The sequence below is a fragment of the Nicotiana sylvestris genome, chromosome 9 (assembly GCF_000393655.2).
Source record: "Nicotiana sylvestris chromosome 9, ASM39365v2, whole genome shotgun sequence".
In the NCBI taxonomy this organism is placed as follows: domain Eukaryota; kingdom Viridiplantae; phylum Streptophyta; class Magnoliopsida; order Solanales; family Solanaceae; genus Nicotiana; species Nicotiana sylvestris.
In genome coordinates this window covers 126571879-126716057 of record NC_091065.1, presented here as the reverse complement: position 1 = coordinate 126716057, position 144179 = coordinate 126571879, and the positions used below count along the sequence as shown (strand labels likewise).

At 39.5% G+C, this 144179-nt stretch overlaps 1 protein-coding gene and 1 long non-coding RNA gene across 2 annotated transcripts; both read left to right on the top strand.

The window, feature by feature from the left end:
• The first annotated feature begins 27121 nt into the window (after positions 1 to 27121).
• Positions 27122 to 93889, top strand: LOC138877092 (uncharacterized). Its single transcript, XM_070156609.1, has 2 exons — positions 27122 to 27652; positions 93100 to 93889. Exons 1-2 carry the CDS (start codon positions 27585 to 27587, stop codon positions 93551 to 93553), a joined length of 522 nt encoding a protein of 173 aa, XP_070012710.1. The 5' UTR covers positions 27122 to 27584; the 3' UTR covers positions 93554 to 93889.
• A 627-nt stretch (positions 93890 to 94516) lies between these two features.
• Positions 94517 to 97846, top strand: LOC104211636 (uncharacterized). Its single transcript, XR_707189.1, has 2 exons — positions 94517 to 95057; positions 97461 to 97846. It is a non-coding gene; the product is annotated as an uncharacterized lncRNA (long non-coding RNA).
• Positions 97847 to 144179: the final 46333 nt, after the last annotated feature.

Genomic DNA, 144179 nt, shown 5'->3' with positions numbered 1-144179 from the left:
TTTTATACAGTTCTTTTTACGCTGGTTCTAATGACATGGCATGGATAAGGAATCCTCAGCCCAGTCTTAAAAATCAATCTGACTCCGAAATATTAGTTCAAGAAATAGATTGTGATTACGAATCAGAATGCGAGGATGAGGATGAAGCCTTTGAAGAGATTAGTAAGGAGTTAATTCACTTCGAAGAAAAACCCAAACCCAATCTGAATGACACAGAAGCCGTCAATTTAGGGGACACAGACAATGTCTGAGAGACTAAAATAAGTGTCCACCTCGAGCCAAAAATCCGGGAAGAGTTAATCAAAGCACTCATAGACTACAAAGATGTTTTTGCATGGTCATATGACGACATGCCGGGTTTAAGCACTGATTTAGTAGTCCACAAATTGCCCACTGATCCAGCATTCCCTCCCATCAAGCAAAAGTTGAGGAAATTCAAAACTGATATGAGTGTGAAGATTAAAGAAGAAGTTACCAAATAGTTGGATGCAAAGGTTATCCGGGTCACCCGATATCTTGTTTGGTTGGCTAATGTCGTGCCTGTACCGAAGAAGAATGGCAAGATCAGAGTATGCGTCGATTACCGCAATCTCAACAAAGCAAGTCCGAAGGATAACTTCCCATTACCCAATATCCACATTTTGATTGATAATTGTGCCAAACGTGAGATTGGATCTTTTGTGGATTGCTATGCCGGGTATCATCAGATTCTAATGGATGAAAAAGATGTAGAAAAGACGGCGTTCATCACGCCATGGGGAACTTATTGCTACCGGGTAATGACATTTGGTTTGAAGAATGTTGGGGCAACTTATATAAGGGCGATGACTACTATATTTCATGATATGATACACAAGGAGATTGAGGTATACGTAGATGATGTAATCATAAAATCAAAACATCAGGCCGACCACGTCGAGGATTTGAGGAAATTCTTCCAGAGGCTTCGCAGGTACAACCTCAAGCTTAACCCCGCCAAGTGTGCATTTGGTGTTCCATCCGGAAAACTGTTGGGATTCATAGTCAGTCGGCGAGGCATCGAGTTGGACCCATCAAAGATCAAAGCCATACAAGAATTTCCCCCTCCGAGGAACAAGACTGAAGTGATGATTCTGTTAGGAAGGTTGAACTACATCAGCAGGTTTATTGCTCAGCTCACGACAACTTGTGAGCCTATTTTCAAGTTGTTGAAGAAGGACGCTGCGATCAAGTGGACTGATGAGTGTCAAGAAGCATTTGATAAGATAAAAGGTTACTTGTCAAACCCACATGTGCTGGTTCCGCCAGAACCAGGGAGACCTCTGATTCTTTACTTGACAGTTTTGGAAAATTTATTTGGCTGTGTACTGGGGCAGCATGACGCCACCGGCAGGAAAGAACAGGCCATCTACTATCTTAGCAAGAAGTTCATGGCTTATGAGGTTAAGTATACTCACCTGGAAAGGACATGTTGCGCCCTAACTTGGGTGGCACAGAAGTTGAAACATTATTTGTCATCCTACACTACTTACCTCATTTCACGCTTGGATCCATTGAAGTATATCTTTCAAAAGCCTATGCCGACATGAAGACTTGCAAAGTGGCAGATTCTGCTCACAGAGTTTGACATAATCTATGTGACTCGAACTGTGATGAAAGCCCAAGAATTGGCCGATCATTTGGCCGAGAACCCGGTTGATGAAGAGTATGAGCCACTAAGGACTTATTTTCCTGATGAAGAGGTGATGCATATTGATGAACTAGAACAGGCCGAAAAACCAGGTTGGAAACTTTTCTTTGATGGCGCTGCTAACATGAAAGGAGTGGGAATAGGAGCCATGTTTATTTCTGAAACAGGACATCACCATCCTGTTACAGCTCAACTTCGTTTTTATTGTACCAACAATATGGCTGAGTACGAAGCATGCATTTTGGGTTTAAGGCTAGCTGCAGACATGGATGTCCAGGAAGTCTTGGTCTTGGGAGACTCGGATCTTCTGGTACATCAAATTCAAGGAAGATGGGAAACACGAGATCTGAAGCTCATACCATACTGACAATGCTTGCATGATCTTTGCCAACGGTTTAGATCAGTGGAGTTAAGGCATATTCCAAGGGTCCATAATGAGGTCGCCGATGCTTTGGCTACCCTAGCGTTAATGCTGCACCATCCGGACAAAGCCTATGTCGATCCTTTGCACATTCAAGTACGAGATCAGCATGCTTACTGCAACATGATTGAAGAAGAATTTGATGGCGAACCGTGGTTCCATGATATCAAGGAATACATCAGAATGGGGATATACCCAGTGCAAGCCACGGGGGATCAAAAGAGAACAATTCGACGGTTGGCAAGTGGATTTTTCTTGAGTGGAGGAGTTTTGTATAAAAGAACACCAGACTTGGGATTGTTAAGATGCATAGATGCTAGACAAGCTACGTCTGTCATGTCCGAAGTACATTCAGGAGTCTGCAGACCACATATGAGCGGATATGTGTTGGCAAAGAAAATTCTCCGAGCAGGTTATTATTGGCTCAGCATGGAGCGAGATTGTATTAGTTTTGTGCGCAAATGTCATCAGTGCCAGATACACGGAGATTTGATTCATTCTCCGCCATCGGAATTGCACACAATGTCAGCGCCATGGCCCTTCGTCGCTTGGGGCATGGATATCATTGGACCAATTGAGCCAGCAGCATCCAACGGGCATAGGTTCATTCTGGTAGCCAATGATTATTTCACCAAATGGGTTGAGGCCAAAACTTTCAAGCCTGTGACCAAGAAAGTAGTGGTCGATTTTGTTCACTCAAATATCATCTGTCGATTTGGAATCCCGAAGGTGATCATCACAAATAACGGTGCTAATCTTAACAGCAATTTGATGAAAGAGGTATGTCAACAGTTTAAGATTACACACCGCAATTCTACCCCATATCGTCCCAAGGTAAATAGCAGTTGAGGCAGCCAACAAAAACATAAAGAAGATACTTCGGAAAATGGTAGAAGGTTCTAGGCAGTGGCATGAAAAATTACCATTTGCGTTGCTGGGTTATCGCACTACTGTCCGTACTTCAGTAGGGGCAACTCCTTATTTATTGGTATATGGAACTGAAGCCGTAATACATGCGGAAGTTGAAATCCCATTCCTTCGGATTGTTGCTAAGGCTGGGATTGATGATGATGAGTGGGTCAAAACCCGTCTCGAGCAGTTGAACTTGATTGATGAAAAAAGATTGGCAACTGTATGTCATGGCATGTTATATCAAAAGAGAATGGCAAGAGCATACAACAAAAAGGTGCGTCCCCGGAAGTTTGAGGTGGGACAGCAAGTGCTGAAATGCATCCTTCCACATTAGGCTGAGGCAAAAGGCAAGTTCGCCCCGAATTAGCAAGGGCCATTCATTGTAACCAGAGTATTGTCCAATGGTGCTTTATGTTTAACAGATATCGAAGGAAAATGCATAGACATGGCTATCAATTTTGATGCAGTAAAAAGATATTATGTATGATTTCTTTGGTATATTGTTGATTGTTTGTATTTGGCATTATTACGAAGATTGAAATGACGAAGGCAATTTGTTCTACCATCTAAACACTTTACCCTTTGTTCCCCTTTTTTAGCCTTATTTATTTCTTTCATACCCCTCTTTTGGAATCAATAACGAAAAGAGAGAAAAATAAAGAAAAAGAGAAAAGAAAAGAAGTGAAAAATATAACAACAAGGAAATTCAGGTGTGAACTACGTTTGACCTGATCCCTGTTAAGGGTACGAAGGCAGCTTTACAGCTCGGTCATAGTAAAATAAAAGTCAAAAGATCCCCAAGCAAGAAACTGGGGCAGAGGTTGTATTTGTAATAAGAAATGTGATTCCAAAAGTTGTAATTTTAAACCCATGTCAAATTATTTTGAGCCTTTGATACCCTTTCTTTCTAATCCCATCCAAAAGCCCACAATACGGTCCAAAGAAAGACCTTCTAATCCGTTTTTCGAGAGATGACGAGTCGAGCAAACAGAAGTGATTCATATCAGGGTAATACTCCGGTCCAAGTAGGGAAATTAATGAAAATGAGAGAGTCTTATTGGTGAAAACCTTCACAGGCACCATAAGGCGACAGAAGTTGAGAGAAATAGAATGAGAGAGTCTTATCGGTGAAAACCTTCACAGGCACCATAAGGCGACGAGAGTTGAGAGAAACGAGAGAGTCTTATTAGTGAAAACCCCTCGAAGGGCACTATAAGGCGACAAGGAATTAAAAGGGGGCAAACGAGATAAGCTTGATGGAAAGGATCCGTTGAGACATCAAGCAGAATAAAGATGTTGTTTCGGCAAAAGAAGATGGGTTGCGGGACCTTTGGAATGCAAAGTAGGGACATTAGAAAGATTGATTGATGTAAATAGACTGGGTTGATTGATCTAAAAATGCACGACATGACCATTGGGATCGGTTATACCATTCAGATAAGTCATTTTCTCTTCAAACAATCGTTCAGAAAGATTTTTCTTGTTCTATCTTTCGAAGTCATCATTTTCCATTTCTTTTTTATCAATAGTATTTTGTTTTTAAGAAGGATTTTCAGAGCTAACTACCAGTTGTCAATATGGTGCAAGGTAAATGGGGATAAGACATGCGAGGATAATGTGGTGGGACGAGAAAGACGTTGTTGTAAGACCAAATGATGGATTGGTCCAAGATTTCGAGACAGTGTGGAGCAAAGGTGGAAAACAACGGTTGAGAAGTTGGTGAATACAGAATCATCAAGAAGGTCAGAAGTTATCGGCCAAGTTTCAAGATGGTCGAACGACGCAGAGCATGGAAAAGAGCGAAAGGGAAAACCGTCCCCAGCAGGAGCATCCCCACGTTTTAAACTAACAAATTCTCTTTGATTTAAAGTAGAGACTGGAAATGTTATTGAGGACAGAAAGACAGGCCACAAGAAAGATCGTCAAACTGGGGCAAAAAATTTTCTTTCATTTTGAAAATTTTCTGGAAGCCAGGTACCCACTTGGGGAAGAAGGAAGATAACACAAGTTTGGAGAAAAGTGGCATCCCCAGCAGTTTTCGGAAGAAGTCAAAACAAGTTTTAAAGAAAGCAATTTCGGGAGAAAGATAACACAAGTCTTAAGGGAAGTAGTTCCAGAGGAAGGAAAACACCAGCTTTAAGGGAAGTAGTCTTTCAAGGAGGAAAATAGCATATATTTTGAATGAAACACCGGAGTTATCCCCGGCAGTTTCAGAGGAATGAAACGCCAGTTTTGGGGAAGCAGTTCTGAAAGAAGAAAATTCAAGTTAGAAATGGTTCAGGAGGCAGGAAGGAACAATGGCAATAGAATGCATTTTTAAGTCATAATTGAAGTCAGGAGCCCGCCTGGAGAATGGAGGTTGTTATATTTTTTTTTGAGTTGTAGTTGAAGTCAGGAGCCCGCCTGGAGAATGGAGGTATTATCTTCAAATTGTTTATTGAAGTCAGGAGCCCGCCTGGAGAATGGAGGTTGTTATATTTTAAGAAGTTAGTCGAAGTCAGGAGCCCGCCTGGAGAATGGAGATATTATCTTTTTAAGTCATAATAGAAGTCAGGAGCCGCCCTGGAGAATGGAGGTGTTATATTTTTAAGAAGTTGTTGAAGTCAGGAGCCCGCCTGGAGAATGGAGGTTGTTATATTTTCAAGTTGTAGAAGTGAGGAGCCCGCCTGGATAATGGAGGTATTATCTTTTTAAGTCATAATAGAAGTCAGGAGCCCGCCTGGAGAATGGAGGTGTTATATTTTTAAGAAGTTGTTGAAGTCAGGAGCCCGCATGGAGAATGGAGGTTGTTATACGTTCAAGTTGTAGTCGAAGTCAGGAGCCCGCCTGGAGAATGGAGGTATAATCTTTAAATTGTTTATTGAAGTCAGGGACCCGCCTGGAGAATGGAGGTATTATCTTTTTAAGTCGTAGTAGAAGTCAGGAGCCCGCCCGGAGGGCGGAGGGTTACAACAAAAATCTCCAGCATAAACTCAAGTGCAGAAGTCAAAAGAGAGGCAACAATGGTCAAAGAAAGATAATTCGCGTGAGAAACAATTCAAATTTCACAAGAAAGAAAGAAACATCAGAGGAAACACAAGCCAACAAGAAAGCAAGGCAACGAGAGCAAGTTTGAAGATCTAGATAAGATTTTGTAATTCCTAGTTTAGTCTAGCTTCTTGTTTTCTTTTAGCATGGTGTAATAAGGAGGTCAGTAAGCAGGTGTCAGCAGCAGCAATAGCAGTAACAACAAAACCACAGCTTCATGGTAGTCTCAGCTACCGAAACTTCCCAAACTACATTGACATGATTCCCTTTTAGCCAGGGATATGTAGGAAACCTTCGAAGCAGAGGTTCGGTCAACTCTATTTCAAAATATATGCTTCACACGGAGTATCCCAATGGGCAAAAATCGCTCGTATCCGCTCACTTTATCTTTGCACGAAAACCCCTAGCGTTTTCGGACAAAGAGGGGCAGCTGTGAGCACGTGAGTTTTGCCCTATGAAAACTACTCCCAGAAATTCAAAATAAAACAATTTTCCTTTGTGTGCAATTTTGAGAATTTTTCGTGACGTTTTTGGTTAATTGTTTGTATTTGGCTGGGCATGTTTATTTTGTTTTGATTAATGAAAAAAATATATACAAAAAAAAATAGGTTTCATTTGCATTTAGGATTTAATAATTTTAAGTTAATTAGTAAATTACTTATTTTATAAAAATGAAGGAAAACATAAAAATAATGCACTTTGCATTTTAGTGTTTAATTGTGTAATTTGGTATTTAAGTATTTGTGATAACTATCATTTAGAGATAATTAGTATTTTTTAAGTTAATTTGGTTTGTATAATTTTAGGTTTTAAATTCTGAAAATAATCTAGGAAAAGGAAATAAAAGAAGAGAAAAAGGTTGGGTTGTATTTTAATTCCAATTCCAGTCCCAAATCAAATACACCCAATACCCGCCCCAAATCAGCCCAAAACCCGTTCCCCACCCGGTCCGCCCCTACTAGAACCAAACGACGTCGTTTGGACATACTTTGATTAGGGCCGTCGATTTAATTTGATCCAACGGACCACAGCCTTTTTCATTACCCGACCCATTTGTCCCCGGATCGACCCAATCCCCAACGAAACCAAACGACATCGTTTCCTACAAGAGAATTGATCCAAGCCATTGATCTCACTTGATCGAACGGCTTGGATCCAATCCCCACTTATGTATATAAGGGATCCATACAGACCCACCCACCCCCCCAAGCCAAACCCCCCTTCACCTCTTCGTCTCTAAAAGACCAAACGAACCCTCCGCCCCTTACCACCGTGCTTCGCCCACCGGAAATCGCCTCACGGCGGTTCTGGTGGTCCAATGACCCCCAATTTCATACCATAGCTTCCCCTCAACCTCCCCACCCTAACCCCTCAAACCACTACCTTCGAATCATCCCCAATCTTCTCGAATCTTCAATCAAAGAATCAACCAAAAACCTCACCTTCTCCGATAACTACCAAACTCACACCAGTTGTCCACCTGACCTCCCTCACCCCAAATCCCATACCTGTTTCCCTCGAATCCCTTCGAAACTGGTCGAATTTCAAATCAGAGGTGAAGCCCGAGTTTTGACGAAACCCTAAAAACAGATGACGAAGCAATAATTAAGGCCGAAATGGACCTCGACCATGTGTTTTCATATGAGAACACATAATCGAGACTCATTTCGGTCCAAATCAAAAGGACGAGGAGCAGTTTTCGTAACAAACCCGCCCGGTGTCTAGGTATTCTTAATTCCCTTTTTCTTTTATTTTTTTCATCTTTAGTTTCGTTAAATTTCCGGTCCTCTCCTCCCCCTACTTCATTTCTATTTTTCTGTGATGAACTATGCCTGTTGATATGTTCAAACTTAGAGATTAGTCCATCGCAATGAGTTGAATCGTTTAGTAACATTGAACTGAATTGATTGATCATTTGAATATCTGGAATTTGTCAATCTCTTTGAGTTCGTCTGGATGGTTATTCTTTTGGTTTCAATTGCAGTCAAAATATGTTTTTCGCCTCATTGGCTTCAGTTCTCGCCACGAATGGTGTTTAGCAACCTGAAGCAAATGTTTTCCCTATCTCTAATTGATTGGTTTTGATGTTTGAATGTTGTTGAAACAAGATAGTTAATTGTGTTCTTTGGTTTGCTTCTGTGAGCTTTAAGCTGATGAACCATTAGATTAAGGAAATTGTGAACTGATTAAACTAATGAAATAGTTTAATCAGTAATGGGGGGTTGATGACTGTTTAAAACACTCTTAAGGTCAGAAAACATAAATCATGGGCACCATTTCACAAGGTTTAAGGGAATTGAATAGAAAAATAGGTTGCCCATACCCGCGTGGAATTAATAAAGAAAAAGAAGTTTAGTGGGGAACAAAACATACTCTAGTGGAGTTCTAAAGAATATCATGGGCAGAATTAGTTTCTTAATTCTGCCTGAGTGCTCTTACGAGCTGGTAGAGTCAGTGTTTGGGTATAAATGGAGGGACTTAGGACAGAGTTAGGGGGGATTTTGGGAGAGAAGGAAGATCAGTCTTTGATCAGTTCAGAGAGTTTCAGAGTTTTGAGAGTTCTTTTAAAAAACAGTCTTAGACAGCATTTTAAAAGGAATGCATTTAGTTTTTTTTAGAGTTCTGGAGAGTTTAAGAATAGAAAACAAAAAATATATTGTTTCATGCATTCATAGGTGTAATTCGAATTCTGGATAGTGATCTCATTGCTGAAGTGGTTCAGTAGTCTACTGATTAAGTTTTGGTTTAATTCAAACTCTATTGAGCCTGTTCGTTTTGGTATTTGCTGTTGCTATTGGTTTTACAACTTGTCCTGGGCCGTGGTCGAGTTGATTCTGGGTAAAAAAAAATTGTCTCGAATTGTGATGGTTGCTATTTGAATTCCTGGTTGCTGCTGTCTGCTCTTCTGTTGCTAACTTTTCCTTCTACTCGATTATATTTCCATGTACCTTGTTGTCTCTAATGCTTTGAAGTTTCATTCGATGTATCTGAACGATTATGAAATCATATGGCGAGGCATTGCTATCATATGAATTTTCTTCTGTATTTCACTATTAGTATAGCTTGTAGTTATATATTTCAAATACGCATTAGTATCGATTAGAATTTCTGAAACTTGTCTTGTAATTAAACTAGAGAGACTTTGGATTATTGTTTATATTTGTACTGGACTGGATCTGGATCGTAATAGCCGATTACTATAGCTTCCATATTTAGGGTGTCGGGATCACAAACGGGTATAAAATTAGACATGACTAATTGTACGAATAACATGGTATAGTAGCTAATCACCTCAACATGTTAAGTTTTTCCATGATTGTCCGTGTTAATTCCTAGCATGAACAAAAGCTTTAAATCTGATAGATACATGAACTCGAGTTGGTAATTTTAGTTAGCATAATGGCTGGGGTAAAGAATCAGAATAATTGTTCGTTTCGTTGACTTAGTTCATTAAACTTGATGGTTTAGAACTTTCAGTGAACACTTGTGCACATTGAATTGAAGCATTGTTCAATTTAACGGTTGGGGCTCAACAGCCCCTTTGCATAAAGTGTAAGCTTCAGGGCCAAAATAAATGGCCCAGGCTTGGGTCTGACATGCATATCTGTTTGGGGCCTGGACCCATGTCTGCGATTGGTCCAGTTTGTGCTGGGCCTGGATTATGATTCCCTCGCGTAGACTGTTTGGAGTTTGCAGGTCTAGATGTAGTATTTCTTAAAATATAATAATTAGTTAGGTTTTATTTTTATTATTAGAGACATGTTAAGAAGAAAATTATAGCTTGCTTTAGGATACCCTTTTAAAACAAATGAGATGAGCCTCGCCAAATAAAATGCCTAACTTGCGAGGCCTTCTTTCAAGGTTCGTATTAAAATACTTAGATTTCGAGACGGGCCGTTTAGCGAATTTCACGGCCTTCCCCAAAATAATAACACGTTAGTCTCTTTAGGCGCGTATTTTAATAACATTACCTTCCTAAACTCGGGTGCGCATTTATGTAACCCAAATCCGAATCTCAACGATGTTAAAATATGTCAAAAACCACGGGTGCATTTATGTGACGTGGTTCAAGACTTGTTTTAATGACGTTGCAATTTACCTTTAAAATAAACAAAAAGCGGTTGAAGTTAAAATTTGCACATAGGTTCAACATGTATTAAAATCAGATAAATAAGCCGAATATAACAGTTGAGCGATCGTGCTAGAACCACGGAACTCGGGAAGGCCTAACACCTTCTCCCGGGTTAACAAAATTCCTTATCCGGATTTCTGGTTCGCGGACTGTAATACAGAGTCAATCTTTTCCTCGATTCGGGATTCAATCGGTGACTTGGGACACCATAAATCTCCCAAGTGGCGACTCTGAATTAAATAATAAATCTCGTTTCGATTGTCCTTTAATAGGAAAAACTCCCCTTATACACCCTTCTAGGGGTGCAGAAAAAAGGAGGTGTGACAATAAGCTGGCTAGTGATGTTACTCTTCCAAACATACCTTAATCAAATTAACTAACTCAAATTATAGGTCCTAAAATCTCATTTTACCTAGTGCAAGCTACTTGATTGAAAGGCCACACCAATGACACCTAGATTGTAACGACCCGGCTGGTCGTTTCATGACTTACCACTCTGTTTCCCCTATTTCTGCTTTTATTGCCTTTTTTAGCGGTATTTTGTGTTGTCGGGTTGGTTGGCTCGGTTTCAGAGAGTTTTTGGTAAGGTTTGGGTCACTTAGTCTCTTTTGAGTAAGCTTAAGTTGAAAAAGTCAACCGGATATTGACTTATGTGCTAAAGGGCTCGGATGTGAGTTCCAATGGTTCAGATAGCTTCGAGAGGTGATTTGGGACTTAGGAGCATGATTGGAATATGTTTTGGAGGTAAAGAGTAGTTAGGCTTGAATTGGCAAAATTGAAATTTCGGCGTTTTCTGGTTGCTAGGTGAGATTTTGATATAGGGATCCGAATGGAATTCTGGGAGTTGCAGTAGTTCCATTGTGTCATTTGGGATGCGTGTGCAAAATTTCAGGTCATTCGGATGTGGTTTGATAGATTTTTTAATTAAAAGCGTAATTCGGAAGATTTTGGAACCCTAGGCTTGAATCTGATGTGTTTTGGTTGATTCAATGTTGTTTGAGGTGTTTTGAAGATTGGTATAAGTTTGGATAGTGGTATAGGTCTTTTTTGTGCTTTTGGTTGAGGTCCCAGGGGCTTCGGGGTGATTTTGGATGGTTGGCGGAATATTTGAGTTGGGTTTTGGTAGCTGAAGTTTTTCCCATTGCTCTCATAAACTCACCAGCGGCTAGGGGATCACAGGTACAGTCTCACAGAAGCGAAGCTGGAGTCGCAGATGCAGCCAAGGAGAGTGTCAGGTGGAACCGCACAAGCATTTGAGGAAGCGCACCTACAATAGCGTAGGTGCAGGATTTGCATCGCAGATGCGGCGCCTGGGTTTTTAAGTGGGGACCGCAGATGCAGTGTCTTGGGCCGCAGAAGTGTTAATGGGGCTGCAGGTGCAGAATCCCTGGGCCAGAAAGTATAAAAGGCTTCCTTTGCGATTTTTGAGTTGTTCTTCACCTTATTCGGTTTTAAGCTTAGGGAAGCTATTTTGAAGAGGGATTCAAGGGATAACGCTTGGAAGTAAGATCTTTGAACCTAATAATCGATCTTATGGCATTATTTCACTAATTTGGCCTAATATTAATGGAATTTAAGGGTTAAAAATTGGAGGCTAGGGCTTGGTATTGGAGACCTTGACTTGTGGATTTGATTTGTGGTCGGATTTTAGTACTGTTGATATGTATGAACTCGTGGGGAGACAATGAGTCTATTGATGTAAATGTTATCAAATTCTAAGACGTGGGCTCGGGGGTCGGGTTTTGGTTAATTTCGGGATTTGCGTGATATTTTGATTCCTTTCGAGTGGGCTTTGTTCCCTTAGCATATTTTGATGGTTTTGCACTGATTTTGGTTAGATTTGGAGAATTCGGAGGCTGATTTGACAGGCAAAGGCATCGCGGGCTAGAGTTTGGACCGTATTAAGTTGATTAATGATTTTAAATGTTGTCCTGAGGGTATGAAACCCCGAATTTCACATCGTTGTGCTATGTCATGGTGACACACACGCTAGATGCCGAGTGTGGGGTCTTGCACCATTGGGGGATTGTGATTTAGTCCATCCCACATGACTGTTTTACTGTGTATTTGATTGAAAACTATATGTTATTATCATGTTTTGGGTTGAATGCCATATTTGGGCCTCGTGCCAACTATTTGGACCCTTAGGGGATTTTTATTGTTATTTCCCCATTGTTTTGATTTTACATCTGTACTCAGTCATGCTATATTATACTATTTTCATAACTCAGTCATGTTTACTCTGTTTTAACACTTTAAATGATATTTTAGGCTGAGCATCATGTTTTACTATGTCCGAGTGGCTTTTAGAGATTTATGACTAAGTAGCGCCGAGGGCTTGTGTTGTGAGGATTATTTTGGGATCGAGTTGTATGCCACAGCGGTGTTGTACTGATTATGATTTTGAGGCCGAGGGCCTTAGTTGTACTCTACAAGGTGGCTTGATATAAGGCCGAGAGCCTATTGATTATGCCACGAGATGGCTTGATATTGCGCTTGGGCCATGGGGCCCCTCCCGGAGTCTATACACCCCCAGTAAGAGCGGGTACCTATTGTGATATGAGATATAGCCCGAGGGGCTGGTGTTGTTCCATGTTATTGCCCGAGGGGCTGATTCTGTTATTGTGCCTGAGGGGCTGATTTTATGTGTTTATTTTTTTTCTCGCTGCTTCTCATTACTTGTTTAACTATTAAAAAGGTGTTTTAAAGAAGCTTATACTGAACTAAGGTGTTTTTACAAGGTTTCACTGTTTTACTGGTTTTACTCTCTTTCTATAGCATGATGTTGTGTTTTACGTGATTTCTTATCGCTCAGTCTTCATTTATTGTTATTACTCACTGAGTTGGAGTACTCACTTTACTCTCTGCACCCTGTATGCAAATTCAGGATCTTCAGGTCCTGCCAGTGAGGGTTGATTGCTCCCAGCAGGCCATTCGGAGTCCACTAGGTAGCTGCTCAGTGTTCGCAGCCCAGTGTTTCTCCCTCCTATCTTACGTTCTGTTTCTAGTTCTATAATAGATTGTATCAACTCCTTCATACTCTTAGACACATGTTTAGATACTCATGACTGGTGACACCCTGATGTCGGGCTGTGTTTGTTCCGCAAATTGTACTATTTCACTATTTCTTTTAGTATTTAATCATGTTAATGACTTAAATTATGCTATTTTAATTGTTTAAAATGAATTGGGTGTTGTGTCGGCTAGCCTTGTCTTCATGAGAGGTGCAATCATGACCGGGTCCGGGTTTATGATCGTGACAAGTTGGTATTAGAGCCTAGGTTACATAGGTCCCACGAGTCATGAGAAGGTTTAGTAGGTCTCGCAAATCGGTATGGAGATGTTTTTACTTATCCTCGAGAGGCTGTAGAACCTTTAGGAAAAACTTCATATTCTTAAAATTCTTGTCGTGCAAATCTATTGATCCGAGTACTAAACTTTTGTTATTCTATTCTCTCACAGATGGTAAGGACGTGTGCTACCGGTCAGTATGGACGACCACCATTACCACCAGATGTGGCCACTAGAGGCCGAGGATGCGGTCAAGGCCGTGGTAGGGGAAGGGGTATGGCCTGCAACAGCTAGAGCAGCACCTGCAGATCCACCAGTCGCCCCAGTTCAGGATCAGGTTCCGGTTTTGGAAGCTCCAGCAGCACTAGCTAAGGCACCAGCTGTGCTCATTGTGATTCCGGATATTGAGGAGGCCTTGGCTCAGATTCTATCAGCACGCAGTGGCCTAGCTCAGGCGGTCTTAGTTACTACAACCGCAGCTACTTTCTCTGGCCGGGGGAGGCACTCAGACTCCCGCCGCTCGCACACCTGAGCAGGTCGTGCAGGGACTTCAGACACCGGGGGCACATCCAACCCAGGCGGTTGCAGCTGCTCAGGACAATGTAGCTCCTACCATGCCAGAGGACGAGCAGTGCAGGTTGGAGAGGTTTGGTAGACTTCAGCCTCTGACTTTCAGTGGTGCAGAGGGCGAGGATGCCTAGGGTTTCTTGGACATGTGTCAAAGGATTCTTCATACAACGGGTATTCTGGAAACCAGCAGGGTCGCTTTCACTACTTTTCAGTTTTCTAGAGCCGCCTTCACTTGGTGGGAGGCTTATGAGAGGCGTAGGCTTGTTGGTGCAGCACCCCTTACCTAGCAGCAGTTCTCCGTTCTCTTTTTGGAGAAGTATGTGCCACAGTCTCGCAGAGATGAGCTGCGCAGGCAGTTCAAGTGGTTGCGTCAGGGAGAGATGACTTTGAAGCAGTATGAGATGAGGTTCTCAGAGTTAGCTCGTCATGCTATTTGGTTGGTTCCGACAGATAGAGAGAGGATTAGGAGGTTTGTTGATGGCCTCACATATCAACTTCGTATTCTCATGACCAGGGAGAGGGTGTTTGGTGCTACTTTTGAGGAGGTTGTTGATATTGACCGTGAGATTGAGTCAGTTCGTCACCAGAAGCGGGATGAGAGGGAGGCCAAGAGGCCTCGGGGATCTGGTAGTTATGGTGGTGCTCCTTCGAGAGGTCAGTTTCAGCATGGCAGAGGCCGTCCACTCAGGCATACTCAACCAACTCTCCCAGGTTATCGTGGGGCGTCATCGAGTCATGGTTCTCACAGTTCTCAACAGGTTCAGTCATCACTCAGTGCCCTTCCATCTCAGAGTTCGTCCCGTGCTCCATCAATTCAGGGCTCTTCTGCTAGGTACATCTGCTAGTCATTCCGGTGCTAGGGCTTCCCTTCAGTCCCCATCTCCAGCACCCGGGAGTTGCTATGAGTGTGGAGAGATGGGTCATATGTGGAGGAAGTGTCCTCGTCGTCTTATGGGTTCATCTCAGCAGAGGAGTCAGCCATCGGTTTCAGTGCCAGTTAGTTCACCACCACCCACCCACCCAGCTATGGGTGGAGGTCAGTCAGCTAGGGGTCGCCCTAGAGGAGGAGGTCGATCAGGTGGCGGTCAGGCCCGTTTCTATGCACTTCCAGCTAGACCCAATGTTATTGCTTCAAACGCCGTGATCACATGTATTGTCTCAGTCTGCCACAGAGTTTCCTCTATATTATTTGATCACTGTTCCACTTATTCTTATGTGTCATCATACTTTACTCATTATTTGGATATTCCCCATAAGTCTCTTATTTCATCTGTTCATGTATCTACTTTGGTGGGCGATACTGTTGTTGTAGACCGTGTGTACTGGTCGTGTGTGGTGACTATTGGGGGTTTGGAGACCCAAGTGGATCTTTTTTTGTTATGTATGGTGGACTTCGATGTCATATTGGGCATGGATTGGCTATCTCCGTGTCGTGCTATTTTGGACTGTCATGCTAAGACAGTGACATTGGCTATGCTGGGTCTGCCACAGATTAAGTGGCAAGGTTCGACTGATTATGTTCCCAGTAGGGTAATTTCATTCTTGAAGACCCGGCGTATGGTTGGGAACGGTTGTCTTTCATATCTAGCCTTTATGAGGGATATTGGTGCAGAGAATCCTAGTATTGATTCTAATCCTGTTATGAGGGAGTTTCTTGATGTGTTTCCTGCAGACCTGTCGGGCATGCCACCGGACAGGGATATTTATTTTGAAATTGATTTGGTGTCGGGCACTCAGCCCATTTCTATTCCACCGTATCATATGACACTAGTGGAGCTGAAAGAGTTAAAGGAGCAGTTTTAGGAACTCCTTGATAAGGGGTTCATTCGGCCTAGTGTGTCGTCTTGGGGTGCACCTGTTTTATTTGTGAAGAAGAAGGATGGCACTATGAGGATGTGCATTGATTATAGGCAGTTGAACAAAGTAACAATCAAGAACAAATATCCTTTGCCTCGTATCGATGATTTGTTTGACAAGCTTTAGGGAGCGAGAGTGTTCTCCAAGATTGATCTCCATTCAGGTTATCACCAGTTAAAGATCAGGGACTCGGATATTCTTAAGACGGCTTTCAGGACCCGATATGGTCATTATTAGTTCTTGGTGATGTCTTTTGGGCTGACCAATGCCCTAGTAGTGTTCATACATTTGATGAAAACCGTGTTCCGGTCTTATCTCGACTCATTTGTCATAGTCTTCATTAATGATATTCTGGTATACTCGCGTAGTCAGGAGGAGCACGCGGAGCATTTAAGAGTTGTCTTGCAGAGATTATGGGAGGAGAAGCTTTATGCAAGTTCTTCAAGTATGAGTTTTGGCTTAGTTCAGTGGCATTCTTAGGGCACGTGGTGTCCAGTGAGGGTATTCAGGTTGATCCGAAGAAGATAGTGGTAGTTCAAAGTTGGCCCAGACCGTCCTCAGCCACAGAGATTCGCAGCTTTCTTGGTTTGGCAGTTTATTACTGCCGGTTTGTTCAGGGATTTTCATCTATCGCATCGCCCTTGACCACAATGACTCAGAAGAGTGCTCTATTCAGGTGATTGGATGAGTGTGAGGAGAGCTTTCAGAAGCTCAAGACAGCCTTGACCACAGGTCCAGTGTTAGTTTTGCCATCAGCTTCAGGTTCATATACCGTGTATTGTGATGCTTCAAGAGTTGGAATTGGGTGTGTATTGATGCAAGAGGGTAGAGTTATTACTTATGCTTCTTGTCAGTTGAAGCCCCATGAGAAGAACTACCCTGTTCATGATTTGGAGTTAGCTTCCATTGTTCACGCGTTGAAGATTTGGAGCCATTATTTTATGGTGTGTCTTGTGAGGTCACCATGGACTTCTAGAGTGGAAGTGGGAGTGGATCACCATGGACTTTGTAGTTGGGCTCCCATGGACTTTGAAGAAGTTCGATGCTATTTGGGTGATTGTGGATCGACCGACCAAGTTCGCGCACTTCATTCCTGTGTGTACTACCTATTCTTCAGAGCGGTTGGCAGAGAACTATATTCAGGAGATTATTCGTTTGCATGGTGTCCTGATTTCTATCATTTCAGATAGGGGCACTTAGTTTACTTCATAGTTTTGGAGGTCTGCGCAGCGAGAGTTGGGTACTCAGGTGGAGTTGAGCACATCTTTTCACCCTCAGACGGATGGGCAATCCGAGCGCACTATTCAGATATTGGAGGACATGTTGCGTGCTTGTGTCATTGATTTCGGAGGGTTATGGGATCAGTTTCTACCGCTCACAGAGTTTGCTTATAACAATATCTACTAATCGAGTACTCAGATGGCTCCATATGAGGCTTTGTATGGGAAGCGGTGTAGATCTACAGTTGGTTGGTTTGAGCCGTGTGAGGCTAGGTTATTTGGGACAGACTTGGTGCAAGATGCTTTAGAAAAGGTGAAGGTAATTCAAGAGAGGATTTGTACAGCATAGTCGAGAGAAAAGAGTTATGCTGACAGGAAGGTTCGGGATGTGTCCTACATGGTTGGTGAGAAGGTTCTATTGAAGGTTTTGCCCATGAAGAGTGTTATGAGATTTGGGAAAAAAGGTAAATTGAGTCCTAGGTTCATTGGGCCTTTTGAGGTACTTCGGAGGATTGGGGAGGTGGCTTATGAGCTTGCTTTGCCACCCAGCTTGTCGAGTGTGCATCCATTATTTCATGTTTCTATGCTCCGGAAGTATATTGGGGATCCGTCTCATGTTCTGGATTTCAGCATAGTTCAGTTAGATGATGATTTGACTTATGATGTGGAGCCAGTATGTATTTTGGGGTGTTAGGTTCGAAAGTTGAGATCAAAGGATATACATTTAGTGAAAGTGCAGTGGAGAGGTCGGCCCGTAGAGGAGGCTACCTGGGATACCGAGCAGGAGATGCAGAGTAGATATCCTCACCTGTTTGAGGCTTCAGGTATGTTTCTTGACTCGTTCGAGCACAAACGTTTGTGTAAGAGGGGGAGGATGTAATGACCCGGCCGGCCGTTTCATGAGTTACCTCTCCGTTTCCCCCATTTCTACTTCTTATTGCCTTCTTCAGTGGTATTTTGTGTTGTCGGGTTGGTTGGCTCGGGTTCGGAGAGGTTTTGGTAAGATTTGGGTCACTTAGTCTCTTTTGAGTAAGCTTAAGTTGGAAAAGTCAACCGGATGTTGACTTATGTATTAAAGGGCCCGGATGTAAGTTCCGATGGTTCGGATAGCTTTGGGAGGTAGTTTGGTACTTAGGAGCATGATCGGAATGTGTTTTGGAGGTACAGAGTAGAATTAGGCTTGAATTGGCGAAATTGGAATTTTGGCATTTTCCGGTTGATAGGTGAGATTTTGATGTAGGGGTTGGAATGGAATTTCGGAACTTGCAGTAGTTCTGTTGTGTCATTTGGGATACGTGTGCAAAATTTTAGGTCATTCAGACATGGTTTGATAGACTTTTTGATCAAAAGCGTACTTCGGAATATTTTGGAACCTTAGGCTTGAATCCGTTGTGTTTTGGTTGATTCGATGTTGTTTGAGGTGTTTTGAAGATTGATAAAAGTTTGGATAGTGGTACAGGTCTTGTTGGTGCTTTTGGTTGAGGTCCTGGGTGCCTCCGGGTGATTTCGGATGGTTGGCAGAAGATTTGAGTTGGGTTTTGGCAGCTGAAGTTTTTTCCATTGTTTTCATAACCGCACCTGCGGCTAGGGGACCGCAGGTGCGGTCTCGCATAAGTGAAGCTGGAGTCGCAGATACAGCCAAGGAGAGTGTCAGCTGGATTTGCATAAGCGTTTGAGGAAGCACACCTGCGATAAGCAGGTGTGGGATTTGCATCGCAGATGCGATGTCTTGGGCCGTAGAAGTGGTACCGCAGAAGTGTTAATGGGCTGCAGGTGTGGAATCCCTGGTCCAGAAAGTATAAAAGGCATCCTTTGTGATTTTTGAGTTGTTCTTCACCATTTTTATTCGGGATTTGAGCTTGGGGAAGCTATTTTGAAGAGGGATTCAAGGGATAACGCTTGGAGGTAAGATCTTTGAACCTAATAATCGATCTTATGGAATAATTTCACTGATTTGGCCTAAGATTAATGGAATTTAAGGGTTAAAAATTGGGACTAAGGCTTGGTATTGGAGACCTTGACTTGGGGATTTGAGGGGCCATTTGTGGTCGGATTTTAGTACTTTTGATATGTATGAACTCGTGGGGAGACAAGGAGTCTATTGATGTAAATTTTATCAAATTTCGAGACGTGGGCCCGGGGTCGGATTTTGGTTAATTTCGGATTTGCGTGGTATTTTGATTCCTTTCGAAGGGCTTTGTTCCCTTAGCATATTTTGAGGGTTTTGCACTGATTTTGGTTAGATTTGGAGCATACGGAGGACGATTCGCAAGGCAAAGGCATTGCGGGCTAGAGTTTGGACCGGATTGAGTTGAGTAATGATTTTAAATGTTATCCTGAGGGTATGAAACCCCAGATTTCACATCGTTGTGCTATGTCGAGGTGACGCACATGCTAGATGCCGAGTGTGGGGTCATGCACCGTTGGGGATTGTGACTTAGTCCATCCCGTATGACTATTTTACGGTGTATTTGATTGAAAACCGTTTGTTATCATCATGTTTTGGGTTGAATGCCATATTTGGCCTCGTGCCAACTATTTGGACCCTTAGGGGATTTTTACTGCTATTTCCTCACTGTTTTGATATTATATACGCACTCAGTCATACTATATTATACTGTTTTCGTAACTCAGCCATGTTTACTCTGTTTTAACACTTTAAATAATATTTTGGGTTGAGCATCATGTTTCACTGTGCATGAGTGGCTTTTAGAGATTTATGACTGAATAGGGCCTAGGGCCTGTATTATGAGGATTATTATGGGATCGGGCTGCACGCCGCAGCAGTGTTGTACTGATTATGATTTTGTGGTCGAGGGCCTGAGTTATACGCCATAAGATGGATTGATATGATGCCGAGAGCCTATTGATTATGCCACAAAATGGCTTGATATTGGGCTTGGGCCGTAAAGGGCCCCTCCCGGAGTCTGTACACCCCTAGTGAGCGCGGGTACCCATTGTGATATGAGATATAGCCCGAGGGGCTGGTGTTGTTCCATGTTATTGCCCGAGGGGCTGATTCTGTTGATATTGTGCCTGAGGGGTTGATTTTATGTGTTTATTTTTTTCTCGCTGCTTCTCATTTACTTGTTTAACTTTTAAAAAGGTATTTTAAAGAAGCTTATACTGAACTAAGGTGTTTTTACAAGGTTTACTGTTTTACTGCATTTTACTGGTTTTACTCTACCTTTCTATAGCATGTTGTTGTGTTTTACATGATTTCTTATCGCTAAATCTTCATTTAATGTTATTACTTACTGAGTTGGAGTACTCACTTTACTCCCTGCACCCTGTGTGCAGATTCAAGAGCTTCAGGTCCTGCCAGTGAGGGTTGATTGCTCCCAGCAGGCCATACGGAGTCCACAAGGTAGCTGCTCAGCGTTCGCAGCCCAGTGTTTCTCCCTCCTATCTTACTTTTTGTTTATAGTTCTGTAATAGACTATATCAACTCATTCAGACTCTTAGACACATGTTTAGATGCTCATGACTGGTGACAGCCTGATGTCTGGTTGTGTTTGTTCCGTAAATTGTACTGTTTCACTTTTTCTTTTGGGATTTAATCGTGTTAATGACTTAAATTGTGATATTTTAATTGTTTAAAATGAATTAGGTGTTGTGTCGGCTGGCCTTGTCTTCACGAGAGGCGCCATCACGATAGGATCCGGGTTTAGGGTCGTGATATAGATCTACATACGATGCAATATATGCGCCAAACAAGCAACAATCGAATGTAACCAATGATGGAAGGATAACTTAATGAGAGAACCATCCCACAAGATCAACATATACCACCACAAAGCGCAATAATATGAACCCATCTCACATAGGAGAAAAAAACACACAAAATAAGCACAAAGGATCATATCCCAACATAACTCTGCTACGGTGCATAACACGACCCAAACATATGGTCCACATGGAATACCCATTGTGCAAATTATCATACTCACCAAACACGTGTGTCAGCAATAAGCATGCAAAATGAGTGACCATAACCATGGAGAAACAGATAGCACAATATACCACATGCAGGAAAGCCATAACCAAGATGCAATAAACAATTCAACACCCGAAGATCCATCTCGCTCAAGTTGTGCCACAAGGCACAAATAGAACCACATCATGTGTGTAAATAATCAACAGTCTCATGACCCGTCCTAGCATAGGAGAGTAACACCTGGAACATATGTCACGACCCCAAAATCCCACCTTAGGTAGTCGTGATGACACCTAGTCTCCAAGACTAGGTAAGCCTAACCCAAATTGAGAATTTAACAGAATTAATGAACAAGATATCAAATTAAACTAATAATTATCACAATAAAACTAAAATAGATCAACAGGTACATAATCCCCAAATCCGGTAGAACTGAGTCATAAGCTCTAAAGAAATACACTAGTAATTTCGAAGTACAACACTGTTCGATATGAAGATAAGCAGTAGCAAAGGCAATAATAGAAGGTGTCTCTAAGGCCTGCGAGCGTCAAGTAGGTATACCTTGAAGTCTCCGAAACGACTAAGTTAATTCACTAGCATCCGACACGAGCAGAAGTACCTGGATGGGCACAAAATGTACAGAAGCATAGCATGAGTACACCGCAATGGTACCCAGTAAGTATCAAGCCCAACCTCGATAGATTAGTGACGAGGTTAGGTCAAGACACCTACTAGATATAGGAACCTATGCAGAATATTGATATAATATAACAACGAGGAAGTAAAGGCAATAAATGACAATAAGGCAATTTATCAACATATGGCTACCAATAGAAATGGAAGCAACAAATGACAACAAAGAGTGTACTTATGATAAAGACAACAAGTAACCAATTAGAATAAAAAATACGAATGGAATGAGGTAAAGAAACAAAAACAATAACTGTTCAAATCAACAAATCTTTCCAACATAAGATGTGCAACAAAAGTCACACCGAGGTAGCAGACCTCATATTCACATTTCACGAATCACAATCAAAATATTCCTTATATCGTTGTTTGATCCTTACACATATATATTTGATAATATTTTTTCCGAAATAGCTTCACGCGCTTTCGCCCTCTTATATCACCACGTGGCTTCAAATAATTTCCTTACTAGCAACACACATACAAATCCTACCTTCTCTCGCCACATGCGCATCTACCCTTATACCTCCGCATACGCATCTACCCTTATACCTCCGCATGCGCAGCAATATCACAACATAATAATCAACTTGCACCACATATTCCCATATGGCACAACATTGCAAAAATCAACAATACCAATGTCACCACAACACATAGTCCACGGCTCAACCACAATGTGCACAAAAATCTCAATAATAGCAAAATGAATTAGAAAATAACTCAACAAGGAAATATATTCCAATAATCAACAACTTTAACAACAAAACGTATTAATAGCTCTCAACAACAACTACTACAATGAGTTCAACAATGAAATGTTTTTCCATGAAATGGCAACCTCAATTAAAATGCATAACATAGGTTCAACAACAAAAGAGATAGCATGAAATAGAAACTACTAATATACGCATGAGAATAACTCAACAATGGGTGAAATAGCATGTAATAACATCTACTACTAAATGCATATAAGAGTAACCTCGACAATATAAAATAGAACATGTGATGTCAACTTCAATTAAAGCATGTAAGAATAAACTTGACAACCAAAAAAGAGAAAGAATAATAACAAATTCAATTAGAATGCTTATAAGTGACCTAAGACTCTAAACCAGTAAATTTTTACATATAAGCTCGTGTACGCATTCGTCGCCTCATGTACACGTCTTCCACATAATTAAAATACTAAAATTAAGCCCTATCCTAAGGGGTAGTATCCCCCACACAAAGTTAGGTGAGATACTTATTTAAACTAGGCCAAATCAACACTCGAAAATGGACTTTCCCTTAAAATTCGCCTCCGCATGGCTCGAATCTAACCAAAAGTGACTTAATATCATCAAACAGTGCAAGTGAAACCAATTACTATTAATAAAGCTATGATCTTTTCACAATTTTCCAAAAGTCAACCCTGAGTACGCTTGGTCAAAACCCGAGTCCAAGGGTAGATCTCGACTACCCATAACCCCATAACTCCATATATGTGATTTGTTTTCACACCCGAGTCCAATTCGACTCTAACATCTCAAATTTTTATTTCTCAACACATAAACAAAATCCCCCAAAATGTCTCTTAGAAATTCATGATTTTTATGTTAAATCTCATAAATAATCATGGAATGTAATTGAAAATTGATCGAAATCACTTACCCAATGGTTGTAGGTGAAATTCCCTCCTCAAAATTGCCTCCTACCGAGTCTGGGGTTCTAAAAATATGAAAATGAGACTAAGTCCCGTTTTCCCGCCCTTATGTTCAGGTGTAGATGTCGCAATTGAAACCCTAAGTTTGCAACTAAACCCTCACAAACGTGAAAACTTACTTGTAAATGTGGCACATGATAGCCAAGGGAGATGTCGCAAATATGACACCGACTTCGCATTTGTAAAGTCTATCCTACCGCAAATTCGACCAATTGGTCGCAAATGCGACCTTACTCAGCCCAAGTTTAACTTCGCAATTATGATCAAGGTGTCACAAATGCGATACGTGGGACCCCTTTCTCTGATTGCAATTGTGATGCTGGTACTCGCAATTGCAATACCTGGAGAACTAGCAACAACAAACCTAAAACCATCTCAAACCATTCCGAAACTCACCCGAGCCTTTGGGACTCTTCACCGAACATCCAGACAAGTTTAAAAACATCACAAATTGACATCTAGAACCACGAATCGGATACCAAAACACATGAAATTCAAAAGAAAACTCAAGAACCTCTAGAATCACAACCAAGCGTCTGATTCCTATCAAACTAACTCCGAATTGCACCAAATTTTGCAGACAAGTTCCAAATGGAAAAACGGACATATTCCAAGTCTCAAAACCAAAATCCAACCCTGATAGCCATAAAGTCAACCTACGGTTAAACTTAAGAAAACTTCTAAATCTCAAATTGCCAACTTTCAGCAAAATATGTCAAATCAACCTATGCGCCTCCGAATTTCATTTCGGGCATACGCCAAAGTCCAAAATCATGATACGAACCTTTCGAAGCCATAAAATACCGTTCTAGGGTCATTTTCAAAAAAGTCAAACATATGTCAACATTTCCAACTCAAACTTCTGAACCAAAAACCAAAGGGTCTAAATCATTCCAAAACTTCCCCGAAACGAAACTAACTATCCCTGCATGTCATAAACTCATAAAAGCACATATGCGAAGAATCAAAGGGGGATACAGGGATCAAATACAGTAAAAATGAATGGTCGGGTTGTTACAACATATCAGGACATGAATAAGATCAACTTTAGTCAATGACACACCCCTCAACAATAGTTGTGTTGAGTAAACAACCTGATCTGATGTAGAACACGCATTATTATTGGTCCTAACAATGGTCTCCCAATTCAACTTCGATCATCCAAATATAGGTAAATAACCATCCAAAAACATCCATAGTAACCTAACCATAACACATACAATCAAACTCTTAACATACCTTCATCGTCCGCAACCAAGGAACAATCTGCCTCCAAGAATGTCCGATCTCTAAACCTCAAGAATACAAAAATCTCCATATCTAATTCCAACTCCACTACTCAAATGACTGGCACATCCCTTATACATAATCATCTTAGGGGAAATACTCCCTTAAATATCCCCCACCACGTAGCAAAATATGAACATCAGTCGTCATCAACTAGGCGATTACTATAATACTAGTCAAGCATCCGCAAGTCAAAACATAATGCGCCTTCAAAAATACAAACTCTTTCACAAGCGATATCAGATAGTGCCAACATTCTTCTAAACATCTAAAACCATCAATGTTGTCTACAACTCATGACCTTTCCTTGACTACTGAACCACAACCTTGTATATGCAAATCTCAATCCCATACAACGCACCACATCTATCATGCCATTATATAAAAATACGAGAATCCCATTCAACTCCGAATCACAAGTAGGATAGACAACCTATCAACCAGAAACTCTACACTTAAATTGATTCCAGAGAACATCGCAACACGCAACAAACCTTCCACACCTGTAGAATACATCAGCCTCGAGTTATGCTCCAATCTCTTATGAACTCTTCGGAACCCATTTATCATATTACCAAAACATCAAACCTCTAATCCAACGAACTCTCGCTGACTATCAAACCTAAGAGTATTGCCACAAAATGCTTGTAAAGCTCCATCACACCAAAGGAAACGAACTTCTATTACTATGATGGTCCAAACCACTACCAAGCTGACCTAATTTTTTGAGTTCCTCTTGACTTGCCTTCAAGTTAACACTTCTCCTTGCCCTTACACAACGATCTTTAATCAAACTCACCCTAAGAGATCCTAGCATGAAACCACGTTATTTTAAGGTACATAAGCCCATGTATTCCCTCTCAAATAGCCAATAGTACCACAACTGAGATGCCCACTCTGAAGAGACCTTCTATGAATTTTAAGGTGTTTCTCTAACCTCTCTAATACTGAAATGTAGAATTAATAATGATATAAAAATACCACAAGTCTCGGCACCACCCAATGCAAATCTCAAATCTTAGCCTATGCAAATCCAGGGAACCCTCAAATACCACATATGAATCATGAACTCATTGAAACCTTCTCAATAGTCATCCACCATGCTCTAATTCCCAATGCACAATCAATAGGCGTCAAGCTTCTTGTGCTTCACTAGCACATGAATACCCAAAAAAGAAGAAGCAACCAATCGATTCCTTTTCCTTGCTCACTACATCCCCCATGAATAAGAAACTTGAATTATTCTAAGATTTCTATATATCTATAAGGTGTAATACATCATGCATCCAGCAATTTCCTTACCCGAGTCATCCTCGAAGTCGACCTCTTCACACCATAACCGATTCGCAAGTATGCCTCAGTCCAACCAGTATAACACATGATCATTCAATCTAATTGTCAATAGTAGCCTACCCCATTTGGCTCGACGCCATAGAACATAATATCAGCTAATCCATAATACTCTTACTCCACAACTACAATGATTTTGCACCGTAATTCAACTAGATCCTTCATAAGCTTATGTATCACTTGTCCTAAAATACTTCAGATCATCTACCCAGTGCATATTCACCCTCATAACAATCGTCCAAACTTCCTCAAGAAATCTGAAGTATAAGTATAGCACATACATCCCACTAGATAGAAAGTAAACTCTTCATAGAAAAATCATAAGGATCAAACAACCTCAGAACGTCCCGCAGAAGATTATCCACCTACTTAGCCTCAAACTGGCATCTCTCTATGATCCTATCATGGTCACAACCTATAAGGACCCGTAAAATGTTACCTAGAACCTGGGATTCGTGTTGCTGAGGTAGGCTAATGTGTTCAACGATTGTACAAAATGAGCTGTGGCACGGACTTTTTGGGTTGTACAATGCATAGTGGAGTTGGTAGAAGAATTTCTAGAAAATGACGATTATGTGGTGTAGACATGTGATTTTTGACCCTCCCCAAAATTTTTATATTTTAGCACGTAAATATTTATTTTAGGCCTAATATAGCTATTTCAACTAATTTTTACTTTGTTACTTTATTTTATTACAAGAAAATAAAAATTACAAAAAAATAGTTTCATTAATATTTTGTAGTCATTTTTAATCTTGAAAAATACCAAAAAAATAGTTTATTTTAACGGTCAGAGTCTTATTTTAATAGTTATTTTACTTAAGTAGGACTAATTAATAAATGAGATCATTTTAATCTCGTTCGCAGGGAAAGATTAAAACTTGGGCTCAAGTAACCCATTTTTAGGTCTAATTTTTGGACCTAGCCCATAATTCCCAAGCCCATAATTCCTAGGCTCCTACCCCTAACCTAATTCATACCCCTGTATAATAGTACTTAATCCCTACATAGACCTACACCTTGAAATCCATGGGATCCGCCGTTTTTCAAAGGGGACCCAAAAAATATGTCACCTTTTGCTTCATGAGCACAACATAGAACACCTAAGATCTAGAGCTTGAAGCAAAATCGGCAGCATCTCCTTAACAAGGGAGAGCTCACCTTTAATTCCCTAAGAAGCTTCAGCCATTACCCATATATCCCCATCTCTTAACAGCACTACTTATCCCCTTATTCTTCCTCATCGATTCATTAACCATCATCCATTCAATGGCCAACTAAAAACTATCCTAAAATCAACAAAATACCATGAAAAAACACTACCAAAGGCTCCTCCAAAATAGTCACAAAAATCTGCCATGAAACAGCTCAAAATCAGACATCAAAATAATCCAAAACTCAGTGAAAGTCAGTCTGAAATAGGAGTTCAAACACAACATAAATCCAGCAAAAACGCACCAAAAACTGCCTCTACAGGAGACCCGAAGCAGCTCCAAAAACACTCCAAAAAGGGTGGATGTTAAGTGAGGTATCCGTTCAAACTTCGACGAGGTTTTTCGGGCGAGTTTTCTATCTCAGTCTAAGGTTAGTTTCCATTCTTGTTCATTTTCTAATAATGATTGTCGATGTGCTTACATTCTTTCCTTTAATATACTGAGGAGTTTTTTTTTTATTTTTTATTTTATTAAGAGTCCAAGTCTCTTTACTCTTTTCTTGAGTTCTTATTAGTCATCTTCAATCTTTTATTTGTTATTGTACGATTTAAATTTCGCGGCTAATTCTATTGTTTGCACAACCATATTTAGATTAATGTTTGGTTAGTTATGAGTATAAGTGTAGTAATCCTAAGCCTTTTTGTCAATTGGGTGTAATGATTCATAGTATTTCGTTATTAAAATGCCCTGTCCATGTACACCTTTATGTGTCCGCTTTAATTGGTGTTTGAGGTCCATTAGCATATTTGTTTGGCTCGAATTTTAGATTGCCTCACTGTCATGAAAGTTAGTTCCTTGAACCATTTGATTAGTGGAAATTGAGAAAAGTTTGTGATAGTTAAGTTAGAACGATAATAATAGCACACAATGTATGTGCCATGAGATTTACTTCGGTTAGAATAGAATTTAATTTTATTTGTGCAATAAAAGGGACACAAGACCAAAAAAAATGATAAATTTGCAAGCTAGCTCATTACTTTGCCGATCAAATAAATTTATAGACTTGCCTAGTTTCTTAACAATAAATTGCCGATTATTTTTTTCTTTCTTTCTAGGAGCGCAATTAGCCCATTTCTTATAACTAATAGATATTAATATAAATTCAAGATATAGAGTGATAATTATTTGGCAGTTATAAATAGTTTTCACAAGTTAGTAATACAATTGGCTTTGTAAATAATCTTTAATGTAGGAATCTTACACTCTTTCCACAATTTCCACTCTATAAAGTCATGGCCTTACAATAATCTCAAAATTTAAGAAGAATAATGAACACCGTTAGAGTGCTTTAGGCGTGTTTTGAATATATAAACGTGATTATGTACACATTCGCGTGACATAGCCAAGATTCCTAAAATTAAAACCAAGGTATGTGTTCGCGCAACTTTGAACACAACAATCTTAATTAATAAAGCGTGATTAATTATGGACACGTACACGTGACATGATTTTTGACGCGCCAAACGAAATGAGTACACGTACACGTGACTCAATTCTTTAATTATGAATAACTCAAGTGAGTAAAAGCAGCTAAAAAGGCAAATACATATAGGTTTTAAAATCAGTAATTGAGCAATTCTAATAAGCCAAGTATAAATTGCTAAGCGACCGTGCTAGAACCACGGAACTCGAGAGTGCGTAACACCTTCTCCCAGGTTAACAGAATTCCTTACCCGGATTTCTGTGTTCGCAGACCATAAATAAGAGTCAACTTCCTCGATTCGGGATTTTAAACCGGTGACTTGGGACACCATAAATTATCCCAAGTGGCGACTCTGAATTTAATATAAATAATCTTGTTTCGATTGTCACTTAAATTGGAAAAACTCTCTTATACCCCTCGCGGGGTGTAGTTAAAAGAAGGCGTGATAGCTCTGACGACTCTGCTGGGGAGAAACCCAGAATCTTTGGTTCAGTGTTCAAGAATTCGTGCTTGTTAAATGATTTTTTTACTTGGCTTCATTTATTGTTGATATTACTGTATTCTGTGAACCTTTTGTGTTAAATGCTATCTGTTTACCGCTTTAATATTGTTTGAATTGTATATAATTGTCTTCCTACGTAACCCTTCTGAGTCTTCTGAAAATGGTGCACACGTTCGCGTGGCCCGCTTTTTCTGTAGAAATTATACCAAATAGATTGAGGCTGGGCAAACGACAAGGCCGGGTAGACTTCAGTGCTCCCGGTACGTTGCCCCCTCCTCGGCCCCAGTTGTCCGATCGGGTACCCCAAGTCTAGACCAAAACCCCAGGATTTAAACCTAGAAAAACATAGCTTCCTGCCGGATCCCTAGTAGGAACGTTTGTTTGCATCATGTGCATTTGACTTAAGGGACTCAACACAGGAGTTGGGTCCGTCTAGGACAGGTGTGCCCAAAATAACAGACCATCTTGATGCATTCTATGTGCTATGTAAACATTTATTTGTTTCGGCTTGCGTGCTGACCAGCTAAGTGTCGCACCTCCTTTTTCCTGCGCCCGCGGGGCGCGTGGGGAGTTTTCTCCAATTAAAGGACAGTCGAAACGGAATTTGTTTATTTGTTTCAGAGTCTCCACCTGGGAATTTTGAGGCGTCCCAAGTCACCAATTATAATCCCTGAATCGAGGAGAATATGACTCTGTTTATTTTTCTGCGAACCAGAAATCCTGAGTAAGGAATTCTGTTAATCCGGAAGAAGGTGTTAGGCATTTCCGAATTCCGTGGTTCTAGCACGGTCGCTTAACTGTTTTTATTATTGGCTTAATCAACTTGATTTTATTAAATATTGATGTTATCTGATTTTACTACTGCTTATACTTATTATGAATAATAAACCTTCTTTGAATCGAATTACGCGTACGTATATTCGTGTTGTAAATGCGGAATTGTGTCACGCGCACGTGTACACAATTACTTTTGACAATATATTTATTAAGCACATTTTTTTTCGAGAATGCGTTGAATCAAGAATAATTATTTTTTTGAATAATGAACCGTACATATCGGATTTTTATGAAATTGATTTAACGCCTTTAGAAAAATCCTTTTATTAAATATTCGCTCGAAATTGCGCGTACGCATAATCCGAAGTTTTGTTTTTTAAAAGTATAATCAGGGTACGCGAACGTATCCCTAATTGCGCAACATATTTGTAATGATATTATGGAATTTTAAAAAAATGTTTGTTATATCACGAAAAATCTTGTTTTAAGATATTCTTTAAACTTTGGAAAGTAAACCACAATTTATTAAATATTGACCATTGACTATAATTTCCGAATATAAATCATATTCATTCCAATTATTCAAAGTCAAAGGACAGAATAAAAATATGATTAATACTAACTTTAAAACAAATGTGACATATATATATGCCAAAGAATAAATTGCATTTAAAACCGAAAATAAATGATTCATAAAGGAAGGAAATATTTTCCGGGAATTTTCATGATTATTTAATGCAAATTCTATTTTTAATTACCATTGATTTAAAATGTTGCCATTTGTGTATATACAACTCAACTTATTTTCACATACTCGTTTTAATCTTAATAGATGAAATTAACTTACTTAGTTATGCCTATGACTGAGTTAGGATAGATATAGATATAATCAAACCAATTTGATTCTCAATCTATGTGAATTATTACTAACTATATTAATTTTTGCATTGTATAAGTTCCTAAGCCTTTTATTACTAAGAAAGAGAATAAGTCTTGTTGACTTAATAAAATGATATTGCATACAATATTATTTACTATATTTGACACTTTTGAACATACGGATTATACTAATACATCTTTCAACTATAAATTATGAACACCACCAATATTATGCCAAAAGATGGCAAATTGCAGCTAATCATCATATAGCTTTAAACAACAACTAATTAACTAACAAGATAAACTTATAGCATATTTTCTTTGATAATGCTATATTATGCTATACCTATCTAACAACACCATGAAGTGTAAATAAAACCAACCTTCTACCATGCTTCTTATTTACATAACTCATAGATAACTTAACTAATGAAGTTTGACATGGATAACATTATTACAAAGTTTTATATGAACTTCAAAATAAGACAATTTAACCTATGGCTATCAAATTGAGTTTACTACTAATTAATCATAAAAAAATGAAAATAATGAACTTGGACAATTGGCAATAGCATTTCAATTCAAACTTCATTGATGGGTCATGCTGAAATCTCTTTCCAACTTAAAATTTAAAAGACATATACCTGAAAATGGAGGTAGAAGAAGTAAGTTTCAGCAGTTACAGCAGTAACAAATTCAGTAGAATATACTGATAACACAGTAAATCTGAACAGGAATAGGATTCGAAGAGCCCAGATGCACAGTAAAGTACTTTTAAGAAACACTTCGGATTTTAACTGAACAGTGGAATCACATAAAGTTGAACAGATTCAACAAAAGAACAACATTTCAGATTTCAGTTTTTTCTTCAGTTTCAAATTCAGTTTGTTTCTGATTTTCTGTTTCTGCTGCTGTATCTGTATGTGAGTGTGTATGTGAATGTTCTATTTTCTGTTTCCTTCCTTTAAAATCTCAGCCCTCAAAATCTCTTAAAAATTCTCTCTTAAAAAATTTCTCTCTCTATTAAAAAGCTCTCTGAAAATTCTGTTTCTCTCCCTTAAAATTCTGTCTTTCTCACTCAAAATTCTCTTCTCCTTAACTATCTGTCCAGCTCCTGTATTTATACAGGGCTGGTCCTAGGCAATTTAAGTGCTTCTTGGACCCCCTTCTTTTTTTAAAAAACAGAAAATCCCATTATGTAAAACCTTTTCCCTGATTTTCAGCAGCCCATTATCCCTTGTTCCCCATTAGTATTATTAACTAATAGCAACTAACATTACATTATAATACACTAGCATTAATACCCTGTTTTTTACTGTTTCATTCCCAGAAGTGCCCCTGAAATCCTAATGTTATTACTGAAAACAAAATCAGAACCTACAGCAAAACAGATTCTAAAATCTGTACAAACTTAGTTATCTTTCTGATTTACAGCTAAAACCAATCCTATTAACCTCCTAACACAATTGTATTTGACCAACTTTTGTAAGCCTGAATTCAAACTGGACATTACAGCAATATTACACTGAATTCAGAACTAACATCATAACAGCATATTTCTGAAATTATCATAACAATTCAGAATGGACTTAACATTAAACCAAAATCAAACACACACAGGATCATTGTCAATACTGACAATGCCCTGAAACTTTAATGTTCAGACAATACATATACAACATACATTTGAATTCACTGATTCACAGACAATCATGATTTAATTGACGAGCATTAATCAATTGACTATTTACAACATTTGTCAATAATTAATCTAAAATAATAGAAGCAGACTGTTTTAGTCAACATTTTCAGAAATGAAAAATTCGTAATATAACTAATCGACGAACTTAATCGAGTCGATTACACACATTGTAAACAATCACAACCAACAGAAACAATTCACATTCGGATTAAGTAGATAGGTAGGAGACAGAAATGACAGAATTGATCAAAACAAATATGAAAAATTAAAAAGCTATTACAGACAACAATACACGTAGAATACACAAAAGAAATAGAAAAAATACCTCTGAATCTTCACTCGAACTCAACTTGGATTTGGACCTTTTTGTTTGAAATCAAACTGACCTTAGTCGAAGTATTTTCCACTGAAAATACTTCGACTAAGGTCGATTAAACCTCAATCTTCATTTAATAGGCACAGAATCCGGAAGTTTGGTATTTTTAGGGTTCTTAAAAACACGATTTGGGATTTAACCATTTCTGGTCAGATTCGAGAAGAACCAAACATGACACAATGGTGAGGGTAGCCTAGGGGTTATTTGGTGTTAGTTTGAAACGGATCTGAGTCTGTTCTTGTTTGGTCCGAATCTTCAAAAGAAAATTCGAGAAGTTCCGCACTGATTCGAACCAAACAAACGATAGATCCATATTCAGGGTGACTAGGGGAAGCTGTGGTGTCGATTTGGGACTGTTAGGTCTAGATCTGAACTTGGCTCGAATCTTCAAATGAAGATTCGAGAACCTCCAGGGAGATTCGAACCAAGCTGGTAACATATTCGGATAGAGGGTGTTCAGGGGGTCGTAGGGTGTTAAGGTGGTGACCGGCGGCGTTGATGCCGCCGGGTTTCAAGCGAAGGAATCCTAGGGCGGCTAGGGTTAGGATTGGGGGTTTGGGAAGACGATGAACAGGAGAGGATGGGGGGGGTGTTTAGTTAGGGGCCGGGGTAAGGGTTTGGGATTTATATAGGGATGGGGTGGACTGATGTTATCCGTTGGATCAGGTAGAATGGAGGGTTGAGATCTACACACTTAACCAAATGGTGTCGTTTGGTTTAAGTTAGGGGGACGGGTTGAACCGGGGCAGTGGGTCGGGTAAGGGTCTTGGGTTAGGGTGATGAGATCTTGGTCGTTGGTTGTATTTAATCCAACGGCCCTTGATAAGGGGTGACCAAACGACGTCGTTTGATTCTGCTTGAATTGGACCGGACATGGGGCTGTTGGGATTGGGCTTGTGAAGGGAATTAATTCACTTGGGCCTGGATTTTAATCCAGGTCCAATTTTTTCACCATTACAAAATTTTCTATTTTTATTTAAATTATATAAAAAACCTTAATAAAAATTATAAAACACTTTTTAACCTTACACAAAAAATATTAATTACTTCATAACAATTATTTAACACATAGTCAAAACATCAATCGCACAATGAAACGTTTGAAATAGAACCAATGCATATTTTTGTGATTTTATTTAAATTATCTCTTAAATATATAATTAAATCCTATATTTATGCAAATATGTATTTTATTTTATTTTTGTTTAATTATGACAAAGAAAACATTTTACGGACATAAAACAAACATTTACCATCACGCAAATTCGCAAATTACACAGTAAAAGAGATTTATTTTATTTATTTTGGAGCAGTTTTTCGTAAGGCAAAAATCACGTGCTCACAGCTGCCCCTCTTTGTGCGGAAACTCAAAGAGTTTTCGTGCAAAGATAAAGTGAGCGGATACAAGCGATTTTTGCCCGTTCGAATACTCCGTGGGAAGCATTTTTAGAAAGATTTGACCGAACCTCTACTTCAAAGGTTTCCTACATATCCTTGGCTATAAAGGAATCAGGTCAATGTAGTTCGGGAAGTTTTGGGTAGCTGGGACTACCGTGGGACTGTGATGTTACTGCTGCTTCGTGCTGCTATTACTGCTTGCTGACCTCCTTATTACACCTCGCTTTAAAGGAAATACAAAATTAGACTAGACTATGGTACATGAATTATAAAAATCTTATCTAGATCATGCCCTTGCGTTTCTTGTTGTCTTGATATCTTGGTGAATCTTGGGCATTTGGCTTATTCCGTATTCCTCTTGGAACTCTTGTTGTTTCTTGCTGGGGATTCTGTTTGACTCCTCTGCTTTAGTGATTCTAAGTGTGCTCCTTTCTCACATGAGTGGGCTTTTGGTTTCAACACTTCAATTGCATTCCCTCGTTCTTCAGGTGGGTGCCTCGACTGCTTCTTTTCTTTCTTCATCCTCATTTTCCAGGTGGACGCCTGACTTTTTAATTCTTTATCCTCATTCTCCAGGTGGACGCCTGACTTCTTCAATTCTCATCCTTATTCTCCAGGTGGACGCCTGACTTCTTCTTTTTCTCATCCTCATTCTCCAGGTGGACGCCTGACTTCTTTAATTTTCATCCTCATTCTCCAGGTGGACGCCTGATTTCTTTAATTTTCATCCTCATTCTTCAGGTGGACGCCTGACTTCTTTAATTCTTTGTCCTCATTCTCCAGGTGGACGCCTGACTTCTTTAATTCTCATCCTCATTCTCCAGGTGGACGCCTGACTTCTTTAATTCTCATCCTCATTCTCTAGGTGGACGCCTGATTTCTTCAATTTTCATCCTCATTCTCCAGGTGGACGCCTGACTTCTTTAATTTTCGTCCTCATTCTTCAGGTGGACGCCTGACTTCTTTAATTCTTTGTCCTCATTCTCCAGGTGGAAGCCTGACTTCTTTTTTCTCATCCTCATTCTCCAGGTGGACGCCTGACTTCTTTAATTCTCATCCTCATTCTCCAGGTGGACGCCTGATTTCTTCAATTTTCATCCTCATTCTCCAGGTGGACGCCTGACTTCTTTAATTTTCATCCTCATTCTTCAGGTGGACGCCTGACTTCTTTAATTCTTTGTCCTCATTCTCCAGGTGGAAGCCTGACTTCTTCTTTTTTCTCATCCTCATTCTCCAGGTGGACGCCTGACTTCTTTAATTCTCATCCTCATTCTCCAGGTGGACGCCTGATTTCTTCAATTTTCATCCTCATTCTCTAGGTGGACGCCTGACTCGTTCAATTTTCATCCTCATTCTCCAGGTGGACGCCTGATTTCTTCAATTCTTTGTCCTCATTCTCCAGGTGGACGCCTGACTTCTTTAATTCTTTACCAGGTATTTCCTGACACAAATATTGTATTTGCCCCTGTTTTAAATCAAAGAAAACTTCGTTAGTTTAAAGCAGGGTGGCTGGCTGTGGTATTTTTGCCGATGGTGATGTTTCTCTTCGTCTCTCTTTATTGCCTTGGAATGATTGAAAAGACTGTTTTGTCTTTGTAATTGATCCTTGACTATATGATTCCCTTCTGTGTGTTTTCCTTCAAAATCTTTCAACTGTAATCATGTGCCTCTTTTGACTTTGCTGATCCTCTTTTGATTTCATCTTTCTTGCACCCGTACTTTTATCTCCCACCTTTCGTGGCTGTATTTTGTAACCTTGAATCTTGGTAGTATACCTTGACATTCTTTCTTATTTGTTTGGAATAAAACTTATCTCAAAGCTTGGAAAAAGTAAGATTATTAGTAACGAAATACGCTGATTTCGACAATTATAGAATGAAAAGAAATATCCAATTTTTGGATGACTGTTGGAAAAAGAATAAAGGACTTATCTGATTGGAATTACTGGCACCAATGATTAGGGTATGCATTTCGGATTAATTAACCCAGTCTTTTAATCAATCTCCTTTCAATTGTTTTAAGGAGTTTTCACCGATAAATTTGTCTCGTTTTTCACTTCTTCACTTCTTTTTCGCCTTATGGTGCCTGCGAAGGTTTTCAACAATAAGACTCTCTCATTTTACTTTTCTCTCAACTTCCGTCGCCTTATGGTGCCCGTGTGGGTTTTCACCTATAAGACTCTCTCATTTTACTTTCTTTCCTTGTTTGTACCACTTCATTTGCTTGCATCAGCATTTTTCTAAGATTGATCGAAATGTCTTTTTGGTGTAAGGTTAGGAATGGAAAAGGTATTAAAAGCTAAATAGCTTTGGTATGGGTTTAAAATTACAACTCTTGGAATCTTTTTTTTATTTCCAATACAATTCCTGCCCCAGTTTCTTGATTGGGGTCTCTTAATGTTTCTTTTCCGTGCACATTGTGCATGTGGTGCACCCTATGACCGAGCCGTGAGGCGCCTACGTATCCTTCTTTGAGGAATCAGGTCAAACGTAGTTCACTACATAATAGTGAAGATTTTGATTTTTTTTTTATTATTTTATTGATTCCAAGAGAGGTTAGGAAAGAAACAAGTATGGCTCAAAGGGGAAGCAAATGGTATAGTGTTTGGACAGCAGAATAAATTGCCTTTGTCATTTCAATCTTTGAAATAGTGCTAAATACAAACATTCAAAAAGTTATGCATAATATCTCTTTACCGCGTCAGAATTGATCGCCATATCTATGCATTTGCCTTCAATATCTGTTAAACATAGTGCACCATTCGATAATACTCTGGTCACAATGAATGGTCCTTGCCAATTCGGAGCAAATTTGCCTTTTGCTTCAGCCTGATGTGGAAGAATGCGTTTCAGCACATGCTGACCTACTTCAAACTTCCGGGGACGCACCTTTTTATTGTATGCTCTTTCTATTCTTCTTTGATATAATTGACCATGACATACTGCGGTCAATCGTTTTTCGTCAATCAAGTTCAACTGTTCTAAACGGGTTTTGACCCATTCATCATCATCAATCTTTGCTTCGGCGATGATTCGAAGGGAAGGAATCTCAATTTCTGCAGGAATTACCGCTTCAGTGCCGTATACCAACAAATAAGGAGTTGCTCCTACTGAAGTGCGAACAGTAGTGCGGTATCCCAATAATGCAAATGGTAATTTTTCATGCCATTGTTTTGAACCTTCTACCATTTTCCGCAGTATCTTCTTTATGTTTTTGTTGGCTGCTTCTACTGCTCCATTCGCCTTGGGCCGATATGGGGTAGAGTTACGATGTGTAATCTTAAACTGTTGGCATACTTCTTTCATTAAGTTGCTGTTAAGATTAGCACCATTATCTGTGATGATCACCTTCGGGATTCCGAATCGACATATGATATTTGAGTGGACAAAATTGACCACAGCTTTCTTGGTCACTGATTTGAATGTCTTGGCCTCAACCCATTTGGTAAAATAATCAATAGCTACCAGAATGAATCTGTGCCCATTGGATGCTGCCGGTTCAATTGGTCCAATCACATCCATGCCCCAAGCAACGAAAGGCCATGGTGCCGACATTGTGTGCAACTCGGATGGTGGAGAATGAATCAAATCTCCGTGTATTTGGCATTGATGACACTTGCGCACAAAATTGATACAATCTCTCTCCATGGTAAGCCAATAGTAACCAGCTCGGAGGATTTTCTTTGCCAACACATATCCACTCATGTGGGGTCCGCAAACTCCTGAATGTACTTCAGACATGACAGTTGTAGCTTGTCTGGCATCTATGCATCTTAATAATCCGAGATCTGGTGTTCTTTTATACAAAACTCCTCCGCTTAAGAAGAATCCATTTGCTAATCGCCTGATGGTCCTCTTTTGATCTCCTGTGGCTTGTGCGGGATATATACCCATCCTGATATATTCCTTGATGTCGTGGAACCATGGTTCTCCATCAAATTCTTCTTCAACCATATTGCAATAAGCGTGCTGATTGTGGACTTGAATATGTATTGGATCCACATAAGCTTTGTCTGGATGGTGCAACATTGATGCTAGGGTAGCCAATGCATCGGCAACTTCATTATGGATTCTTGGAATATGTTGGAATTCCACTGATTGAAACCGCTGACAAAGATCATGTAGACATTGTCGGTATGGTATGAGCTTCAAATCTCGGGTTTCCCATTCTCCTTGAATTTGATGTACCAAAAGATCCGAATCTCCCATGACTAAGATTTCTCGGATACCCATGTCTGCAGCTAGCCTTAACCCCAAAATGCAAGCTTCATATTCAGCCATATTATTGGTGCAATAAAATCGTAGTTGAGCCGTAACAGGATAGTGATGCCCTGTTTCAGAAATGATTACAGCTCCTATTCCGACTCCTTTCATGTTAGCAGCTCCATCAAAGAAAAGTTTCCAGCCAGGTTTTTCAATTTGCTCCACCTCGTCGATATGCATTGTTTCCTCATCAGGAAAATAAGTCTTCAGCGGCTCATATTCCTCATCGACCGGGTTTTCGGCTAAATGATCGGCCAGTGCTTGAGCCTTCATTGCAGTTCGAGTCACATAGACGATGTCGAATTCTGTGAGCAATATCTGCCACTTTGCAAGTCTTCCTGTTGGCATAGGCTTTTGAAAAATGTATTTCAATGGATCCAACCTAGAAATGAGGTAAGTAGTGTAGGATGACAAATAGTGTTTTAATTTTTGAGCTACCCATGTTAGGGCGCAACATGTCTTTTCCAGATGAGTATACTTAACCTCATAAGCTGTGAACTTCTTGCTAAGGTAGTAGATGGCCTGTTCTTTTCTGCCAGTGAGGTCATGCTGCCCCAATACACAACCAAATGAATTTTCCAAAACCGTCAAGTAAAGAATCAAAGGTCTTCCTGGCTCTGGCGGGACCAATACGGGTGGTTTTGACAAGTACCCTTTTATCTTATCGAACGCTTTTTGACACTCATCAGTCCATTTGACCGCAGCATCCTTTTTCAACAATTTGAAAATTGGCTCACAAGTTGTTGTGAGCTGAGCAATAAACCTGCTGATATAATTTAACCTTCCCAACAAACTCATTACTTCAGTTTTGTTTCTTGGGGGTGACAGTTCTTGGATGGCTTTGATCTTTGATGGGTCTAGCTCGATGCCTCGTCGACTGACTATGAATCCCAGCAATTTTCCAGATGGAACTCCGAATGCGCACTTGGCAGGGTTAAGCTTGAGGTTGTACCTGCGAAGTCTTAAGAAGAACTTCCTCAAATCCCCAACGTGGTTGGTCTGATGCTTTGATTTTATGATTACATCATCCACGTATACCTCAATTTCCTTGTGTATCATATCATGAAACACTGTGGTCATTGCTCTCATATAGGTTGCTCCGGCGTTCTTCAAACCGAATGGCATTACCCTGTAGCAATAAGTTCCCCATGGTGTGATGAATGCCGTCTTTTCTGCATCTTCTTCATCCATTAGAATTTGATGATATCCGGCATAACAATCCACGAAAGATCCTATATCATGCTTGGCACAATTGTCGATCAAAATATGGATATTGGGTAATGGGAAATTATCCTTTGGACTTGCTTTGTTGAGATTGCGATAGTCGACGCATACTCTAATTTTGCCGTCTTTCTTTGGCACAGGAACGATATTAGCTAACCAAACAGGATATCGAGTGACTCGAATGACCTTTGCTTCCAATTGTTTGGTGATTTCTTCTTTAATTCTCACACTCATATCAGGCTTGAATTTTCTCAGCCTCTGCTTGACAGGAGGCACCATTGGATCGGTGGGCAATTTGTGGACCACTAAATCAGTGCTCAAGCCCGGCATATCGTCATACGACCATGCAAAAACATCTTTGAATTCTATGAGTGCTTTAATTAAATCCTCTCGGATTTTTGGCTCGAGATGGACACTTACTTTAGTTTCCCGGACATTACTTGTGTCCCCTATATTGACATCCTCGGTATCATTCAAGTTAGGTTTGATTTTTTCCTCAAAGTGAATTAACTCTTTACTAATCTCTTCAAAAACCTCATCTTCATCATATTCTGATCCATAATCACAATATGTTTCTTGAATTAATATTTCGGAACCAGATTGATTTTTAAGACTGGGCTGAAGATTCCTCATGCATGCCATATCACTAGAGCCAGCGTAAAAAGAACTGTACAGAAAAGAAGAAAAAGAAAAGAAAGCTATTAGGAATGATAATAAAAAGGAAACTGCTTTTTATTGGATAATGAAAGATAACAAGGTTTTGCACGCTTCAAACCAACTGTAAGATAAATTTTGGGATTACAACCTTGAAACATCCCAAACAAACTGAAAGAAAATCAAAATAAACTACCAAGACTCCTTTCGAATTGGGAGAGGAGTGGCTTTCCAATTATTGAGCTTTGTTTCTGGTCCAACGAATTGAACTTCTGCGTTGCTACACCCTTCTCCGTCTTCCAGCATATTTACATCACTAAACAATTTCTCGAACCTTTCAATTAATTCCTCCTCAGGATTGACCTGGGATTTAGGAATTGTTGTTATCGGGCGATTTTTAGCACCGGTCTTGACAAAAGACTTCAACAGCTGTGGTACTGGTTTTGGAAGAACCCATGCTTGGTGTTTCAACCTCCTGGCTCTTATCACGTCATTGGCGGTAGGTGTGAACCCTAAACCGAATGTTCCCCAGTTCTCGGGGAGAGATACTGGTTGTACAATTCCTTGCAAAGATAAGCCCAGACCTTTGCCGGGTATAAAGCCATTCTTCAGCATTTCATAAGCTACCATGACTGATGTAGAGGATACCTTTGGATTCGCAAGGTATTTTCCTTCTGGAATTTTCTCTACCGACACTGTGTCTGACACTTGGTATACCCATGGTCCTTGGTCAATTTCTGCTCCCTCGACTGGTACAATGGTGCTGTCGTGAGCATTTAAATTTTCTTCTCCATGCACGACTATTTCTTGATGGTCCCATTCAAACTTGACAGCCTGATGTAATGTTGACGGGACTGCTTTAGCAGCATGGATCCATGGTCGACCCAACAACAAGTTGTAAGAAACAGTCATGTCCAACACTTGGAATTCCATTGTGAATTCAACTGGCCCTATAGTTAGCTTCAACACTATGTCGCCAAATGAATCTCTGCTTCCACCGTCAAATCCTCCTACGCAGATACTATTCTTTTGGATCCTCTCCTATTTAATTTTTAATTTGTTTAAAGTGGATAGAGGGCATATGTTTGCACTGGACCCATTGTCGACCAATACCCGGGTTACTACAGAGTTTTCACATTTCACGGTGAGGTAAAGAGCTCTGTTGTGCTCGGTACCCTCCACAGGCAATTCATCATCAGCAAATGTAATCCTGTTTGTCTCAAAGATTCTGTTGGCTATTTCGCCCAAATGATTTACAGAGATCTTTTCAGGAACATGAGCTTCATTCAGGATTTTCATCAATGCCAGACGGTGTTCCTCTGAATGGATCAGTAATGACAACAATGAAATTTGAGCGGGGGTCTTCTTTAATTGATCCACAACAGAATAATCATGGAGCTTCATTTTTCTTAAAAACTCCTCCGCCTCTTCTTCCGTCACAGCTTTCTTTGTTGGCATTGGATTGTTTTTAGTTTTTCTCAGCTCTTCGGGAGTAAAACATCTTCCCGAACGAGTCAAGCCTTGTACCTCACACACTTCTTCCTTGATTTCTTTGCCCTTGTACATTACGGTCACCCGTTCATAGTTCCATGGGATGGCTTTGTTGTTGATGATTGGCAGCTGGATTACAGGTGCAATAATAACCCGATCTGTACGTGCTCCTTCCACAATTACGACGGGTTTGTTAGCAACCCCTGGTACTATCACCTTTGTCCTCTCTTGTTTCGCGGCAACTTTGTTTGATGATCCCTCATCGACTATCATAGACGGTTCGCCACCATTCTTGTTATGCTTAGACACCAGCTTCTCCTCTATTAACTGCTTATCTGGCTTGGTTTCATGAGACTTGATCATCATGACAGTTTGTGATGGCTTCTTTGTCTCCCCATCAGCTTGTATGATTTCTATCATATTAGCCTCTTGATGGGCTGGCATTGGATTTCTATTGATATTTGGAGCTTCGGGGGTTTGAACCTCGATTTTATTAGTATCAATCAGCTCTTGTATTGCATTTTTCAAATGCCAACATTTCTCCGTATCATGGCCTGGTGTACCGGAGCAATATTCACAGCTAATGGTGTAATCCAGATTCTTTGGTGGAGGATTGGGTAGCTTGGATTGTATTGGTCTCAACATGTCTAACTGTCTCAGCCTGTGGAACAGACTAGTGTAAGACTCTCCCAATGGAGTGTAAGTTTTCTTTTTCTGTTCCCTTTCTCCCCTGAATGCTGGTCTAGGCCTGAAACCTGGTCCGGGATAAGCTCGGGGGTAGGTATTTGGTGTGACAGGAGCACGCCAATTGGTGTGAACAGGTGGCTGATTGTATGCTTGAGCGTGGTTAATGGCGAAATGAGGCTCTGAAGGGTGATAGTAATGTTGGGATGAATCATGGTGGTAAGCTGATTGGCGAGGTCGTTGCTGATTATAGTAAAGCGGTGAACCCCTGGGTCCTGGCCAAATTCCTGAATCAACTACGGTTGCTTCCTCCCTCTTCTTTCTTCCGATTCCTCCTACCCCGCCTTGAATAGCTTGAGTAGTTGCCTTAATTGCTGAATAGCTCATGATTTTGTTTGTCTTGAGGCCTTCTTCTACCATACCTCCCATCTTCACTACCTCGTTGAATGATTTTCCAACCGCTGAAACCAAGTGGGCGTAGTAAGTTGGTTCCAAGGCTTGGAGGAAGTAGTCTACCATTTCGCTCTCCTTCATAGGAGGATCCACTCTTGCTGCCTGTTCTCTCCACCGAAAACCATACTCTCTGAAACTTTCATTGTGTTTCTTCTCAAATTTGGTCAAAGATAATCGATCTGGGATGATTTCCAGATTGTATTGGAAATGGTATGCGAATGCCTGTGCCAGGTCATCCCAGGTGTACCATCTTCCATGGTCTTGGCGTGTATACCACTCCAAAGCTGATCCGCTTAGACTTTGACTGAAGTAAGCCATCAATAATTCATCCTTTCCCCCAGCTCCTCGCATCTTGCTACAGAAACCCCTTAAGTGGGCTACTGGGTCGCCGTGCCCGCTGTATAGGTCAAATTTGGGCATCTTGAAGCCAAATGGCAATTGTACATTAGGGAATAAGCATAAATCTTTGTATGCTACACTGACTTGCCCACCTAATCCCCGCATGTCTCGGAACGACTGTTCTAGACTTTTGACCTTCCTGAACATCTCTTCTTGTTCAGCATTTTTGGCTGGCTTGTCAATTTCGGTTGGGAGATCAAACCGAGGAGCAGGTGAATTGATTTCGGAGGCTTTGAAGGTGGGCTCCGGGGGGTAATATTGGTTGTCTTGGGCCTGAAATGTAGGCTCACTAGGAGATTTGTGAAATGTAGCAGGGGGAGGTGCTACAAAAACAGGAGTCATAGGTGGAGGAAGGTACGGAACTGGTTTTGGAGGTGGAGACTGTGGTGTCTGAGAGGTGGTGCCTCGGTAGTGCTGATAAATGGGGAAACTTGGGGATAATTCAGTGGTGATATTATCCTGAGTTTGGATTATTGATGGAGCAGGGTTATTTGGGTAAGATGGGGGCAACTGTCCTGTAGACCAAGCTTGGTACATTTCTGCCATTTGCTGCTTGAGCTTAAGCATTTCTTCTTTCATTTTCCCGACATCCATCTCTTCTATCTCCATACTTGTGTCAACATCTGGGATAGACATACTTTCGGGTATTGGTCCTTTTGATCTTGTGTGATAGTGATAATATGCCAGTATACTCTTTAGAGAAACTAACTGGTTGAATTCTGAATTCTGAAAATGGACAAACTTGTTAGTTTTGAGAGTTTAACACATATATAATCACACGTTGAGATGCAATGCTCCTAAATAATCCCTTTCTATTATGCATTCGCTCGGTTGCTTGTGTCGTCCCAGCTTTATTGAAATTAAGAAATTGTCATTCGCTTTTATTTACTATATATATCTTTATCGTGGTGGTCGAATCTTAGAGATTGCCTACGTATCATGCCAAACATGAATCAGACCTTGCGTAGTTCGGACCAAAGTCAATCATGTTTATTTATTACACAAAGATGGAATTACATTCGAAAACTTTAAGAAAATAGCTTGAAACACACACACTTAAATCAAAATAAAAGATACAATTCATAACATCTCACAAAATGCCCCACTTTCCACTTTTGTTCTCTAATATTGGATTATCTGCTCAATGTGGGGCTTGACCTGGATGGCCTCCCAGCGTACGATACATCCTTTCCAACTCTATTGCTAGATGACGAGCAAAAGTGGGCGCATGCTCTGTAAACCTTTCATAATCCATTCCTTGGCAGTTTACATAACTTTGAGATGTGAAGACTGCCAAGTCGTGGATTTGTGCCCTGAAACCTTGGAGACGTTGGTCTTGGTCTTGCAATTGCTGCTGACGAGTGGTGGCTATGTCTCTGACACGGTTTTCACGATCTAAAGCTGATTCTAATAGAGCTCGGAGTCTGGCCTGCTCTAATCTTGCTTGTGATCTTTCCCTGTCGAGGTCTGCTTGTTGGTATTCTCTGTTGCATCTTCTTGCCTCTTCTAGTTGTGCACGAAGCTGGTCTTCTGATCGCATCCAATAGTCTTTTTCCTTCTTGAATTGAGCCTTGTCTTTTTCGGATTGCCTATCCTGGCGTTCCTTGTTAGATCTGGCTTCTTCATTTAATTGTTGGATCCTTTCTTTTGCTTTGCTCAATGCCCTTTCGTTTTCTGCAAGAATGGAATCATAATCTTGCATTTTTTCGAAGAGATTGGCGATGGTTTTTTGATCTTTCCAGCTTTTCTTTGGCGTTTCAGAGACTCTTTTCATTTTTTGGAATCGAGCATGAAGATTTTCATTCTCACAAGCTAGACTCTTTTTCTCGCCTTTGGCTTCTTGTTCTTGCAAATCTTTCTCCAAACTGAGGCTTCTTAGATTTTCTTTTAGGGCATGGATAGTGGCTTTGTACCCTTTTTCTTTTTCTCCCCAGATTAACCGCTCTTGGATTTTATCATTGAAATTTTGAACATGGGGTCTTTTTGTTGGCCTTTTTAGCTCAGGTTCCGGTACATCATCCACGCGAGACCGCTTTTCGAACCACCTTGCATATCCAGGATTTATCTCACCCTTGGTAGCGTCTAGGACTTGAGTATCACTTTTCAAGTATCGGCACCCATTCCACATCTGCTGAAGTAGAGCTTCGGGAATAGTGGCTTCTGGGTGTAATTCGATTACTTGCATACTCAAATCTTCTTCATCAGGAACTATTTGATATCTCCCTAGTTGCCTTAGGACTCTTAGTGGTGCATATGGCTGAATGCTTCTTCAATCCCAATAGTAGTAGATAACTATTTGAGGTTGACATATGTATTACTTCTCTCATCGGGAGCCATCCCAGAGTCCATTCAATTTGATTTGCCGTTAAAGCCTTTAGATGAGATACCCATGCTTCTATCCCTTCTGGAGCTTGGTAATTTTTTGTTCTTTCCTCATAGCTCTCGATGCAATTAGCTTTGTTCGACCCATACTGTATGATCTTGGATTGTTGTTGGAGATGTTCAATCACCCACATTTGCAACAAAATTTTGCATCCTTCGAAAACCTTCGCCCCTGATTTGCATAAAGTCAAAGCCCGATAAATATCTGACAGAATGATGGGGACAATGGTGTGATTTTCTTTAGTGGTGAGGATTTGCACAATTTTTGCGGTGCGAATATCAATTGTTCGCTCTTTATTTGGGAAGACCATGACTCCTAGAAAAGCCACCATGAAAGCAAATCGTCGGTGCATCTGCCAAGTGTCTTTGTTTTGCTTATTAGTAAGGCCTTTCTCATGAATTTCGAACCCATCTGACTTTCCAAATCTGGAATACAAAAAGTTGAAGGAACAACATCCATTGATGACATTGCTTTTCCTGATTTGACTGCTGATGTTCAGAAGACCGAAGAATCGATGTATTGAAGGAGCCTTTGTGAATATCAAGCTTTGATTTCTTAAACTTCCGTCAAAACCAACATAGCCAGCTACCTCCTCTAATGTAGGAGTAAGCTCAAAGTCAGAGAAACGAAAAACATTGTGTACAGGGTCCCAGAAAGTTACTAATGCCGTAATCAGATCATCCCGAGGCTCAACTTTCATAATGTCCGTGAGATTTCCCAAATGCTTGACGACCCATTTTTGACCGTCTTCGCCCAAATCATACCACCACATTTGAAGCTGACATAGAAATTCCTCCGTACTTGTGGATGAGGGGCTTTGTGTGGTGCTCATTTTGTATCTGAAATTTAATTTTAATAAAGTCAAAATTTATTTTGGGAAAATTTATACTAAAAATTATTTTCGAATTTTTTTCTTTTATTTAAAAAAAATTTAAAACTATATTTTTTCGAAATTTTTAAAGCAACCCATTTTATTCCTTGCTTCTCACCATGATTTTTTTTAAGCTGGTCAACAAGCATGTTCGAAGCGAATGAATGCACAAATAACAAGTAGGATGCATCATGATGGTCTTTTAATTTTTTGGTTCACCTGTCCTAGACAGACCCAACCCCTGTGTTGAGTCTCCAAGGCCAAATGCATATGATGCAAATATTCGTTCCTACTAGGGATCCGGTACATGGCTGAGTTATTCTAAGTGTAAAACCTTAGGTTGATTGTTCTAAACCTGGCTTACCCAAACGGACAGTTTGAGCCGAAGCGGGGGTAATGTACCGGGAGCACGAAAGTCTGCCCGGCCTAGTTACTTGTCCCAACTCCGTCTTATTTGGTATGACTTTAACAGAAAGGTGGGTCACGCGCACGTGTACACCATAAATTCAGAAGACTCAGAAAGAAGGGGGTTTCGTAGCAGTTGTATATATTCACAATTCAAATAATATTAAAGCGGTAAAAAAAACATTTAGCATATTAGCATATAAACAGTTGAAAATTATATAGTAAGTAAAGCCAATAAAAACAGATATTTTAAGCTCGAATTCTTTAAACCCTGAACCAATGGTTCTGGGTTCGTTCCCCAGCAGAGTCGCCAGAGTCGCACCTCCTTTTTCCCGCGCCCGCGGGGCGCGTGGGGAGTTTTCTCCAATTAAAGGACAGTCGAAACGGGATTTGTTTATTTGTTTCAGAGTCGCCACCTGGGAATTTTGAGGCGTCCCAAGTCACCAATTATAATCCCTGAATCGAGGAGAATATGACTCTGTTTATTTTTCTGCGAACCAGAAATCCTGAGTAAGGAATTCTGTTAATCCGGAAGAAGGTGTTAGGCATTTCCGAATTCCGTGGTTCTAGCACGGTCGCTTAACTGTTTTTATTATTGGCTTAATCAACTTGATTTTATTAAATATTGATGTTATCTGATTTTACTACTGCTTATACTTATTATGAATAATAAACCTTCTTTGAATCGAATTACGCGTACGTATATTCGTGTTGTAAATGCGGAATTGTGTCACGCGCACGTGTACACAATTACTTTTGACAATATATTTATTAAGCACATTTTTTTTCGAGAATGCGTTGAATCAAGAATAATTATTTTTTTGAATAATGAACCGTACATATCGGATTTTTATGAAATTGATTTAACGCCTTTAGAAAAATCCTTTTATTAAATATTCGCTCGAAATTGCGCGTACGCATAATCCGAAGTTTTGTTTTTACAAGTATAATCAGGGTACGCGAACGTATCCCTAATTGCGCAACATATTTGTAATGATATTATGGAATTTTAAAAAAAATGTTTGTTATATCACGAAAAATCTTGTTTTAAGATATTCTTTAAACTTTGGAAAGTAAACCACAATTTATTAAATATTGACCATTGACTATAATTTCCGAATATAAATCATATTCATTCCAATTATTCAAAGTCAAAGGACAGAATAAAAATATGATTAATACTAACTTTAAAACAAATGTGACATATATATATGCCAAAGAATAAATTGCATTTAAAACCGAAAATAAATGATTCATAAAGGAAGGAAATATTTTCCGGGAATTTTCATGATTATTTAATGCAAATTCTATTTTTAATTACCATTGATTTAAAATGTTGCCATTTGTGTATATACAACTCAACTTATTTTCACATACTCGTTTTAATCTTAATAGATGAAATTAACTTACTTAGTTATGCCTATGACTGAGTTAGGATAGATATAGATATAATCAAACCAATTTGATTCTCAATCTATGTGAATTATTACTAACTATATTAATTTTTGCATTGTATAAGTTCCTAAGCCTTTTATTACTAAGAAAGAGAATAAGTCTTGTTGACTTAATAAAATGATATTGCATACAATATTATTTACTATATTTGACACTTTTGAACATACGGATTATACTAATACATCTTTCAACTATAAATTATGAACACCACCAATATTATGCCAAAAGATGGCAAATTGCAGCTAATCATCATATAGCTTTAAACAACAACTAATTAACTAACAAGATAAACTTATAGCATATTTTCTTTGATAATGCTATATTATGCTATACCTATCTAACAACACCATGAAGTGTAAATAAAACCAACCTTCTACCATGCTTCTTATTTACATAACTCATAGATAACTTAACTAATGAAGTTTGACATGGATAACATTATTACAAAGTTTTATATGAACTTCAAAATAAGACAATTTAACCTATGGCTATCAAATTGAGTTTACTACTAATTAATCATAAAAAAATGAAAATAATGAACTTGGACAATTGGCAATAGCATTTCAATTCAAACTTCATTGATGGGTCATGCTGAAATCTCTTTCCAACTTAAAATTTAAAAGACATATACCTGAAAATGGAGGTAGAAGAAGTAAGTTTCAGCAGTTACAGCAGTAACAAATTCAGTAGAATATACTGATAACACAGTAAATCTGAACAGGAATAGGATTCGAAGAGCCCAGATGCACAGTAAAGTACTTTTAAGAAACACTTCGGATTTTAACTGAACAGTGGAATCACATAAAGTTGAACAGATTCAACAAAAGAACAACATTTCAGATTTCAGTTTTTTCTTCAGTTTCAAATTCAGTTTGTTTCTGATTTTCTGTTTCTGCTGCTGTATCTGTATGTGAGTGTGTATGTGAATGTTCTATTTTCTGTTTCCTTCCTTTAAAATCTCAGCCCTCAAAATCTCTTAAAAATTCTCTCTTAAAAAATTTCTCTCTCTGTTAAAAAGCTCTCTGAAAATTCTGTTTCTCTCCCTTAAAATTCTGTCTTTCTCACTCAAAATTCTCTTCTCCTTAACTGTCTGTCCAGCTCCTGTATTTATACAGGGCTGGTCCTAGGCAATTTAAGTGCTTCTTGGACCCCCTTCTTTTTTTAAAAAACAGAAAATCCCATTATGTAAAACCTTTTCCCTGATTTTCAGCAGCCCATTATCCCTTGTTCCCCATTAGTATTATTAACTAATAGCAACTAACATTACATTATAATACACTAGCATTAATACCCTGTTTTTTACTGTTTCATTCCCAGAAGTGCCCCTGAAATCCTAATGTTATTACTGAAAACAAAATCAGAACCTACAGCAAAACAGATTCTAAAATCTGTACAAACTTAGTTATCTTTCTGATTTACAGCTAAAACCAATCCTATTAACCTCCTAACACAATTGTATTTGACCAACTTTTGTAAGCCTGAATTCAAACTGGACATTACAGCAATATTACACTGAATTCAGAACTAACATCATAACAACATATTTCTGAAATTATCATAACAATTCAGAATGGACTTAACATTAAACCAAAATCAAACACACACAGGATCATTGTCAATACTGACAATGCCCTGAAACTTTAATGTTCAGACAATACATATACAACATACATTTGAATTCACTGATTCACAGACAATCATGATTTAATTGACGAGCATTAATCAATTGACTATTTACAACATTTGTCAATAATTAATCTAAAATAATAGAAGCAGACTGTTTTAGTCAACATTTTCAGAAATGAAAAATTCGTAATATAACTAATCGACGAACTTAATCGAGTCGATTACACACATTGTAAACAATCACAACCAACAGAAACAATTCACATTCGGATTAAGTAGACAGAAATGACAGAATTGATCAAAACAAATATGAAAAATTAAAAAGCTATTAAAACAGACAACAATACATGTAGAATAATACAAAAAGAAATAGAAAATACCTCTAAATCTTCACTCGAACTCAACTTGGATTTGGACCTTTTTGTTTGAAATCAAACTGACCTTAGTCGAAGTATTTTCCACTGAAAATACTTCGACTAAGGTCGATTAAACCTCAATCTTCATTTAATAGGCACAGAATCCGGAAGTTTGGTATTTTTAGGGTTCTTAAAAACACGATTTGGGATTTAACCATTTCTGGTCAGATTCGAGAAGAACCAAACATGACACAATGGTGAGGGTAGCCTAGGGGTTATTTGGTGTTAGTTTGAAACGGATCTGAGTCTGTTCTTGTTTGGTCCGAATCTTCAAAAGAAAATTCGAGAAGTTCCGCACTGATTCGAACCAAACAAACGATAGATCCATATTCAGGGTGACTAGGGGAAGCTGTGGTGTCGATTTGGGACTGTTAGGTCTAGATCTGAACTTGGCTCGAATCTTCAAATGAAGATTCGAGAACCTCCAGGGAGATTCGAACCAAGCTGGTAACATATTCGGATAGAGGGTGTTCAGGGGGTCGTAGGGTGTTAAGGTGGTGACCGGCGGCGTTGATGCCGCCGGGTTTCAGGCGAAGGAATCCTAGGGCGGCTAGGGTTAGGATTGGGGGTTTGGGAAGACGATGAACAGGAGAGGATGGGGGGGTGTTTAGTTAGGGGCCGGGGTAAGGGTTTGGGATTTATATAGGGGTGGGGTGGACTGATGTTATCCGTTGGATCAGGTAGAATGGAGGGTTGAGATCTACACACTTAACCAAACGGTGTCGTTTGGTTTAAGTTAGGGGGACGGGTTGAACCGGGGCAGTGGGTCGGGTAAGGGTCTTGGGTTAGGGTGATGAGATCTTGGCCGTTGGTTGTATTTAATCCAACGGCCCTTGATAAGGGGTGACCAAACGACGTCGTTTGATTCTGCTTGAATTGGACCGGACATGGGGCTGTTGGGATTGGGCTTGTGAAGGGAATTAATTCACTTGGGCCTGGATTTTAATCCAGGTCCAATTTTTTCACCATTACAAAATTTTCTATTTTTATTTAAATTATATAAAAAACCTTAATAAAAATTATAAAACACTTTTTAACCTTACACAAAAAATATTAATTACTTCATAACAATTATTTAACACATAGTCAAAACATCAATCGCACAATGAAACGTTTGAAATAGAACCAATGCATATTTTTGTGATTTTATTTAAATTATCTCTTAAATATATAATTAAATCCTATATTTATGTAAATATGTATTTTATTTTATTTTTGTTTAATTATGACAAAGCAAACATTTTACGGACATAACACAAACATTTACCATCACGCAAATTCGCAAATTACACAGTAAAAGAGATTTATTTTATTTATTTTGGAGCAGTTTTTTCGTAAGGCAAAAATCACGTGCTCACAGCTGCCCCTCTTTGTGCGGAAACTCGAAGAGTTTTCGTGCAAAGATAAAGTGAGCGGATACGAGCGATTTTTGCCCGTTCGAATACTCCGTGGGAAGCATTTTTAGAAAGATTTGACCGAACCTCTGCTTCAAAGGTTTCCTACATATCCTTGGCTATAAAGGAATCAGGTCAATGTAGTTCGGGAATTTTGGGTAGCTGGGACTACCGTGGGACTGTGATGTTACTGCTGCTTCGTGCTGCTATTACTGCTTGCTGACCTCCTTATTACACCTCGCTTTAAAGGAAATACAAAATTAGACTAGACTATGGTACATGAATTATAAAAATCTTATCTAGATCATGCCCTTGCGTTTCTTGTTGTCTTGATATCTTGGTGAATCTTGGGCATTTGGCTTATTCCGTATTCCTCTTGGAACTCTTGTTGTTTCTTGCTGGGGATTCTGTTTGACTCCTCTGCTTTATTGATTCTAAGTGTGCTCCTTTCTCACATGAGTGGGCTTTTGGTTTCAACACTTCAATTGCATTCCCTCGTTCTTCAGGTGGGTGCCTCGACTGCTTCTTTTCTTTCTTCATCCTCATTTTCCAGGTGGACGCCTGACTTTTTAATTCTTTATCCTCATTCTCCAGGTGGACGTCTGACTTCTTCAATTCTCATCCTTATTCTCCAGGTGGACGCCTGACTTCTTCTTTTTCTCATCCTCATTCTCCAGGTGGACGCCTGACTTCTTTAATTTTCATCCTCATTCTCCAGGTGGACGCCTGATTTCTTTAATTTTCATCCTCATTCTTCAGGTGGACGCCTGACTTCTTTAATTCTTTGTCCTCATTCTCCAGGTGGACGCCTGACTTCTTTAATTCTCATCCTCATTCTCCAGGTGGACGCCTGACTTCTTTAATTCTCATCCTCATTCTCTAGGTGGACGCCTGATTTCTTCAATTTTCATCCTCATTCTCCAGGTGGACGCCTGACTTCTTTAATTTTCGTCCTCATTCTTCAGGTGGACGCCTGACTTCTTTAATTCTTTGTCCTCATTCTCCAGGTGGAAGCCTGACTTCTTTTTTCTCATCCTCATTCTCCAGGTGGACGCCTGACTTCTTTAATTCTCATCCTCATTCTCCAGGTGGACGCCTGATTTCTTCAATTTTCATCCTCATTCTCCAGGTGGACGCCTGACTTCTTTAATTTTCATCCTCATTCTTCAGGTGGACGCCTGACTTCTTTAATTCTTTGTCCTCATTCTCCAGGTGGAAGCCTGACTTCTTCTTTTTTCTCATCCTCATTCTCCAGGTGGACGCCTGACTTCTTTAATTCTCATCCTCATTCTCCAGGTGGACGCCTGATTTCTTCAATTTTCATCCTCATTCTCTAGGTGGACGCCTGACTCGTTCAATTTTCATCCTCATTCTCCAGGTGGACGCCTGATTTCTTCAATTCTTTGTCCTCATTCTCCAGGTGGACGCCTGACTTCTTTAATTCTTTACCAGGTATTTCCTGACACAAATATTGTATTTGCCCCTGTTTTAAATCAAAGAAAACTTCGTTAGTTTAAAGCAGGGTGGCTGGCTGTGGTATTTTTGCCGATGGTGATGTTTCTCTTCGTCTCTCTTTATTGCCTTGGAATGATTGAAAAGACTGTTTTGTCTTTGTAATTGATCCTTGACTATATGATTCCCTTCTGTGTGTTTTCCTTCAAAATCTTTCAACTGTAATCATGTGCCTCTTTTGACTTTGCTGATCCTCTTTTGATTTCATCTTTCTTGCACCCGTACTTTTATCTCCCACCTTTCGTGGCTGTATTTTGTAACCTTGAATCTTGGTAGTATACCTTGACATTCTTTCTTATTTGTTTGGAATAAAACTTATCTCAAAGCTTGGAAAAAGTAAGATTATTAGTAACGAAATACGCTGATTTCGACAATTATAGAATGAAAAGAAATATCCAATTTTTGGATGACTGTTGGAAAAAGAATAAAGGACTTATCTGATTGGAATTACTGGCACCAATGATTAGGGTATGCATTTCGGATTAATTAACCCAGTCTTTTAATCAATCTCCTTTCAATTGTTTTAAGGAGTTTTCACCGATAAATTTGTCTCGTTTTTCACTTCTTCACTTCTTTTTCGCCTTATGGTGCCTGCGAAGGTTTTCAACAATAAGACTCTCTCATTTTACTTTTCTCTCAACTTCCGTCGCCTTATGGTGCCCGTGTGGGTTTTCACCTATAAGACTCTCTCATTTTACTTTCTTTCCTTGTTTGTACCACTTCATTTGCTTGCATCAGCATTTTTCTAAGATTGATCGAAAGGTCTTTTTGTGTAAGGTTAGGAATGGAAAAGGTATTAAAAGCTAAATAGCTTTGGTATGGGTTTAAAATTACAACTCTTGGAATCTTTTTTTATTTCCAATACAATTCCTGCCCCAGTTTCTTGATTGGGGTCTCTTAATGTTTCTTTTCCGTGCACATTGTGCATGTGGTGCACCCTATGACCGAGCCGTGAGGCGCCTACGTATCCTTCTTTGAGGAATCAGGTCAAACGTAGTTCACTACATAATAGTGAAGATTTTGATTTTTTTTTTTTTTATTGATTCCAAGAGAGGTTAGGAAAGAAACAAGTATGGCTCAAAGGGGAAGCAAATGGTATAGTGTTTGGACAGCAGAATAAATTGCCTTTGTCATTTCAATCTTTGAAATAGTGCTAAATACAAACATTCAAAAAGTTATGCATAATATCTCTTTACCGCGTCAGAATTGATCGCCATATCTATGCATTTGCCTTCAATATCTGTTAAACATAGTGCACCATTCGATAATACTCTGGTCACAATGAATGGTCCTTGCCAATTCGGAGCAAATTTGCCTTTTGCTTCAGCCTGATGTGGAAGAATGCGTTTCAGCACATGCTGACCTACTTCAAACTTCCGGGGACGCACCTTTTTATTGTATGCTCTTTCTATTCTTCTTTGATATAATTGACCATGACATACTGCGGTCAATCGTTTTTCGTCAATCAAGTTCAACTGTTCTAAACGGGTTTTGACCCATTCATCATCATCAATCTTTGCTTCGGCGATGATTCGAAGGGAAGGAATCTCAATTTCTGCAGGAATTACCGCTTCAGTGCCGTATACCAACAAATAAGGAGTTGCTCCTACTGAAGTGCGAACAGTAGTGCGGTATCCCAATAATGCAAATGGTAATTTTTCATGCCATTGTTTTGAACCTTCTACCATTTTCCGCAGTATCTTCTTTATGTTTTTGTTGGCTGCTTCTACTGCTCCATTCGCCTTGGGCCGATATGGGGTAGAGTTACGATGTGTAATCTTAAACTGTTGGCATACTTCTTTCATTAAGTTGCTGTTAAGATTAGCACCATTATCTGTGATGATCACCTTCGGGATTCCGAATCGACATATGATATTTGAGTGGACAAAATCGACCACAGCTTTCTTGGTCACTGATTTGAATGTCTTGGCCTCAACCCATTTGGTAAAATAATCAATAGCTACCAGAATGAATCTGTGCCCATTGGATGCTGCCGGTTCAATTGGTCCAATCACATCCATGCCCCAAGCAACGAAAGGCCATGGTGCCGACATTGTGTGCAACTCGGATGGTGGAGAATGAATCAAATCTCCGTGTATTTGGCATTGATGACACTTGCGCACAAAATTGATACAATCTCTCTCCATGGTAAGCCAATAGTAACCAGCTCGGAGGATTTTCTTTGCCAACACATATCCACTCATGTGGGGTCCGCAAACTCCTGAATGTACTTCAGACATGACAGTTGTAGCTTGTCTGGCATCTATGCATCTTAATAATCCGAGATCTGGTGTTCTTTTATACAAAACTCCTCCGCTTAAGAAGAATCCATTTGCTAATCGCCTGATGGTCCTCTTTTGATCTCCTGTGGCTTGTGCGGGATATATACCCATCCTGATATATTCCTTGATGTCGTGGAACCATGGTTCTCCATCAAATTCTTCTTCAACCATATTGCAATAAGCGTGCTGATTGTGGACTTGAATATGTATTGGATCCACATAAGCTTTGTCTGGATGGTGCAACATTGATGCTAGGGTAGCCAATGCATCGGCAACTTCATTATGGATTCTTGGAATATGTTGGAATTCCACTGATTGAAACCGCTGACAAAGATCATGTAGACATTGTCGGTATGGTATGAGCTTCAAATCTCGGGTTTCCCATTCTCCTTGAATTTGATGTACCAAAAGATCCGAATCTCCCATGACTAAGATTTCTCGGATACCCATGTCTGCAGCTAGCCTTAACCCCAAAATGCAAGCTTCATATTCAGCCATATTATTGGTGCAATAAAATCGTAGTTGAGCCGTAACAGGATAGTGATGCCCTGTTTCAGAAATGATTACAGCTCCTATTCCGACTCCTTTCATGTTAGCAGCTCCATCAAAGAAAAGTTTCCAGCCAGGTTTTTCAATTTGCTCCACCTCGTCGATATGCATTGTTTCCTCATCAGGAAAATAAGTCTTCAGCGGCTCATATTCCTCATCGACCGGGTTTTCGGCTAAATGATCGGCCAGTGCTTGAGCCTTCATTGCAGTTCGAGTCACATAGACGATGTCGAATTCTGTGAGCAATATCTGCCACTTTGCAAGTCTTCCTGTTGGCATAGGCTTTTGAAAAATGTATTTCAATGGATCCAACCTAGAAATGAGGTAAGTAGTGTAGGATGACAAATAGTGTTTTAATTTTTGAGCTACCCATGTTAGGGCGCAACATGTCTTTTCCAGATGAGTATACTTAACCTCATAAGCTGTGAACTTCTTGCTAAGGTAGTAGATGGCCTGTTCTTTTCTGCCCGTGAGGTCATGTTGCCCCAATACACAACCAAATGAATTCTCCAAGATCGTTAAGTAAAGAATCAAAGGTCTTCCTGGCTCTGGCGGGACCAATACGGGTGGTTTCGACAAGTACCCTTTTATCTTATCGAACGCTTTTTGACACTCATCAGTCCATTTGACCGCAGCATCCTTTTTCAACAATTTGAAAATTGGCTCACAAGTTGTTGTGAGCTGAGCAATAAACCTGCTGATATAATTTAACCTTCCCAACAAACTCATTACTTCAGTTTTGTTTCTTGGGGGTGACAGTTCTTGGATGGCTTTGATCTTTGATGGGTCTAGCTCGATGCCTCGTCGACTGACTATGAATCCCAGCAATTTTCCAGATGGAACTCCGAATGCGCACTTGGCAGGGTTAAGCTTGAGGTTGTACCTGCGAAGTCTTAAGAAGAACTTCCTCAAATCCCCAACGTGGTTGGTCTGATGCTTTGATTTTATGATTACATCATCCACGTATACCTCAATTTCCTTGTGTATCATATCATGAAACACTGTGGTCATTGCTCTCATATAGGTTGCTCCGGCGTTCTTCAAACCGAATGGCATTACCCTGTAGCAATAAGTTCCCCATGGTGTGATGAATGCCGTCTTTTCTGCATCTTCTTCATCCATTAGAATTTGATGATATCCGGCATAACAATCCACGAAAGATCCTATATCATGCTTGGCACAATTGTCGATCAAAATATGGATATTGGGTAATGGGAAATTATCCTTTGGACTTGCTTTGTTGAGATTGCGATAGTCGACGCATACTCTAATTTTGCCGTCTTTCTTTGGCACAGGAACGATATTAGCTAACCAAACAGGATATCGAGTGACTCGAATGACCTTTGCTTCCAATTGTTTGGTGATTTCTTCTTTAATTCTCACACTCATATCAGGCTTGAATTTTCTCAGCCTCTGCTTGACAGGAGGCACCATTGGATCGGTGGGCAATTTGTGGACCACTAAATCAGTGCTCAAGCCCGGCATATCGTCATACGACCATGCAAAAACATCTTTGAATTCTATGAGTGCTTTAATTAAATCCTCTCGGATTTTTGGCTCGAGATGGACACTTACTTTAGTTTCCCGGACATTACTTGCGTCCCCTATATTGACATCCTCGGTATCATTCAAGTTAGGTTTGATTTTTTCCTCAAAGTGAATTAACTCTTTACTAATCTCTTCAAAAACCTCATCTTCATCATATTCTGATCCATAATCACAATATGTTTCTTGAATTAATATTTCGGAACCAGATTGATTTTTAAGACTGGGCTGAAGATTCCTCATGCATGCCATATCACTAGAGCCAGCGTAAAAAGAACTGTACAGAAAAGAAGAAAAAGAAAAAAAGCTATTAGGAATGATAATAAAAAGGAAACTGCTTTTTATTGGATAATGAAAGATAACAAGGTTTTGCACGCTTCAAACCAACTGTAAGATAAATTTTGGGATTACAACCTTGAAACATCCCAAACAAACTGAAAGAAAATCAAAATAAACTACCAAGACTCCTTTCGAATTGGGAGAGGAGTGGCTTTCCAATTATTGAGCTTTGTTTCTGGTCCAACGAATTGAACTTCTGCGTTGCTACACCCTTCTCCGTCTTCCAGCATATTTACATCACTAAACAATTTCTCGAACCTTTCAATTAATTCCTCCTCAGGATTGACCTGGGATTTAGGAATTGTTGTTATCGGGCGATTTTTAGCACCGGTCTTGACAAAAGACTTCAACAGCTGTGGTACTGGTTTTGGAAGAACCCATGCTTGGTGTTTCAACCTCCTGGCTCTTATCACGTCATTGGCGGTAGGTGTGAACCCTAAACCGAATGTTCCCCAGTTCTCGGGGAGAGATACTGGTTGTACAATTCCTTGCAAAGATAAGCCCAGACCTTTGCCGGGTATAAAGCCATTCTTCAGCATTTCATAAGCTACCATGACTGATGTAGAGGATACCTTTGGATTCGCAAGGTATTTTCCTTCTGGAATTTTCTCTACCGACACTGTGTCTGACACTTGGTATACCCATGGTCCTTGGTCAATTTCTGCTCCCTCGACTGGTACAATGGTGCTGTCGTGAGCATTTAAATTTTCTTCTCCATGTACGACTATTTCTTGATGGTCCCATTCAAACTTGACAGCCTGATGTAATGTTGACGGGACTGCTTTAGCAGCATGGATCCATGGTCGACCCAACAACAAGTTGTAAGAAACAGTCATGTCCAACACTTGGAATTCCATTGTGAATTCAACTGGACCTATAGTTAGTTCCAACACTATGTCGCCAAATGAATCTCTGCTTCCACCGTCAAATCCTCGTACGCAGATACTATTCTTTTGGATCCTCTCCTCTTTAATTTTTAATTTGTTTAAAGTGGAGAGAGGGCATATGTTTGCACTGGACCCATTGTCGACCAATACCCGGGTTACTACGGAGTTTTCACATTTCACGGTGAGGTAAAGAGCTCTGTTGTGCTCGGTACCCTCCACAGGCAATTCATCATCAGCAAATGTAATCCTGTTTGTCTCAAAGATTCTGTTGGCTATTTCGCCCAAATGATTTACAGAGATCTTTTCAGGAACATGAGCTTCATTCAGGATTTTCATCAACGCCAAACGGTGTTCCTCTGAATGGATCAGTAATGACAACAATGAAATTTGAGCGGGGGTCTTCTTTAATTGATCCACAACAGAATAATCATGGAGCTTCATTTTTCTTAAAAACTCCTCCGCCTCTTCTTCCGTCACAGCTTTCTTTGTTGGCATTGGATTGTTTTTAGTTTTTCTCAGCTCTTCGGGAGTAAAACATCTTCCCGAACGAGTCAAGCCTTGTACCTCACACACTTCTTCCTTGATTTCTTTGCCCTTGTACATTACGGTCACCCGTTCATAGTTCCATGGGATGGCTTTGTTGTTGATGATTGGCAGCTGGATTACAGGTGCAATAATAACCCGATCTGTACGTGCTCCTTCCACAATTACGACGGGTTTGTTAGCAACCCCTGGTACTATCACCTTTGTCCTCTCTTGTTTCGCGGCAACTTTGTTCGATGATCCCTCATCGACTATCATAGACGGTTCGCCACCATTCTTGTTATGCTTAGACACCAGCTTCTCCTCTATTAACTGCTTATCTGGCTTGGTTTCATGAGACTTGATCATCATGACAGTTTGTGACGGCTTCTTTGTCTCCCCATCAGCTTGTATGATTTCTATCATATTAGCCTCTTGATGGGCTGGCATTGGATTTCTATTGATATTTGGAGCTTCGGGGGTTTGAACCTCGATTTTATTAGTATCAATCAGCTCTTGTATTGCATTTTTCAAATGCCAACATTTCTCCGTATCATGGCCTGGTGTACCGGAGCAATATTCACAGCTAATGGTGTAATCCAGATTCTTTGGTGGAGGATTGGGTAGCTTGGATTGTATTGGTCTCAACATGTCTAACTGTCTCAGCCTGTGGAACAGACTAGTGTAAGACTCTCCCAATGGAGTGTAAGTTTTCTTTTTCTGTTCCCTTTCTCCCCTGAATGCTGGTCTAGGCCTGAAACCTGGTCCGGGATAAGCTCGGGGGTAGGTATTTGGTGTGACAGGAGCACGCCAATTGGTGTGAACAGGTGGCTGATTGTATGCTTGAGCGTGGTTAATGGCGAAATGAGGCTCTGAAGGGTGATAGTAATGTTGGGATGAATCATGGTGGTAAGCTGATTGGCGAGGTCGTTGCTGATTATAGTAAAGCGGTGAACCCCTGGGTCCTGGCCAAATTCCTGAATCAACTACGGTTGCTTCCTCCCTCTTCTTTCTTCCGATTCCTCCTACCCCGCCTTGAATAGCTTGAGTAGTTGCCTTAATTGCTGAATAGCTCATGATTTTGTTTGTCTTGAGGCCTTCTTCTACCATACCTCCCATCTTCACTACCTCGTTGAATGATTTTCCAACCGCTGAAACCAAGTGGGCGTAGTAAGTTGGTTCCAAGGCTTGGAGGAAGTAGTCTACCATTTCGCTCTCCTTCATAGGAGGATCCACTCTTGCTGCCTGTTCTCTCCACCGAAAACCATACTCTCTGAAACTTTCATTGTGTTTCTTCTCAAATTTGGTCAAAGATAATCGATCTGGGATGATTTCCAGATTGTATTGGAAATGGTATGCGAATGCCTGTGCCAGGTCATCCCAGGTGTACCATCTTCCATGGTCTTGGCGTGTATACCACTCCAAAGCTGATCCGCTTAGACTTTGACTGAAGTAAGCCATCAATAATTCATCCTTTCCCCCAGCTCCTCGCATCTTGCTACAGAAACCCCTTAAGTGGGCTACTGGGTCGCCGTGCCCGCTGTATAGGTCAAATTTGGGCATCTTGAAGCCAAATGGCAATTGTACATTAGGGAATAAGCATAAATCTTTGTATGCTACACTGACTTGCCCACCTAATCCCCGCATGTCTCGGAACGACTGTTCTAGACTTTTGACCTTCCTGAACATCTCTTCTTGTTCAGCATTTTTGGCTGGCTTGTCAATTTCGGTTGGGAGATCAAACCGAGGAGCAGGTGAATTGATTTCGGAGGCTTTGAAGGTGGGCTCCGGGGGGTAATATTGGTTGTCTTGGGCCTGAAATGTAGGCTCACTAGGAGATTTGTGAAATGTAGCAGGGGGAGGTGCTACAAAAACAGGAGTCATAGGTGGAGGAAGGTACGGAACTGGTTTTGGAGGTGGAGACTGTGGTGTCTGAGAGGTGGTGCCTCGGTAGTGCTGATAAATGGGGAAACTTGGGGATAATTCAGTGGTGATATTATCCTGAGTTTGGATTATTGATGGAGCAGGGTTATTTGGGTAAGATGGGGGCAACTGTCCTGTAGACCAAGCTTGGTACATTTCTGCCATTTGCTGCTTGAGCTTAAGCATTTCTTCTTTCATTTTCCCGACATCCATCTCTTCTATCTCCATACTTGTGTCAACATCTGGGATAGACATACTTTCGGGTATTGGTCCTTTTGATCTTGTGTGATAGTGATAATATGCCAGTATACTCTTTAGAGAAACTAACTGGTTGAATTCTGAATTCTGAAAATGGACAAACTTGTTAGTTTTGAGAGTTTAACACATATATAATCACACGTTGAGATGCAATGCTCCTAAATAATCCCTTTCTATTATGCATTCGCTCGGTTGCTTGTGTCGTCCCAGCTTTATTGAAATTAAGAAATTGTCATTCGCTTTTATTTACTATATATATCTTTATCGTGGTGGTCGAATCTTAGAGATTGCCTACGTATCATGCCAAACATGAATCAGACCTTGCGTAGTTCGGACCAAAGTCAATCATGTTTATTTATTACACAAAGATGGAATTACATTCGAAAACTTTAAGAAAATAGCTTGAAACACACACACTTAAATCAAAATAAAAGATACAATTCATAACATCTCACAAAATGCCCCACTTTCCACTTTTGTTCTCTAATATTGGATTATCTGCTCAATGTGGGGCTTGACCTGGATGGCCTCCCAGCGTACGATACATCCTTTCCAACTCTATTGCTAGATGACGAGCAAAAGTGGGCGCATGCTCTGTAAACCTTTCATAATCCATTCCTTGGCAGTTTACATAACTTTGAGATGTGAAGACTGCCAAGTCGTGGATTTGTGCCCTGAAACCTTGGAGACGTTGGTCTTGGTCTTGCAATTGCTGCTGACGAGTGGTGGCTATGTCTCTGACACGGTTTTCACGATCTAAAGCTGATTCTAATAGAGCTCGGAGTCTGGCCTGCTCTAATCTTGCTTGTGATCTTTCCCTGTCGAGGTCTGCTTGTTGGTATTCTCTGTTGCATCTTCTTGCCTCTTCTAGTTGTGCACGAAGCTGGTCTTCTGATCGCATCCAATAGTCTTTTTCCTTCTTGAATTGAGCCTTGTCTTTTTCGGATTGCCTATCCTGGCGTTCCTTGTTAGATCTGGCTTCTTCATTTAATTGTTGGATCCTTTCTTTTGCTTTGCTCAATGCCCTTTCGTTTTCTGCAAGAATGGAATCATAATCTTGCATTTTTTCGAAGAGATTGGCGATGGTTTTTTGATCTTTCCAGCTTTTCTTTGGCGTTTCAGAGACTCTTTTCATTTTTTGGAATCGAGCATGAAGATTTTCATTCTCACAAGCTAGACTCTTTTTCTCGCCTTTGGCTTCTTGTTCTTGCAAATCTTTCTCCAAACTGAGGCTTCTTAGATTTTCTTTTAGGGCATGGATAGTGGCTTTGTACCCTTTTTCTTTTTCTCCCCAGATTAACCGCTCTTGGATTTTATCATTGAAATTTTGAACATGGGGTCTTTTTGTTGGCCTTTTTAGCTCAGGTTCCGGTACATCATCCACGCGAGACCGCTTTTCGAACCACCTTGCATATCCAGGATTTATCTCACCCTTGGTAGCGTCTAGGACTTGAGTATCACTTTTCAAGTATCGGCACCCATTCCACATCTGCTGAAGTAGAGCTTCGGGAATAGTGGCTTCTGGGTGTAATTCGATTACTTGCATACTCAAATCTTCTTCATCAGGAACTATTTGATATCTCCCTAGTTGCCTTAGGACTCTTAGTGGTGCATATGGCTGAATGCTTCTTCAATCCCAATAGTAGTAGATAACTATTTGAGGTTGACATATGTATTACTTCTCTCATCGGGAGCCATCCCAGAGTCCATTCAATTTGATTTGCCGTTAAAGCCTTTAGATGAGATACCCATGCTTCTATCCCTTCTGGAGCTTGGTAATTTTTTGTTCTTTCCTCATAGCTCTCGATGCAATTAGCTTTGTTCGACCCATACTGTATGATCTTGGATTGTTGTTGGAGATGTTCAATCACCCACATTTGCAACAAAATTTTGCATCCTTCGAAAACCTTCGCCCCTGATTTGCATAAAGTCAAAGCCCGATAAATATCTGACAGAATGATGGGGACAATGGTGTGATTTTCTTTAGTGGTGAGGATTTGCACAATTTTTGCGGTGCGAATATCAATTGTTCGCTCTTTATTTGGGAAGACCATGACTCCTAGAAAAGCCACCATGAAAGCAAATCGTCGGTGCATCTGCCAAGTGTCTTTGTTTTGCTTATTAGTAAGGCCTTTCTCATGAATTTCGAACCCATCTGACTTTCCAAATCTGGAATACAAAAAGTTGAAGGAACAACATCCATTGATGACATTGCTTTTCCTGATTTGACTGCTGATGTTCAGAAGACCGAAGAATCGATGTATTGAAGGAGCCTTTGTGAATATCAAGCTTTGATTTCTTAAACTTCCGTCAAAACCAACATAGCCAGCTACCTCCTCTAATGTAGGAGTAAGCTCAAAGTCAGAGAAACGAAAAACATTGTGTACAGGGTCCCAGAAAGTTACTAATGCCGTAATCAGATCATCCCGAGGCTCAACTTTCATAATGTCCGTGAGATTTCCCAAATGCTTGACGACCCATTTTTGACCGTCTTCGCCCAAATCATACCACCACATTTGAAGCTGACATAGAAATTCCTCCGTACTTGTGGATGAGGGGCTTTGTGTGGTGCTCATTTTGTATCTGAAATTTAATTTTAATAAAGTCAAAATTTATTTTGGGAAAATTTATACTAAAAATTATTTTCGAATTTTTTTCTTTTATTTAAAAAAAAATTTAAAACTATATTTTTTCGAAATTTTTAAAGCAACCCATTTTATTTCTTGCTTCTCACCATGATTTTTTTTAAGCTGGTCAACAAGCATGTTCGAAGCGAATGAATGCACAAATAACAAGTAGGATGCATCATGATGGTCTTTTAATTTTTTGGTTCACCTGTCCTAGACAGACCCAACCCCTGTGTTGAGTCTCCAAGGCCAAATGCATATGATGCAAATATTCGTTCCTACTAGGGATCCGGTACATGGCTGAGTTATTCTAAGTGTAAAACCTTAGGTTGATTGTTCTAAACCTGGCTTACCCAAACGGACAGTTTGAGCCGAAGCGGGGGTAATGTACCGGGAGCACGAAAGTCTGCCCGGCCTAGTTACTTGTCCCAACTCCGTCTTATTTGGTATGACTTTAACAGAAAGGTGGGTCACGCGCACGTGTACACCATAAATTCAGAAGACTCAGAAAGAAGGGGGTTTCGTAGCAGTTGTATATATTCACAATTCAAATAATATTAAAGCGGTAAAAAAAACATTTAGCATATTAGCATATAAACAGTTGAAAATTATATAGTAAGTAAAGCCAATAAAAACAGATATTTTAAGCTCGAATTCTTTAAACCCTGAACCAATGGTTCTGGGTTCGTTCCCCAGCAGAGTCGCCAGAGTCGCACCTCCTTTTTCCCGCGCCCGCGGGGCGCGTGGGGAGTTTTCTCCAATTAAAGGACAGTCGAAACGGGATTTGTTTATTTGTTTCAGAGTCGCCACCTGGGAATTTTGAGGCGTCCCAAGTCACCAATTATAATCCCTGAATCGAGGAGAATATGACTCTGTTTATTTTTCTGCGAACCAGAAATCCTGAGTAAGGAATTCTGTTAATCCGGAAGAAGGTGTTAGGCATTTCCGAATTCCGTGGTTCTAGCACGGTCGCTTAACTGTTTTTATTATTGGCTTAATCAACTTGATTTTATTAAATATTGATGTTATCTGATTTTACTACTGCTTATACTTATTATGAATAATAAACCTTCTTTGAATCGAATTACGCGTACGTATATTCGTGTTGTAAATGCGGAATTGTGTCACGCGCACGTGTACACAATTACTTTTGACAATATATTTATTAAGCACATTTTTTTTCGAGAATGCGTTGAATCAAGAATAATTATTTTTTTGAATAATGAACCGTACATATCGGATTTTTATGAAATTGATTTAACGCCTTTAGAAAAATCCTTTTATTAAATATTCGCTCGAAATTGCGCGTACGCATAATCCGAAGTTTTGTTTTTACAAGTATAATCAGGGTACGCGAACGTATCCCTAATTGCGCAACATATTTGTAATGATATTATGGAATTTTAAAAAAAATGTTTGTTATATCACGAAAAATCTTGTTTTAAGATATTCTTTAAACTTTGGAAAGTAAACCACAATTTATTAAATATTGACCATTGACTATAATTTCCGAATATAAATCATATTCATTCCAATTATTCAAAGTCAAAGGACAGAATAAAAATATGATTAATACTAACTTTAAAACAAATGTGACATATATATATGCCAAAGAATAAATTGCATTTGAAACCGAAAATAAATGATTCATAAAGGAAGGAAATATTTTCCGGGAATTTTCATGATTATTTAATGCAAATTCTATTTTTAATTACCATTGATTTAAAATGTTGCCATTTGTGTATATACAACTCAACTTATTTTCACATACTCGTTTTAATCTTAATAGATGAAATTAACTTACTTAGTTATGCCTATGACTGAGTTAGGATAGATATAGATATAATCAAACCAATTTGATTCTCAATCTATGTGAATTATTACTAACTATATTAATTTTTGCATTGTATAAGTTCCTAAGCCTTTTATTACTAAGAAAGAGAATAAGTCTTGTTGACTTAATAAAATGATATTGCATACAATATTATTTACTATATTTGACACTTTTGAACATACGGATTATACTAATACATCTTTCAACTATAAATTATGAACACCACCAATATTATGCCAAAAGATGGCAAATTGCAGCTAATCATCATATAGCTTTAAACAACAACTAATTAACTAACAAGATAAACTTATAGCATATTTTCTTTGATAATGCTATATTATGCTATACCTATCTAACAACACCATGAAGTGTAAATAAAACCAACCTTCTACCATGCTTCTTATTTACATAACTCATAGATAACTTAACTAATGAAGTTTGACATGGATAACATTATTACAAAGTTTTATATGAACTTCAAAATAAGACAATTTAACCTATGGCTATCAAATTGAGTTTACTACTAATTAATCATAAAAAAATGAAAATAATGAACTTGGACAATTGGCAATAGCATTTCAATTCAAACTTCATTGATGGGTCATGCTGAAATCTCTTTCCAACTTAAAATTTAAAAGACATATACCTGAAAATGGAGGTAGAAGAAGTAAGTTTCAGCAGTTACAGCAGTAACAAATTCAGTAGAATATACTGATAACACAGTAAATCTGAACAGGAATAGGATTCGAAGAGCCCAGATGCACAGTAAAGTACTTTTAAGAAACACTTCGGATTTTAACTGAACAGTGGAATCACATAAAGTTGAACAGATTCAACAAAAGAACAACATTTCAGATTTCAGTTTTTTCTTCAGTTTCAAATTCAGTTTGTTTCTGATTTTCTGTTTCTGCTGCTGTATCTGTATGTGAGTGTGTATGTGAATGTTCTATTTTCTGTTTCCTTCCTTTAAAATCTCAGCCCTCAAAATCTCTTAAAAATTCTCTCTTAAAAAATTTCTCTCTCTGTTAAAAAGCTCTCTGAAAATTCTGTTTCTCTCCCTTAAAATTCTGTCTTTCTCACTCAAAATTCTCTTCTCCTTAACTGTCTGTCCAGCTCCTGTATTTATACAGGGCTGGTCCTAGGCAATTTAAGTGCTTCTTGGACCCCCTTCTTTTTTTTAAAAAACAGAAAATCCCATTATGTAAAACCTTTTCCCTGATTTTCAGCAGCCCATTATCCCTTGTTCCCCATTAGTATTATTAACTAATAGCAACTAACATTACATTATAATACACTAGCATTAATACCCTGTTTTTTACTGTTTCATTCCCAGAAGTGCCCCTGAAATCCTAATGTTATTACTGAAAACAAAATCAGAACCTACAGCAAAACAGATTCTAAAATCTGTACAAACTTAGTTATCTTTCTGATTTACAGCTAAAACCAATCCTATTAACCTCCTAACACAATTGTATTTGACCAACTTTTGTAAGCCTGAATTCAAACTGGACATTACAGCAATATTACACTGAATTCAGAACTAACATCATAACAGCATATTTCTGAAATTATCATAACAATTCAGAATGGACTTAACATTAAACCAAAATCAAACACACACAGGATCATTGTCAATACTGACAATGCCCTGAAACTTTAATGTTCAGACAATACATATACAACATACATTTGAATTCACTGATTCACAGACAATCATGATTTAATTGACGAGCATTAATCAATTGACTATTTACAACATTTGTCAATAATTAATCTAAAATAATAGAAGCAGACTGTTTTAGTCAACATTTTCAGAAATGAAAAATTCGTAATATAACTAATCGACGAACTTAATCGAGTCGATTACACACATTGTAAACAATCACAACCAACAGAAACAATTCACATTCGGATTAAGTAGACAGAAATGACAGAATTGATCAAAACAAATATGAAAAATTAAAAAGCTATTAAAACAGACAACAATACATGTAGAATAATACAAAAAGAAATAGAAAATACCTCTAAATCTTCACTCGAACTCAACTTGGATTTGGACCTTTTTGTTTGAAATCAAACTGACCTTAGTCGAAGTATTTTCCACTGAAAATACTTCGACTAAGGTCGATTAAACCTCAATCTTCATTTAATAGGCACAGAATCCGGAAGTTTGGTATTTTTAGGGTTCTTAAAAACACGATTTGGGATTTAACCATTTCTGGTCAGATTCGAGAAGAACCAAACATGACACAATGGTGAGGGTAGCCTAGGGGTTATTTGGTGTTAGTTTGAAACGGATCTGAGTCTGTTCTTGTTTGGTCCGAATCTTCAAAAGAAAATTCGAGAAGTTCCGCACTGATTCGAACCAAACAAACGATAGATCCATATTCAGGGTGACTAGGGGAAGCTGTGGTGTCGATTTGGGACTGTTAGGTCTAGATCTGAACTTGGCTCGAATCTTCAAATGAAGATTCGAGAACCTCCAGGGAGATTCGAACCAAGCTGGTAACATATTCGGATAGAGGGTGTTCAGGGGGTCGTAGGGTGTTAAGGTGGTGACCGGCGGCGTTGATGCCGCCGGGTTTCAGGCGAAGGAATCCTAGGGCGGCTAGGGTTAGGATTGGGGGTTTGGGAAGACGATGAACAGGAGAGGATGGGGGGGTGTTTAGTTAGGGGCCGGGGTAAGGGTTTGGGATTTATATAGGGGTGGGGTGGACTGATGTTATCCGTTGGATCAGGTAGAATGGAGGGTTGAGATCTACACACTTAACCAAACGGTGTCGTTTGGTTTAAGTTAGGGGGACGGGTTGAACCGGGGCAGTGGGTCGGGTAAGGGTCTTGGGTTAGGGTGATGAGATCTTGGCCGTTGGTTGTATTTAATCCAACGGCCCTTGATAAGGGGTGACCAAACGACGTCGTTTGATTCTGCTTGAATTGGACCGGACATGGGGCTGTTGGGATTGGGCTTGTGAAGGGAATTAATTCACTTGGGCCTGGATTTTAATCCAGGTCCAATTTTTTCACCATTACAAAATTTTCTATTTTTATTTAAATTATATAAAAAACCTTAATAAAAATTATAAAACACTTTTTAACCTTACACAAAAAATATTAATTACTTCATAACAATTATTTAACACATAGTCAAAACATCAATCGCACAATGAAACGTTTGAAATAGAACCAATGCATATTTTTGTGATTTTATTTAAATTATCTCTTAAATATATAATTAAATCCTATATTTATGTAAATATGTATTTTATTTTATTTTTGTTTAATTATGACAAAGCAAACATTTTACGGACATAACACAAACATTTACCATCACGCAAATTCGCAAATTACACAGTAAAAGAAATTTATTTTGATTTATTTTGGAGCAGTTTTTCGTAAGGCAAAAATCACGTGCTCACAGCTGCCCCTCTTTGTGCGGAAACTCGAAGAGTTTTCGTGCAAAGATAAAGTGAGCGGATACGAGCGATTTTTGCCCGTTCGAATACTCCGTGGGAAGCATTTTTAGAAAGATTTGACCGAACCTCTGCTTCAAAGGTTTCCTACATATCCTTGGCTATAAAGGAATCAGGTCAATGTAGTTCGGGAATTTTGGGTAGCTGGGACTACCGTGGGACTGTGATGTTACTGCTGCTTCGTGCTGCTATTACTGCTTGCTGACCTCCTTATTACACCTCGCTTTAAAGGAAATACAAAATTAGACTAGACTATGGTACATGAATTATAAAAATCTTATCTAGATCATGCCCTTGCGTTTCTTGTTGTCTTGATATCTTGGTGAATCTTGGGCATTTGGCTTATTCCGTATTCCTCTTGGAACTCTTGTTGTTTCTTGCTGGGGATTCTGTTTGACTCCTCTGCTTTATTGATTCTAAGTGTGCTCCTTTCTCACATGAGTGGGCTTTTGGTTTCAACACTTCAATTGCATTCCCTCGTTCTTCAGGTGGGTGCCTCGACTGCTTCTTTTCTTTCTTCATCCTCATTTTCCAGGTGGACGCCTGACTTTTTAATTCTTTATCCTCATTCTCCAGGTGGACGTCTGACTTCTTCAATTCTCATCCTTATTCTCCAGGTGGACGCCTGACTTCTTCTTTTTCTCATCCTCATTCTCCAGGTGGACGCCTGACTTCTTTAATTTTCATCCTCATTCTCCAGGTGGACGCCTGATTTCTTTAATTTTCATCCTCATTCTTCAGGTGGACGCCTGACTTCTTTAATTCTTTGTCCTCATTCTCCAGGTGGACGCCTGACTTCTTTAATTCTCATCCTTATTTTTCCAGGTGGACGCCTGACTTCTTTAATTCTCATCCTCATTCTCTAGGTGGACGCCTGATTTCTTCAATTTTCATCCTCATTCTCCAGGTGGACGCCTGACTTCTTTAATTTTCATCCTCATTCTTCAGGTGGACGTCTGACTTCTTTAATTCTTTGTCCTCATTCTCCAGGTGGAAGCCTGACTTCTTTTTTCTCATCCTCATTCTCCAGGTGGACGCCTGACTTCTTTAATTCTCATCCTCATTCTCCAGGTGGACGCCTGATTTCTTCAATTTTCATCCTCATTCTCCAGGTGGACGCCTGACTTCTTTAATTTTCATCCTCATTCTTCAGGTGGACGCCTGACTTCTTTAATTCTTTGTCCTCATTCTCCAGGTGGAAGCCTGACTTCTTCTTTTTTCTCATCCTCATTCTCCAGGTGGACGCCTGACTTCTTTAATTCTCATCCTCATTCTCCAGGTGGACGCCTGATTTCTTCAATTTTCATCCTCATTCTCTAGGTGGACGCCTGACTCGTTCAATTTTCATCCTCATTCTCCAGGTGGACGCCTGATTTCTTCAATTCTTTGTCCTCATTCTCCAGGTGGACGCCTGACTTCTTTAATTCTTTACCAGGTATTTCCTGACACAAATATTGTATTTGCCCCTGTTTTAAATCAAAGAAAACTTCGTTAGTTTAAAGCAGGGTGGCTGGCTGTGGTATTTTTGCCGATGGTGATGTTTCTCTTCGTCTCTCTTTATTGCCTTGGAATGATTGAAAAGACTGTTTTGTCTTTGTAATTGATCCTTGACTATAGGATTCCCTTCTGTGTGTTTTCCTTCAAAATCTTTCAACTGTAATCATGTGCCTCTTTTGACTTTGCTGATCCTCTTTTGATTTCATCTTTCTTGCACCCGTACTTTTATCTCCCACCTTTCGTGGCTGTATTTTGTAACCTTGAATCTTGGTAGTATACCTTGACATTCTTTCTTATTTGTTTGGAATAAAACTTATCTCAAAGCTTGGAAAAAGTAAGATTATTAGTAACGAAATACGCTGATTTCGACAATTATAGAATGAAAAGAAATATCCAATTTTTGGATGACTGTTGGAAAAAGAATAAAGGACTTATCTGATTGGAATTACTGGCACCAATGATCAGGGTATGCATTTCGGATTAATCAACCCAGTCTTTTAATCAATCTCCTTTCAATTGTTTTAAGGAGTTTTCACCGATAAATTTGTCTCGTTTTTCACTTCTTCACTTCTTTTTCGCCTTATGGTGCCTGCGAAGGTTTTCAACAATAAGACTCTCTCATTTTACTTTTCTCTCAACTTCCGTCGCCTTATGGTGCCCGTGTGGGTTTTCACCTATAAGACTCTCTCATTTTACTTTCTTTCCTTGTTTGTACCACTTCATTTGCTTGCATCAGCATTTTTCTAAGATTGATCGAAAGGTCTTTTTGTGTAAGGTTAGGAATGGAAAAGGTATTAAAAGCTAAATAGCTTTGGTATGGGTTTAAAATTACAACTCTTGGAATCTTTTTTTATTTCCAATACAATTCCTGCCCCAGTTTCTTGATTGGGGTCTCTTAATGTTTCTTTTCCGTGCACATTGTGCATGTGGTGCACCCTATGACCGAGCCGTGAGGCGCCTACGTATCCTTCTTTGAGGAATCAGGTCAAACGTAGTTCACTACATAATAGTGAAGATTTTGATTTTTTTTTTTTTATTGATTCCAAGAGAGGTTAGGAAAGAAACAAGTATGGCTCAAAGGGGAAGCAAATGGTATAGTGTTTGGACAGCATAATAAATTGTCTTTGTCATTTCAATCTTTGAAATAGTGCTAAATACAAACATTCAAAAAGTTATGCATAATATCTCTTTACCGCGTCAGAATTGATCGCCATATCTATGCATTTGCCTTCAATATCTGTTAAACATAGTGCACCATTCGATAATACTCTGGTCACAATGAATGGTCCTTGCCAATTCGGAGCAAATTTGCCTTTTGCTTCAGCCTGATGTGGAAGAATGCGTTTCAGCACATGCTGACCTACTTCAAACTTCCGGGGACGCACCTTTTTATTGTATGCTCTTTCTATTCTTCTTTGATATAATTGACCATGACATACTGCGGTCAATCGTTTTTCGTCAATCAAGTTCAACTGTTCTAAACGGGTTTTGACCCATTCATCATCATCAATCTTTGCTTCGGCGATGATTCGAAGGGAAGGAATCTCAATTTCTGCAGGAATTACCGCTTCAGTGCCGTATACCAACAAATAAGGAGTTGCTCCTACTGAAGTGCGAACAGTAGTGCGGTATCCCAATAATGCAAATGGTAATTTTTCATGCCATTGTTTTGAACCTTCTACCATTTTCCGCAGTATCTTCTTTATGTTTTTGTTGGCTGCTTCTACTGCTCCATTCGCCTTGGGCCGATATGGGGTAGAGTTACGATGTGTAATCTTAAACTGTTGGCATACTTCTTTCATTAAGTTGCTGTTAAGATTAGCACCATTATCTGTGATGATCACCTTCGGGATTCCGAATCGACATATGATATTTGAGTGGACAAAATCGACCACAGCTTTCTTGGTCACTGATTTGAATGTCTTGGCCTCAACCCATTTGGTAAAATAATCAATAGCTACCAGAATGAATCTGTGCCCATTGGATGCTGCCGGTTCAATTGGTCCAATCACATCCATGCCCCAAGCAACGAAAGGCCATGGTGCCGACATTGTGTGCAACTCGGATGGTGGAGAATGAATCAAATCTCCGTGTATTTGGCATTGATGACACTTGCGCACAAAATTGATACAATCTCTCTCCATGGTAAGCCAATAGTAACCAGCTCGGAGGATTTTCTTTGCCAACACATATCCACTCATGTGGGGTCCGCAAACTCCTGAATGTACTTCAGACATGACAGTTGTAGCTTGTCTGGCATCTATGCATCTTAATAATCCGAGATCTGGTGTTCTTTTATACAAAACTCCTCCGCTTAAGAAGAATCCATTTGCTAATCGCCTGATGGTCCTCTTTTGATCTCCTGTGGCTTGTGCGGGATATATACCCATCCTGATATATTCCTTGATGTCGTGGAACCATGGTTCTCCATCAAATTCTTCTTCAACCATATTGCAATAAGCGTGCTGATTGTGGACTTGAATATGTATTGGATCCACATAAGCTTTGTCTGGATGGTGCAACATTGATGCTAGGGTAGCCAATGCATCGGCAACTTCATTATGGATTCTTGGAATATGTTGGAATTCCACTGATTGAAACCGCTGACAAAGATCATGTAGACATTGTCGGTATGGTATGAGCTTCAAATCTCGGGTTTCCCATTCTCCTTGAATTTGATGTACCAAAAGATCCGAATCTCCCATGACTAAGATTTCTCGGATACCCATGTCTGCAGCTAGCCTTAACCCCAAAATGCAAGCTTCATATTCAGCCATATTATTGGTGCAATAAAATCGTAGTTGAGCCGTAACAGGATAGTGATGCCCTGTTTCAGAAATGATTACAGCTCCTATTCCGACTCCTTTCATGTTAGCAGCTCCATCAAAGAAAAGTTTCCAGCCAGGTTTTTCAATTTGCTCCACCTCGTCGATATGCATTGTTTCCTCATCAGGAAAATAAGTCTTCAGCGGCTCATATTCCTCATCGACCGGGTTTTCGGCTAAATGATCGGCCAGTGCTTGAGCCTTCATTGCAGTTCGAGTCACATAGACGATGTCGAATTCTGTGAGCAATATCTGCCACTTTGCAAGTCTTCCTGTTGGCATAGGCTTTTGAAAAATGTATTTCAATGGATCCAACCTAGAAATGAGGTAAGTAGTGTAGGATGACAAATAGTGTTTTAATTTTTGAGCTACCCATGTTAGGGCGCAACATGTCTTTTCCAGATGAGTATACTTAACCTCATAAGCTGTGAACTTCTTGCTAAGGTAGTAGATGGCCTGTTCTTTTCTGCCCGTGAGGTCATGTTGCCCCAATACACAACCAAATGAATTCTCCAAGATCGTTAAGTAAAGAATCAAAGGTCTTCCTGGCTCTGGCGGGACCAATACAGGTGGTTTCGACAAGTACCCTTTTATCTTATCGAACGCTTTTTGACACTCATCAGTCCATTTGACCGCAGCATCCTTTTTCAACAATTTGAAAATTGGCTCACAAGTTGTTGTGAGCTGAGCAATAAACCTGCTGATATAATTTAACCTTCCCAACAAACTCATTACTTCAGTTTTGTTTCTTGGGGGTGACAGTTCTTGGATGGCTTTGATCTTTGATGGGTCTAGCTCGATGCCTCGTCGACTGACTATGAATCCCAGCAATTTTCCAGATGGAACTCCGAATGCGCACTTGGCAGGGTTAAGCTTGAGGTTGTACCTGCGAAGTCTTAAGAAGAACTTCCTCAAATCCCCAACGTGGTTGGTCTGATGCTTTGATTTTATGATTACATCATCCACGTATACCTCAATTTCCTTGTGTATCATATCATGAAACACTGTGGTCATTGCTCTCATATAGGTTGCTCCGGCGTTCTTCAAACCGAATGGCATTACCCTGTAGCAATAAGTTCCCCATGGTGTGATGAATGCCGTCTTTTCTGCATCTTCTTCATCCATTAGAATTTGATGATATCCGGCATAACAATCCACGAAAGATCCTATATCATGCTTGGCACAATTGTCGATCAAAATATGGATATTGGGTAATGGGAAATTATCCTTTGGACTTGCTTTGTTGAGATTGCGATAGTCGACGCATACTCTAATTTTGCCGTCTTTCTTTGGCACAGGAACGATATTAGCTAACCAAACAGGATATCGAGTGACTCGAATGACCTTTGCTTCCAATTGTTTGGTGATTTCTTCTTTAATTCTCACACTCATATCAGGCTTGAATTTTCTCAGCCTCTGCTTGACAGGAGGCACCATTGGATCGGTGGGCAATTTGTGGACCACTAAATCAGTGCTCAAGCCCGGCATATCGTCATACGACCATGCAAAAACATCTTTGAATTCTATGAGTGCTTTAATTAAATCCTCTCGGATTTTTGGCTCGAGATGGACACTTACTTTAGTTTCCCGGACATTACTTGCGTCCCCTATATTGACATCCTCGGTATCATTCAAGTTAGGTTTGATTTTTTCCTCAAAGTGAATTAACTCTTTACTAATCTCTTCAAAAACCTCATCTTCATCATATTCTGATCCATAATCACAATATGTTTCTTGAATTAATATTTCGGAACCAGATTGATTTTTAAGACTGGGCTGAAGATTCCTCATGCATGCCATATCACTAGAGCCAGCGTAAAAAGAACTGTACAGAAAAGAAGAAAAAGAAAAAAAGCTATTAGGAATGATAATAAAAAGGAAACTGCTTTTTATTGGATAATGAAAGATAACAAGGTTTTGCACGCTTCAAACCAACTGTAAGATAAATTTTGGGATTACAACCTTGAAACATCCCAAACAAACTGAAAGAAAATCAAAATAAACTACCAAGACTCCTTTCGAATTGGGAGAGGAGTGGCTTTCCAATTATTGAGCTTTGTTTCTGGTCCAACGAATTGAACTTCTGCGTTGCTACACCCTTCTCCGTCTTCCAGCATATTTACATCACTAAACAATTTCTCGAACCTTTCAATTAATTCCTCCTCAGGATTGACCTGGGATTTAGGAATTGTTGTTATCGGGCGATTTTTAGCACCGGTCTTGACAAAAGACTTCAACAGCTGTGGTACTGGTTTTGGAAGAACCCATGCTTGGTGTTTCAACCTCCTGGCTCTTATCACGTCATTGGCGGTAGGTGTGAACCCTAAACCGAATGTTCCCCAGTTCTCGGGGAGAGATACTGGTTGTACAATTCCTTGCAAAGATAAGCCCAGACCTTTGCCGGGTATAAAGCCATTCTTCAGCATTTCATAAGCTACCATGACTGATGTAGAGGATACCTTTGGATTCGCAAGGTATTTTCCTTCTGGAATTTTCTCTACCGACACTGTGTCTGACACTTGGTATACCCATGGTCCTTGGTCAATTTCTGCTCCCTCGACTGGTACAATGGTGCTGTCGTGAGCATTTAAATTTTCTTCTCCATGTACGACTATTTCTTGATGGTCCCATTCAAACTTGACAGCCTGATGTAATGTTGACGGGACTGCTTTAGCAGCATGGATCCATGGTCGACCCAACAACAAGTTGTAAGAAACAGTCATGTCCAACACTTGGAATTCCATTGTGAATTCAACTGGACCTATAGTTAGTTCCAACACTATGTCGCCAAATGAATCTCTGCTTCCACCGTCAAATCCTCGTACGCAGATACTATTCTTTTGGATCCTCTCCTCTTTAATTTTTAATTTGTTTAAAGTGGAGAGAGGGCATATGTTTGCACTGGACCCATTGTCGACCAATACCCGGGTTACTACGGAGTTTTCACATTTCACGGTGAGGTAAAGAGCTCTGTTGTGCTCGGTACCCTCCACAGGCAATTCATCATCAGCAAATGTAATCCTGTTTGTCTCAAAGATTCTGTTGGCTATTTCGCCCAAATGATTTACAGAGATCTTTTCAGGAACATGAGCTTCATTCAGGATTTTCATCAACGCCAAACGGTGTTCCTCTGAATGGATCAGTAATGACAACAATGAAATTTGAGCGGGGGTCTTCTTTAATTGATCCACAACAGAATAATCATGGAGCTTCATTTTTCTTAAAAACTCCTCCGCCTCTTCTTCCGTCACAGCTTTCTTTGTTGGCATTGGATTGTTTTTAGTTTTTCTCAGCTCTTCGGGAGTAAAACATCTTCCCGAACGAGTCAAGCCTTGTACCTCACACACTTCTTCCTTGATTTCTTTGCCCTTGTACATTACGGTCACCCGTTCATAGTTCCATGGGATGGCTTTGTTGTTGATGATTGGCAGCTGGATTACAGGTGCAATAATAACCCGATCTGTACGTGCTCCTTCCACAATTACGACGGGTTTGTTAGCAACCCCTGGTACTATCACCTTTGTCCTCTCTTGTTTCGCGGCAACTTTGTTCGATGATCCCTCATCGACTATCATAGACGGTTCGCCACCATTCTTGTTATGCTTAGACACCAGCTTCTCCTCTATTAACTGCTTATCTGGCTTGGTTTCATGAGACTTGATCATCATGACAGTTTGTGACGGCTTCTTTGTCTCCCCATCAGCTTGTATGATTTCTATCATATTAGCCTCTTGATGGGCTGGCATTGGATTTCTATTGATATTTGGAGCTTCGGGGGTTTGAACCTCGATTTTATTAGTATCAATCAGCTCTTGTATTGCATTTTTCAAATGCCAACATTTCTCCGTATCATGGCCTGGTGTACCGGAGCAATATTCACAGCTAATGGTGTAATCCAGATTCTTTGGTGGAGGATTGGGTAGCTTGGATTGTATTGGTCTCAACATGTCTAACTGTCTCAGCCTGTGGAACAGACTAGTGTAAGACTCTCCCAATGGAGTGTAAGTTTTCTTTTTCTGTTCCCTTTCTCCCCTGAATGCTGGTCTAGGCCTGAAACCTGGTCCGGGATAAGCTCGGGGGTAGGTATTTGGTGTGACAGGAGCACGCCAATTGGTGTGAACAGGTGGCTGATTGTATGCTTGAGCGTGGTTAATGGCGAAATGAGGCTCTGAAGGGTGATAGTAATGTTGGGATGAATCATGGTGGTAAGCTGATTGGCGAGGTCGTTGCTGATTATAGTAAAGCGGTGAACCCCTGGGTCCTGGCCAAATTCCTGAATCAACTACGGTTGCTTCCTCCCTCTTCTTTCTTCCGATTCCTCCTACCCCGCCTTGAATAGCTTGAGTAGTTGCCTTAATTGCTGAATAGCTCATGATTTTGTTTGTCTTGAGGCCTTCTTCTACCATACCTCCCATCTTCACTACCTCGTTGAATGATTTTCCAACCGCTGAAACCAAGTGGGCGTAGTAAGTTGGTTCCAAGGCTTGGAGGAAGTAGTCTACCATTTCGCTCTCCTTCATAGGAGGATCCACTCTTGCTGCCTGTTCTCTCCACCGAAAACCATACTCTCTGAAACTTTCATTGTGTTTCTTCTCAAATTTGGTCAAAGATAATCGATCTGGGATGATTTCCAGATTGTATTGGAAATGGTATGCGAATGCCTGTGCCAGGTCATCCCAGGTGTACCATCTTCCATGGTCTTGGCGTGTATACCACTCCAAAGCTGATCCGCTTAGACTTTGACTGAAGTAAGCCATCAATAATTCATCCTTTCCCCCAGCTCCTCGCATCTTGCTACAGAAACCCCTTAAGTGGGCTACTGGGTCGCCGTGCCCGCTGTATAGGTCAAATTTGGGCATCTTGAAGCCAAATGGCAATTGTACATTAGGGAATAAGCATAAATCTTTGTATGCTACACTGACTTGCCCACCTAATCCCCGCATGTCTCGGAACGACTGTTCTAGACTTTTGACCTTCCTGAACATCTCTTCTTGTTCAGCATTTTTGGCTGGCTTGTCAATTTCGGTTGGGAGATCAAACCGAGGAGCAGGTGAATTGATTTCGGAGGCTTTGAAGGTGGGCTCCGGGGGTAATATTGGTTGTCTTGGGCCTGAAATGTAGGCTCACTAGGAGATTTGTGAAATGTAGCAGGGGGAGGTGCTACAAAAACAGGAGTCATAGGTGGAGGAAGGTACGGAACTGGTTTTGGAGGTGGAGACTGTGGTGTCTGAGAGGTGGTGCCTCGGTAGTGCTGATAAATGGGGAAACTTGGGGATAATTCAGTGGTGATATTATCCTGAGTTTGGATTATTGATGGAGCAGGGTTATTTGGGTAAGATGGGGGCAACTGTCCTGTAGACCAAGCTTGGTACATTTCTGCCATTTGCTGCTTGAGCTTAAGCATTTCTTCTTTCATTTTCCCGACATCCATCTCTTCTATCTCCATACTTGTGTCAACATCTGGGATAGACATACTTTCGGGTATTGGTCCTTTTGATCTTGTGTGATAGTGATAATATGCCAGTATACTCTTTAGAGAAACTAACTGGTTGAATTCTGAATTCTGAAAATGGACAAACTTGTTAGTTTTGAGAGTTTAACACATATATAATCACACGTTGAGATGCAATGCTCCTAAATAATCCCTTTCTATTATGCATTCGCTCGGTTGCTTGTGTCGTCCCAGCTTTCTTGAAATTAAGAAATTATCATTCGCTTTTATTTACTATATATATCTTTATCGTGGTGGTCGAATCTTAGAGATTGCCTACGTATCATGCCAAACATGAATCAGACCTTGCGTAGTTCGGACCAAAGTCAATCATGTTTATTTATTACACAAAGATGGAATTACATTCGAAAACTTTAAGAAAATAGCTTGAAACACACACACTTAAATCAAAATAAAAGATACAATTCATAACATCTCACAAAATGCCCCACTTTCCACTTTTGTTCTCTAATATTGGATTATCTGCTCAATGTGGGGCTTGACCTGGATGGCCTCCCAGCGTACGATACATCCTTTCCAACTCTATTGCTAGATGACGAGCAAAAGTGGGCGCATGCTCTGTAAACCTTTCATAATCCATTCCTTGGCAGTTTACATAACTTTGAGATGTGAAGACTGCCAAGTCGTGGATTTGTGCCCTGAAACCTTGGAGACGTTGGTCTTGGTCTTGCAATTGCTGCTGACGAGTGGTGGCTATGTCTCTGACACGGTTTTCACGATCTAAAGCTGATTCTAATAGAGCTCGGAGTCTGGCCTGCTCTAATCTTGCTTGTGATCTTTCCCTGTCGAGGTCTGCTTGTTGGTATTCTCTGTTGCATCTTCTTGCCTCTTCTAGTTGTGCACGAAGCTGGTCTTCTGATCGCATCCAATAGTCTTTTTCCTTCTTGAATTGAGCCTTGTCTTTTTCGGATTGCCTATCCTGGCGTTCCTTGTTAGATCTGGCTTCTTCATTTAATTGTTGGATCCTTTCTTTTGCTTTGCTCAATGCCCTTTCGTTTTCTGCAAGAATGGAATCATAATCTTGCATTTTTTCGAAGAGATTGGCGATGGTTTTTTGATCTTTCCAGCTTTTCTTTGGCGTTTCAGAGACTCTTTTCATTTTTTGGAATCGAGCATGAAGATTTTCATTCTCACAAGCTAGACTCTTTTTCTCGCCTTTGGCTTCTTGTTCTTGCAAATCTTTCTCCAAACTGAGGCTTCTTAGATTTTCTTTTAGGGCATGGATAGTGGCTTTGTACCCTTTTTCTTTTTCTCCCCAGATTAACCGCTCTTGGATTTTATCATTGAAATTTTGAACATGGGGTCTTTTTGTTGGCCTTTTTAGCTCAGGTTCCGGTACATCATCCACGCGAGACCGCTTTTCGAACCACCTTGCATATCCAGGATTTATCTCACCCTTGGTAGCGTCTAGGACTTGAGTATCACTTTTCAAGTATCGGCACCCATTCCACATCTGCTGAAGTAGAGCTTCGGGAATAGTGGCTTCTGGGTGTAATTCGATTACTTGCATACTCAAATCTTCTTCATCAGGAACTATTTGATATCTCCCTAGTTGCCTTAGGACTCTTAGTGGTGCATATGGCTGAATGCTTCTTAATCCCAATAGTAGTAGATAACTATTTGAGGTTGACATATGTATTACTTCTCTCATCGGGAGCCATCCCAGAGTCCATTCAATTTGATTTGCCATTAAAGCCTTTAGATGAGATACCCATGCTTCTATCCCTTCTGGAGCCTGGTAATTTTTTGTTCTTTCCTCATAGCTCTCGATGCAATTAGCTTTGTTCGACCCATACTGTATGATCTTGGATTGTTGTTGGAGATGTTAAATCACCCACATTTGCAACAAATTTTTGCATCCTTCGAAAACCTTCGCCCCTGATTTGCATAAAGTCAAAGCCCGATAAATATCTGACAGAATGATGGGGACAATGGTGTGATTTTCTTTAGTGGTGAGGATTTGCACAATTTTTGCGGTGCGAATATCAATTGTTCGCTCTTTATTTGGGAAGACCATGACTCCTAGAAAAGCCACCATGAAAGCAAATCGTCGGTGCATCTGCCAAGTGTCTTTGTTTTGCTTATTAGTAAGGCCTTTCTCATGAATTTCGAACCCATCTGACTTTCCAAATCTGGAATACAAAAAGTTGAAGGAACAACATCCATTGATGACATTGTTTTTCCTGATTTGACTGCTGATGTTCAGAAGACCGAAGAATCGATGTATTGAAGGAGCCTTTGTGAATATCAAGCTTTGATTTCTTAAACTTCCGTCAAAACCAACATAGCCAGCTACCTCCTCTAATGTAGGAGTAAGCTCAAAGTCAGAGAAACGAAAAACATTGTGTACAGGGTCCCAGAAAGTTACTAATGCCGTAATCAGATCATCCCGAGGCTCAACTTTCATAATGTCCGTGAGATTTCCCAAATGCTTGACGACCCATTTTTGACCGTCTTCGCCCAAATCATACCACCACATTTGAAGCTGACATAGAAATTCCTCCGTACTTGTGGATGAGGGGCTTTGTGTGGTGCTCATTTTGTATCTGAAATTTAATTTTAATAAAGTCAAAATTTATTTTGGGAAAATTTATACTAAAAATTATTTTCGAATTTTTTTTCTTTTATTTAAAAAAAAATTTAAAACTATATTTTTTCGAAATTTTTAAAGCAACCCATTTTATTCCTTGCTTCTCACCATGATTTTTTTTAAGCTGGTCAACAAGCATGTTCGAAGCGAATGAATGCACAAATAACAAGTAGGATGCATCATGATGGTCTTTTAATTTTTTGGTTCACCTGTCCTAGACAGACCCAACCCCTGTGTTGAGTCTCCAAGGCCAAATGCATATGATGCAAATATTCGTTCCTACTAGGGATCCGGTACATGGCTGAGTTATTCTAAGTGTAAAACCTTAGGTTGATTGTTCTAAACCTGGCTTACCCAAACGGACAGTTTGAGCCGAAGCGGGGGTAATGTACCGGGAGCACGAAAGTCTGCCCGGCCTAGTTACTTGTCCCAACTCCGTCTTATTTGGTATGACTTTAACAGAAAGGTGGGTCACGCGCACGTGTACACCATAAATTCAGAAGACTCAGAAAGAAGGGGGTTTCGTAGCAGTTGTATATATTCACAATTCAAATAATATTAAAGCGGTAAAAAAAACATTTAGCATATTAGCATATAAACAGTTGAAAATTATATAGTAAGTAAAGCCAATAAAAACAGATATTTTAAGCTCGAATTCTTTAAACCCTGAACCAATGGTTCTGGGTTCGTTCCCCAGCACGCCAGAGCTGTCGCACCTCCTTTTTCCTGCGCCCGCGGGGCGCGTGGGGAGTTTTCTCCAATTAAAGGACAGTCGAAACGGGATTTGTTTATTTGTTTCAGAGTCGCCACCTGGGAATTTTGAGGCGTCCCAAGTCACCAATTATAATCCCTGAATCGAGGAGAATATGACTCTGTTTATTTTTCTGCGAACCAGAAATCCTGAGTAAGGAATTCTGTTAATCCGGAAGAAGGTGTTAGGCATTTCCGAATTCCGTGGTTCTAGCACGGTCGCTTAACTGTTTTTATTATTGGCTTAATCAACTTGATTTTATTAAATATTGATGTTATCTGATTTTACTACTGCTTATACTTATTATGAATAATAAACCTTCTTTGAATCGAATTACGCGTACGTATATTCGTGTTGTAAATGCGGAATTGTGTCACGCGCACGTGTACACAATTACTTTTGACAATATATTTATTAAGCACATTTTTTTTCGAGAATGCGTTGAATCAAGAATAATTATTTTTTTGAATAATGAACCGTACATATCGGATTTTTATGAAATTGATTTAACGCCTTTAGAAAAATCCTTTTATTAAATATTCGCTCGAAATTGCGCGTACGCATAATCCGAAGTTTTGTTTTTACAAGTATAATCAGGGTACGCGAACGTATCCCTAATTGCGCAACATATTTGTAATGATATGATGGAATTTTAAAAAAAAATGTTTGTTATATCACGAAAAATCTTGTTTTAAGATATTCTTTAAACTTTGGAAAGTAAACCACAATTTATTAAATATTGACCATTGACTATAATTTCCGAATATAAATCATATTCATTCCAATTATTCAAAGTCAAAGGACAGAATAAAAATATGATTAATACTAACTTTAAAACAAATGTGACATATATATATGCCAAAGAATAAATTGCATTTGAAACCGAAAATAAATGATTCATAAAGGAAGGAAATATTTTCCGGGAATTTTCATGATTATTTAATGCAAATTCTATTTTTAATTACCATTGATTTAAAATGTTGCCATTTGTGTATATACAACTCAACTTATTTTCACATACTCGTTTTAATCTTAATAGATGAAATTAACTTACTTAGTTATGCCTATGACTGAGTTAGGATAGATATAGATATAATCAAACCAATTTGATTCTCAATCTATGTGAATTATTACTAACTATATTAATTTTTGCATTGTATAAGTTCCTAAGCCTTTTATTACTAAGAAAGAGAATAAGTCTTGTTGACTTAATAAAATGATATTGCATACAATATTATTTACTATATTTGACACTTTTGAACATACGGATTATACTAATACATCTTTCAACTATAAATTATGAACACCACCAATATTATGCCAAAAGATGGCAAATTGCAGCTAATCATCATATAGCTTTAAACAACAACTAATTAACTAACAAGATAAACTTATAGCATATTTTCTTTGATAATGCTATATTATGCTATACCTATCTAACAACACCATGAAGTGTAAATAAAACCAACCTTCTACCATGCTTCTTATTTACATAACTCATAGATAACTTAACTAATGAAGTTTGACATGGATAACATTATTACAAAGTTTTATATGAACTTCAAAATAAGACAATTTAACCTATGGCTATCAAATTGAGTTTACTACTAATTAATCATAAAAAAATGAAAATAATGAACTTGGACAATTGGCAATAGCATTTCAATTCAAACTTCATTGATGGGTCATGCTGAAATCTCTTTCCAACTTAAAATTTAAAAGACATATACCTGAAAATGGAGGTAGAAGAAGTAAGTTTCAGCAGTTACAGCAGTAACAAATTCAGTAGAATATACTGATAACACAGTAAATCTGAACAGGAATAGGATTCGAAGAGCCCAGATGCACAGTAAAGTACTTTTAAGAAACACTTCGGATTTTAACTGAACAGTGGAATCACATAAAGTTGAACAGATTCAACAAAAGAACAACATTTCAGATTTCAGTTTTTTCTTCAGTTTCAAATTCAGTTTGTTTTTGATTTTCTGTTTCTGCTGCTGTATCTGTATGTGAGTGTGTATGTGAATGTTCTATTTTCTGTTTCCTTCCTTTAAAATCTCAGCCCTCAAAATCTCTTAAAAATTCTCTCTTAAAAAATTTCTCTCTCTATTAAAAAGCTCTCTGAAAATTCTGTTTCTCTCCCTTAAAATTCTGTCTTTCTCACTCAAAATTCTCTTCTCCTTAACTATCTGTCCAGCTCCTGTATTTATACAGGGCTGGTCCTAGGCAATTTAAGTGCTTCTTGGACCCCCTTCTTTTTTTTTAAAAAACAGAAAATCCCATTATGTAAAACCTTTTCCCTGATTTTCAGCAGCCCATTATCCCTTGTTCCCCATTAGTATTATTAACTAATAGCAAATAATACACTAGCATTAATACCCTGTTTTTTACTGTTTCATTCCCAGAAGTGCCCCTGAAATCCTAATGTTATTACTGAAAACAAAATCAGAACCTACAGCAAAACAGATTCTAAAATCTGTACAAACTTAGTTATCTTTCTGATTTACAGCTAAACCAATCCTATTAACCTCCTAACACAATTGTATTTGACCAACTTTTGTAAGCCTGAATTCAAACTGGACATTACAGCAATATTACACTGAATTCAGAACTAAAATCATAACAGCATATTTCTGAAATTATCATAACAATTCAGAATGGACTTAACATTAAACCAAAATCAAACACACACAGGATCATTGTCAATACTGACAATGCCCTGAAACTTTAATGTTCAGACAATACATATACAACATACATTTGAATTCACTGATTCACAGACAATCATGATTTAATTGACGAGCATTAATCAATTGACTATTTACAACATTTGTCAATAATTAATCTAAAATAATAGAAGCAGACTGTTTTAGTCAACATTTTCAGAAATGAAAAATTCGTAATATAACTAATCGACGAACTTAATCGAGTCGATTACACACATTGTAAACAATCACAACCAACAGAAACAATTCACATTCGGATTAAGTAGACAGAAATGACAGAATTGATCAAAACAAATATGAAAAATTAAAAAGCTATTAAAACAGACAACAATACATGTAGAATAATACAAAAAGAAATAGAAAATACCTCTAAATCTTCACTCGAACTCAACTTGGATTTGGACCTTTTTGTTTGAAATCAAACTGACCTTAGTCGAAGTATTTTCCACTGAAAATACTTCGACTAAGGTCGATTAAACCTCAATCTTCATTTAATAGGCACAGAATCCGGAAGTTTGGTATTTTTAGGGTTCTTAAAAACACGATTTGGGATTTAACCATTTCTGGTTAGATTGGAGAAGAACCAAACATGACACAATGGTGAGGGTAGCCTAGGGGTTATTTGATGTTAGTTTGAAACGGATCTGAGTCTGTTCTTGTTTGGTCCGAATCTTCAAAAGAAAATTCGAGAAGTTCCGCACTGATTCGAACCAAACAAACGATAGATCCATATTCAGGGTGACTAGGGGAAGCTGTGGTGTCGATTTGGGACTGTTAGGTCTAGATCTGAACTTCGCTCGAATCTTCAAATGAAGATTCGAGAACCTCCAGGGAGATTCGAACCAAGCTGGTAACATATTCGGATAGAGGGTGTTCAGGGGGTCGTAGGGTGTTAAGGTGGTGACCGGCGGCGTTGATGCCGCCGGGTTTCAGGCGAAGGAATCCTAGGGCGGCTAGGGTTAGGATTGGGGGTTTGGGAAGACGATGAACAGGAGAGGATGGGGGGGGTGTTTAGTTAGGGGCCGGGGTAAGGGTTTGGGATTTATATAGGGGTGGGGTGGACTGATGTTATCCGTTGGATCAGGTAGAATGGAGGGTTGAGATCTACACACTTAACCAAACGGTGTCGTTTGGTTTAAGTTAGGGGGACGGGTTGAACCGGGGCAGTGGGTCGGGTAAGGGTCTTGGGTTAGGGTGATGAGATCTTGGCCGTTGGTTGTATTTAATCCAACGGCCCTTGATAAGGGGTGACCAAACGACGTCGTTTGATTCTGCTTGAATTGGACCGGACATGGGGCTGTTGGGATTGGGCTTGTGAAGGGAATTAATTCACTTGGGCCTGGATTTTAATCCAGGTCCAATTTTTTCACCATTAGAAAATTTTCTATTTTTATTTAAATTATATAAAAAACCTTAATAAAAATTATAAAACACTTTTTAACCTTACACAAAAAATATTAATTACTTCATAACAATTATTTAACACATAGTCAAAACATCAATCGCACAATGAAACGTTTGAAATAGAACCAATGCATATTTTTGTGATTTTATTTAAATTATCTCTTAAATATATAATTAAATCCTATATTTATGCAAATATGTATTTTATTTTATTTTTGTTTAATTATGACAAAGCAAACATTTTACGGACATAACACAAACATTTACCATCACGCAAATTCACAAATTACACAGTAAAAGAGATTTATTTTATTTATTTTGGAGCAGCTTTTTCGTAAGGCAAAAATCACGTGTTCACACTAAGGAAAGAAAAACAACAGAAAAAAACCAAGAGTGAGGTAGGATAGAGAATTCACCTGGTTCTGAAAATCCCGGTATTCGAAAATGCCTCGAAACTCTGCCCAAATTGTTTGAAATAAAAAAAGAAAAGGAAAATGTATTTCAAAAAAATGAAAGGGAGTCAATATCATGTTTTTCCAATTATGTCAAAATTGGCAAACTATGCGGGTCTGATTCTCACCGGATGTGAGATACGTAGGCAAACCTCATCGGTTCCAGCCTACCATTTTCCAAAAAAAAATATCCAAACATATTTTCTTTTACTTCTTTCTTTAGAAAAGACTTTCTTTAAGACCCCAATTTAAAAAAAAACAAAAATACAAAAATATTTTCTTTTAATCTCTCTCAAAATCCAAAAATATTTTCATTCTTCTTTCGAAAATTGAAAAGAAATTTTAAGATTCAAAAATATTTTCATTTTTCTTTAGAAGTATTTCTTTCATAAATTCAAAATAAAAGTCCGAAAATCCAAAAATATTTCTTTTCTTCTATAGAAGTTTTTCTTTCGAAATTCCAGAAAAAAAAGAGGAGTCGAAGTTCAAAAATATATATATATTTTCTTTCTTATTTAGAAGTCTTTCTTTCCAAAAAAAACAAACAAATTGAAATCCAAAAATATTTTGTTTCTTCTTTTTAAGTCTTTCTTTCGAAAAGTCCAAGATCCAAAAAAGAGTTAGTTTATTCACTTTATTCTCGATCTTCCCGAACTACGCAAGATCTGATTCATGTTCCCACATGATACATAGGCAACCCACATCAGGTCCGATCACCATTAAAAAGAAGTGAAAAAATGATGAAATGAAAAACTATTGATAATAATAAGGATCGACTGAGTCCATTCTAACATATTTTGTTTTGAATTGTGAAGAAAGTTGAGGTGGTCGGTTTGTGGTAAGCTGAAAACACAAGATCCAAGAAAAAATGATAACTGACATCGAAGCTGTTACAAGTGCTCAAGAGACTCAGGGTCAGAGGGTTCAACAAGAGTCTACTGTGTTTAAGAAAAATAGAATGCTGAAACAACAAATGACCGAAATGTGTCAAGCATGGGCCAGTGGTCAAGGACAGCCTCGTCATGAGTCACAATTTGCTACACTGCAAGAGCAGTACCACTCTCCTGAGTACCACTCGTACTCATTTGATATTCCTGCAAACATTGAGAAGCCTGCCCGAAAGATGGTACATGAAGAAATGACCCAAAGAGCGAAAAGCTTAGAACAACGGTTGAAAAACATGCAAGGGTTGGCAGGTCAAAAGAGTGTTTCCTTCAAAGATCTATGTATGTTCCCCGATGTCCACTTGCCGCCTGGTTTCAAGACTCCCAAATTTGAAAAGTATGATAGACATGGAGATCCCATAGCCCACCTGAAAAGGTATTGCAATCAACTGAGAGGTGCGGGAAGAAATGAAGAATTGTTGATGACTTATTTTGGGGAAAGCCTTACGGGAGTAGCCTCCGAATGGTTTATGGATCAAGACACGTCTCACTGGTATGTCTGGGATGACATGGCACAGGCCTTTGTCAATCAGTTCCAATACAACATCGACATTGCCCCAGACCGCATTTCCCTTTCAAACCTGAAGAAGAAACCAAGTGAAAGTTTCAGGGAATATGCCATTAAATGGAGAGAGCAAGCAGCTCGAGTTAAGCCACCCATGGATGACCACGAGCTAATCATTGTCTTCCTTCAAGCGCAAGAGCCAGATTACTTTCAAAACATGATGTCCGCAGTTGGCAAATCCTTCTCGGAAGCAATCAAAATGGGAGAAATGGTAGAGAATGGTCTTAAGACAGGCAAAATTATAAGTCAAGCAGTTTTTAAAGCCACAACTCAGGCTGTCTGGGTTGAATCTGATAATTTTAGCGACACAAATGAGAAGGTTGAAGAAATCATGATGACATCAGGGTCGAGAATAGGTCCCAGGAGAACATATCGAAGGTATGAGCAGCCTCCTCAAGTTTTCCATGACTCCCCTGAGCAGTATTATCCACCTCAGAACCCTCAATACTCTGTCGCTCCACCTCAGTATGTTGTCGAGCCACCAAAACACCCCAGAAGGCGAGCACGAGCATCACGAAATCTCCAACAGCCTCCACAAAATTTTCAAGTGCCCTATAACCCACATCCCAGCCAGAGGTATAAAGAGGAACAAAGGTTGAAAGATAATTTTACACCAATATGAGAGTCCTATGCAAGCTTATTTGAGAAGTTAAAGCATTATGACATGATTGCACCTATTCCTTCGAATCATGTGGACCCACGTGCGAGAAGCTTCGACCCTTCTAAAAGGTGTGAGTAACATTCCAATGCCCAGGGGCACAATATTGAAAGCTGTCGGGATTTGAAAAGAGAAATAGAAAGGATGATCCAGGAGAATCTGATTGTGATCTAAGACAGTGACACCCAGAATATCGCGCAGAATCCTTTACCTGCACATGATGATGCACACTTTGTGGGAATGATGCGTGGTGACAGGGAATATGAGAATCCTCTCGGGAATTTGCTAACCGAAGTTAATGATTTTGAAATTGGAGAAGGCTCTGCTGATTCTAATGAGCGAATTTGTGGCTAAATGTCAAGCTTAGCAATTGAAAAGTCATTCCCTCCTCACTAGGAAGGAATCTTGGTAGGTTGTTTTGATGTTTTTTCTATTATCTGAGTTATTTCAGGGTTGTGATTCAGATTTTATTTGTTTTATTGAGTCAAACCCTTCTATCCTTCCATTCTATTTGTGTGAGTCTTGTCTTTCTGTTCTGTTGCTATTTTCATTAGCTGGGTTATTTAGGGTTGTAACTCGGATTTTAAGTTGTTTGTCTTGTTGTTTACTCAGTGAAATACAGTTTGTCCTTTTGTGTCATTCCATGCTTAGTTCTTTTCCCGCTAGTTTTAATGACATGACATGCATGCGGAATTTTGGCCAGATCTTAGGAACTGATTTAACCTGAAATTCGATAACTAAAAAAATACTTTTGAGGATGAATAAAGAGTTTGAATACTTTGGAACTAAGGTCGAGTAAAATTCACCTTCAAATCATTGTGAAGATCGGGCTTACGGATGTTTAATCACTTGATGTTTGTTGGAAAGTTTGTCACTAAGGGATGAAAAAATGTCTTGTGACCACGACATACCAAGAAGACAGACATGTTCGTCAATGCTGTGATCGCGAAAAGATGTCATGTTTGACGTTCTTGAGGTTGGGAGGCCTTTTTTCTGCTACCCAAACACTTTATATCCTTTGCTACCCCTTTCGAGCCTGTGTTATTTTCCTTTGACTACCCTCTTTTGGAATCAAGTTTAGAGTCAAAAAAAAAATCATGTCCCAAGAGTACAAACTGGGGCAATTCTTAGAAAGTTCAAAAAAAAGGAATTGTCAAAGGTCCATGCCCTCAAAAATAGAAGCTGAGGCAAATAAAAAAAAGGAAAAAAAAGAGAAAAAAAAAGAAAAAAGGAAAAGAGAAATAGAAAGAAAGTTGAAAAATAGTTTAGGTTAGATGTTTGAACTACGTTAGACCTGATTCCTTTAAAGATACGTAGGCAGCCCCACGGTTCGGTCCAACCAAATAAGAATTTAAAAGAAAAAAAAATTCAGAAAAAATCCCCAATAGCTGAAACTGGGGCAAAGATTTTATTTCATTTGTAAAAGAGTCGGTTCCAAGAGTTGTAAGTCCATAACCCCTCATTTTGAGTTTACTTTGAGTCTTCATGCCGACCTTTCTTTCCAACCCTATCCAAAATCCTTCCAAATAAAGACCTCCCGATATGCCTTCAAGATTGCCAAGAGAAGCATGCAATGAGCAACGGTTGTCACATGATGTAGAACACCGCCGAGTTTCTCACAAAAAGGGAAAAAAAGAAAAATGAGAGAGTCTTATTAGTGAAAATCCTCACGGGCACAATAAGACGACGGTAAGTAGAGATGAATAAATGAGAGAGGCTCGTTGGTAAAAATTCCTCAAGGCACCACTAGTTGAAAGTGAGTCGCGAAGGTGATGTAAAGAATTGGCACGAACAAACCCAACTTCAAAGCTCATAAGAATGGCAAAAGGGAAGATTGGATTAATTTGGTAGATTAGGCCGTTGAGTCCAAAATGCATGTCATGACCATTAAGGCTAGTTATTGAAAAAAAAACTCTTCCTTCTGTCCTTTCGACAGGGGCATTTCTTGTTAATATTGTTTCTTTATAGCATTGTGTCCTTCCCTCTAAGTCAGTCCTTGTCAAAACAAGCAAGAAAAGATTTCAAAATCTGCTACCAGCTTTTCTGTTGCACAAAGTAAATTTGGTCAGTACACTCGGTTGTTACTATCAACGTGCCTTGAGGATTCATGCAAAGGCTCCCCCAAAAGACTCTTGTCAGCCTATTTGGCGTAAGCAAAGATAACTTGTGCTTCTCTCTGGCAGACAAATTGCTCAAAAGCAGGAAGTCATTCAATATATCAGAAAAGGTCATCTAAGAAAAGATCTCCAATTGGGATAAGGTTGTTTGAGCTGCAAATACAAACGATACTGGGTTTGAAACAATCCGAGTTGGTGCAGAACAAAAGTCTCTTGAGACCGACTCAGGCTGATCGAGCAAAAGCCAAGCTGCTTAAGACTCAAGGCCACAAACCGACCATCACTTTCAAAACTGACAAAATTTTCTTTGTTTGAAACAGGAACAAAGCAGTGCAAGGAAAGAGGTTCAAAAAAAAAAGGGAAAAGAAAAGAGAAAAAGAAAGAAAGAGAAAAATAGAAACAAAAAAGCAAAAAAAAAAAAAAAGGAAGAGAAGAGCCGAAAAAGGGAAGTTTCTCAAATCTCTGTCTTTATTTGTCTTGCTATTGTGCATAAAATCTTGCCGTTGGTCTTCACATTTTTCCTCCTAGGATAAAAAGTCCTAGTCTGATGAATTTTCCTTCCAATATAAATCTTAGTCTGATGAATCTTTCTCCTAAGATAGAAAACCTAGTCTGATGAACTTTCTCCTAGGATAGATGTCTTAGTCTGATGAATTTTCCTCCTAAAATGGAAACCCTAGTCTGATGAATTTTCTCCTAGGATCAAAATCCTAGTCTGATGAATTTTTCTCCTAAGATAGAAAACCTAGTCTGATGAATTTTCTCCTAGGATAAACGTCTTAGTCGGATGAATCTTTCTCCTAAGATACCAAAAACAAAAAAAAAGAGAAAAAAGACCTAGTCTGATGAATTTTCTCCTAGGATTAACGTCTTAGTCTGATGAATCTTTCTCCTAAGATAGAAAACCTAGTCTAACGAATTTTCTCCTAGGATATTTTGAAAAAAAGGGGGGAAGTCTGGATTTGAAAAAAAAGGGGGTCAATTTTTAGTCTTCTTGAGTTCTCAATGTTTAGTTTTCTTGAAATCAGGGACCCCGCCTGGAGAATAGGGTCAGTCTTTACTTTAGTCAAGCTTAGTTTATTGTTTTTCGCAAGCTCAATCACATTTAGAAGATGTACATCCTAGTCCAGTCTTTAGTTTACTCATCATTGCATCAATAATATAAGTGGTTTACAATATTGCTAATAACTCACAAATCTTCCTAGTGCAAACTGAGGCAGAAAATTTCGTTTGTTTTGTTGGTTTTGATTGCAGGCGCCCATATGGAAAACAAGGGAACACAGAAAGTTCAGCAATCAGGCGCCCACCTGGAGAACAAGGGAAGACAGTTCAAGTTTCAAGGGAAGATAGTTCAAGTTTCAACGGAAAGCAGCTTCGAAGGAAGAAAGTTCAAGTTCAGCAATCAGGCGCCCTCTTGGAGAACAAAGGAAGACAACTCAAGTTTCAAGGGAAAGCAGTTTCGAAGGAAGACAACTCAAGTTCCGAGGGAAAACAGTTTCGAAGGAAGACAATTCAAGTTTCAAGGGAAAATGGTTCAAGGTGCAAGGGAAAACAGTGTCAAGTAACAAGAGAAGACGGTTCAAGTTCAGCAATCAGGCGCCCACCTGAAAAAAAAAGGAATTCAATTCAGAATGCAATTCAAGTTAGTCATAATAAAGGAAAAGAGAGAGAGAGAAAGGCAAGAAATGAAGCCAAATACATAAGTTGATGAAAGATGTGAGCTGCTCAAGACATGACTGAAGTCACAAGCATGGTGTGTCCGGTCTTGATCCGAAAAGCTGAAGAAGAACGAGCTAACACCTGCAACTAGCAAATGTCAAGGTTCAAATCCAAAGTCTGCATGAAGAACCATTCAAGACTCAAGATCAAGCTTGAGAAGACTTATAGATAAGAATCTTGTAATTCGTAATTGACAGGCTTAGCTAGTCTTTTTCATGTTTTGATTTTTGATGTAACATCAGGACCGCGGACCGGAACCTCGGCAGAACGACACCTCACTCGGCTCTCCACCTCGGTACACTCCATCACCTCATTCACCTCTGAACTACACGTGGCCTGATTCCTTTATAGCCAAGGATATGTAGGTAGCTCAGATACCAGGGCTCAGTCACATTCCCCTGTTCTCTTAGTTTTAGTCTCTCCAAATAAGGGTCGGGTCAAAACACCTGTCTAGTCGTTCTTTGTCTGAAAACTCTTCGCGTTCCCAGTTAAAGAGGGGCAGTTGTAGACATGTGATTTTTGACCCTCCCCAAGATTTTTATATATTAGCACGTAAATATTTATTTTAGGCCCAATATAGCTATTTCAACTAATTTTTACTTTGTTACTTTATTTTATTACAAGAAAATGAAAATTACAAAAAAAATTGTTTCATTAATATTTTGTAGTCATTTTTAATCTTGAAAAATACCAAAAAAAATAGTTTTGTTTTAACGGTCAGTCTTATTTTAATAGTTATTTTACTTAAGTAGGACTAATTAATAAATGAGATCGTTTTAATCTCGTTCGCAGGGAAAGATTAAAACTTGGGCTCGAGCAACCCATTTTAAGGCCTAATTTTTGGACCTACCCCATAATTCCTAGGTCCATACCCCTAACATAATCCCTACCCCTATATAATAGTACTTAATCCTTACATAGACCTACACCTTGAAATCCATGGGATCCGCCGTTTTTCAAAGGGGACCCAAAAAAAATGTCACTTCTTCTTCATGAGCACAACATAGAACACCTAAGACCTAGAGCTTGAAGCAAAATCGGCAGCATCTCCTTAACAAGGGAGAGCTCACCTTTAATTCCCTAAGAAGCTTCAGCCATTACCCATATATCCCCATCTCTTAACAGCACTACTTATCCCCTTCTTCTTCCTCATCGATTCATTAACCATCATCCATTCAATGGCCAACTAAAAACTATCCTAAAATCAACAAAATACCATGAAAAAACACTACCAAAGGCTCCTCCAAAACAGTCACAAAAATCTGCCGTGAAACAGCCCAAAATCAGACATCAAAATAATCCAAAACTCAGTGAAATTCGGTCAGAAATGGGAGTTCAAACACAACATAAATCCAGCAAAAACGCACCAAAATCTGCCTCTACAGGAAACCCGAAGCAGCTCCAAAAACACTCCAAAAAGGGTGGATGTTAAGTGAGGTATCCGTTCAAATTTCGACGAGGTTTTTCCGGCGAGTTTTCTATCTCAGTCTAAGGTTAGTTTCCATTCTTGTTCATTTTCTAATATTGATTGTCGATGTGCTTACATTCTTTCCCTTAATATACTGAGGAGTTTTTTTTATTTTTTATTTTATTAAGAGTCCAAGTCTCTTTACTCTTTTCTTGAGTTCTTATTAGTCATCTTCAATCTTTTGTTTGTTATTGTACGGTTTAAATTCCGCGGCTAATTCTATTGTTTGCACAACCATATCCAGATTAATGTTTGGTTAGTTATGAGTATAAGTGTAGTAATCCTAAGCCTTTTTGTCAATTGGGTGTAATGATTCATAGTATTTCGTTATTAAAATGCCCTGTCCATGTACACCTTTATGTGTCTGCTTTAATTGGTGTTTGAGGTCCATTAGCATGTTTGTTTGGCTCGAATTTTAGATTGCCTCACTGTCATGAAAGTTAGTTCCTTGAACCATTTGATTAGTGGAAATTGAGAAAAGTTTGTGATAGTTAAGTTAGAACGATAATAATAGCACACAATGTATGTGCCATGAGATTTACTTCGGTTAGAATAGAATTTAATTTTATTTGTGCAATAAAAGGGACATAAGACCCAAAAAAAATGATAAATTTGTAAGCTAGCTCATTACTTTGCCGATCAAATAAATTTATAGACTTGCCTAGTTTCTTAACAATAAATTGCCGATTAGTTTTTTCTTTCTAGGAGTGTAATTAGCCCATTTCTTATAACTAATAGATATTAATATAACTTCAAGATATAGAGTGATAATTATTTGGTAGTTATAAATAGTTTTCACAAGTTAGTAATACAATTGGCTTTGTAAATAATCTTTAATGTAGGAATTTTACACTCTTTTCACAATTCTCACCCTATAAAGTCATGGCCTTACAATAATCTCAAAATTTAAGAAGAATAATGAATACCGTTAGAGTGCTTTAGGCGTGTTTTGAATTTATCATCGTGATTATGTACACGTTCGCATGACATAACCACGATTCCTAAAATTAAAACCAAGGTATGCGTTCGCGCAACTTTGGATGCAACAATCTTAATTAATAAAGCGTGATTAATTGTGGACACGTACACATGGCATGATTTTTGACGCGCCAAACAAAATCAGTACACGTATGCGTGACTCAATTCTTTAATTACGAATAACTCAAGTGTGTAAAAGCGGCTAAAAAGATAAATGCACATAGGTTTTAAAATCAGTAATTGAGCAATTCTAATAAGCCAAGTATAAATTGCTAAGCGACCGTGCTAGAACCACGGAACTCAGGAGTGCCTAACACCTTCTCCCGGGTTAACATAATTTCTTTCCCGGATTTTTGTGTTCGCGGACCATAAATAAGAGTCAACTTCCTCGATTCGGGATTTTAAACTGGTGACTTGGGACACCATAAATTATCCCAATTGGCGACTCTGAATTTAATATAAATAATCCTGTTTCGATTGTCACTTAAATTGGAAAACTCCCTTATACCCCTCGCGGGGTGTAGTAAAAAGGAGGTGTGACATGTGGTCCATTATGCTATAGCGGATTTGTTTCGATGACCAAGAAATAACCATATAATGAACCAGAAGCAACTCAAATTTTAAAAGTATTTTCGCTGGCCACATAATGATTCAACTGGCCGCATAATGATTATGTTATTGGGAAATTGCATCGCGAAATGGACCAGACCCAACCCAGAATTTGAAAATCATTTTGCGGCCATTCTGCTGGCCGCATAATCATTTTGCTATCGCAAATTTGCATCACAGTTACCATTTTGTGTCCATTATGATGCCCACATATCTGTTCTGCTACCACATAATTGCACCACATAATTGAGTTTGGGGGTTATTTTTGGAATTTTTTTTATCCGACCCTATTTTTTATAAGGCCTTAGGGGGTCATTTTATAAGATATAACTTGATATTTTAGAGTGAGGGTATCAATTTAGAGAGAGAGAGAGGAAGGAACTCTATAAAATTATACTCTTCAATTCTTGCACAAATCTTAGGAATTCAAGAGGGAAACTTACAAGACATTCTACTTACAAGGTAAGACTTCATTCCTAGCTTTAATACAATGTTTAATAATGGATTTAGGTAGTATATTATCATGGTGGGGATTGTGTGACGGTGACCGAAAGCCATAAGCCCTCAATCTAGAATTTAAGAGTATGTGAAGGCTAGGAAATGTGGTTTTGGTGGTTTGAAGCAAATGATTGAGCATGTATATGACTAACAATGGTTGATGGGTGTTGTAGGGATATATTATATTGGTTGGCTGATTGAAAATTCATGGTGAGGGTAGAGGAAATTCTAATATAGGACCTTGTAATTGACTTTTCATATTAGGTGTTTGATGAAATGTCAGAATGGGTTAAATCTAAGAATACCTTCCTAACTATGGTTAAATTTGGTTATGTTTCTGCAGATTGTGTGGGACGTTGTAGTAATCTAAGAAAAACTCAAGCATGGTATGTTGGCTAAACTTCTCTCTTAGAACCATCGAATTCTGTGATGTTCTCATAAGTTTCAATTATGGTCGGCCCAAGTTCCTAATCCCATGTTCCGAGTTGTTCCTAATAAATTCAAGTATCCCAAGTAAGTATTGAGTTGAAAGATGCGTATGATCAAAAAGTGTTCCAATTGTTCCTACCCTATTATGACCTCTACGATAATATGTTCATATATATATCAAATCCCTATGTCCAAATGCTTTTATTATTTATAAACTATGATAATGTTTGGAAGTGAAAGAAGTGAGAGTGAGATGTAAGACGCAGACATGGTTGTTGTAACTAGTGCATTTGATTTGAATTCATATTTTAGTCATAAATCACCATGCTCTCCTTTATGAATATTTCCAATGTGATTTGAGTTATCACATATTTATGAGTTGAAATTGTGTGTTGCCCTTTTGGGAAAGAGTATTTCGAGGTTAAGTGGTGTATCACTCGTTTATGATTTTAACTCGTACTTCAAATGCTAGTCATTTCGCTTCATTCTTTGGAAAAGGAATATGTTGTGCTTAAAGCCTTGATTAATAATGAACCTAAAGTTGTGATTTTCGAAATATTTTATGTGTTGATGTTTATGATGATGATCCTTAAAAGAAAAGAAATGAAAGTATGAAATATGAAATACGACCGACGTTCCAAGAATGACATTACAATTGTGGCCACTGGTGCCCATGAAATGGAAAGATATGTGAAATATTATGAAATAAGCTATAAATCCTTTAAATAATAAATGCTTTGGGAGTAACCTTTAGTCACCGTGGAAGGGTAGGTTGAGACAACCAAACCCCAAAACCACACGTGTCGGTGTAGGAGTGAGTGAGGGGTAAAATCCCCGTGTGAGGTGATAAGAGTTTTCCTCGAATATGGGATGAGATTGATGTGTTGAGATAATTCTCTTTAAATGGGATGAGATGATTGCTAGCGGGATGTGAGATGACATCGACCCACATGACATTATGGTGAGACAACTTAGCCGATTGGGCTGAGATCGGACTCCGTGCTAAAAGCACGATGGTGTTGTGGGTGGACGTCACGGGGTGAGGCGGCTTAGCGATCAGGCAAAGATTGGACTTAGTGCTAGAAGCACGGTGGTGTTGTGAGTGGACGTCTCGGGGTTGTTGATACCCAATTTTTCCCTATATATTTTCAATATGCAAAATACCTTTCAAAATGGTATATATATGCATATGTAAGAATATCCAAATGTTTTATTAATTTGTTTTGCATAATTTTTAAAGATTTTTAAATCAATTTATTTTCCTCTTTTATCCTTAAAACCCCAATAATTGTTTTCAAAATTATTATTTTGGTAATTCCTTTATTGGACTTTTATATTTATGTTAAAATATAGCTAAGGTAATTTTTGCATATTTTTACAAAATTATTTAGTATTTTTAAGCTAAATTGCATATAATTGCAATATTAGCCCTTTTAAGATTCAATTATGTTTTATATTCATAAAATTAAGTCTGGTATTTTTAAATTGTTAATTATATGTTATAAATCATTTTAGTGCTTTTAATTCATTTTCAGAAATTAATTTACTATTTTTTATAATTTTAAAAGAGGAAAATTGGCTATTTAAATAATAGCCCAATTGCATTTCAATTATAGCCTAAATTGAACCCCAAAATAGATCCAATTTCCTCCAGCCCAATTTCGTTTAAACCGGCCCCTAACCCATTTAAACGACCAAACCCGGATTCCCACCTAACCCCTTTAATCCCAGCCGTTGATCATTTAGATCAACGGCCCCCATTACCCCTTGCCTTTTTTAACCCTTAACGACCCCTTAACCTACTTCATTTCTCACCAACCACCGCCTCTGAATCCCTATTCTCTCTCAACTCTCTCTGAAACCTCATGAACCCTAGCCGCCTCCATCTATCCCCACCCTAATCCACCCTAAACCCCGCCTGATCCGTGGCCATTGGAGATGTGTAATGGCCTCCTATGGCTCATGGTTGTTTGTTTCTGTGGCTTCATGGCCAATCCTCAAAGGAATCCGGTTCAGTCCTTGCTCGACTGCTGTTCATGGCTTTTCTCCGTCCATCCACGTCCTTTCTCCAGCCATCCATGGCCTTTCAAGGCAGATCCTTGATTTTCCTGGTTAGATCAAAAACTTTCAAAACTTTTCTCATCTCTTCTAAGTTTTTCGAAGTCCTAATATTTAAGATCTTTTGATTTCTTTCAGACCTACTTTAGATCTGTACTTGCTATGAATGTTTTAAGTGTTTTTCTCGAAAGTTTTTCAACTTTCCTTTCAAAATGACTTTTCGTTAAGGTTTTCCTTTAAGTTTTTCAAAAGATTTCTTCTTCGATTTTTAATGTTGATTGTGATTCTTCCATGTTTTGCTCATGTCGTTCCTCTATTTGAGTCAGCATGTTGAAAACCCTAATTCTTTTTAGTCTCATTCGAGCTATGAAACTATTTGTTTTGTGTACTGGTTTGATTAAGTTCCTTGTTCTTATTTGACTTACTTGTTTTACCATCTTTTAAACTCGATTATTGTTGAAAACCCTAGGTCTTTGGGTCTGAGATTGTTTGTTTGAATACTTGACTCGATTTAAGGTTCCTTGTTTCAGACTCTCTTTTTCTTTATGTGATTCATCTGATTCTGAGTTTTACTATCTTTTAAACTCGACCATTGTTGAAACCCTGATTTCGCAAAAGGTTTCCTCACTTGTTACTGTGAGACATGTACTTGTTTTGACTCTCTTCTTCACTTTTGTTATACGTGTGATCCCTGACTATCTAACTTTGTTCACTACCGAATCCTATGCTTATTTTTGTTGCTATTGTATGTTGTTTCTTTTGCCAATATGCTTGGCCTCACATGTTTGATGTTTCTGTTCACTCTATTTATATACTGAAGTACAGAAGCATGTTTCTTCCTTTATTGACCTTGATTTTATGACTGATTTCAAAAGCTTTTCTTATATGAGCCCTGATTTCACTCGCATGCTTAAAATTAATTGATTCCTTTCCCTTTACTGTGATGTTTTACCTTGCTGAATCCTTTCCAAAAATAAGCATATTTTGTACTCAGACTTGATTGTTCATTGCATGCTTTTACTATCCCTTATATAGCAATAATCAAACTGATTTCTTTCCTTATTTGAACCTATTACTACCCGTTAATCAGTGATTCCTTAATTAAAGGAAATTACCTGTGTAATTGATTCTGACTTGTGATTGTTTCTATATTTTTATTAAGGTTTTACTTATTACGTTATTCTTCACCTGTTTTCAGAACTATAAATACCCACTTTCTTTTCTTTCAAACAACGAACGAACCATCTGAGTTCAGAATACACACTTCACTCAAAACTCTCTCTCTTTTCTCTAGTACTCCTTGTGCTACTACTTTGCCTAGCAGGCTGAAAGCCAAGGCTAGGCTGTTTAAATTTGCTCACTTTTTCTTTCTACACTTTGCTTCTTACTGGGATGTCCTAGTTAATCTTCAAGCATCAACAACAACATGTTTCTTTAATTGTCCCAACTTCTCTTATTCTTGTCTACTTTGCTTATGTTTCTGCAATCAAGTTACATTACTAACATTGAAATATGTTCCCTGCCACTTTTAATTAATGCTCCCCTAGGTGTATGAATCCCAAACCCCACATCCCCTCTTTTTGTTTGTGGTCTCTAGCTAGTTTGTGGGCATGTCAACATCATTTATTGTTGTGCATGTCCAAACCTGATCCTTCCTGAGGTCATATGCTTCATGCAATGTATTCCTAAAACCCCTGACCCCCTTTGTGCAATTATTGATTCTATGTAATTTAAGTTTTACTGCTACTGTTTTCAAATCACCCTTACCCCTTACTACTCTCAATCCAGTTTTAAAATAAATCTCTGTTTTTGCACTTCCACTACACTCTTAGAACTTAGGTTCTGCCCCTCTTGTGTAAGCCTTGCCTTGGGACCCATGAGCTCCCTTTGAACTTGGACACATAAGGGCTGGCCATTCCACACTACACTCACATCTATCTGGTTATGCAAACTTGGGTGTAAGCACTGCCCGGGGTCCTTTGAGACACTTAGGGAACTTTGACACATCCAGGTCTGAGAAAGGCTCTGAAACAAGTGGTGCTTGAGGTGGTTTATTCCATAACTCAAAGAGGAAGTCAATAATCATGCTTCCTATGGTTGTAACTTCTTGTTTTACACTATTCTGATGTAATTCAGTATTTGGTCTGTAATAATTTGTAACATATATTGGGGGGTGGTTAGTGAATGGGATGGGTAATTATGCATGTTTAGCTATTAGAAGGGTAGAGAACATGCTTAAAGGATCTGTTTCTTTAAATTCTGCATGTTTTAATTCTACATCTAGATAATGTACCTATAGGACCTGTTTTAAATTTTGCATGTTTTATTACCACACTTAGACACCATGCCTATGGGATATAAATGGCTATAATCATACATCATGTTCATATGGCTAAAAATCAACATTTCTCATAGAAATCATGCCTATAGGAATTTCAAGCAAATCCTGCCTACTTCGTTTCACGTTCAACTAGATATCATGTCTATAGGAATTAAAAAATCAGCAATGATAGAGATCATGCCTATTGTATCTGAAACCAGCCTAATTTAAAATCAGTTTGACTCGTACTATTCTGAATCAGTCTTAAACAACCTACTCCTTTTATTAATACGGTTTAGAAAGCATGCCTATAGGATCCCTAAATCGCTCGTTTAAAACTGTTACTACTTTGCTACATTCTGAATCAGTAATAGACATCATGCTTATAGGATTTCACCAACACACTTAGGCAAGCCTTAGGTGATAACAACAAAATTGTGTCCGCCTTTGTTAATTAGTAACTGCTACAACCAGCAGACAGGCCTGATTCAGACTTTTTATCTGAGTTATGTAATAAACTGGTCTGCTTCAACAACTAAACTTCTCCTATCTTAGTATTTTTAAAGTCTGACCCTAAATATGTTTAGGTCATGCTACTTATGTGCTTTACTTGAGGTGGTATATATGAGCCTTTTGGTTGCTTACATGTTTTCACCTAATATGCAGTCCTATGTGTTTTGAATGTCGCCTTAGTCTTTTACCTTTAAAACCTAAGAGTCAGCCTAAAATCCTCCCTCTTATAGGAATAGTAGTCCTCAATTCCTCCGGGACTAATAGGAATAGGACGGGTAATAGCATGCAATAGAGGTCGAGACCAATCCGCGCTTTAATACCTTAACGGGGTGGGAAGGATAGATATGGATATGATGACCGGTGCACTAATACCACGTGTATCCCCTCTTTTGAGGAGTGTCATACCGAGTATCGCATTGATGTGATCCATACTATAAATAAACATAGGACTCCTCTCTCCTTTTATATTTTCAAGTATTTGTAAAAAAAATGTAACTCCCTTTCAAAATTCGCCTTTAATGATTGTTCTTTCAAACCCTTATGTGTTCAAACCTAAATCCCTTACTACTTGAGCCTATACTTGTCTATTTGTTAATTGTACAAATTCACAAAACTATCTGGCCGAGAACCACACTAGTGGATCCTGAGAGGTGCCTAACACCATCCCTTTAGGATAATTTCAAGCCCTTATCCCATCTCTGGTTATCAAACAAACTTAGAAATGAACTTTATAGGTTTCCTAATGCACCTTAAATCATTAGGTGGCGACTCTTCAAATGCAAAACCCAGTTCCCAAAAGGAATGAGTTGTCCTACACCCAAAATGTCATAAACCCGATTTTTCGATGCAAAGAGGGAAAAAGGGGGCGCGACAACATGGCGACTCCGCTAGGGAATCTTAGGCTTTTACCACTTCAAATTGTCTTGTGAATTTATACTTCTATATGTGCAATTACTTGTTTAATTCCTTTAAGCATTTAACTGTAAAACTGACATGTCTTCTTGTTTCTTTCTTTATTACCGCTTTAAATTATGAAACTGTTGTATTTAGCGCTTTCTTAACATGCAAATATGTGCCAACATGTTTTAATTATTACATAATCATGCTTAACATCATACTTCACTCGTGCCAAACAAATACCATATCAACACTTATAATGAGTGGTTGCGCTCTTCCTATATTATTACACCCCCTAAATTCGAAAAGGCATATTTGCGGTAAAACCAGTCGATCAGCGGTGCAGTCGACGGTTCTGTGCCTTCCCCCCTTGAGTTGTCCGCTCAAGTGTACCAGTCTAAAACCCCATAGAAACCATACTCTGTTCAAATTATGCATGCATCATGGTCAAACCTAGCCGGGTCAGTTATGTTGTCCACATAATAATCCTTTAAGATAGCTTTGTCCAAAGTCCACCGGGTTTCCCTGAACCCAAATGGACACCACCATGTTCTGTGCATTTATTTGGAGAACTAAATGCTTTATGCCAATTGTTGATGTTAAATAGTCGATTCTGGAGGGGGTAAGGGCCTAACCCTTTTGTTTTGCAAAAATATGAGGCATAACGTCCCTAGATTCGGCATGGTCACCAACATCCACCCAAGATTACTAAGCTAATGGAAAGATCTTCACTCTAGTGATCAAACCCTCGTCAGAACTGGGAAATCTACCATCCCTTTTGGAGATCCAACCTAATAACAAGATCATAGAAGCTGCCACACTGTTTTGGGATTGTAAAAGGGCTGTATTCCGTTTTGGGGACATTGAAATGACACCCTTGCTAGAGGAGATAGGAGGATTGGCCGGTCTAGTGTGGGGAAACTCCGGGTCTGGTGATGCTTGAGAACCGCAAAGACAGGTTTCCTCAAAATGATGGGTTTAAAGTAGAATCTAGAATGGACATGTCTGAAGAAATCCTACATTCCTTTTGAATATTTGTATGAAAGGTACGGTCACAGCAAATCCTACTGTACCTACCCTGACGAGTTTGCCATCACTTCTTTGGGGCACATTCATCGAAGGGTCTTCGTCTTCATGTTTTGTTTCCTGGGGTTGATCGTGTTTCCGATGAAGAAAGCAAGAATCTACACCAGGCTGGCTAATGTAATTAAGACCCTAATGGAAGGGATTGGTGGGCAGTCATTCAGCATCGTGCCCATGATCATTGCAGACATATATTGAGCCTTGGAGAAGTGTCAACAAGGAGCAAAACAATTCAAAGGCTGCAATTTATTACTTCAACTCCGGCTCATGGAGCACCTCCAAAGGGGCGAATACCGACAAGAGATTCAGCGAAGGGACTGGGATGATCACATCGCTTTCCATCATCCAAAGTGAATGAATTACATCCCCAATATGTCCGCTAAGCTAGAGGATGCCAAAGGATGGGTTGAGTTATTTGATACTTTTACTGAGGAACGGGTCCAATGGATGTTCGAGTGGTTTCCAACCGAGGAGTTCATCGCCCGATCCAGAGATGCACCTGTCCTGATACTAATCGATCTGAGAGGAACATACCCTTACGTCCCTCTCTGAGTTATGAGGCAAGCTGGTAGGAAGCAGGTTATACCTAGGGTCGGAAAGATGAGTCATTTCCAGGCTAACTTCCAGAATGATGATAGCCCTTACAAGTGCCAAGCTCAGCATATGTGGCACTGCAAGATCATAATGGGGAGAGATACCATCGAGCCAGACAGGTATCATGATGGTTGCGCTCCTTTCTACTCAGGTTGGTTGGAAGACAATCATGATGGTCTGGGCAAGGCAGGGTTTGCTCGAGGTCACAGGATTATAGATGAAAGGGTCGAGGCACAAGTCAAATACAACCAGCTGTGCAAAAGGATCCGTGACGGCGAAAGTGAACACTGCGAAATACAAGAGTCCAACCAGAAACTGATTGAGGAATGGAAGGACATGGCTGTCAGTGCCAGCAAGCGACTAGGATACTTAGAGCAAGGCATATTGGAATTGGAAAGAAAGTTTCTCAAAAGGGTCGAAGATTGTCAAAATGCTGAAGGGACAGAAGGCGGACACCTAGCCAGAGCATACTTGTTGCTGGGACTTCGTGAGTTGGGAAAGTTGTTCGACGGAGCCAAGGGTGCCGAATCCGGGGAAGGTCCTTCTGGGACCAAATAGATAGGAGTTTATCTTTTCACTTTATAAATGTAATAAGCCCATGGCCATTAGTGACTTTTACTTCTTGTTTATTTAGTGTCGATTTGGGATTCGTCTATTTCTATTAATAAAATGAGGCATTTAGCATTCTAAGTTCTCCAAAACAATTTATTGCTAGGCCTACCTCGGGCACAAAGAGGTCCCCAAATTAGGACACGATTTAAATTCCCGCACTATGTGTTTAAATACTGTAATATTTTTTATGATCCTCACTAACTTGGTTACTTTTTGTTTTATTCTTTGTTTTTGTTTTTATTATTTCCCTCTGTGAGCACGTGATTTTTGCCCTATATGAATTACTCTCACAAATTCAAAAAAAAAAATTCCATTATTTTCAATTTCGTAGATTTTTGTAGTATTTTTCGTTAATTGTTTGCATTTGTCTGCGCATGTAATTTTGTTTAATTCATGAAAAATACAAAAAAATATGTTGCATTTGCATTTAGGATTTAATTCTATATTTTTAGATTGAATAGCAAATTAGTTATTTTAAGAAATGGAAAATCACAAAAAATAACTTATTTTCACACTTTTAAATTTTAATTTTGAATTTTGGTAGTTTTCCTTTAAATTTTGTTTTAATTAATTGTGGTTGTTATTATTTAGAGTTACTTATCTGAATTTGGTAAGATAATTTGATTAATGTAGTCGTTATTTTTAATTTGTAGAAAAGGAAAAGAGTTTTGAAATAATAAAAGAAAAGAGGGAAAAGGGATTAGAGAGGATCATATTTTGGACTAAAACCAATTCAATTTCCCCCAGCCCAAACGAAAATTCCCCTCATGCCCGTCTAAGCAATCCCAAATTCGTCTCCAATACCCGGTCTGCCCCACTCAAATCAAAACGACATCGTTTCATGGGCAACAGATCAGGACCATCGAGGTTTTATGATCGGACGGTCCTGAAGCACGGGTCGTTTAGTATTTAAGTGTCCAAACAAGCCCCACCCCCACCCCCTTCATCGTCTCCGGCACTCCCAAAGATCCCAACTACACCCCACCGTGCACCGCTGCCGTAAATAGCCCCACGACGGCGGTAAGTGTCCGATCGACCCCAAATTTACAGCAAATGTTCCCCTCTACCACCCCATCCCAGATCTCCGTTCAATTTCCTTCAAATATACCCAGAGCCCCTCGAATCTCAGTTTATAGGTGGAAACCCTAGCGCTGCCACAGTTTCTCTAGTAGCGGCGCCACCTCTGTTCAATCCCAAATTAACACCCCATAACCTCCATGACCTCCTCTCTCCAAACCCCTAACCCATACCCCTCAAATCCTTCCCGAATCCGTCGAATTTTGAATCTAGGGATAGGGTTCGAAGTCCCAAGAGGTCAAAGTGTGTTAATCCTTGATTCCATGGTTTGCATGGCTACCTGCTCCTGCTCTTCTGAAGATTGAAGGTTGTTTGAACATGAATGTGATGTCCTTCACTTGTTCTTACAAATAACAACTCAGTAACATCACTCTTCGTTTAAGCCAGTGTTTCAATTAGGTTTCGAGCCGTGATTTGGTAAGTTCCTCCTTCCCTCTTGTATTTTCTTTCACTGTTTCATCTTCCTCCTTATCCTTTCTCTTTTGGTTTGGGCGAAGTTTGTTTGGGTTTTCTGAGTTCAAATTGGTTCCATCTCCTGTTCTCTTTCCCTCTTCTTTTCTTTTCGTTGTGAAAGCTTGATTATCTGATGTCTTTAGTCCACCTTGTTTTGTTCGTCTAAGTCTTTCATCATCAGTTTAATCACCTAGTTAATGAAATTAGACCCATGATTTAGTTAAATTGCTGTTATGAAATTAGATTGGTTAGTTCATTCATTTTGCTTTTGGTTTCCGCTGCTTTTAAACAAATGGTTCCAGGCTTCTTTGTTTAGAGAAAGCTTGGGTCAGTTTTTCAAAATTGGAATCATTATTTGATTTTAATTGACTCTGAGGAATCTGAAGCCCAAGAAGGAATTAAACCTGGGTTTTTAACCCGTATCAAATCAGGCTTTTGGGTCAGCTTGACCTGTGAGTTGATGAGTGTGATTAAGGGGCATTTGGGGGGGGGGGTAGTTTAGGTAATTGGTTGAGGAAATCTCTCAAATAACTGCCTAGAAAGCTTCCTAGAAGATGGGATTGGGACTTATATGAAATGCTGATTTTAAAACTGAGGACATGAGAGGAAAAATGAAAATTCAAAAAGGGTTCAAGTGCAAAACTGAACCCATTCTTTGCTGCCCTAGTGCCTTGCCTATAAAGGCAGCTTTTCTTGCCTTTCAAGGCAGACCTAAGAGACTTGAAAGAGATAAAAATTATGAGAAAATAAAAACGACTGAGAATTCTGAAACTGCACTAATTTCCAGCATATTTCTTTGATAAAAACTGATAAAATTCTGTATCAGCTGGGGATTTCTGATCTTCTTCATTAGTTAAAATCTCTGAAAGTTTCACATCTTGCACCTGGGTTGGGAGATGGTTTGATTTTTGTTTTTTCTGGGCTTCAAGCTGCTGTGAGGTCACTGTTGCATTGATACTGCTGTGCTTTTTGTTCTGCTGTTATCTACTGCTTCTTCACCTCTTTTTTCCCTTTCAATTTCTAGGTATGCTTTTGAAACATGGATGGAATTGAAACCTGATTGAGCTGTGTATTAAGATCTGTGATCCAGTTGGTTTCAAATGAAAATATCAGTCCCTGTTGTGTTTAATTCTACCCTGTTATCATTTATGTTTTAGTTTAGCTTCTTATGTGCATTTCATGTGACCTTAATCAAATCTTAAAACGTTGAATAAAATATGTTTAGGATTGCGGGTGCATTTCATGTGGCGCAATCCAAAGACGTATTTTAAACGAGGTTTAATCTTCTTTAAAAATTAAATAAAAGCGGTTAAAAGTTAAAATTTGCACATAGGTTTATAATCGTTAAAAAATCAGATAATAGGCCAATTATAATAGTTAAGCGACCGTGCTAGAACCATGGAACTCAGGAATGCCTAATACCTTTTCCCGGGTTAACATAATTCCTTACTCGGATTTCTGGTTCGCGGACTGTTAAACAGAGTCATATTTTCCTCGATTCGGGATTCAACCGGTGACTTGGAACACCGTAAATTATTCCAAGTGGTGACTCTGAATCTTTAATAAATAAATCTTGTTTCGATTGTCCTTTAATTGGAAAAACTCCCTTATATTTATGCCCTTTATGGGGTGTAGTAAAAAGGAGGTGCGACAGCTCTGGCGACTCTGCTGGGGATCCAACCCAGAATATCTGGTTCAGGGTTCAAGAATTCGAGCTTAGAATAACTGTTAGTTGGCTTTATCCATTATCTGATTTTGTTATATGATTTGGGCCTAATGTGCTAATTGATTGCTTTTACCATTTGATATTTCGTGAACTGTATCTAAACTGTTGCGAAATCCCTCTTCTCTCTGAGTCTTCTAAATCATGAGGAAGTGTGCACTTCGTGTGACTTCTTTTCTGTTAGAGTAATACTCCAAATTTAGAACGAGGTTCGGACAAGTTGCAAAGCAGGTGAAGATTCTGTATTCCCGGTACGCTGCCCCCCCCCCCCGGCTCGAGTTGTCTGCTCGAGTAAGCCAGGTCTAGAACAAATAAACCCAGGTGTAAACCTAGTATAACAATACCTCATGTCGGTTCCCTAGTAGGAATGTTTGTTTGCATCATGCACATTTTGGATTTGGAGACTCAACACAGGAGTTGGGTCTGTCTAGGACAAGTGCACCCGAAACAAAAAGACCATCCTGATGCATCATCCTTGCTACTTGTGCATTTATTTGCTTCGGACTTGCATGCTGACCAACTTATGAATATTGGAAAAAGTTGAGGAAAGAGAAATAGCAGTATGAGCGTTAAAGAGAGTTAATCGCCTCTTCTGGAAAAAAAAACCAATGTCCAAATAGTGTCGAAGCTCTGCCGAATTTTTGAGAAAATAAAAACAAAAAAAAAGAGGAAAACCAAAAGTTGGTATTTTCAAAAATAGTTTTATTTTCCAATGAAATGGAAAAAAAAGTCTTGTTCTCAAAAAAGTAGTTTGTTTTATTTGCCCGAACTACGCCAGTTTGATTTTCACAGGGTTTGAGATACGTAGGCAACCTCATCGGGTCCAACTTTTTTTTTGCGAAAATAGCCAAAAGAACAAAATTTTACTTTAATTTGAAAATAATTAGGATGATGTCATTCTTGTCAGAAATAGCTGAATGTCCCTAAAAGGGCGCCGGACGGCTGTTTTTGCAAGAACAGCCACCTTTTGTCACTTTTAAAGGTTTTGGCTGGTTAGCTGACGCAGCCTTAAAATCTTCGTTTTTGAAATGATGAAAGGCCATGTTGGCAAGGCCGGATGTTTTGTGGAAATTTTGAAAAATGGTCATTTCTCTTAAGTCAAAACGAGTCATGGTTTTCTTTTAATTAAAATTACCTTAATAAATGTGCAGGATGAGCACAAATCAAAATGAACCTTTCTCAGTCCGTGAAGAGATCCCTTTGGAGCTACATATGTGGTGGCATGATTTGGGGGGCGACAACAGGAAAGTTGTGACAAAAGCATTGGGCGGTCTTATTGGGATTTTGAAGGTCAAACCCAGAAAAGACGTGATTGAGGCCATGATACCGTTTTGGGACCCAACACATAATGTGTTCCACTTTGCGGATTTTGAGTTAACTCCTACGCTAGAAGATATAGCAGGCTATGCCAGTTTCGAAGGGAATCTCAGAAGTCAATACCCGGTAGCACCAAGAACAGTGACCCTCACAAATTTTTGGACTTGTTAAGCATCAGTCAGGACATCCGAGACGGAAATCTGGCCAAAGGATTTTGTACCTTCTACTTTCTATATCGACGTTACGGGAATCCCTGTGGCTTCGAAATGCCAGATACTGGTCTTACTCACGCTGGAAATCAAGACAAGTGGGAAGCTCGGAGAGGATTAGCTTTCATAGTGGCGTTCCTGGGTATCTTGGTTTGCCCGAGAAAAGACGGGAACATAGAGATGGGGCTAGTAGGGATAGCCGACTTTATGATGAAAAAGGCAAATGGGACTATAGTGCCGCTGATCTTCGCAGAAATTTACCGAGCTTTCACTCTCTGTCGAGAAGGAGCGAAGTTCTTTGAAGGGTGCAATATGTTGTTACAAATATGGATGGAGGAATACCTTTGCCACCATCCCGGATACTTGAATTGCGGTATGACTGGCCTTGAGTGCATTGAAAAACATGAAAAGTGAGTAGAGGGTTATGAGTTTCCGGATGGTACGGAAGCATGGCATGCTCATTTGAGATCTTTGACCGCAAATAAGATCGAATGGACATTCGGGTGGCTCACGGTCAACGAAGTAATCTATATGTCGGCTGAGGTGTGTTTTTTGCTGTTGATGGGTCTTCGAAGTATCCAGCCTTATGCTCCGCACAGAGTCTTACGTTAGTTAAGCCGATACCAGACCATCCCACACAATGAATATTTGAGTCAGCAAGCCATTGAGTTAGATCCAAAAACTGCCTTCCCAGAAGAGAAAGTGCACCGGATTTGGCATCAGTGCAGATTCTTTTGGCCTAATACTCAAGTACGAGACCTCTCTAGAGGCGAGGTGGAGCCTAGTTATACTTCTTGGTATGGTAAAAGATCCTGAGTTCAACATGAACCTGATAGGCCCGCAAAGAGACCCCATGTCCAACAATTCACCGACGGAGCACAAGTGCAATGGGACTGGCTGACCAAAGAAAACGAGTATAGGGCTACCATAAGAAAATTGGAAAAGCAAGTCAGAGAACTTCAATTCGAGAATAGCTTGCAAGTCACGACAGATGAAGGAGAAAAGAAAAAGCTAGCCAAAGAAAATGAGGCCCTTCGAGCTCAAATTCAGAAAATGAAAGTAGCGGCAGAAAATCCAGCCCGAAGCGACAGAGACAAAAAACTCATCGCTAACCTGAGGCAGAAAGTAAATGACTATAGTTTTGATTTGTACAAAGCAGAAAGTGAACTAGCCAAGGCTCGAAAGCAATTGCCTAAAAATGTTGAGGAACGAGTACGCCTGGTTAAGCAGTTGAGAGAAAGATACGACGATGAGGTCGCAGGGTTAAAGAAAAGGGTCATCGCCACGGAAAACAAAATGATCAAACATGCAAAAGACTTCAAAGTTGAAAGGGAACATTGTTATACAGCATTGGCGCAATTAGAAATAGATTTGCAACAACTTCAGGAGCAAAATCATGCGGCTGAGCAAACTTTGGAAGTTAGGGCCCAACAGATTGGGCGTTTGTTACAAGAAAAAGGCGCCATAAGAGAGAGAATTAGAAGCATTGCCGACTATATCGTTATGAAGTGCCAGATCTGTGAGGATATGACTTGCACTACCTTCTTTGCAGCAGCAATTACATTTGTTAAACAGATAATGAACGACTTGGATCGACTTCAAAGGGAGCTTACATATAGGCCCGCGACGAGACCGAATGATGTCCCGCGGGCACTAGGAGCATTGATGTATTCATGATTTTTTTCGTTTGAGTTTGCATTTCCCTTTTGTTAGCGTCTGTCAGTCTTGTTAAGTTTGTATTTTCTTTTTGCTAGAGTCCGTCAAATTGTTTTCGAGTCTATATTCTCTTCTGTTGGAGTATGATGTCTATTTTCAGAGTCTGTATTTCATCTTTGCATTGAAATCTGTTAGTCTTTTGGAATTTATTAGTTTTGAGTTTTGTAATGGAAGCATTTGTTTTTTATGAAAACTAAAAATCCCAAAAAATATTTTATTTCACGCTTATCTCCAAGAACTACGCTTGGTCTGATTCATGTGGGGTCATGATACGTAGGCAATCTCCATAGGATTCGACCGTAACCAAATAAAAAAAAAGAGAAAGAAGATAAGAGGAAAAACAAGAGAGTAAAGAAAAGAAAAGACAGGAAAAACAAGAAAGAAAAGAGAGAAAATAAGAAATCAAGAGAGAGTGAAAACAAAGAGAGAACAGAGGCAAGAATGAAAAGAAGGAAACGCAAAAGAAAGAAAAAGGGAAAGTTTGCAATTAAAAGAAAGAAAAGTCCGGGATGACGCATGCAACCGATCAAATACATAATAGAGACGGTTAACTGTTTAGGTGCATTCATGCCCAATGTGTGGTTACCAATCTGTTAAAGCCTAATCGCTAACAAGGTTGTTGTTTGATGTATTAAGTCCATGCAGGTGGTTAGTTGACTAGCATTCTGGGAACTCACTCATACAACACCCGATCGTAAGGCAGGCTGAATATGGCTAACCAGGAACCGGAAACAAGCATTGTCGACCCATCGAAAGAAGTGGAAGAATTGGACGTTAATGCAATGAGGGAAGAAATGTATAAGCTGAAGCAACAAATGGCTGAAATATACCAAGCCTGGGTGAAAGGGCATCCACCACCGGTTTATCCCGCCAACCCTGCTTATATCTCACCATCAGCCAACCTCCGAAGCCTCCCACTGTGAACTCATCTCCAGCCTTTCCCCTCTACCAACAATGTCATGGCGCCACTTCCCATACTTCTCAAGCTCCACCACCCAAACAAGTCCCATACCCTCCCCCACCAATTACACCTGTTTTTGTGGCACCTCCACCTGCTACATTACACCGATCTTCTAGTGAACCCCTATTCCAAACTCATGACAACCAGTACTATCCCCCTGAACCCACCTTCAAAGTTCTAGAACCATATCCTTACACCCTTCATCTTGATCTCCCGGCAGAGACCGAAATCCCGAGCATGAAAAGATGATCAGAAAGGTCAAAAGCTTAGAACAGTCGTTCCGAGATATGAGGGGGTTGGGAGGTCAAGTAAGTGTGGCCTATAAGGATTTATGTCTGTTCCCAGATGTTCAGTTGCTAGCGGGGTTCAAAATTCCCAAGTTTGATCTGTACGATGGGCATGGTGACCCAGTAGCACACTTAAGAGGATTTTGTAGCAAAATGAGAGGAGCAGGCGGAAGAGATGAATTGCTGATGGCATATTTCAGCTAAAGTTTAAGTGGATCGGCCTTAGAATAGTATACCAGACAAGATCACAATAGGTGGTACACATGGGACGATTTGGCCCAAGCCTTTGCCTGCCATTTTCAGTACAACCTCAAAATTATCCCAGACTGTCTGTCATTGACAAAGCTTGAGAAGAAGCCCGGCGAGAGCTTCAGGGAATATGGATTCCGTTGGAGAGAGCAAGCAGCGAGGGTTGACCCTCCGATGAAAGAAAGCGAGATGGTGGATTATTTCTTGCAAGCTTTGGAACCCACTTATTTCGGGCACTTGGTGTCAGCAGTAGGAAAGTCCTTTAATGAAGTCGTAAAAATGGGAGACATGGTTGAAGAGGGACTCAAGTCCAACAAGATCATGAGTTATTCAGCGATCAAAGCGACCACTCAGGCCATTCAAAACGGTACTGGGGGTGTGCTCGAGAAGAAGAAGAAAGAGGATGTTGCAACAATTGAGTCGGGAGCTTGGGTTGGATCCCGAAACATCCCACATTACTACAACCAGTCGTGACCCTATCCCCAAACTTACCCCCACACTCCATATAACCCACCACAACACTATTACCCAGCGCCAGATCCACATATTTCTGTCCATTACGCACAAACCTATACCCAACCTCCCGCTCATGCCCAATGGTGTGCACCAGCTCCACAAAATCCGTACCAAGCTCCACAAAATAACTATCCACCCCCAAAAGCCTACAGAAATCTTCCTGGAACGGGTTTTCGACCGAACCAAGCCTTTAAGAATGAGAGGTTGCAGAAGCAAAAGACTTTCACACCATTGGGAGAATCATATGCTAGTCTATTCCACAGACTGAGACAGTTGGGTATGTTGAATCCAATCGAGGCTAAATTGCCGAATCCTCCTCCTAGAAATCTTGACCATTCGGTGAGTTGTGAGTATTGTTCAGGGGCCCCGGGACATGACACAGAGAAATGCTGGAAATTTAAAACAGCCATTCAAGAACTCATTGACACCAATCAGATTGAAGTCCAAGCTCCGGAGGCACACAATATCAATCAGAATCCCTTGCCAGCCCATCATGAAACAAATATGATTGAGATAGTGCATGAGGGAGGGGAGCCTAAGAAGCCTTCGCAAACCATCATGATGATTCGGGCTAGTGAAGCCAGGCCATTTGAAAAGTCAACAAGTGAGAAGTCTGTGATCAAGTTGAACAGGGCAAATAATGAACCATCTGTGGAGGTCAAGAAGGGGTCCTCAAGTGACGTTGCAGGAAAACATGAAAGAGCAAAAGTGGTTATGCCAGGAGCGATGAACAAGCCTGTGGTAATTGTAAAGGGCGCCCCCACAGATCCTGTCATTATCAAACCGGTAACTCAATTACCGATAGTCAACAGCAAGGCAGTCCCATGGAATTATGAACGAGTGACCGTGACTTACAAAGGGAAAGAGGTTAAAGAAGAAGTGTGCGAGACTCATGGTTTGACTCGATCAGGGAGATGCTTTGCCCCCGAAGAGTTGAGAAAAGCTAAGACTTCAAAAGATAATCCAGTGTTGGTGAAGAAAGGGGTGACTGAGGAAGAAGCAGAAGAATTTATGAGAAAGATGAAAGTGCAAGACTATTCCATTGTGGAGCAGTTAAGGAAGACACTAGCTTAGATCTCATTTTTGTCATTATTGATCCATTCATACGAACACCGTCAGGATTTGATAAAGATCTTGAACGAAGCCCACGTTCCTGACAAAATCTCAGTAAACCACTTGTAAAAGATAGCTAACAAGATATTTGAGGTAAACAGAGTCACTTTTTCTGATGATGAGTTGCCTGTGGAGGGTACCGAGCACAATAGAGCCCTCTATCTGGCGGTGAAATGAGAAGATTCCGTGGTTACTCTGGTACTGGTTGACAATGGGTCTAGCGTGAACATTTGTCCTCTCTCCACATTGAACAAGCTGAAAGTGGAGGATGAAAGAGTTCACAAGAACAGTATTTGTGTTCGGGGATTCGACGGTGGAGGAAAAGATTCAGTCGAGGACATAGTGCTTGAGCTCACAATAGGGCCAGTTGAATTTACTATGGAATTCCAGGTGCTTGATGTGGCTGTTTCGTACAATCTGCTATTGGGACGACCCTGGATCCATGCTGCCAAAGCAGTCCCATCTACTCTGCATCAAATGGTCAAGTTTGAATGGGATCGACAGGAAATTGTTGTACACGACAAAGATAATTTGTGTGTGCCCAATGATGCCATTGTTCCATTCATAGACTTTGACGATGACAAGGGATCATGGGTTTATCAGGTTTTCGACACAGTATCGGTAGAGAAAATTCCGGAAGGAAAGTGCGTTACAACTCCAAAAATGGCTGCGACTTCAGTTATGGTAGCTATTGAAATGTTGAAAAATGGTTTCGTACCGGGCAAGGGATTGGGTGCATCTCTACAAGGTATTGTGCAGCCAGTTTCTCTTCCAAAGAATCTGGATACTTTTGGTCTGGGGTTCAAGCCTACATTTGTAGATGTGAGACGAGCCCGCAAAATGAAACAGAAAGCATAGGCATTTCCAAGGCCAATCCCGCGTCTGTCCAGATCATTCGTCAGGCCGGGTATCAGAAAGCAACTGTTGTCAACGGTTCCTGGATCACTGATTGGTGCCGATGGAGGCTTGGAGAAGGGGTTCGAAAGGTTATTCTCCGAGGTTAACATGGTTGAGGCTGGGGAAGGGTCCAGCAAGGCAGATGTGCAATTCGTGGGACCACGTGCAAAAGTCAACAACTGGGAAGCTACTCCTCTTCCTACCCGGAAGGAGGCTTGGTAGTGGTTTTGATTTTCTTTTAATTGTCTAGATTATTCCAGGGTCTGTAATTCAGATATTATGTTCCGTCCAGTTGGATGTGTTAAAACCCTATTATCTTTATATTCAATGAAATGCAATTGTTCCTTTCCCTTCATTTCTTCTAATTTTATTTTTGTTTTCTTCTTTTGTACAGTTCTTTTTATGCTGATATCAATGACATGACATGCATGAGGAATCTTCTGCCCAGTTTTAAAAGCTAATCTAACTCTGAAATAATAATACAAGAAATTGAGTGTGATGACGAGTTGGAATTTGATGATGACGAGGCCTATGAAGAAATTAGTAAGGAACTAAGTCATTTTGAGGAAAAACCCAAACCTAATTTGAACGATACAGAAGCAATTAATCTAGGGGACCAAGATAATGTCCGTGAAACTAAAATAAGTGTACATCTGGAACCTCAACTCAGTGAGGAGATAATTAAAGCACTGTTCGAATACAAAGATGTTTTTGCATGGTCCTATGACGACATGCCGAGTCTGAGCACTGATTTAGTGGTTCACAAGTTGCCCACTGACCCGGCATTCCCTCTGGTCAAACCGAAGCTGAGAAAGTTCAAAACGGATATGAGTGTAAAGATCAAAGAAGAGGTCACCAAGCAGTTCGATCCCAAAGTCATTCGGGTCACCCGGTATCCCACCTGGTTAGCCAATGTTGTGCCTGTGCTGAAGAAGGATGGCAAGACCAGGGTGCGTGTTGACTATCAGGATCTCAACAAGGCGAGTCCAAAAGACAATTTCCCATTGCCGAACATCCATATCTTGATTGATAATTGCGCCAAACATGAGATTGGTTCTTTTGTGGATTGTTACGCGGGTTATCATCAGATCTTAATGGACGAATTAGATGCAGAAAAGACGGCATTCATCACGCAGTGGGGAACGTACCGCTATCAGGTTATGCCATTTGGCTTGAAGAATGTTGGGGCAACCTACATGAGGGCAATGACAACAATATTCCATGATATAATACACCAGGAAATCGAGGTGTACGTGGATGATGTGATCGTGAAGTCTAGAAAGCAGTCTGACCATGTCAGGGATCTGAGGAAGTTCTTCCAAAGGCTTCGCAGGTACAATCTCAAGCTTAATCTTGCAAAGTGTGCTTTTGGGGTTTCGTCTGGAAAGTTGTTGGGGTTCGTAGTCAGCCGTCGGGGCATTAAACTGGATCCATTGAAAGTCAAGGCCATCCAGGAATTGCCACCTCCGAGGAACAAGATCGAGGTGATGGGTTTGTTGGGGAGATTGAATTATATCAGCAGGTTCAGTGCCCAGCTCACGACAACCTGTGAGCCAATCTTCAAACTGTTAAAGAAAGATGTTGCGGTCAAGTGAACAAACGAATGTCAAGAGGCATTTGACAAGATAAAGGGGTATTTGTCAAATCCACCCGTGTTGGTCCCGCCAGAACTAGGTCGACCTTTGATCCTATATTTGACAGTTTTGGACAATTCATTCGGCTGTGTATTGGGTCAATATGATATCACTGGCAAGAAGGAGCAGGCCATCTATTACCTTAGCAAGAAATTCACGTCATACGAGGTTAAGTATACTCATCTTGAGAGGACATGTTGCGCCCAAACTTGGGTGGCACAGAAGCTGAAACATTATTTGTCATTTTATACTACTTACCTCATATCTCGCTTGGATCCATTGAAGTATATCTTTCAGAAGCCTATGCCCACAGGAAGGCTTGCAAAGTGGCAGATCTTGCTCACAGAGTTTGACATTGTCTACGTTACTCGAACTACAATGAAAGCGCAGGCCTTGGCGGACCATTTGGCCGAGAACCCGGTTGATGAAGATTATGAACCTTTGAAAACTTATTTCCCTGATAAAGAGGTGATACACATTGATGAGTTGGAACAAGTCGAGAAACTTTTCTTTGATGGGGCTGCAAACATGAAGGGCATGGGGATAGGAGTGGTACTTATTTCTGAAACAGGGCAGCACTACCCTATTATGGCTCAACTTCGTTTTTAGTATACTAACAACATGGCTGAGTACGAGGCATGCATTCTGGGTTTGAGGTTAGCTGTGGATATGGGTGTCCAGGAAGTCTTGGTCTTGGGTGACTCGGACCTCCTGGTGCACCAAATTCAGGGAGAATGGGAAATACGAGATTTGAAACTCATACCATACAGACAATGTTTGCATGATCTTTGCCAGCGGTTTCAGTCAATAGAATTCAGGCATATCCCAAGGATCCATAATGAAGTTGCCGATGCTTTGGCTACTCTGGCGTCAATGTTACATCATCCAGATAAGGCTTATGTGGACCCTTTGCAAATTCAAGTCCGTGATCAGCATGCTTACTGTAATATGGTGGAAGAAGAACTTGATGGGGAGCCATGGTTCCATGATATCAAAGAATACATCAGGATGGGGGTATATCCGGTACAGGCCACAAGTGATCAGAAAGGAACAATTCGACGATTGGCAAGTGGATTTTTACTTAGTGGAGGGGTGTTATACAAAAGAACTCCAGATCTTGGATTGTTAAGTACATAGATGCTAGACAGGCCACAACTATCATGACTGAGGTACACTCCGGGGTTTGTGGACCGCATATGAGTGGGTACGTTCTGGCAAAGAAGATTCTCCGAGCAGGTTATTACTGGCTCACTATAGAGCAAGATTGCATCAGTTTTGTGCGCACGTGTCATCAGTGCCAGGTTCACGGAGATTTGATTCATTCCTCACCATCTGAACTGCATACAATGTCGACACCATGGCCCTTTGTTGCTTGGGGCATGGATGTCATTGGGCCAATCGAGCCAGCAGCATCAAACGGACACAAATTTATTTTGGTGGCCATTGATTATTTCACCAAGTGGGTTGAAGCGAAAACTTTTAAATATGTGACCAAGAAAGTAGTAGTCAATTTTGTGCATTCAAATATCATCTTTCGGTTTGGGATTCCGAAGGTAATCATCACGGACAACGACGCTAATCTCAACAGTCACCTGATGATGGAGACATGTCAGCAGTTTAAGATTATACATCGCAATTTCACCCCGTACCACCCTGGCGAATGGAGCAGTAGAGGCAGCCAACAAGAATATAAAGAAGATACTTCGAAAAATGGTGGAAGGTTCTAGACAGTGGCATGAGAAGCTGCCGTTTGCATTGCTGGGTTATCGCACTACTGTCCGTACTTCAGTAGGGGCCACTCCTTATTTGTTGGTGTATGGAACAGAGGCAGTAATACCCACAGAAATTGAAATCACATCCCTTCAGATCGTCACTGAGGTGGAAATTGATGATGTTGAGTGGGTCAAAGCCCGCTTGGAACAATTAAATCTGATTGATGAAAAGCGATTGGCAGCAGTATGTCACGGCCAATTGTACCAATAGAGAATGGCGAGAGCATATAATAAGAAGGTACGTCCGCGAAAGTTTGAAGTGGGTCAATTAGTGCTGAGACGTATCTTGCCTCATCAGGCTGAAGCAAAAGGAAAGTTCGCCCCAAACTGGCAGGGGCCATTTGTTGTAACTAGAGTGTTGTCCAATGGCGCGTTATATTTGACAGATGTAGAAGGGAAATGTGTAGAAATGGCTATTAATTCCGATGCAGTCAAGAGATACTATGTATGATTTCTTTGTTTGATTGTACTTGTTTGTATTTGGCATATTTTGAAGATTGAAATGACGAAGGCGTTTTGTTCTGCTATCTAAACACTTTAGCCCTTGTCACTCCTTTTGAGACTTACTTATTTTCTTTCATACCCCTCTTTCGGAATCAATAGCAATATCATAAACACAAGCGTGAGAAATAAGAAAAGGAAGAAAAGAAAAAGAGAAAGAAAGGAAAGAGAAGAAAAGGAATGAAAAAGAAAGAAAAAAAAGAGATAAGAGATAAGAAGAAGAAAAACAATAAAAGAAAAGAGGGAAAAGCAAAAGAAAGAAAAAGAGAAGAAAGAGAAAAGGTAAAATTACAACAAAAAAGTAATTTCTATGACATGAACTATGTTCAACCTGATTCCTTTTAAGGATACGTAAGCAGCCTCACGGTTCGGTCTCATCAAACAAAAATCAAAAAGTCCCCAAGCAAGAAACTGGGGCAGAAGTTGTTGAGAAACCTAATTCCGAAAGTTGTAATTCTAATCCATTTGAATTGTTTTGAGCCTTTTATACCTTTTCTTTCCAACCCTGTCCAAAAGCCCACATTACGGTCCAAAGGAAGACCTGCTGATCAGTCTTCAAGAAATGCCAAGTCAAGCAGGTAAAAGTAATACATGTCAGGGGCAACACTCTGGTTCAAACAAGGAAAAGAAATAAAATGAGAGAGTCTTATTGATGAAAACCCTCACGGGCACCGTAAGGCGACGGGAGTTGAGAGAAATAAAAATGAGAGAGTCTTATTGGTGAAAACCCTCACAGGCACTGTAAGGCGAAAATGAGTTGAGAGATGAACGAATGAAAGAGGTCTGCTGGTGAAAGCCTTTCAAGCCACCGCAGGATGAACAAGGTCAAGGTTTGGGTAAAGTAATCAAACCATGGAAATTCTGAGGCAACATAGTACGGTGACTGAAAGTTGGTTGGTTGGACAGATCGGGCCGATTAATCCGAGGTACATATCATGATCATTGGTACCAGCTGTTCCACTCAGATAAATATTTTTTCTTTTTCCCCTTTTGTAGCAGTCATCTGGTTTTGGATTCTTCTTATCCTTAACCCGCAAGGTCATTGCATTTCATTTTCTTTTGGGTTTATTTGTCTAAGATGTTTCAATGTCAGTCTTGTTCAAAGCAAGTGAAAAAGAAATTCAAAGCTCACTACCAACTTCCAAAATTGCAAATCACAACGTGGTCAGAGCATATTAAAGACAGCATGATGTAAGGTGGGATACAGGGGATCACCAGGAGTTTCACCGGTGGAATGATTTGGTAATGTCATGGGAGATGCAAAGGTTCAGATAAAGGGGTCAGAGGTGTGAAACCACAACATGAGTATAGAACACTCGGTTCGTCAAGGGTCATGGAATTTGAAAGTCAGTCAGAAAGTCAAAGCGGTTCAGGGCCAGTTCAGGAAAGCCATTCAAAACAAAACAATGTAGTGGAAATACCTTCAGCAAGAATTCCATCAGCTAACCACCACATTAAACTGACAAAATTTTCTTTGATTGAAACAGAGGCAGAAAATTCGTTTGTTTCGGAGAAACTCTCCGTAGGGGAAAGAGTAAGCGTCAAAACAGGTTTGATCGTAAACTTTCAGGACCCTCCTGGAAAATGGGACCTAGTTTAAAAGTTTAGAAATAGCATAATCCAGCATAAATATATCCCAAAAGAATATAAGTTAGCTTAGAAGTTTGCATGTTCGAGATAGGATTCAATTAGGAGTTTCCAAGACCCTCCTGAATAATGGGACTTAGCTTTAAGATTTCAATTAAATAATAACATTTAGCGTAAGTTCTGTTGTAGGGTAGTATAATTCAGCCATGAAAGTTGTCACTTTTAAGATAAAACTTGACTTTTGATGTTCAGGACCCTCCTGGATAATGGGAAGTATTAAGACCCTCTTAGATAACAAAATTTAGCAGAAATCACACCGGTAGAAGACATAACTTAGATTTTAAAAATTGTTTTTTAGTTAAGAGTTGTCAGGTCCCCCCTAGATAATGGGACCTAGCTTTCAAATTCTTAGTAATATTTGGTAATATGATTCAGTTCAACACTCACATATGTGCCCAACTACCAAACTGGGGCAGGAAAATTTTCTTTGTTTTTTATCTATTTTGTTGAAGTTAGGAGCCCGCCTAGAGAGCAGGGAATACATTTCAAGTTGAAGTCAGGAGCCCGCCTGGAGAGCAGGGAACACATTTCAAGCTGAAGTCAGGAGCCCGCCTGGAGAGCATGGAATACATTCCAAGTTGAAGTCAGGAGCCCGCCTGGAGAGCAGAGAATACATTCAAGTGTAGCAGTCAGGAGCCCGCCTGGAGAACAAGAGAGTACAATTTAAGTTTTAGCATTCAAATTCTTTGTTTTATCTATTTTGAAGTTAGGAGCCTGCCTGGAGAGCAGGGAATACATTTCAAGTTGAAGTCAGGAGCCCGCCTTGAAAGCGGGGAACATATTTCAAGCTGAAGTCAGGAGCCCGCCTGGAAAGCAGGGAGTACTTTCAAGTTGAATTCAGGAGCCCGCTTGGAAAGCAGGGAGTACTTTCAAGTTGAAGTCAGGAGCCCGCTTGGAAAGCAGGGAATACTTTCAAGTCTAGCAGTCAGGAGCCCGCCTGGAGAACAAGGGAGTACAATTCAAGTTTTGGTTTTCAAAATTCTTAGTGATATTTAGTAATGTTATTCGTTTTACACTTACACATGGGCCCACACACCCAAACTGGGGCAGAAAATTTTCTTTGTTTTTGTCTATTTTGCTGAAGTTAGGAGCCCGCCTGAAGAGCATGGGAATACATATCAAGTTCAGCAGTCAGGCACCCACCTGAAGAAGGGGAAAACATCTCAGTTTACAATTCAAGGTGCCAACAAATGGATGTCACCGAGAGAATAGAGGACAACAAGGCAACAAGAAACACAAGAGCAAGTTTGAAGATCTAGATAGGATTTTTGTAAAGCATAGTTCATAGTCTAGTCTAGCTTCTATTATTTTTGACATGGTGTAATAAGGGATGCAGTAAGCAGTAGCAGCAGCAGCAATAGCGAAATCATAGCTTCATGGTAGTCCCAGCTACCAAACATTCCCGAACTATACTGACCTGATTCCTTTTTAGCCAAGGACATGTAGGCAACCTCGGAAGCAGGGTGCGGTCAAATCTTTCAGAAATGCTTCCCACGGAGGATTCAAATGGGCAAAAATCGCTCGTATCCGCTCACTTATTTTTGCACGAAAACTCTTCGTGTTTCCGAGCAAAGAGGGGCAGCTGTGAGCACGTGATTTTTGCCCTATATGAATTACTCCCACAAATTCAATAAAAAAAGATTCCCATTATTTGCAATTTCGTAGATTTTTGTAGCATTTTTCGTTAATTGTTTGCATTTGTCTGCGCATGTTAATTTTGTTTAATTCATGAAAAATACAAAAATATATGTTGCATTTAAATTTAGGATTTAATTCTATATTTTTAGATTGAATAGCAAATTAGTTATTTTAAGAAATGGAAAATCACAAAAAATAACTTATTTTCACACTTTTAAATTTTAATTTTGAATTTTGGTAGTTTTTCTTTAAATTTGATTTTAATTAATTGTGGTTGTTATAATTTAGAGTTAATTATCTGAATTTGGGAAGATAATTTGATTAATGTAGTCGTTATTTTTAATTTATGGAAAAGGAAAAGAATTTTGGAATAATAAAAGAAAAGAGGGAAAAGGGATTAGAGAGGATCATAGTTTGGGCTAAAACCAATTCAATTTCCCCCAGCCCAAACGAAAATTCCCCCATGCCCGTCTAACCAAGCCCAAATCCGCCTCCAATACCCGGTCTGCCCCACTCAAATCAAAACGACACTGTTTCATGGGCAACAGATCAGGACCGTCGAGGTTTCCTGATCGGACGGTCCTGAAGCACGGCTCGTTTAGTATTTAAGTGTTCAAACGAGCCCCACCCCCCCTTGTCTTCTCCGACACTCCCAAAGACCCCAACTCAACCCCACCATGCACCGCCGCCGGAAATCGCCTCACAGCGGCGGTAGGTCTCCGAAATTTACACCAAATGTTCCCCTCCACCACCCCATCCCAAATCTCCGTTCAATTTCCTTCAAATATACCCAGAACCTCTCGAATCTCAGTTTATAGGTGGAAACCCTAGCGCCGCCACAGTTTCTCTAGTGGCGGCGCCACCTTTGTTCAACCCCAAATTAACACCCCATAACTCCATGACCTCCTCTCTCCAAACCCCTAACCCATACCCCTCAAATCCTTCCCAAATCCGTCGAATTTTGAATCTAGGGATAGGGTTCGAAGTCCCAAGAGGTCAAAGTGTGTTAATCCTTGATTTCATGGTTTGCATGGCTACCTGCTCCTGCTCTTCTGAAGATTGAAGGTTGTTTGAACATGAATGTGATTTCGTTCACTTGTTCTTACAAAGAACAACTCAGTAACATCATTCTTCGTTTTAGCCAGTGTTTCAATTAGGTTTCGAGCCGTGATTTGGTAAGTTCCTCCTTCCCTCTTGTATTTTCTTTCACTGTTTCATCTTCCTCCTCATCCTTTCTCTTTTGGTTTGGGCGAAGTTTGTTTGGGTTTTCTGAGTTCAAATTGGTTCCATCTCCTGTTCTCTTTCCCTCTTCTTTTCTTTTCGTTGTGAAAGCTTGATAATCTGATGTCTTTAGTCCACCTTGTTTTGTTCGTATAAGTCTTTCATCATCAGTTTAATCACCTAGTTAATGAAATTAGGCCCATGATTTAGTTAAATTGTTGTTATGAAATTAGATTGGTTAGTTCATTCATTTTGCTTTTGGTTTCGGCTGCTTTTAAACAAATGGTTCCAGGCTTCTTTATTTAGAGAAAGCTTGGGTCATTTTTTCAAAATTGGAATCATCTTTTGATTTTAATTGGACTCTGAGGAATCAGAAGTCCAAGAAGGAATTGAACCTGGGTTTTTAACCCGTATCAAATCAAGCTTTTGGGTCAGCTTGACCTGTGAGTTACTGAGTGTGATTAAGGGGCATTTGGGGGGGGGGTAGTTTAGGTAATTGGTTGAGGGAATCTCTCAAATAACTGCCTAGGAAGCTTCCTAGAAGCTGGGATTGGGACTTATATGAAATGTTGATTTTAAAACTGAGGACATGAGAGCAAAAATAAAAATTCAAAAAGGGTTCAAGTGCAAAACTGAACTCATTCTTTACTGCCCTAGTGCCTTGCCTATAAAGGCAACTTTTCTTACCTTTCAAGGCAGACCTAAGAGACTTGAAAGAGATAAAAATTCTGAGAAAACAAAAATGGCTGAGAATTCTGAAACTGCACTAATTTCCAGCATAATTTTTTTGATAAAAACTGATAAAATTCTGTATCAGCTGGGGATTTCTAATCTTCTTCATTAGTTAAAATCTCTGAAAGTTTCACATCTTGCACCTGGGTTGGGAGATGGTTTGATTTTTGGTTTTTCTGGGTTTCAAGCTGCTGTGAGGTCACTATTTCATTGATACTGTTGTGCTTTTTGTTCTGCTGTTATCTACTGCTTCTTCACCTCTTTTTTCCCTTTCAATTTCTAGGTATGCTTTTGAAACATGGATGGAATTGAAACCTGATTGAGCTATGTATTAAGATATGTGATCCAGTTAGTTTCAAATGAAAATATCAGTCCCTGTTGTGTTAAATTCTACCATTTTATCATTTATGTTTTAGTTTAGCTTCTTATGTGCATTTCATGTGACCCAAATCAAATCTTATAACGTTGAATAAAATATGTTTAGGATTGCGTGTGCATTTCATGTGGCGCGATCCAAAGATGTATTTTAAACGATGTTTAATCTTCTTTAAAAATTAAATAAAAGTGGTTAAAAGTTAAAATTTGCACATAGGTTTATAATCGTTAAAAAATCATATAATAGGCCAATTATAATAGTTAAGCGACCGTTCTAGAATCACGGAACTCAGGAATGCCTAATACCTTCTCCCAGGTTAAAAGAATTCCTTACTCGGATTTCTGGTTTGCGGACTGTTAAACAGAGTCATATTTCCCTTGATTCGGGATTCAACCGATGACTTGGAACACCGTAAATTATTCCAAGTGGCGACTCTGAATCTTTAATAAATAAATCTCGTTTTGATTTTCCTTTAATTGGAAAAACTCTCTTATATTTATGCCCTTTACGGGGTGTAGTAAAAAGGAGGTGTGACACCCTCCCCAAAGGTTAGTTCGTGCACTCTATCAACATCATACTATTCCATGAGATCAAGGGGCCCTCCACCCACTCCTCCTCTTAGTCCTTTCAAAAACAAGAACAAAGGCAAAATGGAAGATTTGAACAATGTCAGAAAGGAGAATCCGATTGAACGGGTAAAGGCTAGTAATGGCCATGGTACTCAAGTTCCTAAGAAGAATGTATCCCAACTTGAACAAAAGCTGTTGAAATTCCAAGAAGAGCTCGATCAAGTAACAAGCCTGTCATTTTCCCTCAGCACCCCATATATCACCTTTCCCAATACTCAAAACCCTACACCGCCTCAAAACAACCCAAAGCAACAAAATCATCCCACTCTTCACACTATTCCACCAATGACCCAATGAAACACCTGTCATACCCCCAAACAACACTCAACTACTCATCCCAGAACTCCAAAACTCCACAAATGACACTTTCACACAAACCATAACACCCCTATCTACATAGAGACCATGTCACACTCCACCTAACCTATCTCAAGTGCACCCGAGTCTGATGAAAAAGACCTGCTCATCAGGAACTTGGCTGAGGAACTTAAGAAGTTGACTAGCCGAATTCAAGACGTTGAAGGAAGCAAGGGAATTGAGGGGCTGCACTATGAATATCTTTGCATACAGCCTGACATCGAACTGCCCTAGGGGTACAAACCTCCGAAGTTCGAAATGTTTGACGGTACAGGTGATCCAAGGGTCCATTTAAGAACGTACTATGACAAGCTGATTGGAATAGGGAAAGACGAGAGTATTCGCATGAAGTTGTTTATGAGGAGTCTTAAAGGAGATGCGTTGTCATGGTACATCAACCAAGATCCAAAGAAGTGGTCAAGCTGGGTAAGCATGGCGTCTGACTTTATGGACAGGTTCCGGTTTAACATAGAGAATGCACCAGATGTGTTCTATATTCAGAATCTAAAGAAGAAGCCTACTGAAATGTTTCGTGAGTATGCTACTCGCTGGATGTTCGAAGCTGATAAGGTCAGACCTGCCTTAGAGGAAGAACAAATTCTGTCTGGTCAGACCTTTGATCATTTATGGACGAATCAACGTCCACTTATCGCCGTTAGAAAAGAAGGAATACATAAAATTTCTAAAGGAATATGAGGACATATTTGCCTGGTCATATGATGACATGACTAGTCTGAGTACGTCTATTATGGCTCACAAATTGCCAACCAATCCGACATGTCCTCCGGTAAAGCAAATGCTCAGAAAGTTCAAGCCTGATATGAGTTTGAAAATCAAGGAAGAAGTCACTAAGCAAGTCAAAGCTAAGGTTCTCAGGGTAGTAGAATACCTGACATGGCTAGCCAACATCGTGTCAATGCCAAAGAATGATGGCAAGGTCAGAGTCTGTGTCGACTACCAGGATCTCAACCGGGCCAGTCCGAAAGATGACTTCCCTTTACCGAACATAAACATCCTGATTGAAAATTGCGCCAAGCACGAGCTGCAGTCATTTGTAGATTGTTTTGCAGGTTATCATCATATCTGGATGGATGAAGAAGATGCTGAGAAAACGACATTCATTACGCCGTGGGGAATGTACTATTACAAGATGATATCGTTAGGTCTGAAGAATGCAGGGGCCACCTATATGAGGGCCATGACCACCATTTTCTATGATATGATACATAAGGAGATTGAGGTATATGTAGATGATGTCATCATCAAGTCCAAGAAGGCCACAGATCACATGGAAGATTTGAGGAAGTTCTTCAACAGATTGCGAAGGTACAACCTGAAACTGAACCCTGCAAAATGCGCATTTGGGGTTCGTGCTAGGAAATTACTTGGGTTTATTGTGAGTCGCTGAGGAATAGAACTGGATCCATTAAAAGTCAAAGCTATTCAAGAATTGCCACTGCCAAAGAACAAGAAAAATGTGATGAGCTTCTTGGGAAGACTCAATTACATCAGCCGATTCATAGCACAGTCTCCGATTATTTGTGAGCCAATCTTTAAGATGTTGAAGAAAGACACCGCTACCAAATGGACTGATGTCTGCCAAAGGGACTTCGACAGAATCAAGGAGTACCAGTCAAGACCACCAGTTTTGGTCCCGCCCGAGGCAGTATTGGATGGAGCTTTTGGTTGCATTCTGGGATAGCATGATGAAATAGGGAGGAAAGAACAGGCCATCTATTACCTAAGTAAGAAGTTCACCCCGTACGAGGCCCGGTATTCTCTATTGGAGCGCACCTGTTATGCTTTGACTTGGGTAGCTCAGAAGCTGAGGCATTACTTTTGTGCCTATACTACATATCTCATATCAAGGATAGATCCTTTGAAGTACATCTTTTAGAAGCCCATGCCCACCGGCAAGCTATCCAAATGGCAAATCCTGTTGAGTGAGTTTGACATTGTCTAGGTGACTCAAAAAGCAATTAAGGGACAGACACTAGCAGATTACCTTGCTGAAAATCCCATGGATGGAGAATACGAACCCTTGAAAACGTATTTTCCTAACGAAGAGGTATCATTCATAGGAGAAGGCATTGCAGAATCCTATGATGGTTGGAGAATGTTTTTCGATGGAGCGACAAACTTTAAAGGAGTTGGCATAGGAGTAGTCCTAGTATCAGAAACTGGTCAGCATTATCCTGTGTCCGCCAAACTCATGTTCCCGTGCACCAACAACATGGCTGAGTATGAAGCCTGCATCCTAGGGCTTAAAATGGCCATGGACATGAATTTTTAAGAGTTTCTAGTAATTGGAGATTCATACCTACTTATACATCAGGTACGAGAAAAATGGGCAACCAAGAACTCCAAGATACTCCCATATTTGCATCATGTACAGGAACTTAGGAAAAAGTTCACAAAGAAGGAATTCCAACATGTTCCCAGAATTCAGAATGAGTTCGCCGACGCATTGGCTACCCTGTCATCTATGATACAGCATTCGGACAAGAATTTCATTGATCCTATTCCAGTAAAGATCCATGATCAGCCAATTTATTGTGCCCATGTCAAAGAGGAAGCAGATGGAAAGCCCTGGTTTCATGATATCAAGAAATATTTGGCAAAAGGAGAGTACCCAGAGCTTGCAAATCCTACTCAAAAGTGCACACTTCGGAGATTGTCCAACAATTTCTTTCACAACGGAGGAATCTTGTATAGGAGGACTCCTGATTTGGGATTACTAAGGTGTGTCGATACAAAAGAAGCATCCAGGCTACTAGAGGAAATTCATGTTGGGACTTGCGGTCCACATATGAATGGTTTTGTCTTAGCAAAGAAAATACTCCGGGCTGGTTACTTTTGGATGACTATGGAAACAGACTGCATCTAGTATGTCCGAAAATGCCATCGATGATAGATATATGCGGACATGATAAAGGTACCTCCAAATGAGCTTAATACAACAAGCTCACCATGGTCATTCGTCGCTTGGGGAATGGACATTATTGGACCAATCGAGCCTGCCTCTTCCAACGGACATAGGTTTATCCTAGTAGCAATTGATTATTTCACTAAATGGGTCGAAGCAGCATCTTACAGAGCAATAACTAAGAAAGTCGTGACAGACTTTGTCCGCGACCGCATTGTTTGTCGATTCGGGATTCCAGAGTCAATCATTACTGATAATCGCTCCAACCTCAATAGCGACTTGATGAAAGCTATGTGTGAAACTTTCAAGATCAAACACAAGAATTCCACAGCCTACAGGCCTCAAATGAATGGAGCTGTAGAAGCCGCCAATAAGAATATCAAGAAAATACTGAGGAAAATGATAGAGAAGCATAAATAGTGGCATGTGAAGTTATCATTTGCTCTATTGGGGTATCGCACCACAGTCCGCACATCAACCGGGGCAACCCCCTATATGCTATTTTATGGTACAAAGGCTGCCATTCCCATTGAGGCAGAAATTCCTTCGATAAGGAGCATACAAGAAGCTGATCTCGACGACGCAGAATGGGTGAAAAGTCGTTGTGAGCAACTAGCCCTTATCGACAGAAAGAGATTGAATGCAGTCTGCCATGGTCAACTCTATCAGAACAGAATGTCCAGAGCCTTCAACAAAATAGTCAAGCCGAGACAGTTCACACCGGAGCAGCTGGTGTTAAAGAAAATTTTTCCGTATCAAGACGAATCCAAAGGGAAGTTCTCTCCCAACTGGCAGGGTCCATACATGGTTCACCGGGTTCTGACAGGAGGAGACCTCATACTTGCAGAAATGGACGGAGAAGTCTGGCCAAAGCTGATTAATTTAGATGCAGTCAAGCGTTACTATGTGTAATCTTTATGCCTCCCTTATATGATGTAAATTGAACTATGTCTGACCTGATTCCATTTTAAGAGGGGATACGTAGGCAGCCCTATGGTTTTGGTCACAATTCAATAAAATTCTCATTTCTCCCCGCAATTGGAAACTGGGGCAGAATTTTGAGGAGGACCCTCAAAATTCCAAAGTAATTTCAGCCGATCGTCTCAAGCAACAGTCAGAAGCATCAACCCATCAAACTGGGGTAGAATTTTGAGGAGGACCCTCAAAATTCTGTGGCAAGAGAGGTTGCAATATCCTGAACCACGTCACAGTCGTCGGTTCATCTAAAAGCTTTTTTAATTATACATTTATGTCATATTTTTTACAAAGTCATGCATGTTTATTATTGAAACTACCTTGTTTAGCAGCGCTACCCCAATGATACATGCAGTATCACCATATCAAAGACGAGCAAGTCAAGAAAAGCCAGCGGGGATATGAACTAACTTCCCCCTTTACAAAAATCACGATTTTTCTTTGGATGCAGGCACTTGGATTGCGAGATCATCAAACATACTATATACCCATGGAACAAACATTATTCAGGAATACAACTCTCAGAACCGTTGCACTTACCAAAATTTGCTATCCACACACACCAGTGATATTTCGCATGTCACAATGTCCCCAGCAATCACAATGTCGCAATCTGCTATCAGCTAAGAAAACTCTACTACCATTTGCCATTTTATTCTTGAATAAGGCTACTATTCTGCCTCCCGAGACTAAACGCTATCTCTATCTGCATTTTTTGCATTGCATAAGGCTACCATTCTGCCTTCCGAGACTAAACATTGTCTCCATCTGCATTTGCATTGCATAAGGCTACCATTCTGCATTCCGAGACTAAACATTGTCTCCATCTGCATTTGCATTGCATAAGGCTACCATTCTACCTTCCGAGACTAAATGTTGTCTCTATCTGCATTTACATTGCATAAGACTACCAATCTGCCTTCCGAGACTAAACGTTGTCTCTATTTGCATTTTTGCATTGCATAAGGCTACCATTCTGCCTTCCGAGACTAAACACTGTCTCATCTGCATTGCATAAGGCTACCATTCTGCCTTCCAAGACTAAACGAAGTCTACCATTCTGCCTTCCAAGACTAAACGCTATCTCCATCTGCATTTGCATTGCATAAGGCTACCATTCTGCCTTCCAAGACTAAACGTTGTCTCCATCTACATTTTGCATTGCATAAGGCTACCATTCTGCCTTCTAAGGTTAAGCTCTACCTCCATCTGCATTTTTGCATTGCATAAGGCTACCATTCTGCCCTCCGAGGTTAAGCTCTACCTCAATCTACCTTCATCCTTGCATAAGGCTAAGCACTAACTCATAATGCATCTACACGGCTGAAAGATTGCCTCATACTGCATCTCATAGGCTAAAAGATTGCCTCATACTGCATCTGCATAGCTGAAAGATCGCCACCTACTGCATCTCATAGGCTGAAAGATCGCCTCATACTGCATCTCATAGGCTGAAAGATCACCTCATACTGCATCTCATGGGCTGAAAGATCGCCAAATTATCCAAAGTCGTCATCGTTCGGAGGAATCATCTTCATAGCCCGAGAACACCATGTCATGGCCTGAGGACCCCTTTTAATCTTTTGCATATCATTATTCAAAGGTATCATGGTTCAGAGGCATCATCCTCATAGCCCGAGAGCATCATTTCATGGCTTGTGAATCCTTTATTGTACGCTTCATGTCCCAAGACGTCATGGTCTAAATGACGTCATCCTAACCGTCCAAAGACAACATTCATGGTCCAACGAAAATTTGCATCATGTTTAAATTTATGCACAGTATACGCTTGTATTGTTTCTAATTGCAGGTAAACCGGCGAGCAAATGCAATCCCGGTAGGAGCGATCCCTCTCAAGTTCCCGCAGCCATATCAAATCTTAACCATTCTCACAAGCCGCCCCCATCTTGGATATTACATCCATTCTTGGAAAGTCTCCATCGGCATACCCCGCCGACTGATCCTGAACTACATTTGGACTGATTCATGTAAAACCAGGGATATGTAGGCATCTTAGAAGCTAGGGTATGGTCTATTTTCTTCAAACCGTTTCGTTCAGTCAAAATTGGCCATCATATCTTTACCCGACAGCTCTTTCATCCTTCTCAGGTAAAGAGGGGCAACTGTTGATACCCTATTTTTCCCTATATATTTTCAATATGCAAAATACCCTTCAAATGGAATATATATGCATATGTAAGCATATCCAAATGTTTTATTATTTTTTTCATAATTTTAAAGGTTTATCTATTAATTTATTTCCCTCTTTTATCCTTAAAAAATCCAATAATTGTTTCCAAAAGTATTATTTTGGTAATTACTTTATTGGACTTTTATATTTATGTTAAAATATGGCAATATAATTTTTGCATATTTTTACAAAATTATTTAGTAATTTTAAGCTAAATTGCATATAATTGCAATATTAGCCCTTTTAAGATTCAATTATATTTTATATTGATAAAATTAAGTCCAGTATTTTTAAATTGTTAATTATATGTTATAAATCATTTTAGTGCTTTTAATTTGTTTCCAGATATTAATTTACTATTTTTTATAATTTTAAAAGGGAAAAATTGGCTATTTAAATAATAGCCCAATTGCATTTCAATTGTAGCCTAAATTGAACCCCAAAGCAGATCCAATTTCCCCTGGCCCAATTTCGTTTAAACCCGACCCCTAAACCATTTAAACGACCCAGCCCGGATTCCCACCTAACCCATTTAATCCCAGTCGTTGATCATTAGATCAACGGCCCCATTACCCCTTACCTTTTTTAACCCAGAACGACCCCTTACCCTACTTCATTTCTCACCAACCGTCGCCTCTGAATCCTTCTTCTCTCTCAACTCTCTCTGAAATCTCATGAACCCTAGTCGCCACCATCTATTCCCACCCTAAACCTCGCCTAATCCATGGCCTCCCATGGCCATTAGAGATGTGTAATGGCCTCCTATGGCTCTTGGGTGTTTGTTTCTGTGGATTTATGGCCAGTCCTCGAAGGAATCCGGTCCAGTCCTTGCTCGACTACAGTTCATGGCTTTTCTCCGGCCATCCATGGCCCTTCAAGGCAGATCCTTGGCTTTCCTGGTTAGATCGGAAACTTTCAAAGCCTTTCTCACCTCTTCTGGGTTTTTAAAACCCTAATCTTTAAGATCTTTTGATTTTCTTTCAGACCTACTTTAGATCTGTACTTGCTATGAATGTTTTAAGTGTTTTTCTCGAAAGTTCTTCAACTTTCCTTTCAAAACGAGTTTTCGTTAAGGTTTTCCTTTAAGTTTTTCAAAAGATTTCTTCTCCAATTTTTAATGTTGTTTGTGATTCTGCCATGTTTTGCTCATGTCGTTCCTCTATCCGAGTCAGCATGTTGAAAACCCTAATTCTTTTTGGTCTCATTCGAGCTTTGAAACTGTTTGTTTTGTGTACTAGTTCGATTAAGTTCCTCGTTCTTGTTTAACTTATTTTTTTTACCATCTTTTAAACTCGATTATTTTTTAAAACCCTAGGTCTTTGGGTCTGAGATTGTTTGTTTGAATACTTGACTCAATTTAAGGTTCCTTGTTTCACTCTCTTTTTCTTTATGTGATTCATCTGATTCTGAGTTTTACCATCTTTTCAACTTGACCATTGTTGAAACCCTGATTTCTCAAAAGGTTTCTTCACTTGTTACTGTGAGACCTGTACTTTTTTTACCATCTTCTTCACTTTGGCTATACGTCTGAGCCCTGACTATCTAATTTTGTTCACTACCGAATCCTATGTTTATTTCTGTTACTATTGTATGCTATTTCTTTTGCCAATATGTTTGGCCTCACATGTCTGATGTTTTTGTTCACTCTATTTATATACTGAAGTACAGAAGCATGTTTCTTCCTTGATTGACCTTGATTTTGTGACTGATTTCAAAAGATTTTCTTATATGAGCCCTGATTTCACTCACCTATTTAAAATTAATTGATCCATTTCCCTTTACTATGATATTTTACCTTGCTGAATCCTTTCCAAAAAGAAGTGTATTTTTGTGCTCAGACTTGATTGTTCACTGCATGCTTTTACTATCCCTTATATGGCAATAATCAAACTGATTTCTTTCCTTATTTGAACCTGTTACTACCCGTTAATCAGTGATTTATTAATTAAGGAAATCACTTGTGTAATTTATTCTGACTTGTGATTGTTTCTATATTTGTGTTAAGGCTTTACTTATTACCTTATTTTTCACCTGTTTTCGGAACTATAAATACCCACTTTCGTTTCTTTCAAACAACGAATGAACCATCTAAGTTCAGAACACACACTTCACTCAAAACTCTCTATCTCTTCTCTACTACTCCTTGTGCTATTGCTTTGCCTATCCGGCTGAAAGCTAAGGCTGGGTTGTGGAAATTTGCTCACTTTTTGTTTTTGCACTTTGCTTCTTACTGGTTTGTCCTAGTTAATCTTCAAACATCAACAACAACATGTTTCTTTAATTGTCCCAACTTCTCTTACTCTTGTCTACTTTGCTTATGTTTCTGCAATCAAGTTACATTACTAACATGTGAAATATGTTCCCTGCCACTTTTAATTAATGCTCCCCTAGGTGTATGAATCCCAAACCCCACATCCCCTCTTTTTGTTTGTGGTCTCTAGCTGGTTTGTGGGCATGCCAACATCATTTATTATTGTGCATGTCCAAACCTGATCCTTCCTGAGGTCATATGCTTCATGCAATGTATTCCTGAAACCCCTGACCCCCTTTGTGCAATTATTGATTCTATGTAATTTAAGTTTTACTGCTACTGTTTTCAAATCACCCTTACCCCTTACTACTCTCAATCCAGTTTTAAAATAAATCTCTGTTTCTGCACTTCCACTACACTCTTAGAACTTAGGTTCTGCCCCTCTTGTGTAAGCCTTGCCTTGGGACCCATGAGCTCCCTCTGAACTTGGACACATAAGGGCTGGCCATTCCACACTACACTCACATCTATCTGTTTATGCAAACCTAGGTGTAAGCACTGCCCAGGGTCCTTTGAGACCCTTAGGGAACTTTTACACACCTAGGTCTGAGAAAGGCTCTGAAACAAGTGGTGCTTGAGGTGGTTTATTCCATAACTCAGAGAGGAAGTCAAGAATCAGACATCCTATGGTTGAAACTTCTTGTTCTACACTGTTCTAATGTAATTCAGTATTTGGCCTGTAATAATTTGTAACAAATATTGGGGGTTGGTTAGTGAAAGGGATGGGTAATTATGCATGTTTAGCTATTAGAAGGGTAGAGAACATGACTATAGGATCCGTTTCTTTAAATTCTGCATGTTTTAATTCTACATCTAGATAACATGCCTATAGGATCTGTTTTAAATTCTGCATGTTTTATTACCACACTTAGACACCATGCCAATAGGATCTAAATGACTATAATCAGACATCATCTTCATAAGGTTAAAAATCAGTATTTCTCATAGAAATCATGCCTATAGGAATTTCAAGCAAATCCTGCCTGCTTCGTTTCACGTTTAACTAGATATCATGTTTATAGGAATTAAAAAATCAGTAATGATAGAGATCATGCCTATAGGATCTGAAACTAGTCTAATTTAAAATCAGTTTGACTCGTACTATTCTGAATTAGTCTTAAACAACTTACTCCTTTTATTAATACGGTTTAGAAAGCATGCCTATAGGATCCCTAAATCGCTCGTTTAAAACTGTTACTACTTTGCTACATTCTGAATCAGTAATAGACATTATGCTTATAGGATATCACCAACACGCTTAGGCAAGCCTTAGGTGATAACAACAAAATTGAATACGCCTTTGTTAATTAGTAACTGCTACAACCAGCAGGCAGGCCTGATTCGAACTTCTTATCTGAGTTATGTAACAAACTGGTCTGCTTCAACAACTAAACTTCTCCTATCTTAGTATTTTAAAATTCTGACCCTAAATGTATTTGTGTCATGCTACTTATGTGCTTTACTTGAGGCGGTATATATGAGCTTTTTGGTTGCTTACATGTTTTCCCCTAATATGCAGTCCTATGTGTTTTGAATGTCGCCTTAGTCTTTTACCTTTAAAACCTAAGAGTCAGCCTAAAATCCTCCCTCTTATAGGAATAGTAGTCCTCAATTCCTCCGGGACTGATAGGAATGGGACGGGTAATAGCATGCAATAGAGGTCGATACCAATCCGTGCTTTAATACCTTAACGGGGTGGGAAGGATAGATATGGATATGATGACCGGTGCGCTAATACCACGTGTATCCCCTCTTTTGAGGAGTGTCATACCGGGTATCGAATTGATATGATCTATATTATAAATAAACCTAGGACTCCTCTCTCCTTTTATATTTTCAAGTATTTGTAAAAAAATGTAACCCCCTTTCAAAATTCGCCTTTAATGATTGTTCTTTCAAACCCTTATGTGTTTAAACCTAAATCCCTTATTACTTGAGCCTATACTTGTCTATTTTCTAATTGTACAAATTTACAAAACTATCTGGCCGGGAACCACACTAGTGGATCATGAGGGGTGCCTAACACCTTCCCCTTAGGATAATTTCAAGCCGTTACCCCATCTATGGTTATCAAACAAACTTAGAAATGAACTTTATAGGTGTCCTAATGCATCTTAACTCATTAGGTGGCGACTCTTCAAATGCAAAACCCAGTTCTCAAAAGGAATGAGTTGTCCTACACCCAAAATGTCATAAACCCAATTTTTCGATGCAAATTGGGAAAAGGGGGCGCAACAGGGGTAAGATGGCTTAGCCAATCGAGCTGAGATTGGACTCCGTGCTTAAAACATGGTAGTGTTGTGAGTGGACGTCTCGGGGTGAGACGGCTTACCCAATCGGGCTGAGATCGGACTCCGTGATAAAGGCACGGTGGTGTATCAGTACTAAAGGCCTCCCAACTAAAAATAATGAAATTTACTTAAAATCTATATTTCTCCTAACTTAGTAATTTAATATTGTTTGAGGTTCTCAATGATTCCATGTTTCCTTCTAATTTTATTGTTGCTCATTCTATTGAGAGGGTGTTTAGTCTTACATACTAGTGCTATTCCATATGTACTAACGTCCCTTTTGTCAGGGGCGCTACATCTTCAATGGATTCTGGTGGTTCGTCAACAGGCAGCCTTGATCCTCGTTAGTAGTTACTCTTTACTCAACTACTTTTAGTGAGCCCTACTCTGTTCCGGGTTTTATGTCATTTGATGTTGTATTTTGTGCTTTGAGGTATATCCGGGGCCTTCTCGTCGGCACTTGCATACTACTATTCTGTGGTACTTAGAGGCTCCATAGATAGGTTGTGAGTGGTGTTTGAGGTTGGGAACTAAACTAGTAACTGTTTGTATTTGGCAAACATGTTTTTCATCATATCTATAAACTTGTAATATTTTGGAAATCATAAATGAATATCCTTTGAGCAACGAAAAAAGAATGTGGAACACTTGACTCTTCTCTTGCCTATCACTTGTACTGATTCTTATATTGTTAATGGGCAAGGTTGGGTAGAAGGCATTTAGTAGGCTTGCTTAACCATGATATCTCGGTTGAGCGCTGGTCGCGCTCCTCGCTATCGGGGTGTGACAAGCTTGGTATCAGTGCTTAAGGTTTTAAAGTGTCCTAGGATATCTTGGAGCGGTATCTAGTAGAGTCCTTCTTATCGGTGTGTTATTGACCACATATATAATGAGGAGGATACTTGGACATATAGGAATGTCACCCTTCTTTGATACTCTAGATCGTGTGATAGAGCTCAAGATAGGAAGATAATTTCCTGGCCATGTCTTATTTTTTCCAGATGAGTAATCCATGAGCTCCAAGCAACAAGGATGGAATGACCTCGCCATTGAATCTGGGGGAGATTGCATGAGAGTTCATTGGGTGAATGTGTCAAGAAGCGGAGGGATTGGAAGAACTTGTGCTAAGGGAAAGTTTCCTTATCCCTATCAATGTCACTGCAACACCAGATCATGTGGTGAGAGCAGCTAAGAAATGAAAGAGGGTTGTTGGTACCAATAAGTCGAATTGTTTGGTTTGTAAGAAGCGTCATTTGGGGAGATGCTGGATGACTCTTGACATATGGTTTTGGAAATAGGGGGCACAAGAATAACAAATACCCTGGGTTGGGTACACCCCCCCCCCGGTCTGCCCGATATGCGGGAAGGAACATTTGGTGTAATTTCATAGGTATGCTCAGCAACGTGTTGGGGCTGGTAGACTTGAGAAATTTCAAAGTATCACACAGGAAACCGGTACAGAGATTGTTACTCCCCCCGTGAAGGCTTGGAGGAAGGATAAGGAGAATGCTTATGATGTATGCAAAAAGGGTAAATATTAGGTCGGTGGGGCGAGTCAGTTTAGCGAACCTCATCCCCATTGCGTGAAGTGTAGGAGATGTCATTTGGGGTATGTCATTATGGTACCAATGTATGTTATGGATATGGAGTCGAGGGGCATCAGTTAAGGCACTGCCCCATCAATCTAAAGTTACCAAGTAAGTCACTCCTTAGTACATCATTATGAACACCACATACTTTTCCTTGTTGTATATGTACATCTATATTGACAACCTGCATAAATATGGTCTTAACAAGAATATGAATCACAAAACATTGCATGTATCTACTCTTTGAACGAGATGCATTATTAGTGAAGCCGCTTTATTACAATTATCTTACTTACAACCTCTTGAGGAATCTAGTTCTACAATGATTTACTTGAAACTAGTTATAACCCTAGGATAATACTTCCCACTTACTTCCTTAAATCCTCCACAAAGGACTATACCTGATAAGTTTCTTATATAACCTTCTTATCCAAATGGATAACATCTACTCACTTGTGCTTCTGCACTCACCATCATAATATTTACCTACATGGCATCGAATCTAATGTAAAGCGGCCTAGTGTTGAGGTTTTTCTTGAGCCTCTCTCTCTCTCTCTCTCATGTGCATGTGGCTCATATAGTTTGGACAGTCACCTTGCTCCTTTGTGAACCTTATCATGAACCATTTTTGCTATTTAGTAACATAAGAGCATATCTCAGCACCTATCATATATGTACATGTCAATTGAAATGGTCACTTGTCTATATAAGGTTTCTCAAAAATTTGGGATTTACACAAATTCCTTATCGAAAGATATTATATATTCCCATCTCGATATAACTTTCAATCCACCTAGATCATACCCTAGTAAGTAACTCACCTTGTTCCTAGTATTTTAAAGGCTCATAACGTGGCTGGGTATTGCAGTTTGAGAGTTTTTATAGAAGAAACGTGTCTATATCATAACAAGTGTTCATTTTCTCCTTATACCTCTACAATGTGTTACAACTGTGCTCCTTAGTAGTAAATTCATTGTTTTAGTTTCCCGACCCTGGTTGGATAACCATGAGAGATCGCGTCCTTCTATATGTCACTATAACACTTCATTTCTTATAAGGGCCCTTAATAGGCTCTCTGTCAAGACCAAATGCATTTTGGGGTTATCATAGCATCATGTCGACTTCTAGTGTGTTTCCTAGCTGTCATTAGCATTTGAGTACTTTTCAAGCCACAAGACCAGTGGCGAACTCATTACTAACATCTGCAAACCCTCCATTATTATCCTATAGTGTCTCTCTGGGTTCCGTTACCTTTAAACACTCGGCTTCTAGAATCATTGACTATGTCATTGTCATGTGCGGAGAGTTTACTATCCTTAATGTTCCACATCCTTGGGTGGATAGGAGTTATTTGTCTTTCTCCCCAGAGCATCATATTACTCATTAGAACCTTTCTAACGAATGATGTTATTATAATGATTAACCATGTCAGCGTTATTAGTAGTAACCTTCATGTGTCTTAGGATATAACCTCCTGAAATGCTCTTTTCAGTACATTGATGGATTCTTGAACAACTCCAGCCTAATCTCGAACCTCGTTGTTCCTATTTGTAGTAAATCTATCAAGAGTTGTACGTTAAAACATGTCAAAGAAGAAACATCATTCCATGATCGAACACATTAGGTAGGATCTCAATGGTCATATTCATTCTAGCCCATCATAGAATAATGGCTGAAGGTCGCCAAGGGTTTAATTTGGGTGTCCAACATAGAGATTTAGAGTTGAATAAAGTGAACATGTTATTCTCAAGACTTTCTCCATGAAGATATTTTGTGAATTGTTAATAAAGGTAAAGTAGGTGTAGTACACATTGGGCCTTATAGAATCTTGAGGGAAATAGGCCGAGCTATGTGTATGATGCCTCCCATCATTATTCTCCATGCACCTTGTGTTTCATGTGTCTATGTCCGAGAAGGTAGTTGGGAATCATTTGTCTATTGTTCCGGTGGAAGCTATGGAAGGTGAAGTTAATGGGTAATTGGCTTATGAGAGGTACCTAATTGTCATCCTTGTTAGATAAGTCCAGAAGTTGAGATTGCCTCCATCAAAGTGCTATGGCCAAGTCTGTGAGTCGAGGAGGTCAACTTGAAGGCCGAGAGTGTTGTGGAAAGAAGATATTCTCACTTGTTTGTATAGCCAAATGGTTGTGGTTCGAAAGGTATTTTCTATGTGTTATGACTTAAAAATATATACAGTTCATGTCAGGTTACCACTTTGGTTAATGTAATGCTTTTAATGTTAATATTAGTGTTTTTGATATATATTGTGATGCTTTGTTGACTTATGTATGTGTTTTCAGGGTGGTTTTGGTGTTACTCTGGCAGGTGGTTAGGCCCAGATTTAGGGGAAACTCTACTAAAATTCTGAAGTATTTGGGAGTTAGTCAAATTTGGGGGCTTGTGATGTGTGAAAGAAGAGATGAATTATGTTGGGTGTTTTGGATGGACTCTACTCCTCATTCGAGGATGAACGATCCTAAGCGGGAAGAATGTAAGGCCCCATAAAATGTTATATAGAACCCGAGATTTCGTGGTACCGAGGTAGGCTAATGTGTTCCAAGATTGTAGAAAACGAGTCGTGGTACAGACTTTTCGGGTTGTACAATACATAGTGGAGTTGGTAGAAGAATTTGCAGAAAATGGTGATTCTGTGGTCGATTATGTTATAGCGGATCTGTTCCGCTGAGCACGAAATGACACATAATGAACCAGAAGCAACTCAAATTTTGAAAACTATTTTTGCACGCCACATAATGATCATGTTGGCTGCATAATGATTATGCTATCGCGAAATGGACCAGACCCAACCCCGAATTTGAAAATCATTTTGTGGCCATGTTGTTGGCCACATAATCATTCTACTATAGCGAAATGGACATACCATTTTGTGGACATTCTACTGGCCACATATCCGTTCTGTTGGCCACATATCCATTTTTCTACCATGTAATTGCACCACATAATTGACTTCGGGGGTTATTTTTGGAAATTTTCTTATCCAACCGTATTTTGGTATGAGGCCTTAAGGGGGCATTTCATAAGATATAACTTGATGTCTTAGAGTGAGGGTATCAATTTAGAGAGAGAGACGGTGGGAAGCTCTATCAAAATATACTCTTCAATTCTTTCTCAAATTTTAGGAATTCAAGAGGATAACTCACAAGACCTTCTACTTAAAAGGTAAGACTTCATCCCTAGGTTTAATACAATGTTTAATAATGGGTTTAGGAAGTATTTTATCATGGTGGGAATTGTGGGATGATGACCAGAAGCCATAAGCCCTTAATCTCGAATTTGAGAGTATGTGAAGGCTAGGAAATGTGATTTTTGTGGGTTTGAAGCAAATGGTTGGGCATGCATGTGACCAATGATGGTTGATGGGTGTTGTAGGGATATTTATATTGGTTGGCTGATTGAAAATTCATAGTGAGGGTAGAGGAATTTCTGTTATGGGACCTTGTAATCGATTTCGCATATTAGGTGTTTGATGTAATGTCAGAATGGGCTAAATCTGAGAACACCTTCCTAACTATGGTTAAATTTGGTTATGTTTCTATAAATTGAGGTTGCTAGGAGTGTGGGATGTTGTAGTAATCTAAGTAAAGCTCAAGAAAGGTATGTTGGCTAAACTTCTAGCTTAGAGTCGAATTTTGTGATGTTCTCATAAGTTTCAATTATGGTCGACCCAAGTTCCTAAATCCCATGTTCCGAGTTGTTCCTAATAAATTTGAGTATTCTGAGTAAGTGTTGTGTTGAAAGATACCTACGCTCAAAAAGTGTTCCAATTTTTCCTATCATATTATGACCTCTACGAGAATATGTTCAAGTATGGTTTATGTATTGAAATATTATGACTTCAATTAGTGTTTCAAATGAGGGTCTATTATGCTTAGCTTTAAAATGCTTGGAAGTGAAAGAAGTGAGAGTAAGATATAACACGTGGCCATGGCACCATGCTCTCCTTTATAAATATTTCCAATGTGATTTGAGTTCTTACATATTCATGAGTTGAAATTATGTGCTGCCCTTTTGGGAAAGAGTATTTCGAGGTTAAATGGTGTATCACTCGTTTATGATTTTAACTCGTGCTTCAAATGCTAGTCAGTTCGCTTCATTCTTTGGGAAGGAATTTGTTGTGCTTAAAGCCTTCATTACTAATGAACCTAAAGTTGTGATTTTCGAAATATTCTATGTGTTGATGTTTATGATGATGATCCTTGAAAGTAAAGAAATGAAAGTATGAAATATGAAATGCAGTCGACGTGTCGAGAATTATATTACAATTGTTGAGACTGATGCCAATAAAATGGAAAGATATGTGAAAGATTATGAAATAAGTTGTAAATACTTTAAATAATAAATGCTTTGGGAGTGTCGTTTAGTCACCAGGGAAGGGCAGGTTGAAATAACCTAACCCCAAAACTACACGTGCCAGTGTAGGAGTTAGTATGGGTAAAATCCCCGTGTGAGGTATTGAGATTTTTCCCCCAATATAGGATGAGATTGATGTGTTGATAATTCCCCTTAAATGGGATGAAATGATTGCTAGGGGTATGTGAGGTGACGTTGACCCACATGGCATTATGGTGAGACAGCTTAGCCGATCGGGCTGTGATCGGACTCTGTGATAAAAGCACGGTGGTTTCATGACTGGACGTCTCAGTGTGAAATGTCTTAGCCGATCAGGTTGAGATCGGACTCTGTGCTAAAAGCATGGTGGTGTTGTGAGTGCTCGTCTTGGGCTAAGATCGGACTCCATGCTAAAAGCACGATAGTGTTGTGAGTGGATGTCTCGAGGTGAGACGGCTTAGCCGATCGGGCTGATTCCGGACTCCATGCTAAAAGCACGATGGTGTATCGGTACTAAAGACCTCCCAACTTAAAAAAATGAAATTTACTTGAGATTTATCTTTCTTCTAACTTCGTACTATAATATTATTTGAGGTTCTCATTGATTCCATGTTTTCTTCTTATTTTACTGTTGCCCATTCTATTGAGAGGGTGTTTAGTCTTACATACTAGTATTATTCCATATGTATTAATGTCCTTTTTGCTAGGGGTGCTGCATCTTCAATGGATGCACATTGTTCGTCAACGGGCAGCCTTGATCCTCATTAGCAGTTAGTCTTTACTAAACAGGTTTTGGTGAGCCCTACTCTGTTCTAAGCTTTATGTCATTTAACGTTGTATTTTGTGCTTTGAGGTATAGCCGGGGGCTTGTCGCCGATACTTTCATACTACTCTTTGT

Coding starts and splice junctions, on each gene's coding strand:
- LOC138877092 (XM_070156609.1), top strand. CDS start 27,585: ATGTTAAGTGAGGTATCCGTTCAAACTTCGACGAGGTTTTTCGGGCGA. Junction 27,653..93,099: donor GTTTTCTATCTCAGTCTAAG/GTTAGTTTCCAT, acceptor TTTTGATTGCAG/GCGCCCATATGGAAAACAAG.